This window comes from Budorcas taxicolor, chromosome 15 (assembly GCF_023091745.1).
Source record: "Budorcas taxicolor isolate Tak-1 chromosome 15, Takin1.1, whole genome shotgun sequence".
Taxonomy (NCBI): domain Eukaryota; kingdom Metazoa; phylum Chordata; class Mammalia; order Artiodactyla; family Bovidae; genus Budorcas; species Budorcas taxicolor.
This window is the reverse complement of record NC_068924.1, coordinates 11,802,831-11,947,009: the sequence shown is the minus strand read 5'-3', so window position 1 is coordinate 11,947,009 and position 144,179 is coordinate 11,802,831.

The following is a 144,179-nucleotide window of genomic DNA, read 5'->3' as shown; positions in this document are numbered from 1 at the left end:
AGACAGCATATTAAAAGCAGAGACATTGCTTTGCAGACAAAGGTCCATCTAGTCAAAGCTATGGTTTTCCTAGTAGTCACGTATGGATGTGAGAGTTAGGCCATAAAGAAAACTGAGTGCTGTAGAATTTATGCTTTTCAACTGTGATGTTGGAGAATACTCGTGAGAGTCCCTTGGACTACAAGGAGAGTGAACCAGTCAATCCTAAAATAAATCAGTCCTGAAAATTCACTGGAAAGACTGATGCTGAAGTTGAAGCTCCAGTACTTCGGCCAACTGATGCAAAAAACTGACTCATTGAAAAAGACCCTGACTCTGGGAAAGATTGAAGGTAGGAGGAGAAGAGGACAACAGAAGATGAGATGGTTGGATTGTATCACTGACTCAATGGCCATGAGTCTGAGCAGGCTCCTGGAGTTGGCGATGGACAGGGAAGCCTAGTATACTGAGGTCCATGGGGTGGCAAAGAATTGGACGCAATTGAGCATGACTGACTGAATGGGCATGGGATTGGGTGGACTCCAGGTGTTGGTGATGGACAGGGAGGCCCGGAATGCTGTGATTCATGGGATTGCAAAGAGTTGGACAAGACTGAGCAACTGTACTGAACTGAACTTAACTGAGCAACTGAACTGAACTGAATGCCCTAGTGGTTTTCTGTACTATCTTCAATTTAAACCTGATATTTGCTCTAAAGAACTTATGATCTGAGCCAGTCAGCTCCAGGTCTTAGCTTTGCTGACTGTATAGAGCTTCTCCATTCTCAGTTCAGTTCAGTTCAGTGGCTCAGTCATATCTGACTCTACAATCACATGGATTGCAGTATGCCAGGCCTCCCTGTCCATCAACTCCAAGAGTTTACTCAAACTCATGTCCATTGAGTCAGTGATGCCATCCAACCATCTAATCCTCTGTTGTCCTCTTCTCTTACTGTCTCCAATCTTTCCCAGCATCAGGGTCTTTTCAAAACAGTCAGCTCTTCACATAAAGTGGCCAAAGTATTGGATTTTCAGCTTCAACATCAGTCCTCCTAATGAATATTCAGGACTGATTTCCTTTAGGATGAACTGGTTGGATCTCCTTGCAGTATAAGGGACACTCAAGAGTCTTCTTCAACACCTTGGTTCCAAAGCATCAATTCTTTGGCACTTAGCTTTCTTCACAGTCCAACTCTCAAATCCATACTTGATCACTGGAAAAACCATAGCCTTGACTAGACGGACCTTTGTTGGCAAAGTAATGTCTATGCTTTTATATATGCTGTCTAGGTTGGTCATAACTTTCCTTCCAAGGAGTAAGTGTCTTTTAATTTCAAGGCTTTAATCACCAGCTGCAGTTTTTTTGGAGCCCCCAAAAATAAAGTCAGCCACTGTTTCCACTGTTTCTCCATCTATTTGCCAGAAAGTGATGGGACTGGATGCCACAATCTTATTTTTCTGAATGTTGAGCTTTAAGCCAACTTTTTCACTCTCCTCTTTCATTTTCATCAAGAGGCTCTTTAGTTCTTCACTTTCTGCTATTAGCGTGGTGTCATCTGCATATCTGAGGTTTTTGATATTTCTGCCATCAATCTTGAAATTTGTGCTTCAGGATGAAGCTTGTGCTTCATCCAGCCCAGGGTTTCTCATGATGTACTCTGCATAGAAGTTAAATAAGCAAGGTGACACTATACAGCCTTGATGTACTTCTTTCCTTATTTGGAACTAGTCCATTGTTCCATGCACAATTCTAACTGTTACTTCCTAATCTGCATACAAATTTCTCAAAAGGCAGGTCAGGTGGTCTGATATTCCCATCTCTAAGAATTTTCTACAGTTCATTGTGATCCACACAGTCAAAGGCTTTGGCATAGTCAATAAAGCAGGAATAGATATTTTTCTGGAACTCTCTTACTTTTTATATATTTCAATGGATGTTGGCAATTTGATCTCCAGTTCCTCTGCCTTTTCTAAAATCAGTTTGAACATCTGGAAATTCATGGTTCATGTATTGTTGAAGCCTGACTTGGAGAATTTTGAGCATTATTTTACTAGTGTGTGAGATGAGTGCAACTGTGCAGTAGTTTGAGCATTTTGGGCATTGCCTTTCTTTGGGATTGGAATGAAAACTGTACATTTCCAGTTTTGTGGCCACTGCTGAGATTTCCAAATTCAGTTCTCCATTTTCAGCTGCAAAGAATGTAATCAATCTGATTTCAATATTGACCATTTGGTGATGTCTATGCATGGAGTTGTCTAATGCATTGTTAGAGAAGTGTATTTGCTGTGACCAGGGGCTTCTCTTGAGAAATCTCTGTTAACCTTTGTCCTGCTTAATTTTGTATTCCAAGGACAAACCTGCTTGTTACTCCAGTTATCTCTTGCCTCCCAACTTTTGCAATCCAATCTCTTGTGTTGAAAAGGATTTTTTTTTTTTTTTGTATTAGTTCTAGAAGGTCTTGTAGGTCTTCATAGAATCATTCAACTTCAGCTTCTTCAGAATCACTGGTTGAGGCATAGACTTGGATTACTGTGATGTTGAATTGTTTGCCTTAGAAATGAGCAGAGTTCATTCTGTCATTTTTGAGATTGCACCTAAGTACTGCATTTTAGACTCTTTTATTGACTAATTGGTCTATTCCATTTCTACTAAGAGATTATTGTCCACAGTAGTAGATATAATGGTCTTCTGAATTAAATTTACCCATTTCCGTTCATTTAGCTCATTGATTCCTCAGATATTCCTGCTTGACCACATTCAATTTACCTGAGTTTTGCAAGTTCTTTCACTATGACAAGGCTATGATCCATGAAGAGGACTACACATGCTAACTGTGCTTAATAAGGTGTATTCCCTGCTTGTGACAAGATTGACATCTCCTGTGACAGTCAAGTGTAACATTAACTCGACCACAAAGTTTAAACAAACCCAGATGCCTATAGAAATATTTTTCACTTCTTATTGCATTTATTTGCCCAATTTTTTGAATCATATTTCCCTCTTCCAACATTCTCTTTCTTATTTGGTAGTGTCTCAATATCTAGACATAATAACGTTAAGGATCACCTAGAATTGAAAACCAAGAACATGAGTCTCAAGTTCTATATATTTGACTTTATGTAAATGTGAGGATTTCTGGTACAATGTAGAGAAGAAAATACATCATTAAACTATTTTGACGCTGATCAACTGACCTGGAAGAAAGGCCTGGAATTGTCAGCCAGTAAATAGCTTGGTGGGTCTGAGCAAGTTTGGGATCTATAAAAGATAATTGCCCTACAACTGGGATGACTTCATTTTTTAATAACTACATTCATCACTTTTATTTTCTCAGATGAAGGGTACATACTGAGAGAAATCTATGGAAAAGCTTGGCTACTTAAGGAGATATTTCAAGTATCCATACAAATGAAGAGAGGTGAAAGAGAACAGTAAGAAAAAGGCATGCAAATGAGTATATATTCAGACAAAGAAATATTGAAGGAACAATAGCAGGATGAGCAGCCTCATCAGTTCCTCCAGCATCACACATATTTACTCTGGTCTAGCTCAAGCCAGAGACACAATGACCACTTTTGATATGAAATTTTGGGAAAGAAAATAAAAAGGAGGAGAATATTGTTAACAGTAGTCTGTGGAAGTGGAGGAAAAAGTTTTTTAAAATGCAAGTATTTATTTTGGCTTTACCTACAACAAAGGCTGTTATAAATGAGAAATTCTGAAGAAAGAGACCTCTTAGATGGAAAATAATTTTTGAGAAAAAGAATCATGACATTGAATACCATATTTGGAGTACAGAATTACACGCAAATTATTTGTTAATTTTCAAGACAGTTTTGAGCTATAGTTATTTATCTTTCTGTTTTTATACTGGAAAAGTGAGGCTGAAGAGATTTCATTTTATTTATCCTAGGTCATACAATACACTGTACTTCAAATGGGTTCATTAGTCTAATGATGAAGTTAATGTCATCACTCAGTAAAATCCTGTAGTGTTCTTATAAATTAGATGGTAGAAACATATTCAATGTTCAACTTGATTCATTATACCTGCCATCCTGACATTTGCCACCAGATAAATATCTTTAAAATAGCACAGAATCATGAGTATTGAGCTTTAAATTGATTGTTGAGCACTACATAAGTTGTTGCAGGATAAGGAGAGGAGAGGCTGGAATATGTTTTATAAGAGTTCATGGATGAATAACATGAAAAGCTGACAACCTGGAGGGGACTTGAATGTCTTAGTAAAATAAATCCCCTATGTATGACCCATCAAGTTGTGAAATGTCAAAGATGTGAGCATGCGTTCCATCAATTTCAGGCATAAGTGAAATTATAGCTTGCCCATTAGCTTGTCAATCTCCTATTTCTCATGATCCTTCAGCTCTATTATCTCCCACGTCTACTCCCTTCTCTAGTCAGTAACTTTGCTTGCCTGTTCACTTAATGCCAGCCCATGTATGCCAGCTGTTGGTGCTGTATTACTGTGTTTTTCAAAATATTGTACTAAAAGGTTTAAAATATTTTCCTTATTTTTGTGTTTGTTTTTCATTTATTTTTTGTGTGAAAAGTATTATAAACCTATTATAGTACAGTACCATATAGCTGAATGTGTTAGTTGAGTATCTAGGCTAACTCTGTGGGACCTACAAGCAAATTATACTCATGAATACACTCTCATAACAGAACTCTTTCATATATAGGGCACTCGTTGTATAAATTAAAAGGAAATTGATGAGTCATGTAAGTCTTAAATGACATAACCAAATCAAATGAAAGGTGGCTAGTCTATAATTCCACATTTATTTTAAAATACAAAAACTGAAGATTTATCAGAGCTAATAAAGTGGTGCAGTTTCTTCTACAACACATTTGATGCATTAGTTCATTCATTCATAAATTAAACATTTAATGAGCATCTTCTAAGTAACAAACTACTGTTAGCTACCTGGAGTATCATTGTCAGGAGAGTGTTTAATTTCCTTGGTTCAGGCTCACCACAACAAATATTTGAAATGGTGGACAAATGTTACATCTAAGTTGAAGCTTGAGTTTTATTCAGTAAGCAAAGCATAGCACACCCATGAGGCATAAGCTTGGGCTAACCCTGAAGGAGAAGCCTCAAACTATCTTAGCCCCCTTTTTTTGTATGCTTGGTTTTCTCCTCGCTTAGCCTGCCCTATGAACATTAGGTTTAACAAGGAAGGGGGTGTATTTGTTTTACCTGAGGTTTTCATTCAGGTCTGGGGATTTTTTCTTAGTTTCCTTTTCTTTGGAAGGACTGATGCTAAAGCTGAAACTCCACTGCTTTGGCCACCTCATGCGAAGAGTTGACTCATTGGAAAAGACCCTGATGCTGGGAGGGATTGGGGGCAGGAGGAGAAGGGGACGACAGAGGATGACATGGCTGGATAGCATCACCAACTCGATGGACATGAGTTTGGATGAACTCCGGGAGTTGGTGATGTACAGGGAGGCCTGGTGTGCTGTGATTCATGGGGTCGCAAAGAGTCGGACACGACTGAGCGAATGAACTGAACTGAACTGAACTGAAGATAGATCAGTGAAAAACAACTCTTGAATGTTGACAGAGAGGATCCTATCAAACATTAATCATTAGTGTAACAGTGATATTCTAATGAATCAGTCCTTGGATTTATATATCTCAATTAAAAGAAATGTGTTTTTCTCACAGAATCACAAGAAGTTGATTCATACCAGAGACCTCAAACTGAACATTATTAAGAACTCTACACCAATAGATACTTTTGAAAAAAGATAGTTGCTATCCAAAATTTCCAGATTTCAACAACTACAGTAGATATAGGCATCTTCCATTCAAGATTCATGAAACACTAGCACAGAGAGTCATAGTTTAGTATGCATTAATTTATTCTTTCTGCTATGAATCCGTGGGCTTTTCCAGTCTAAAGCTTCCTTTATGTATCTTACTTTTAATGCTATGTGCTTACTTTTAATGCATAAATATCACCAGTCCTTCTGATCAAGAAGTTTCCACAAGCCGTTTATCCTCATTTATCAGAAGGGAGGCTTGAAAACCACAATCACAGAAAACTAGCCAAACTTATCATCTGTCTCACAGCCTTGTCTAGCTAAATGAAACTATGAGCCATGCTGCGTAGGGCTCCCAAGACTGACAGGTTATGGTGGAGAATTCTGACAAAACGTGGTCCGCTGGAGAAGGGAAAGTTAAACCCCTTCAGCATGCTTCCCTTGAGAAGCATATGAACAGTATGAAAAGGCAAAAAAGATATACCACTGAAAGATGGACTCCACAGGTCAGTAAGTGTCCAAGAGGTTACTGGTGAAGAGAAATAGCTCCAGAAGGAATGAAGAGGCTGAGCCAAAACAGAAATGATGCTCAGTTCTGGATGTGTCTGGTGGTGAAAGTAGTGTGAGGCTGTAAAGAACAATATTGCATAGGAATCTAGAAAGTTAGGTCCACGAATCAAAGTAAACTGGAAATTGTCAAGCAGGAGATTACAAGAGTGAGCATCAACATTTTAGGAATCAATGAACTAAAATGGACTGGAATGGGTGAATTTAATTCAGATGACCCTTATATCTACTACTGTGGACAAGAATCCCTTAGAAGAAATGAAGTAATTCTCATAGTTAATAAAAGAGTCAAATACAGAACTTGGGTGCAATCTCAAAAATGTCAAATTGATCTCGGTTCATTGCCAAGGCAAACCATTCAATATCACAGTAATCCAAGTCTATGCTCCAACAAGAAAGGCTGAAGAAGCTGAAGCTGAATGGTTCTATGATGACCTAAAAAACCTTCTAGAACTAACACCAAGAAAAAAAGATGTGTTTTTCATCATAGGGGACTGGAATGCAAAAGTAGGAAGTTAAGAAATACCTGGAGCAACAGACAAGCTTAGCCTTGGAGTACAAAATGAAATAGGTCAAAGGCCAACAGAGTTTTGCCAAAATTATGGACTGGCCATAACAAATACCTTCTTCCAACACAAGAGACATTGCTACACAGAAACATCACCAAATGGTCAACATAATTCAGGTTTATTATATGCTTTGCAGCCAAAGATGGAGAAGCTCTATACAATCAACAAAAACAAGACCAGAAGCTGACTGTGGCTGAAATCATGAAATCCTTATTGCCAAACTCAGAATTAAAATGGCAAAAGCAGGAAAAACCACTATGCCATAGGTATGAAAAAATCAGATCTCTTACAATTATACAGTGGAAGTAACCAAAAAATTTCAAATGATTAGATCTGATACAGTGCCTGAAGAATTATGGACAGAGGTTCATAATATTGTACAGGAAGTGAATTGAAAGTTGCTCAGTCATGTCCGACTCTAGGACCCCATGGACTGTACAGTGCATGGAATTCCCCAGGCCAGAACATTGGAGTGGGTAGCTGTTCCCTTCTCCAGGGGATCTTTCCAACACAGTGATCAAACCCCCTCTTCCACACTGCAGATGAGCAACCAGGGAAGCCCTGGTGTGGTACAGGAGGCAGTGATCAGAACCATCCCCAGGAAAAAGAAATGCAGAAAGGTAAAATGGTTTCTGAGGAAGCCCTACAACTAGCTGAGATGAGAAGAAAAGGGAAAAGCAAGGGAGAAAAGGAAAGATATACTCAACTGCATGAAGACCTCCAGAAAATAGCAAGGAGAGATAAGAAGTCCCTAAATAAATAATGTAAAGAAATTGAGGAAAACAATAGAATGGAAAAATCTAGCAATCTCTTCAAGAAACTTCGAGATACCAAGGAATATTTCATGTGAACATGAACACAAAAAAGGACAGAAATGGTATGAATCTAACAAAGCAGAAGATATTAAGAAGAGGGGGCAAGAACCTGCAGAAGAACCGTACAAAAAAGATCCTAATGACACGAACAGTCATGATGGTGTGATTCCCCCACCTAGAGTCAGACATCCTGGAGTGTGAAGTCAAGGAGGGCCTTTTGAAGCTTTACTGAGAACAAAACAAGCTGAGGTGATGGAATTCCAGCTGAGCTATTTAAAATCCTAAAAGATAATGTTAAAATGCTCTATTCAATATGTCAGCAAATCTAGAAAACTCAGCAGTGCCCACAGGACTGGAAAAGGTCAGTTTTTCATTTCCATACGAAAGAAGGGCAGTGCCAAAAAAATTTCAAACTACTGCACAATTGCACTCATTTCACATTCTTACAAGATAGTGTTCAAATTATCCAAGCTTCAACAATACATAACATAGAACAATACATAACAGAGAACTTCCATATGTACAAGCTGGATTTAGAAAATGCAAAGGAACCAGAGACCAAATTGCCAACATTCTTTGGATCATCTAGAAAACAAGATAATTCCAGAAAAAAAAAAAAAAAAAACCCACCTAATTATGCTTCATTGACTATGCTAAAACCTTTGACTGTGTGGATCAAAACAAACTGTGGAAAATTATTTAAAAGATGGGATTACCAGACTATCTTATCAGCCTCTTGAGAAACCTATATGCAGGCCAAGAAACACCAGTTAGAACTGGACATGGAACAACAGACTAGCTCAAAATTGGGAATTTATTTATAATTGATAGGAATATATCAAGGCTGTACATTATCACCTTGCTTATTTAACTAATATTCAGAGTACATTATGAGAAATGCCAGATTGAATGAATTACAAGTTATAATCAAGATTGCTGGGAGAAATCTTAATAACCTCAGATATGCAGATGACACCACCCTTATAGCTGAAAATGAAGAAGAGAAACTAAAGAGCCTCTTGATGAAAGTGAAATAGAAGAGTGCAAAAAACTGACATAAAACCCAACATTCAAAAAAGTAAGATCCCCATCACTTCATGGCAAATAGTTGGGAAAACTGGAAAGAGACAGACTTTATTTTCTTGGGCTCCAAAATCACTGCAGACATTGACTCCCGCCTTGAAAGAAAAACTACAACAAACTTAGACAGCATATTAAAAAGCAGAGACATTACTTTGCTGACAAAGTTCTGAGGTTGTCACTGAACTGTGAAAGATGCTGGGATTCTTGGCCTCTGGAGAAGAAGAATTCAGTCTGGGGCCAGTGATGAGGCTTGATCTTTCGAGCTTTTGTGTAATAAAGTTTTAGTAAAGTATAAAAGTGATAGAGAAAACTTCTGACCTAGACATCAGAAGGGGGTGGAAAGAGTGCTCCTCTGGTAGTCTTTGGGTTCAGTTCAGTTGCTCAGTCATGTCTTTAGCCAGATGTTATATAGCTACTAGCAAGCTGTTATTTATAGAATGAGACCTCTCAAAACTCAGAGTGGCCCCAGGCCCCTCACCCACAACATGCATTTTGAGATAACATTGGCATCAGGTGAGTCATCCTGGGCCATAAAATGATAGACATGAATCTTGTAAAAAGGCAGGTTTCCCAGTAAATATAAAGTTTCATTAACATAGATTAGGAGAACAATGTATGAGTAAAACATATTGGTTTGTCAAGTTGATTCTGAGTCTTATTGGGAACTTACTTGAAGACAGAGTCTAGGGTAAATACATAGCTCATTAATGTAGTTTAAGACAAACATTTCCATAAGAAAAACGCATTGGTTATCTCAATGTTTGAGAAAAGTTAAGTTCAGGTGGAACTAGGTGTCATTATAGCAACACAGGATTTTAAAATAAACCTCTTTTTAAATTTGTATATAAAAGGAGAAAAAAATCCTAACACTTGTTTGTTTCCTCTGTTCGGAGACCCCTGGCCTTCCTGCCTGTTACCCTCTCATTCCCCCCGCTTTTCTCCCCCCCCACCCCACCCCTTTTCTTTTAGAAGAACTATGTTGCCTAGGGAAAGGGTCATCGTTCTCATTCTCTAACTGCTCCCAAGCTAATAAGGGGCATTGTCCCTAAATTAGTGAGGAAACATATTCTCCTAACCCTCATATTGAGGGTCTCTGATCCAGGGGCCCGAAGTAGTAGTTGAAGGAAGTTGCTCCAGTTGCAGGAGTTTGAACAACCATTCGTAACTTAAAAGCTGTCATGTGACTAGAAACAAATCCAGCTACACAGTTACAGATACAGGGAGCAAACAGCAAAAACAGAACAATAAGCAAAGATAAATGTCACACTATGTCCATATTTAAGGTACAAATTGTTGCATCAGACCCTTTTAAGATTGTTAGATGTCATCAGATTAATAAGAGGCATCACATATGATTGTTGTTATCAAAGGTAGTCACAAACTTGGAGAAAGTGCTTTTCCTGAAATGGAGATGTGCACCACAGGAAGTCTTTCTCTGATGCAGAGGGAAGCATTCCATAGACTCCGGAGATAGACAGATTGTGGAATGTGCATAGGAGTGAGCCCAAGACAGAAAGGCATTGTCTTGAGGATCAAATGGCAGACTCAGGATTTTTGGAGACAGCAGAAGCAGACTCACATAGATTATTAGGCCCATCTGAAAAGTACAAGGTCAGAGCATAGAAAGTAATGATGTAAAATGACTTCACTTAGTTCTGGTCAGGGTGCCACTTCTTGAGTGTGATGCATCCACAAATTAATTCCTGTGAGAAGAGAGAATAATCTGGTAAGGTCCTTCCCAGAAGGGCTCCAGGGACTGGCCCCAGGGACTGGCCCCCAGATCCCAATGTTTTTATCAGGACTTCAGTTCCTGGCTCAAATAGGGGCTTGTTTGACTCAGAGGCTTGCTTGATTGAGGGTCAGGAGTCCCTTCCCAGAGTTCCATTAATGACTGTTGAAAAGCTGAGAGCTGAGTTAAATAATTAGATAATTCCAAGGCTTTCAGTTCAGTTCAGTCACTCAGTCGTGTCCGACTCTTTGCAACCCAATGAATCGCAGCATGCCAGGCCTCCCTGTCCATCAGCAACTCCTGGAGTTCGCTCAGACTCACATCCATCGAGTCAGTGATGCCATCCAGCCATCTCATCCTCTGTCGTCCCCTTCTCCTTTTGCCCCCAATCCCTCCCAGCATCAGTCTTTTCCAATGAGTCAACTCTTCGCATGAGGTGGCCAAAATTTCAACTTTAGCATCATCCCTTCCAAAGAAATCCCAGGGCTGATCTCCTTCAGAATGGACTGGTTGGATCTCCTTGCAGTCCAAGGGACTCTCAAGAGTCTTCTCCAACACCACAGTTCAAAAGCATCTATTCTTCAGCACTCAGCCTTCTTCACAGTCCAACTCTCACATTCATACATGACCATAGGAAAAACCATAACCTTGACCTTAGTCAGCAAAGTAATGTCTCTGCTTGAATATGCTATCTAGGTTGGTCATTACTTTTCTTCCAAGGAGTAAGTGTCTTTTAATTTCATGGCTGCAATCACCATCTGCAGTGATTTTGGAGTCCCCCAAAATAAAGTCTGACACTGTTTCCACTGTTTCCCCATCTATTTCCCATGAAGTGATGGGACCAGATTAGAAAAACTTTTTCATTGACCATTTTCAGGAATTATTAATCGTCCTTTTTTGGACTGTAACCATCCTTTATCAGTAATCTTTTCTCCTCCTTTCTCATTTCTTTATATTTCTTCCTCAGTATGTTAGGGTTTTTCCTATTTCACAGGACCTGTCCAGATCAAAGGCATATGCAGTGAAGGGGTTTCATAAAGTGCCACTTTTCTGGCTTGACAGTCAGCCAGCTGATTACCTCTAGCTACTTTATTTCTGTCCCTGCTATGCCCTTTGCAATGCATAACAGCAACTTCTTTAAGACAATATATAGCAGTTAAAAGTCTCTTGATTTCTCTGAAATGCTTAATAGGTTCTCCTGTTGCTGTTTTAAACTCTTTCTTTCCATATTGCAGCATGAGCTTGTAAAGCCAAATAAGCATACTTAGAATCAGTGTAGATATTTGCTCTCTGCCCTTTGCCTAACTCTAGAGCTCAGGTCAGAGCCACAAGCTCCACTAGCTGAGCACTCATTCCCTAGGGGAGAGATTTTGCTTCTAAAATCTGTTCAACCATCACCATGGCATAAACTGCTTTACACTTCCCATCCTGAACAAAAGAACTACCAGCTGTATATATTTCCATGTCATGATTGTCTAATGGGGTATCCATCAGATCTTCCCAAGCTGCATAATTTAGAGTTAGAAATTGGGAACAATCGTGATCAGGTGTTTAATTTTCCTTCTCAGAAGGGAAAGTGGCAGGAATTAAATTTCCACAAACTTTAAGCTTAGTTATTAGTCCTCCCAACAACAATGACTGATATTTAAGAAGACGACTGTCTGCCATCAAAATATTAACCTTAGAGTTTAAGAATACACTCCTATATGCTGTTGGTGAGGCCTTCAGGGTTGTGTCAAAACTCCCAAGGCCATACCTTTTCTTTCAGTGACAAATTGAATTCTGACCCTGTGGGCAAGCTCAAAGCAGAAGCTTGCAGGAGAACAGTCTGAAGAGCCTTAAAAGTCTTTAAGACTGGAAACCAAACCAGTTTGCCAGTTTGGGTCTACTGAGTTTCAGTTGTAAGTTTATATAAAGGCCAGACAATTCCCCATAACCTGGAATCCAAATGCCGCAGTAGCCTGTGATTCCAAAAAATCTTCTCAATTGTCTTAAAGTCATAGGCAGGGAATGATTTAGTGTTGGTTTAATTCTAGAAAACATACTGAAACATATTTGGCTCATTTAGGAATTTCAGACAATAGAGTATAAGGATTAGGCACCACAGCCTCATTTATTCTTCATAAATATTGAACTAGTTTTCATTAATCATTTAATTTCTTTATACCCAAAATAGGAGTGTTGCATGGACTGTTACAGGGAATTAATAACCCCTGCTCTTTTAAATTCTCATTGATGGGTTTTAACCCTTCCTTAACCTCAGGTTTCAGTGGATACTGCTGTATATGTGGAAATAAGTGCAGGTCTTTGGGCTTGACAACTGCAGGAGTAACAATTTGTGCACGACCCAAGGATTGTCCATCAGGCCACACTCTAGGATTTACATTTTGCTCAATTAAAGGGAGAGAAAGGGAGGGCTCCATATTCATGAAAACAGAGGTATGGACCTTGGTCAGTATATCCCTCCCCCAAAGGGATGAGGGAGACTCTGGCATGATTAGAAACTCATGTGAAGCTAGCACAGAGTCCCAGTTGCAGCTTAAAGAACAACTGAAATAATAATGTTTGACTCATCCAGACAGTTTCATTACGGAAGCAGATTGGAAAGAAAGTAGGTCAGGGGGATCAGTAAGCACAGAGTAAGTTGCTCCAGTGTCTAAAAGGAAATAAGTGACTGCCCCCACCCACAGTTATTGATATCCAGGTATCCTCAGGTGTAATTAGGATGGGAGCTTGTGTGGGGAGCCCCAGGCACCTCTAGTCCTGATTGTCCTGAGAGTCCTACCCATGAAACTTACATCTCTGTGTGCAGTCTCTCTTTCAGTGTGGTCCCTTGCAGACTGGACATGGAGCCAGGGGTGGCTTAGATGCTGAGAGAAATCCTGCTTGAGGTGCTCCTCCTTTCCACAGTAATAGCAAGCCCATCTGTTTTCACCTGGGTCCCTCTGGGCATTTTTCTCAGGCTGTTTAAGAATGGTTCTGACAGCCAATTCAAGGGTTTTTGCCTGTTCCTTTGTCTTTCTTTGCTTTCTTTCTTTTCCTCATATTCCCTACCATAATAGACTGAGCCAGTTGCAAGAAAATATCTAAAGACAGATTTGGTATAACTTACGACAGATATCTGAAGCCAACTGAATGAGAAATCTATCTTTTAAGATGACTCTTCCCTCTTCACTTTCGGGATCAATTTCAGTGAATTTTGTGAAGGGCTTTTCCCCGGTGGCTCGGATGGTAAAGCATCTGCCTACAATTCTGGAGACTGGGTTCAATCCCTGGGTTGGGAAGATCCCCTGGAGAAGGAAATTGCAACCCACTCCTGTACTCTTGCCTGGAAAATCCCATAGACGGAAGAGCCTGGTAGGTCCCAGTTCATGGGGTTGCAAAGAGTCGGACACAACTGAGTGACTTCACTTTCACTTTCTCTCAATCTATCTAGGAATTTACCAGGTACTTCCTTCTCTTCCTGTTCTATGCTTGCCAGTTTGACATAGTCTTAGCATGCACTTGCCTGAGTCCTTCAAGAATGCATCTGACAAAATGACTCTGATCCCATCTTCTTTTAGCCATATTATAGTCTCAATCTGGTTCTATAGTTGGGACCACTTGATTCCCAGTGGAGAGGGTGGCTATCTCATCCTCCCTCTTCCCTACTGATTCATTATCAAGTCATTCATCTCCATATGCAACCACTATCCCCAAAACTTGAGTTTTTGAGTTGGATGTTAGCATTTGTTCCAGGATATACATCACATCTTTCCAAGTAAGGTCATAAAGCAGAGCAATACCCTTAAAATCTCTAATATATATATTTTTCTGGGTCCTCTAAATAGTCTCCCATATCATCCTTGATTCTTTGTATTTCTTGATAAGAAAAGGGCTTATTAACTCTCATAGATTGATTATTTCTCCCGGTGGGTGCTTCATGAAGAGGAAACAGCTTGTGCGGCTGTTCCTCAGCCTCTCTGGCTGCTCAGTGCATATAATCCCAGGGATAGATTGGAGAAGCCTGCTTTGCTTTATCTCTTTGTCCCCTGTCTTCCATCTCATCCTGTATTTCACCCTTAGCTTTTGCTGTCTGAGCTTCTCTTACTTCAATTGTCTGAGTTTCTATTGAAACCAGAGTAGTCTGAGGTTATACTGAGACAGGGGTTGTCTGGACCACTACTTGGGCCATTTGAATCTTAGTTTGAGTTTCTACTGAGACCAAAGAAACCCTTCCTGGAGGTAGGAGTGTTCTCTGACTTGCAGATTGGTCAGTATGGAGCCCCGGGTAAGGGAGCAAAATAGGAGGGCAGAAGGGAGCTGAAGGTTTCATACCCAAATCTGTACCCTTAGGACACAACTCTGGCATGTCTCACAGAGAGATCAAGGGCAATACATATGTTACTTCTACCCATTCCCCTTGTTTTCTACAGAACCGGTCTAATTATAAAACAGCGTTATAATTAAGAGACCCTCCAACCAGTCACCGTTTTCCATCCTTCAGTGGGTAACATGGTCATGCAGGAAGACCAGGTATGTCTACTTTAAGCTCTGGAGATTAAAGTTTATCCCAGTTTTTCAGGATACAGTTCAATGGAGTGAGGTTGAAATTGTTAGCTCCCATCTTTAAGAGAGAGAAAAAAGGACCAGCATTATCTTTCTACTGGAGGCGTCCCTCCTTGCTCTAGATATGGGTGTCGACAGACTTTACACTGAAATTTTCCTTCCCTGGTCAGACTTAGTCTGTCCGTTACCGACACAGGTGCTGTACTCGTCCCTTCAGGTTCTACCACCAAGGTGGGGTGGAGATGCACCAGGGGTAGACCTGATGGGATCTCAAACTGATGTCCATTTCCTCACCATTAAAATCTTGCTTGCCTCTGATGTCACCCGGGGTGCAATGAGAGTAACCTTCCAGAATGCCTCCTGAGCTAAGACTGCTAGAGGCAACATACATGTCCTTCCTTTGCATGACCTTGAGTATATTCCTGAACACAATAAGACTGGTATGAATATAAAACCAATATGTTCCTTCCAAGTATCACCACACCAGTATAAGCAATAGCAATAGAGATGGTGAAGGGCTGGCCAGTGAGGAAAAAGTGATTTTTGTCCTCAAGTTATTAGGGCCAGTCCTTCAGTTCATTCCCACAGATTCCACAGAAAGAATATCAGAGGAGTTGGGACAAAAGTTACTGGGGAGCCTCTCTGGTCCACTAAGAGCTAGTGTTACCAAAGTAAGAAGCTTGTTGTACTTCCTATCTGAGTAACCTTTAACATGAAAGATGCTCTTGGAGCTAGAGCTCCATCTAGCTTCCAAAGTTTTGAGTCCTAGTAAGGCTACACACTTCCTGACTACCAGTCCAAGTTTGGCACCTAAGTCGCAGTACCCAGTAACAGCATAGACCACAAGTCCCTTGAAAGTCTATGATCTGACATATTAGGTTAGTAGTTCAAATTCCCAAGAAGTTATGAAATGGTCAAAGAGATTGAAAGTTTGACCGAGAATGGAGAGTTGAGTCCACATGCTTCATCCATCTCTTGCTGCTCCCCTCACAGGGAGGTTGGGTGTCTCTTGGCATTGGCAGGTCGGTATAATTAACAACATGTTTCTGCCATAAGCCATATGAAGTCATCAAGGAACCGCAGAGCAAGGATCCTCACTTGTTTCCCACAGTACCTGTCATTCATTCACATAAGTACACAATAGAGTTAGTAAACTACAGCAGAAAATGTATTTGCTAGGAGAACAAAGAACTAAAGCTCCAAGCATCCTTACCTTGTCCTGAAGAATCCCAGATGAGCCCCCAAGATGAAAGATTGTTGCTGAACCATGAAAGACACCAGGTTTCTTGGCCTCCAGAGAAGAAGAATTCAATCCGGGGACAGTGATGAGGGTTGATTCCTCAGAGCTTTTGTGTAATAAAGTTTTATTAAATTATAAAAGAGATAGAGAAAGCTTATGACATAGACATCAGAAAGGGGCAGAAAGAGTGCCCCTCTGCTAGTCTTTAGGCCCATGTTATATAGCTACTGAAGTGAAGTGAAGTGAAGTCGTTCAGCTGTGTATGATTCTTTGTGATCCCATGGACTGTAGCCTACCAGGCTTTTCCATCCATGGGATTTTCCAGTCAAGAGTACTGGACTGGGTTGCCATTTCCTTTTCCAGGGGATCTTCCCGGCCCAGGGATGGAACCCGGGTCTCCCGCATTGTAAGCAGACACTTTAGCTTCTGAGCCACTAGGGCAAGCTGTTAATTATAGAAAGGATATGTCTCAAAACTCAGAGTTGCACCAGTCCCTTCACCCACAACATGCATTTTGAGATAATATTGGCACTAGGTGAGTCATCTTGGGCCATAAAATGAGTGACATGAATCTTGAAGAAAGACAGGTTTCCAAGTAAATATAGAGTTTCATTAACATAGATTAGGAGAACAATGTATGAGTAAAATATACTTGTTTGTCAAGTCAGTTCTGAGTCTTAGGCGGAACCTACTTGAAGACAAACTCTAAGGTAAACACAAAGTTCATTAACATAGTTTAAGACAAACATTTCCATAAGAAAAATGCATTGGTTAGCTCAATGTTTGAGAAAAGTTAAGTTCAGGTGGAACCAGGTGTCATTATAGCAACACAGGATTAAAAAAAAAAAAAACAAATTTAAAAATTTGTATAGAGAGGGGGAAAAAAATCTAACACTTGTTTGTTTCCTCTTGCTGCTTAAGAGAGAGGGAAAACTGTCTGACACTTGTAGCCTATGTCCTCTGTTTGGAGACACCTGGCCTTCCTGCCTATTACCCTTTCAGCTCCTTATAGTCAAAGCTATGGTTTTTCTAGTAGTCATGTATGGATGTAAGAGTTGAAGCATAAAGAAAGTTGAATACCCAAGAAATGATGGTTTCAAACTTTGTTGTCAGACAAGACTCTTGAGAGTCCCTTCAGCTGCAAGGAGACCAAACCAGCCAATCCAAAAGTAAATCAATCTTGAATACTTAAAGGAAGGACTGCTGCTGAGGCTGAAGCTCCAATACTTTGGCCACTTGTTGAGAATAGCAGACTCATTGGAAAACACCCCGATGCTGGGCAAGATTGAAGGAAGGAGGAGAAAGGGAAGACAGAGGATGAGATGGGTGGATGGCATCACCGACTCAAATTACATGAGCTTAAGTAAGTTATGGAAAAGGTGATGGACAGGGAAGCCTGGCATGCTGCAGTCCATGGAGTCACAGAGTCAGACATGACTGAGTGACTTAACAATAATTTTTTTTTTTTTTCTTCTGACTCCTTACTCTCTCCTGATTTGAAAACAATACCTGGCTCAAATTTGCTCATGAAAGGATTAAAACATACAATGCAACTGGTGATATTTTACACATTTTCTAATGGGTGTTTTGTGTCTTCCCTTGGTAACAGTGTTTGTGTTTTTTGTTTGCTTTTTTGTTGGCCTCTGTTTCTTTCTTTCTTTCCTTGTAATGAATTAGTTATTTTCTGGGTCCTAATACTCAATTGTTTTGATGACAAACTTTACAGTTAGGTGATCCAGAAATCTAAAACTGGCTCTCACATCATTCTTAGGAAAAAAAGTCTCCTTTATCCCCTAAATTAATGTTCATGGACCTTTTGAAGGAACTAATTTTGTAGTAGAGCTTTCACAGAAATAATAATTGAAAGAGAACTAAGAAAGGACTTTGGTTTGTGATTTTGTACGTATGAAGGAGGCTGTAATTTTGTATATCTTCAAGTAAAATGTACTACTTCTTTTTTGTTTTAAATATTAAATGTACTACTTTGTTGTTGTTGTTGTTTTAAATATACCACGTGGTATCAGTAGTACAATTTTTCTGCTTGTCACTGGACCAGTCACTGCTTCTCACTCTCACTCTCTTAATAAGTGAGAAGTGTCAAAGCATTACAAAAATAGATTGTTGGTGGTCCCCAGGGACTGGTATGCATTTGTAACAAAAACAAAAACAAAACCTAATTGGTTACTACCTGAAACTTGGGCAAATCCATTTCACTACTGTAAACTGGTAGTTGACTTCAAGAGAGAACCTAACGTGATGTCACTCAGAATCCATTTTGGCTCTTTATTATTTCCTCTATGAGGGATAAAAAAAAGCATTGTAGGTAACTTAATTTAAAAAATAACAGCAGAAAATGGAAAACTAAATTTGAGACCAAAACCCTAACTACTCAAGATGAATTTCGATTCTTTTTTCGATCTTCAAGACATGAGGCCCAGAAAGTAGGAAAACTCTTAAACATTCATGAAAGTGTATCAGAGAATAGCAGGAAAGCTAGATAATGCCTCCATGGTTGCTGAACTCTTGAAACATGAATTTCATGAAATCAGCCAGGTGGTGTTTGAAAATTCAGCCATTTTAGGCACATAGTTGACTTTAAAAAGGGGAGAGACCTTTCTGGATATGTGTTTCCGATATTACTTCTTTTATAAATTTGCAAGTGAAATCATTGATAAAATTAAGTGGGCATAATGGTAGGACAGAGAGTTCAAAGAGAGCAGAGATATTTTAGCATAGAAATTTTGATGAGCAGAGCAGAAGACTAATTAGGGACACTTGGAACATGTTAAAAGGTGTTGGAAAACAGTGAATTTGGAGACCATACATTTTCAATGTTCTGGTGGTTTGTATGTCTTTCCTGTACTATTCACCTTACTATTTAAGGTACATGGTGCAGGAATGAAGTAGAGGGATGCAGTGAAAAATGACTTGTGAAAAACACTTGTTTTTGGTAACTGATTATGCTATATGTTCATTTAATATTAAGTATATCTTATGTTAATATTAAGTAAATTATTTGTCAGATGTGCTATCTATAGGAATTCTAAAGTCTTTAAACATAGGATATTTTAGCCATCAAAATCCTATAAAATTTTAGTTGGGCCTGAATTTTAATGTTTTTTTAACTTTTAAAATTGAGGTATTAATAATTTTGATTTATTGAAGAAAAAATGAGAGAACTTAAATTTGCAAGCATTTAGCAGATTCTGCTCAGTCTTCTAAACAGATCATCAGTAAAAAAAGATTCATTTGGTAATGACCCTTTATTTTATTAATGAAATGAGAAAATTTTTAAAAGTCAGATTTACGTCATTTTTGTTATATTGACTTTCTTCCTAAAACTAAAGTTTATAAATATGAGGAAACAAATGTGCTCCTTCAGCAAGAGTTCACTAATGCACACATTCATGAATATAAACACACACATGAAGGTTCATTTCAATATAGTCAAAAATACATTTTGAGAAATGAGTACAAAACAATAATCATGAAAGTTTTGTAGGTGCCATAGGTCTACATATATAAGCTTACAATCATTAGATTGCTTTGGTTTCTTAGATATTGTTCTTAGCATGTTTAATTCACATACTTAAAGAGAAGTCTCAATATTAGACATTTGGCTGCTATTAGTTGTGATTTATTTTTATTACTTATGTATTTTATTTGCTCTACCACGAGTCTTGCAGATATATTTCCCATTTATTTATTATTGGCTGCATTGGGTCTTTGTTGCTGTGTGCAGGCTTTTTCTAGTTGCCATGAGCAGGGGTTACTCTTCCTTGAGGTGGGTGGACTTCTCTTGTTGTAGAGCACAATCTCTAGGTGCATGGGTTCAGTAACTGTGGCACAGGGTTTTAGTTAGCTGGGGCATGTTAAATCCTCCTGGACCAGGGATTAAACCTGTGTCCCTTGTAGTGGCAGGTGGAATCTTAACCACTGGATCACCAGGAAAGTCTGCAACTTTACTTTTTATTCCATTAGTTTGTGAATTCTTGAAGGAGGAACAAATTTTCTTCATATTTACATTATCAATGCTTAACATATGGCTTGCACAATTAGACATTCAATTAATGTTTCTATTTAGGAGTTAGACTAAGGAAAGAAAATTACAGGGAGAAAATTATAGATGGACAGGTTTTCTGATAAAGATGAACTTTTTATGCAAAACTAACTAGACATAGCCCCTGTCAACTTCCTCTTGCTGGATGTGAAAAGCTTGAATGAGAAAGGGTTAAAACAATTCTAAGAGGTTCACAAATAAATTATGAAACACTTTCGTTATCAACAAGCCATTTGGAGTTGTTTACTGAGAAAGTACTGTTGACATTATAGCAAAATTGAGCAATTATTTTTAAAAATATAAACTACAAAATGAGAAAGAGATGACATCTCATTATCACAAGCAGTTGTGATACCAAAAATTATGTCTTGATCATAATGTTAACTGGGAAATATGGAGATGAGTTTTGAAAGTGGGCAGTTCTTATAATAATAATACTGACAGAGTAGAATAGATACTTTTCATTTAAATTTTATTCTTATTTATATATACATAGTTAAGCACACATAAATCGGAACTATTATGTACCAATTAGCTTTTGATTGTGGAAATGATTGATTAGCTTTTATGGTTATCCAAGGATAAGAAATAATTTTTACATGATGAGTGTGTTAATCTTAGCACCCAGTTAAATCACTCTGTATTTGTAAATGGATAACAGCAGGCTAATTGTCCTACTGAACACTGCAAATATTTTGTGACTGCAAACATGTTATTTTTAACAAACATTTATTGAGCACAAACATTTAAAGTGTCACATAGAACAAAATTATGGTTGTTGTCTTCATAATATCTCAGATTTATTCTTCTAAAAGACATTATACAGAGTTATGCAGATAATAAACTTTATGCTTGGGATTCAAACAAATGTGAATCTTTATCATTATGTAAACTAACTTTTTTCAAAAAATAACTCTCAAAAATCTTAGGGAAATTGCCAATATTAAAATAAAAGCTTTATGAATTTTAGTCATTTTGTGTTCTCTCTTATAAGCTTTGCTCTATCACCTATATTGTATTATCAGGTATGGCATTCCAGATATGAAATAAATTCATGTAGTTAAGATTTGTGAGATGAGAATTGTACTGACATCAAAACTAGTTTGATTTTAGCAAACAACTGAACAAGAAAATCAATGTCTTTATTTAATAATCTGTATTAAGTCATGTTTCCTCACTAATAAAAACTTTTTGGTAAATTAGAAAACCTTATACAGTTATAACAGATATGGTTAAGATGAAGTGGGTGAACTATATAGAGAAAATGAAATTCTGTCAGAAAATTGGAATAATATAAGTATTGCAAAATTGGAAATGGTAAACTTTAATGTATTTGAATGTTCCTTTTTCCTTTTTATTTTTTAATATTTGAGTACATATTATCTACAATGTTATCTTAATTTCAGGTGTACAGAAAAGTGAGTCAGTTAAGCAAACATATATCTCCACTCTTTTTTAGGTTATTTTCTTACATAGGCAAATACAAAGTATTGGGTAGAGTTCTGAGAACTCTTTGTATTTATATTTGCCCATGTAAGAAAGTAACCTATAAAAGAGTGCATATGTATATGCTTAACTGACTCACTTTTCTGTCAAAATTCTCCAAGCCAAGATAATCATGATGGTGTGATCACTCATCACTCACTAGAGCCAAACATCCTAGAATGTAAAGTCAAGTGGGCGTGAGAAATCATCACTATGAACAAAGCTAGTGGAGATGATGGAATTCCAGTTGAGCTGGTTCAAATCTTGAAAGGTGATGCTGTGAAAGTGCTGCACTCAAGATTCCAGCAAATTTGGAAAACTCAGCAGTGGCCACAGAACGGGAAAAGTCAGTTTTCATTCCAATCCCAAACAAAGACAATGCCAAAGAATGCTCAAACTACTCCACAATTGCACTCATCTCACACACTAGTAAAGTAATGCTCAAAATTCTCCAAGCCAGACTTTAGCAGTATGTGAACTGTGAACTTCCAGATGTTCAAGGCGGTTTTGGAAGAGGCAGAGGAATGAAAGATCAAATTGCCAATATCTGCTGGTCATCAAAAAAGCAAGAGAGTTCCAGAAAAGCATCTATTTCTGCTTTATTGACTATACCAAAAACTTTAACTGTGTGGATCACAATAAGCTGTGGACAATTCTGGAAGAGATAGGAATACCAGAACACCTGACCTGCCTCTTGAGAAACCTACATGCAGGTCAGAAAGCAACAGTTAGAACTTAACATGGAACAACAGACTGGTTGTAAATAGGAAAAGGAGCACGTCAAGGCTATATATTGCCACCCAGCTTATTTAACTCCTATGCAGAGTACACCATGAGAAACTCTGGGCTGGAAGAAGCACAAGCTGGAATCAAGATTGCCAGGAGAAATCTCAATAACCTCAGATATGCAGATGACCTCACCCTTATGGCAGAAAGTGAAGAGAAAGTAAAAAATCTGTTGATGAAAGTGAAAGAGGAAAGTGAAAGCTTGGCTTAAAGCTCAACATTCAGAAAACTAAGATAGTGGCATCTGGTTCCATCACTTCATGGCAAATAGATGGTGAAAGAGTGGAAACAGTGTCAAACTTTAATTTTCGAGCTCCAAAATCACTGCAGATGGTTATTGAAACCATGAAATTAAAAGACTCTTACTCCTTGGAAGAAAAGTTATGGCCAACCTAGATAGCATATTCAAAAGCAGAGACATTACTTTGCCAACAAAGGTCCATCTAGTCAAGGCTATGGTTTTTCTAGTAGTCATGTATGGATGTGAGATTTGGACTGTAAAGAAAGCTGAGCACCAAAGAATTGATGCTTTTGAATTGTGGTGCTGGAGAAGACTCTTGAGAGTCCCTCGGACTGCAAGGAGATCCAACTAGTCCATTCTAACGGAGATCAGCCCTGGGATTTTTTTGGAAGGTATGATGCTAAAGCTGAAATTTCAGTACTTTGGCCACCTCATGCAGAGAGTTGACTTATTGGAAATGACTCTGATGCTGGCAGGTACTGGGGGCAGGAGAAGAAGGGGACGACAGAGGATGAGATGGCTGGATGGCATCACCAACTTGATGGACATGAATTTGAGTGAACTCCGAGAGTTGGTGATGGACAGGGAGGCCTGGCATGCTGCGATTCATGGGGTTACAAAGAGTCGGACAGAATTGAGTGACTGAATTGAATTGAATTTTATATATCAGTTCAGTTCAGTCACTAATATTCAAAATTAATTACTTTGTTAAAGCATAGCTATGGTCAAAAAACATAAACATCAATCAAAGTTAGGATCTCTCCCTTTTTAATATATAAAATTTTTAATGTAAAGTTTTATGTTCACAGCAAAACTGATTAGAAATCACAGACAGTTCCCATACCCAAACTTCCCCCATACATATACAATTTTCAATTCTATGACCTCAACAACCCTACCAGAATGATGCATTTATTACAACTGATGAAACAACACTAATACAGATTATCATCTAAAGTTATCCTTGGTTGTAGTACATGTATGGTTTTTAATAAATGCATAATGATACATTCCTATCAGTATAGTCACGCAAGAGTATGTTTTGTCCTAAAAATCCCCTGTGCTCCAACTATTCATCTTTTTGTTTTTCTTTTGGCATTTTGCTTTACACAGACTATCTACTTAATTAATTGACTACACCAGTTTACATTCTGACCAACAGTGTAGAAGGATTTAGTTTTCTCCACACCTTCTCCAGCATTTATTATTTGTAGACATTTTGATGATAGCCATTCTGACTAATGTGAGGTGATAGCTTATTGTAGTTTTGATTAGTATTGACCTAGTAATTAATAATTTGGTCAACTTTTCATGTGCTGATTTGCCATCTCTATGTGTTCTTTGGAGAAATGTCTATTTAGGTCCTCTGCCCAATCTTTTCTCCCTCTCTCTCTCTCTCTCTCTTTTTTTTTTGATAGGGCTTTCTGTTTGTCTATATTGAGTTGTATGAGTTGTTTGTATATTTTAGATATTAATGCATTGTAACTCAATTCATTTACAAATATTTTCTCCCATTTCATAGGTTATCTTTTTGTTTTGTTGTTGGTTTCCTTTGCTGTAAAAAATAAAATAAATAAATAAATAAAACTTTTAAGTTTGATTAGCATTATGTCCTGTTTGTTTATTTTTGTTTTTGTTTCTTTTGCCTTGGGAGATGACTCTAAGAAAATATTGCATTGGTTTTTGTTAAAGAATGTGTTATCTATGTTCTCTTCTATGTCTTTTATAGTGTTACTTCTTACATATAGGACTATTTTCATAGATGATGTGAGAGAATGTTCCAATATCATTGATTTAGCTGTCCAGCTTTCTGAAAACAATTTTTTAAAAAGATTATCTTTTCTCCATTTTATATTCTTGCCTCCTATGTAACAAGGTGTGCGATTTTTGTTATGAGAATTAAGGTTTGAGAAACATTGCTTTAGAAGATAGGCAAATTGTGATGCAAAACAGTGTTTTCAGTTGGATAATATTTCTGATGTATAAAATAGATCACTGTCTTCAGATATATTTAAACATAGAGAGATACTAAGATTACCTTGAAAGAATTTCATAATGAAAACGGGATGGTGAGAAAGGCTTCCCAGAAGATGATTTTCTTAGTCTTTTTTTCAGGAATATAATTGAAAACTAAGCAAAGGGCATGGAGATGGGACAGGTTATGGTAAAGAATGGAATAGGTTCATACAGTTGAGGTGGTTGATGTGACAAATGCCAAATATAAAGATATATTGATTTTACATCAACATTCAGTGTTTGTGGTTATATATATGTTATTAGTATACAAACTATATATATCTATATGATATATAGATATTATATATCTATATGTATACTAATATGAATGTATGCAGTGCTTTACTGAGTTTATATATATAGTTATATATATATATAGTGACATTAGATTAACTAATGAATGCATCCACACAAGATATGCAAGTATTCATATTGTGATTTGGGACTTAAAATTCATGATAGTGTTTGTGTCTAATAATGCTTCATTATTGTGGTATGTATACAAATCTTTTATTTATAATTAAAATTCTTGAAGATAAAAATGCAATATCTTATTGAATGAGGATTAATATAAATTATATGACCGTCATTTTAATTAATGATCCTGCTCCTAGTGATTGCTTTGGATTGCCTAAACCATTTTCAAAGAAATTATAAACCTCTTAGGTAATTTTAATTTTTTCTTTAATTGGAAATTAGATTATATCACATGGAATTCATAACAAATTGCACAGGGGCCTAAAAAGAGGTGTAAAAAAATAATGTCCTTCTATAATTAATGAACTCACAAATGAATACTGTGAATGAATTTAAAAGGTAGAAAATAATATTGCTGCATTCACTTGATATAGCAAACATGAGTCAAATAGCTGAGAAAGAAAATGCTTTTTTCAAGTATTGCTATTTTAACTATATTTCCAGTTAGTGTCTAATGCTTGACATGTGACAAAATTTATTTAAAAAGGTAACTAAAGAAGAGACTCAAAGATTATTTGACTCATAGCATAAGTATAAAAATGGAATAGTAATAAAATTATGATACATTGTAAGAAGGGTTTAAGTGGCAAATTGCTTTTGTTTTAAATTTTCTCTGTTTCAAGTAAAAATGTTTTCATGAATATGGAAATAAAAATAATTTTCTTTAATTTTCAATTTTTATTTGTGCATAGATTATTGGCAATGTTGCACTATTTTCTATGGTACAGCAAATTGAGTCAGTTATGCATGAACATATATACACTGCTTTTTAGATTCTTTTCCCATATAGGTCATAACAAAGTGTTGAGTAGTGTTCTCTTTGATATACAGTAGATCCGTATCTATTGGTTACCAGTTTTTTATATATAATATAAATATATATAATTATATATGATATATATATGATACATATATATATTATATATAGTAGTTTGCATATGTTGATCCTAATCTCCCATATATTCCTCCCGTCTTTTCCCTCAGAAACCATAATATAGTTTTCTACATTGATAACTCTATTTATGATCTACAAATAAGTTAATTTGTACCATTTTTTAAAGATTTCACATATAACCAATATCATATGATATTTGTACTTCTCTAACTTGCACTGCAAGGACATCCAACCAGTCCATTCTGAAGGAGATCAGCCCTGGGATTTCTTTGGAAGGAATGATGCTAAAGCTGAAACTCCAGTATTCTGGCCACCTCATGTGAAGAGTTGACTCATTGGAAAAGACTCTGATGCTGGGAGGGATTGGGGGCAGGAGGAGAAAGGGATGACAGAAGATGAGATGGCTGGATGGCATCACTGACTCGATGGACATGAGTCTGAGTGAACTCTGGTAGTTGGTGATGGACAGGGAGGCCTGGCGTGCTGTGATTCATGGGGTCGCAAAGAGTTGGAAACGAATGAGCAACTGAACTGAACTGAACTGAACTGAACTGAACTTCACTCAGTATGACAATCTCTATGTCCATCCATGTTGGTACAAATTACATTATTTTTTACATTATTTTTATGACTGTATTACTCCATTGAATGTATGCAAGCCATCTTTTATTTATATATTGGATTATAGTTGCTTTACACTGCTGTGTCAGTTGTTTCTCTACAGCAAAGTGAATCAGCCATCAGTTCAGTTCAATCACTCAGTCGTGTCTGACTCTTTGCCAATCCATTAATTGCATCACATCAGGCCTCCCTGTCCGTCACCAACTCCCAGAGTTCACTCAAACTCATGTCCATCGAGTTGGAGATGTCATCCAGCCATCTCATCCTCTGTTGTCCCATTCTCCTCCTGCCTCCAATCCATCCCAGCATCAGAGTCTTTTCTGATGAGTCAACACTTCGCATGAGGTGGCCAAAGTACTGGAGTTTCAGCTTTAGCATCATTCCTTCCAAAGTACACCCAGGACAGATCTCCGTTAGAATGGACTGGTTGGATCTCCTTGCAGTCCAAGGGACTCTCAAGAGTCTTCTCCAACACCACAGTTCAAAAGCACTCAGGTTTATTCACAGTCCAACTCTCACATCTATACATGACTACTAGAAAAACCAGAGCCTTGACTATATGGACCTTTGTTGGCAAAGTAATGTTTCTGCTTTCGAATATTCTGTCTAGGTTGGTCATAACTTTCCTTCCAAGGAGTAGGCATCTTTTAATTTCATGGCTGCAATCACCATCTGTAGTAATTTTGGAGCCCCAGAAATTAAAGTCTGCCACTGTTTCCCCTGTTTCCACATCTATTTCCCATGAAGTGATGGGACAAGATGCCACGAACCTAGTTTTCTGAAGGTTGCACTTTAGCCAACTTTTTCACTCTCCTCTTTCACTTTCATCAAGAGGCTTTTTAGTTACTCTTCACTTTCTGCCATAAGGGTGGTGTCATCAGCATATCTGAGGTTATTGATATTTCGCCCGGCAATCTTGATTCCAGCTTGTGATTCTTCCAGCCCAGTGTTTCTCATAATATAGTCTTGTTTATATATAAATCCTCTTTTTGGATTCCCTTTCCTGTTTAGGTGACCATAGAGCATTGAGTGCTAAACAATAGGGTCTCATTAGTTATCAATTTTATACATAGAAGTATGGATGTGTCCATCACAAATTCCCGATTAATCCCACCTGCCTATTTCCCCTTGGTAGTGTAGATTTATTTTCTACATCAGTGTCTCTATTTCTGCTTCAGAAATAAGATTATCAATACCATTTTTCTAGATTCCACATATATGCGTAGATATTTTTCCTTTGTGAGCTACTTGACTCTGAATGACAGTCTCTAGGTTCATCATGTCTCTGCAAATGACAATTTTTCCCTGTGTTTATGAGTAATAATAAAGGCTAAGTAATATGCCATGTATGTAAGTACCATACCTACTTTATCCAGATTTTTATTGATGGATATTTAAGCTGTTTTCATGTCCTGGCTATTGCAAATAATGCTGCAATGACCATTGGGGTGTATGTATAATTTTGAATTTTTTTTTTTCCTGGTTATATACCCAGGAATGGGTTGCTGAGACATATAATAGTTCTACTTTTAGTTTTTATGGAAATTCCATACTCTTCTTCATGGTGGCTGTATCAATTTACGTTCTTACTAACAGTGTAAAAAGGTTCCTTTTTTTCCATATTTCTCCAGAATTTATTGTTTGTAGATATTTTGATGATGGTCATTCTGACAAATGTGAGATGATACCTCATTGTAGTTTTCATTTGCATTTCTCTAATAATAAGTGATGTTGAGAATCTTCCATGTGTTTGTTAGCCATCAGTATGTGTTTTTTAAAAAAATAATTATATAGGTCTTCAGACTATTTTTTGATAAGGCTGTTGTTTGGTGTTTTTTTTTTGTTGTTGTTGTTGTTTTTAATTGTGCTGCAATGAGCTGTTTGTGTATTTTGGAAATTTACCCCTTGTCAGTTTTTTCATTTGCAAATATTTTCTCCCACTCTCTAGATTGTCTTTTTGTCTTGTTTGTGGCTTCCTTTGCTATGCAAAGGATTTTAAGTTTAGTTAGGTCCAATTTGTTTATTTTTATTTTTTAATTTTCCTTACTCTAGCAGTAAGTCAAAAAAGATCTTGCTGTATTTATGTCAAAGAGCGTTCTGTCTATGCTTTCCTCTAAGTGTTCTATAGTGTCTGGTCTTACATTTACATCTTTAATCCACTTTATTTGTCTGTATGCTATTAGATATATTGCAAAGAATGCTCAAACTACCACATAATTGCTCTTAATTCACATGGTAGCAAAGTAATGCTCAAAATTCTCCATGCTAGGCTTCAACAGTACCTGAACCAAGAACTTCCAGATATACAAGCTGGATTTAGAAAAGGCAGAGGAACCAGAGATCAAATTGCCAACATCCATTTGATAATAGAAAAGGCAAGATAATTCCAGAAAAAACATCTATTTCTGCTTCATTGACTGTATAAAGCCTTAGAAAGTGTAGATCACAACAAACTGTGAAAAATTCTTCAAGAGATGGGAATACCTTACCTGCCTTCTGTGAAACCTGGATGTAGGTCAAGAAGCAACAGTTAGGACCTGACATGGAACAGTGGACTGGGTCCAAATTGGGAAAGGAGTATGCCAAGGTTATACATTGTCATCCTCCATATTTTACTTACATGCAGAGAACATCATGCAAACTATCAGGCTGGATGAAGCACAAGCTGAAATCAAGAATCCAGGGAGAAATATCAATAACCTCAGATATGCAGTTGACACCATACTTATGGCAGAAATGAAGAGGAACTAAGAGCCTCTTGAGAAAAGTGAAAGAAGAGAGAAGAAAAAGCTGCCTTAAAACTCAACATTCAAAAAATGAAGATCATGGCATATGGTCCCATCACTTCATGGGAAATAGATGGGGAAACAATGGAAATGGTGAGACACTTTATTTACTTGTTTATTTATTTATTTTTTTTAGACTTCAAAATCACTGCAGACCATGCCTTCAGCCATGAAATTAAAAGCTGCTTGCTCCTTGGAGGAAAAGCTATGACCAGCCAGACAGCATATTAAAAAGCAGAGACATTATTTTGCTAACAAAGATCCATCTAATCAAAGGCATGTTTTTTCCAGCAGTCATGTGTGGATGTAAGAGTTGGACCATAAAAAAGGCTGAAGGCCAAAGAATTGATAATTTTGAGTTGTGGTCTTACAGAAGACTTTTGAGAATCCCTTGGAATTCAAGGAGATCAAACAAGTCAGTCCTAATGGAAATCAATCCTGAATTGGAAGGACTGTTGCTGAAGTTGAGGTTCCAATAATTTGGCCACTTAGTGCAAAGAGCTGACTCTTAGAAAAGACCCTGATTCAGGGATAGATTGAGGGCAGAAGAGGGTGACAGAGGACAAGATAGTTGGATGGCATCACCGTTGCAATGGACATGAGTTTGAGCAGGCTTTGAGAGATGGTGAAGGTCAGGACGCCTGGTGTGCTGCAGTCCATGGGGTCGCAAAGACTTGGAAATGACAGAGTGACTGAAGAACAGCAGCAACATGCTATTGCATAATGATCTAATCTCACTGTTTTACATGCAACTGTTTTGATTTCCACACATCACTTATTGAAGAGACTTCTTTCTCCACTGTATATTCTTGCTAAATTGTCAGAGGATAGGTGACAGTAGGTGTGTGCATTTATCTCTGGGGTTTCCATCTTGTTCTATTGATCTATATGTCTCTTTTATGGTCAGTGGCACACTGCCTTGGTTATTGTAGGTTTTCATATAGTCTGAAGTCAGGGAGTCTGATTCCTCTACCTCCATTTTTCTTTCTCAAGTTTGTTCTATGTATTTGGGACCTTATGTATTTCCACACAAAATTTTACAATATTTGTTCTAATTCTCTGAATAATACTATTGGTAATTTGAAAAAATACAGTATATCTCTCCATCTGTTTATTTTGTTTTTGATTTCTTTCATTACTCTTTGATAATTTTCACAGTACAGTTATTTTGTTTCTTTGTCAGTTTATTCCTAGATGTTTTACCCTTCTTGTTTCAATCATAAATGGGATAGTTTCCTAAATTTCTCTTTCTAATCATTTGTTGTTAATATATAGAAATATAAGAAATTTCTGAAGTAACTTTGTATCTTGCAATTTTGTTATAGTCATTGAATAAGAAAGATTGAAGTCAGGAGGAGAAGGGAATGACAGAGGATGAGACATTTTAATTGCATCACTGACTCAATGGGCATGAGTTTGAGCAAGCTATGGGAAATGGTGAAGGACAGGGAAGTCTGACGTGCTGCACCATGAGATCACAAAGAGTCAGATACGACTGAGCAACTGAACAACAAGTAGTTTTCCAGTGATGTCTTTAGAATTTTCTATGTAGTGTATCACATCACCTGCAAATAGTTACAGTTTTCCTTCTTTTCCAATTTGCACTCCTTTTATTTCTTTTTCTTGTCTGATTACCTAGACTAAGATTTCCAAAAATACACTAAATAAGAGTAGTGAGAGTGGACACACATATCTTGTTCCTCTTGTTAGAGTAAATGCTTTCAGGTTTTCCAGAATTTTCCACACTTTATTGTGATCCACACAGTCAAAGGCTTTGGCATAGCTAATAAAGCAGAAATAGATGTTTTTCTGGAACTCTCTTGCTTTTTCCATGATCCAGCAGATGTTGGCAATTTAATTTCTGGTTCCTCTGCTTTTTCAAAAACCAGCTTGAACATCTGGAAGTTCACGGTTCATGTATTGCTGAAGCCTGCCTTGGAGAATTTTCAGCATTACTTTACTAGCGTGTGAGATGAGTGCAACTGTGTGGTAGTTTGAACATTCTCTGGCATTGTCTTCCTTTGGTTCAGTCTTAGAAGGTTGTAATTTTCAAGGAATTTTTCCATTTCTTCCAAGTTGACTATATTAGTACCATATAATAGTCTTTTATGATCCTTTGAATTTTTGTGGAGTCACTTGTAACTTCTCTGATTTCATTTCTATTATTACTGATTTATGTTCTCCTCCTTTCTTTATTGACTAGTCTAGCTAAGATTTACCGATTTTCTTTATCTTCTCAGAGAAGAAATTTTTAGTTTCATTGATCTTTGGTATTGTTTCTTTCTATACCCTAGCTGACCATATAGATTTTCCCATTCACCAGGATGGTACAGGTTAACAATATTGATACAAATTTTATATATGTAAATTAGAACTGATCAGTTAAGTAAATGGTGGATAATGGGAGCCTGGCTTCTCAGTCTTAGAGTGGGAGTATACACATAGGCAGGGAGGAAGCCAGAGTAGTCCGTGTGTTAATGGATTATATTAGAAGATATCAGTGTGAATTCATAGATATAAATGGTTGCATATAGAAACATTGTATGTGTGAACATATACTTGTTAGGATGCACACACTTACTTTCTTGCTTTTGTTCTTAGAAAGCCTAGAAGAAATGCTATTTCAGTAAAAATGAGTACATCCCAGCACCTAGGCCTTGGTTTCTAATAACATTCTGCAATAGAGGAATCAGAATTTCTCAGGAAAGAAAAATAGCTGATTGTGACAATGGGGCATAAAATATACAAGAGGAGCCTAGAGTAACAAAATACCTGAAAATAATGAAATACTTGAAAAAATAACATGTGCTTTGATGGAGATATATCAGAGAGACAAATAAGCCAACTGAGAGAGCACTTATTGACCAAAGACAGAATGATTTGCACAAGAAATTTTCTTTATTCATTTGTTCCTTGATGGCTAGTTAGGTTGCTTCCATATCTTGGATATTTTAGTAATACTGTAATGAATATAAAGGTGCATGTATTATCAAACGTTGCTTTCATTTTCTTCAGATAAATACCCTGAAGTTGAAATGCTGGCTCATACCAGAGTTCTATTTTTAATTTTTTGAAGTATAGTGGCTGCAGTAGTGTACATTCCAAACAGTGCACAAGAGTTTCCATTGCTCCACATCCTTGCCCAACATTTGTTATTTGATGTCTTTTTCATGATAGCCATTGTGATATGTATTAAGTGATATTTCATTGTGGTTTTGATTTGCATTTCTCAGATGACTAATGATGTTGAACATCTTTTTACAAGGCTGTTATTCATTTCTATGTATTCTTTGAAAACTATATTAGATCCTCTGATCACTTTTTAATTGAATATTTTTGATGTTGAGTTAAATTATTTCTTTGTATATTTTAAATATCAACCAATTTTGCAATATATTATTTGCAAATATGTTCTACTATTCAGTAGGTGACATTTTCATTTCACTGATAGTTTCCGTCACTGGGCAAAAGGATTTAATTTGAGGTAGTACCATTTGTTTGTCTTTAACTTTTCTTTTTTTCCATTGGAGCCATATCCAAAATAGTATTACTTACACAACTATCAGTGAGCTTACAGTGTGTGTTTATTTCTAGGAGTATTATAATTTTGGATATTAAATTTCAGTTTTTAATCCATTTTTAAATTTCTTTTAGAGCATGGAGTGAGGCAGTAGTCCAGTTTGATTCTTTTGCATGTAGCTGTCTCATTTTCTCAATACTGTTTATTGAAAAGTCTATATTTTCCCGCTGCATATTTTTGCCTCCTTTTTGTAGATTAATTGTCCATATAATATAGGTTCACTATTAAGTTCTAAATTTATTCCATTTTTCTATGCATCTGTTTTTTGCCAGTACCATACTGTTCTGATTACTATAGTTTTATAGTATGTTTTGAAATCAGGAAAATGGTACTTCCAGCTTTGTTCAAGATTATTTTGGCTATTCAGGGTCTTTTATGATTCCATAAAATTTTTTGAAATGTCTGTGCTACTTCTGTGAAAAATGCCACTGGTATTTTGATAGGAATTGCATTTAATCTGTAGATTGCCTTGGATAATATCATTTCAACATTATTAATTCTTTAAATCAAAGAACATGATATATCTTTCTACCTCTTTTTGTTGTCTTAAGTTTCTTTCATCAGTGTCTTATTTTTCTGAGTTCAGGACTTTTTGCTCCTTAGGTAGGTTTATTCCTAGGTGTTTGATTTTTTTTCAATGTGGTTGAAAATTGAATTATTTGTTGTCGTTTTTGTTGTCACAGTACAGAAATACAGTAGATTGCTGTATGTTGATTTTGATTCCTGCAACCTTACCAAATTTATTGATGAGCTCTGATTTTTTTGCGGGGGTGGGGGGGTGGCGGGGAGTGCATTTTAGGGTTTTCTGTTTATAGTATTTAGTCATCTGCAAACAGTGACAGATGTACTTATTTCTTTTCAATCTGGATGTTTTTTATTTCTTTCTCTTTCTGATTGCTGTGGCGAGAATCTCCTATATCATGGTAAATAAATGTGGAAAGAGTAGGTATCCTTTTCTTATGACTGATTTTAAAGGAAATGCTTTCAGTTTTCCATCATTGAGTATGATGACAGCTGTAAGTTTGTCATATAAGACCTTCCTTATGTTGAGATATGTTCCTTCTATTCTCACTTTGTTTATAGTCTTTTTTTCCCACAAATAGATAATGAATTTTTTGAAAAATTGATTATTAGAGAAATGGAAGTAAAAATCACATTGAGGTTTTCTGAGTCAAACCTCACACTTGAAAAACACACAATGGTTTTCATCAAAAAAGAACACAAATCACAAAAGGTGAGGATGTAGAGAGAGAAGACTTAGACACTGCTCATGGGTGTGTAAATTGAAGCTATGTTTCTAAGGTTAGCTCCAGTTGCCTCCTGACTCTCAAGGTGGCTCTCCAAGATGAAGCAGATGTATTTTACACAGGCTTTTTCAGATTACTTCTTCTGTCCTGGGTCTTAGAACATGTTATATTTTGTGTGCACCTTTTAGGAGTGGGATCTCCATATACTTTAGCCCTCTGCATTTCCTGATAGGAAGTCCAGTGACCATTAAATTCAAATATTCTGCAGGGCTCATATTTCAGTATAGCCCACCAGACTCGGGAGTCTGATTTAGGGGTCAGATCCCTTGCTCCTTGGAGAAGACCTATATAGTTATTACGCTCAGATTTGTGGGTCACTTGCCCAAGAATATGGGTCTTGACTATTTAGAATCGCCACTCATCCTACTGATCTTGTTGTGTTACTTTTATAACTTTAACTGTCAAAGGTTTTTCTCTGCTAGTCTTCCAGTCTTTCTCTTCAATTTATGCACTTCAAATATTTGCAATTTTGATGTTCCCATGGGAGGAGGTGAGCTGAGGCTCTTCCTACTCTGCCATCTCAGCCACTCCTTAAGCATTTGTAAATTTTCATGAGAGTTTCATTATTAAAAAAAAAAGATGGGAGGATCTTTTATTCCTCAAAATATAGTCATTATACAGCTAAATTATTGGAGCCTAAATTGGTTCTGTATTAAAAATCAGAATTTTTTTATTTCAATTATAGTTTTATATTTCTATTATGTAGAGGTTATATGCTCCAATTTTAATAAATGGATTCAAAATTGGGGAAGGGAGAAACCACACTGTTTTAAGTAGTCAATGTAAGTGATCATACTGAAATATTTAAAAGTATTTAACACATTATTTCTAAAAATTTTATCAGTAATTGAAGTATTTACAGTGTTTAATAAAAGTCACAGTAAATATAAATATTTTACTGTGGTAAATGTAAAAAATTTAGTAAGAAAAACCATGAATAGTAAAAGCATTTTTCCAGATATCTTGGAATCTTCGTTTTCTTGTGATGAAGTAATATTTTGTTTTGATCGATGAATAAACTAGTTCTAAAATAATTCATTTAAATTATTACCATAAGTATTTTCAAATTTATTTATATAGTAAAAAAAAAAAAAAAGAAGAAAACACATTGTCTTATCTATTCCATTCTGTTCAGCATTTATCTAATCTCCTATCTTTCTCTAGATCTTCCAAAAATAAAATTATTTACTTGCAAAAAAAAAAAAAGTGAAAGAAATCCAGCTATTAAAGAGAAATATAGTTTGTAAACCTAGAATTGGAAATATTGACTCATAGGGTTAGACCATATTTGGCTTTTGTGTATAATGATGAATAATTATCAAAAAAATTGTATCAATTTGTACTTCATTTAGCAGTATATTTCTTCTCAGGTGCTCAGTGGTAAAGAATTTGCCTGCCAATGCAGGAGATGAGGATTCAATCCCTGGTTGAGAAGACCCCTGAAGAGGAAATGACAGCTCTATCCAGTATTCTTGTCTGTAAAATCCCATGGATGGAGGACCCTGGGGGGCTACAGTCTATGGGGTCTCAAACAGTTGGATGTGACTGAATGACTGAGCATATTAGCAATATTAGTGAGGTCCTCCAACTTAGCATTATGTAGTATTATCAGTTGTTTTCCTTTTAGCTGTTTTGCTAGAGGCATAATGGTTATAATTTGCATTTACCTTCACTACGAACAAAGCTAGTGGAGGTGATGGAATTCCAGTTGAGCTATTTCAAATCCTAAAAGATGATGCTGTGAAAGTGCTACCCTCAATATGCCAGCAAATTTGGAACACTCAGCAGTGGAGTGTTCCAATAGGATTAGAAAAGGTCAGTTTTCATTCCAATCCCAAAGAAAGGCAATGCCAAAGAATATTCAAACTACCACACAATTGCACTCATCTCACACACTAGCAAAATAATGCTCAAAATTCTCCAAGTCAAGCTTCAACAGTGTGTGAACCATGAACTTCCAGATGTTCCACCTGGACTTAGAAAAGGCAGAGAAACCAAAGATCAAATTGCCAACATCCTTTGGATCATCAAAAAAGCAACAGAGTTCCAGAAAAACATCTACTTCTGCTTTATTGACTACAACAAACATTTGACTGTGTGGATAACAACAAGCTGTGGAAGATTCTTTAAGAGATGGGAATACCAGACCATCTGACCTGCCTCTTGAGAAATCTGTTTGCAGGTCAAGAAGCGAGGTTAGAACCAGACATGGAACAATGGACTGGTTCCAAATCGGGAAAAGAGTACATCAAGGCTGTATATATGTCTTCCTGTTTATTTACTTCTATGCAGAGTACATATGTGAAATGCCAGGCTGGATGAAGCACAAGCTGAAATCAGTCCTGACTAGTCACTGGCAGAACTGATGCTGAAGCTGAAACTTTAAATACTTAGGCCACCTGATGAGAACTGACTCGTTGGAAAAGACTTTGATGCTGGAAAAGATTGAAGGCAGAAGCAGAAGGGGACGACAGAGGATAAGATGGTTGGATGGCATCACTGACTCAAGGGACGTGAGTTTGAGCAAGCTTTGGGAGTTGGTGATGGACAGGGAAATCTGGCATACTACAGTCCATGGGATCGCAGGAATTGGACATGACTGAGTGACTGAACTGAACTTCCTGAAAATAGTGATGTTATAAATATTAAATGTGGGTTACATTATACTTGCTATTTGGATAGTCTCTAGTCTATTCAATCTCTTTCCTATTTAATAAGTTTCTATTTATTTTTATTCCTCTGAAATTCTGAGTAACTTCTTTATTATTGCTTTTATTAACTGTATATGTAAGCCACCTATGTGTTCTTTATCATTTATGTACAATATGTGCCATACCTATGTCTCTATTTATCTGTGCCTCTGTCCACATATCCATCCACAACATGTATTTTCTTCTTCTTGTCTGTAGCTTGACTGCTCAATTAGTGTTGTTTATTGATAGCTAAACTTTTTCTTTTAATATAAAAAAGCAAATTTTATTCATTTTTCTCTTGGTATTTTATATTTGTATATTTTGTGTTATTTTTAAGGAATTCTTGCCTACTCCAGGGTTATGAAGATTTTCCCTTGTGTGTTTTTCTGTAAACTTGTTTGTCTTAGATTTCACATTTTGGTATCCAGAGATTTTTAGTAGAATATGAGCTAAGTGGTGACTGCAGGCATGAAATTAAAAGAAGCTTACTCCTTGGAAGGAAAGTTATGATCAACCTAGATAGCATATTCAAAAGCAGAGACATTACTTTGCCAACAAAGGTCTCTCTAGTCAAGGCTGTGGTTTTTCCATTGGTCATATATGGATGTGAGAGTTGGACTGTGAAGAAAGCTGGGTGCCGAAGAACTGATGCTTTTGAACTGTGGTGTTGGAGAAGTCTCTTGAGAGTCCCTTGGACTGCAAGGAGCTCCAACCAGTCCATTCTAAAGGAGATCAGCCCTGGGTGGTCTTTGGAAGAAATGATACTAAAGCTGAAACTCCAGTACTTTGGCCACCTCATGTGAAGAGTTGACTCATTGGAAAACACTCTGATGCTAGGAGGGATTGTGGGCAGGAGGTAAAGGGGATGACAGAGGACAAGATGGCTGGATGGCATCACTGACTCAATGGAAGTGAGTTTGCGTGAACTCCGGGAATTGGTGATGGACAGGGAGGCCTGGCACGCTGCGATTAATGGGGTCGCAAAGAGTCGGACACGACTGAGCGACTGAACTGAACTGAACTGAAGAGGAACAGTTCAGTTTTTCATTTTAATAAGTGTGATTCAGCACCATTTATAGAGAAAAATGTATCTCCATAATTTTTAAGTGATGTTTTTGTTAAAAATCATGTGTGTTGGTCTTTTTCTGGGGTTGGGGAGAAGGGACTCAGTCAGTGGTTTTCCTTTTCTTGTACTGGAATCCATATTTTCCTAGTTACTATATTATATACTGTATCTTTATAGTTGGTAATGAATAAGATTGCCTTTCTCAAAGTCTGCTGAGACTTAGATTGGAATTACAATAAGTTGTTAGAAAATTTTTGAAAACTTGTTATCATAATTTTGAATCTTTCAATCAAAGGACATAGTCAAATATTTCCAGTTATTTGTCTCTGTTCATTATTTGACCAATTTTAAAGTTATTTCTTTAGGCATTGAAGTTTGACCATCTTTCATTATATCTTTCTTTCTCACAACTTTTATTTGCAACATTACTGTAAGTGATATTTTAATTTTGTCATTTAACATTGGTTGCTAGTACATAGAAATAAAGTTTTATATATGAAATTATATCCAGTGAGTTTGTTAAAGCAACTTATTGTTTATGGTTGCTTTTGGCAGATTATTTTTCACTTGCTACATATATATATACACCACCTAGAAAAAGTTAGTTTTTCCTTTTTAATATGTATGTGTTTTATTTATTTTCCTCTCTTTAAAGAGCCAGTTTTAATCTGCAGTAGAATGTTGAATAGAAATGGTGAGAGTCGACCTCCTTTTCTTTTTCTAAGCTCAAAGAAAAAAATAAAAGTTTTAGTGCATCTCATCAAATGTAGAAAATTTTTTAATATTTTGCAATTAATTCTTATGTTATTATTCATTGTTTTCATAGCTACCCTTCATGAGATTCAGCTAGATCACACTTTTCTCACAGGATATAGTATACTTTGTCTAAAGCTGCCTTAAAAATATTTCAATATAATAAATAATAATTATAATTACAAAATAATCTCTTTGTTACTCAAACTGACCAGTTGATACATATACTCTTACCATTTTCTGTTTTTTGAAAAGCATAAAAACATGATTCAGGGAATTTTAACACAAAATATTTTATTTTCGCCATTCAACCTGAGCTATGTTTAGTTTCTCCTTAAAACCTCAGCAACAGGATCCATTAAATGGGACCCTGAAATACTACCACTCTTTTTCTCCTTCCAGCTTGTCCTTCCTATGGGGTAGCATGTCGATAGTGCCAAGGGGATTTTCTCACAAGATCTTATTAGAGAGTAAATTCAGTGTTATCCAGATAAGTCAAAACCTGTAAGGTTTCTGTTTTGGTTGATATTTGGGACAATCTATTCATTTTATCCAAAATCCTACATATTTTCATTCTGCTCTTATTATCCAAGTCTCAAAACCTTATCTTATAAAGACTACTCTCACTTTTTTTGTTTACTTTTCTCCCAGCCCCCCAATCTGATAGTGTGGGGTTGGCCAAAAAGTTCATTCAGGTTTTTCCTTAAGATGTTACAGAAAAACCTGAGCAAGACTTTTGACCACTCAAGACTTGACTAAATAGCTGACTGTTATCGGTATTAATTACTTTTTCACTGAATTTAGGCTAATGCCAGGCCTTAAATTTCCTATCCAATGTCCCTATTACTTTTCTGGAAACCAATAGTCTATCTGTAAAGAAGTTAGGACAATACATCCACCAGTTCCTCACTGATCTATGGACATATTGTGTCAGTTTTTGTTCTTTGTAAATATGAACTGTTCTAATAAAATAGTAGTGAATAGTGAATTACCATGGCATTCTTTGTGATTGATTTTTGCCTGCGATATTTTTCTTTTATTCTGTGGTGTTCTTTTGATTATTCTTTTTAGCTTTCAATATCTCCTCTGATAAGTTGTCTTCTGCTTACGTCTCTATAGCCTAGCACAATTACAACTTCATTTGTTCCATTAGCAAATATATTTGGGAGTTGGACTTTGAATCTACTTAAAAGTATTTCACCACTTAATTCAAGTCTCTCTAGATAAATATATATAATTATCTATTTTTAAAAGTTACTTATACATAATGTGGGTACACTAAAATTAAAAGAGAATGTTGAAAGCATCCTACATTTGAAGACAAGCTGACAGTAAAGGAGCACACCAAGTAATTAACAGGAGTGATAAGCACAATTCCATACCAAATATCCAGAATGTTTTTTTGTTTAATTTAAATAAAGTTTTAAATTTTTATTTTAAATGGAAGACAATGTTGTGCTGGTTTCTGCTATACAATGTGAATCAGCTACAAATATGCATATATCTCTTCCTTCCTGAACCACACTCCCAGTTTCTCCCCATTCCATCTCTCTAGAACATCACAGAGTACCAAGCTAAGCTCTTTGTCATATTAGCTATCTATTAGAACTAATATATATTTATATAAATCTTTATAACAACAATCATTAAAAATATATTACAGTTGTAATTATACTACAATTAAAGTAATGTTTCTAACAGACTTCTCATCAGACTCAAAGGTGTCCATAAATCTGTTAACTAATATCTTCTACATGTTGATAATAAACAACTGTCAAATTAGAATCAAATATCATGTTAATAGATAATTCTAGACTGAGGGCCAAATGAGAACATATTCAAACACAGAAAAAAAAATCAATCAGGGCTCATTATTTAAAATTCAGTAAAACCAATATACTTCAATAAAGAGGAAATTAAATCCAAAAGAAAATATTGAAGATTGGGTAGTTATCAGTGAGGGTAAATGAAAATGAAGAAATTGTTAAACATGTTAGTAGCTCAATATCGTGATTGATTGTCATTATTATTAATAATAATTTAATTGTGGAAATGGCAACCCACTCCAGTGTTCTTGCCTGGAGAATCCCAGGGACTGTGGAGCCTGGTAGGCTGACATCTATGGGGTCGCACAGAGTCAGACATGACTGAAGTGACTTAGTAGCAGCAGCAGCAGCAGCAGCAGCAGCAGCTGCATAATTTCATTGTGGTGAGTAGATATATGTCCAAGCACAAACAAAACTAACTTTGTTTTTCTTTTTACTTCTACTTCCAATTTTTTTCCATACCTTTACTTTGCATAGTATATAGGAAATTCTTATTTTTTTATTTTATTATTATTATTTTACCTTACAATACTGTATTGGTTTTGCCATACATTGACATGAATCCACCATGGGTGTACATGAGCTCACAATCCTGAACCCCCCCCCCCCACCTCCCTCCCCATATCATCTCTCATCTGGTGCACTGGGATGACCCAGGAAATTCTTATTTTTAAAGAATGCAGCTTAGTATTTTATGTTTTTTTCTTTTCCTGAAAGAGCAATAATTGTAAGCTGATAATATACATTGGAACAATGGGATTAATGCAGAGCTTTCTGAGACAAAACAGGATAAATGTAGGATGTGCTCAGTAACTTGAAAAACAACGTATGTGGACTGTACTCATTCATAATAAAATAATCTTCCAAAAAGATAAGCCTGAGGCACACTCAAAAAAAAAAAAAAGTAAACATATTTTATATTTTAATTGGTTTGGATTTGGTGTGGGGATCAAAAAGTTGAGAAATCTGATGAGTTGTAGCTTAGAGTAGTATACACAGCACATACTCATTCAGGCTACATCTTAGTAGATAGGTGAAGATATTACTGTCTATACCTGTCACAGTAGCTCAGTCATGTCTGAGACTTTGAGACCCCATGGAATTCTCTAGGCCAGAATACTAGAGTAGGTAGCCATTCCCTTCTCCAGGGAATCTTCCCAACCCAGAGATTGAGCCCAGATTTCCCACATTACAGGCAGATTCTTTACCAGCTGAGCTATGAAGAAATTACTATCAATATAATTTCTGAGATAAAAAGTAGAGTTGTAATATGAGCAAGGCCAAATGTGCTGAAATACAAAAATTCTTTTTCTCTGGAACTATTAAACTGAAACCAAGACTGGTGGTTGCCTTCCCACTTTGTCTATGCTCCTCTACATTGATCTTGTCCTTGAGAAAAAAACTTTACTGAAAACTCAAACATACCCATTTGATTTATGGATAGCTTTGTACAATAAAGGGCTTCCCTGGTGGCTTAGAGAGTAAAGCGTCTGCCTGCAACGTGGGAGACCCGGGTTCAATCCCTGAGTTGGGAAGATTCCCTGGAGAAGGCAGTGGCAACCCACTCCAGTACTCTTGCCTGGAAAAGCCCATGGACGGAGGAGCCTGGTGGGCTGTAGTCCATGGGGTCACAAAGAGTCGGACACAACTGAGAGACTTTCACTTTCACTTGGTATAATAAAAGGGGCTTGTTTTGCTGACACAGGTACCTATCTGCCAGATATTTGACCAATCTGTTATCTAATACTCTGTCAAAAGATGTTTCAAAGAATCTGTTATTTATAAGCATCTGAGGTCTCTGAAAAAATGGCTAAGCCCAGATAGAAGGAATCAAACGCCTGAAAGTTATGCAGTTTAAGCCCTAAGGTATTCAATAAAGCATGACTATATGCATACCTGCTTGTCAGTTTACCTAACCTATAATGTGTTCAATGAAATTATTTAGTATATTTTGTCTCTAACTGTCTCATGAAACTATTTATGAGTCTGAATGAGTGTTAGCCACTCAGTAATGTCCAACTCTTTGCAACCCCAAGGACTGTAGCCTGCCAGATTCCTCTGTCCATGGAATTCTCCAGGCAAGAATACTGAAGTGGGTTGCCATTTCCTCCTCCAGAGGATCTTCTTGACCCAGGTATCGAGCCAGGATCTCCTACATTGGCAGGCAGATTCTTTACCGTCTAAACCACCAGAGAAGCCTGAATTATCTATAATACTATTATTATTGTAGTCTTTTTATTATTATTTTCTTTTACTTGTATCATAGTGATTTCTTGTGCATTTTAAATCTCTTCTAGTTACTCCTTGGGTTTAGTTAGAGATTTAAAAAGGAAGGTATTTGCCTGGGTATAAAATTGAGACTATTTTGTTAAGAGTGACAACATGTGCAGGGGCTCATACTAATAGCCTTGTTTTCCCACCATTAAAGTGAAAGAAAAAAATTATATATTGATGTTCCAATATAAAAGTATATCATAAATGTTTTATAACAACTTTGATTCTATAATATCTGGGATTTTATTTGGTACCAACAATATTTTCAAGAGTAAAAACTCTTTTATACTGACATTAAGTCAAAATACATCTTCCCCTTGAGTTTTTGTCTGAGTTTCAATCTTTGATACCTAATTGAAAGTGATATAGTGTCAGATTCTTGAGTGTTTGTTGTCAGGAAAACAAATAATACAATACACCATGGGGAACAACATGAATCTGTGGGCAAAGGTTAGTGTTTTATAACATCAGACAGTGTTTTTTTAAAAAAAGAGTATTTTCACCTGCTATGGGTACATAGTTATGACTGGAAACACATGCAGGTATAACCATTTTTCTTTGCCAGAATTTCACTATTATTTTGGCATTTTATTTAAAGGAAATGTAGAAGATGATCAATCAAGCCAATTGCATAAGATAAAACAGTTTGAAATGCAAACATAGTTATTGTGAAGAAGCCTATATTTAAAAAAATTTAGTAAAACAAACTGCTTTTGTTAACAGTATTATGTAAGAGATTCTAATATAGCTAGCTTCTCATATATGAGGACCAGGGAAGATTGACAAATTAAATTGGATTGGGCTTTTCCTTCCCGTAATGCCACAGCTATTTACATGTTACCAATTTAAGCATGTGTGCTTCAGAAGGCTGAATGTAAAAAAATTTTAAAAAATAGAAAAAGACTAGGCACTATTAAAGTTTTATAACATAAATGTAATTCTACTAATGAAGTGAATCTCTGCAAGTTTTCTTTTTGTCTGTATATGTCTCCAGTGTTTTTTAAAAAATAGCAGTATGACAACTGGAAAATAACCCTACTGTATGACTATATTTCCATGTTTTATGTTTTATTTTTTTCCTTTAAACCTTATATAAACATTCTCAGAGGAGCCTAATTTATAACCATTCTGAAATGGTGATATTTCAAGATCATCAAGCTTTTTTGTTCTGTGCTAGATATGATCCTCTAAATAACAAAATTCCAGTGAGCTGGAACAATCACCTGCAGAGAATGTTTTAGCAAGCAGACCTTTCCCTGAAGCACAGTTGGAATTACATCCAATTGTCAGAAAGATCCACAGATTATATCTAAGGGTATGTATTGTTTAAGGATCTGCTTTATCTATGCCCAGGTAGAAGGTCAACAGACATTGTTCTTAATATTTTCTGGTTGTTATTTAAATTTATTTTCTGTGGTTGGAAAAGCAGAAATTCACTAATGAGTTTGATAGATCTGAATTTAGTTTGCTGCCAAAATACACATTTTTATTGAATGATTTCTGAATTTAGTAATCTGGTCTTGAACAACAATGTGTTAACTGAATTTCCCAAGATTAAAAATGTTTAGCCTCAGAACAGGTGACCATTTAAAGAGATGCTATAGCTCAGGTGCAAGCATCTAACCTCTAGCTAAATGAACTTTAAAGAACTTTTCAACACTAAAATCTGTCTGTATGTAGAGTATAATCAGCTGTTCCATGAAACAGAAACTTACAAGAAAAAAGAGTGTTTGCTACCTCAAATATAATTGCCTTTTTGTTTCTTAATATTTATTGAGCTCCTGCTATATATCAGGAATTGTAAAAGGCACCAATGTCCTACCTGTGAATACTGTCCCTGGAAATCTCAATTATTGTCCCTGGTACAACTTAAAATCTAATTAAGAATATTTACTTTAAAAATATAATTCCTAATTACCAGAGAAGGTGATGGCACCCCACTCTAGTACTCTTGCCTGGAAAATCCCATGGACGGAGGAACATGGTAGGCTGCAGTCCATGGAGCTGCGAAGAATTGGACACGACTGAGTTACTTCACTTTCACTTTCATGCACTGGAGAAGGAAATGGCAACCCACTCCAGTGTTCTTGGCTGGAGAATCCCAGGGACGGGGAAGACCGGTGAGCTGCCTTCTATGGGGTCACACAGAGTCGGGCACGACTGAAGCAACTTAGCAGCAACAGCAGGAGCAGCAGCTCAATTATTGATCATACTTGTGATGATTAAATACTGAGAGTAGTGTCTATGAGTATATGTTTCATGAGGAACTGATTTTGTTTCTTGTTTCATCTGAGCACTGAAATAGGAATTAGGACGTGTACAGGTACAAATGAGGGCAATGGTCAATACAAGGAGGCTAAAGTGACCAAAGAAAATGTTTTGGGAAGGCAGGAAGGAAATACAGTGATTGGACTAGGGTGGGAAACTTACCAATGTAGATACTAAAGGAAAATGATAACTCTCCCACAAATATTCCCTATGTCTCATTATCATTAGTGGAATAAGAAATATAGCATCATGTAAAAAAATGACCTTGAGATGAGATAGATATATACTTGAATATTAAATTGACTGTATGGTTGTTGTGAGGATTAGAAATGATATGAATAAGGGTCTTTGATGGATAAAATAAAAACAATTCTGTAAGAGGTTGGCATCATTAATGGTACTATTATTAATAATACTATTTTGAAAAGTGAGGTCGCTCAGTCGTATCCGACTCTTTGCAACCCCTCGGGCTATAGCCTACAAGGTTCCTCTGTTCATGGGATTTTCCAGGCAAGAGGACTGGAGTGGGTTGCCATTTCCTATTCCAGGGATCTTCCCAATCCAGAGATCGAACCTGGGTCTCCTGCACTGCAGTCAGATGCTTTACCATCTGAGCCACCAGGGAAGCCAATACTACTATTATTTAATATCAATTTTCACTTTACTTGAAAACAGTCCAAGAAACTTCTAAGAACAGTCCAAGAAATAGTCCAGAAAACTGAAAGTTAGAGGCAACTTGCTGTTCCTCTATTATTCAGGAACTTTGAAGTATCATGTTTTCTTTTTGCATATTTGAAATCACTTTTCCACATGACCTTCACATAATGTAATAGTTTCATATTTTTCTGTACTCCCATTTAATTTCTTGTTACTGTTGGAATTACTCTAACCTGGATAAGCAACATATTCCTATTCCTTTACAGGTATACAGATAGAAGGGAGGCAGAAAAGGTACTGGATGTTCCAAACTGTGAATGATTTTGTAACTCAGTTATCTTATCCAGCTATTTGATGATTTGTTTTGGAGAATTTAAGTCTGCTTTTCACAGTGCAAATATACAATGCACCACTAGAAGCCATGAGACACCTCAGTAAATAAACAGGAGATCAGCCTTGAGATTTCTTTGGAAGGAATGATGCTAAAGCTGAAACTCCAGTTCTTTGGCCACCTCATGTGAAGAGTTGACTCATTGGAAAAGACTCTGATGCTGGGAGGGATTGAGGGCAGGAGGAGAAGGGGACAACAGAGGATGAGATGGCTGGATGGCATCACTGACTCGATGGAAATGAGTCTGGGTGAACTCCGGGAGATAGATGGTGATGGACAGGGAGGCCTGGCATGCTGCAATTCATGGGGTCGCAGAGTCATACAAGACTGAGCAACTGAACTGAACTGAACATATCAATTAGTACTTTCATTGGCATGCAAAAGTTTGTTGTGACAGCTGGAGCAAATGAATTTTTCAGTGAAGTTTACAGATTTGTATGGAGGAAAGTAAAATATAATATTGAATGATATTTTATATATTTAAGAGTTTCTATGGAAATAACTTTATAATATAATGTGGTAAAGGATTAAGAAACAATTTAGAAATATGAATTGATGATGTATACATTTTTTTCTCATGAAGTATTGAGAGGTAAAATGATTTTCTTATAATCATAAAGTTAAAATGAATAATGCAACAGTATTTAGCCTTAAACTACTAGGCCATGCAAAAAATCCTTTTAAGACCAAAATAGATATAATAAAAATTGCATAAAGTAAGTATAAGTTTGGTATGAAAGTAACTGTGGTTTTACATTGCTGAACTTTGTCATTTGGTATTGGAATACATTCTTAAATAAATGTGTTTATGTTATACATGAGTTTAATGATCATTTCTCACTATTTTTTTGCTAATGACTTATTATTTGCTATTTATTTTATATTTATTTAGACTATAGAAATGACGTTAAGCAAAAAGCAAACTCAAACAATTTCCTTATTCGGTTTCAAAATGGGTTGTAAAGCAGTGGAAACAACTTGTCACATCAACAGTGCATTTGACCCAGAAACTGCTAATAAGAGTACAGTGCAGCTATAATTCAAGAAGTTTTGCAAAGGAGAAGAGAGCCTTAAAGTGGAGAAGCATAGTAGCTGGTTATCAGAAGGTGTCAATGACTGGTTGTGAGGATCACTGAAGATGATCCTCTTACAATTACATGAGAAGGTGTTGAGGAAATCAGCATTGTCCATTCTATGGTCATTCAACATTTGAAGCACACTGGAAAGGTGAAAAAGGTCAATAAATGGGTGCCTCATGAACTGACTGCAAATCAAAAAAAAAAATCATTTTAAAGTATCATCTTCTCTTATTCTATGCAACAACAGTGATGAACCATTTCTTGATTGGGTTGTAATGTGAGATGAAAAGTGGATTTTATAGGACAACCAGTGATGACTAGCTCAGTGGTTGGACTGAGGAGAAGCTCCAATGCACTTCCAAAAGCCAACCTTGGACCAAAAAAAAAGGTCATGGTCACTGTTTAGTGATCTGCTGCCTGTCTAATCCACTACATCTTTCTGAATCCCAGAGAAACACTGCATCTGAGAGGTATGCTCAGCGAATCAATGAGATGCACTGAAAACTACATTGCCTGTTTGATTTTTTTCACCAGTGTTTTATAGTTTTCTATATATAGGTCTTTAGTTTCTTTAGATAGATATATTCCTAAGTATTTTATTATTTTCATTGCAATGGTAAATGGAATTGTTTCCTTAATTTTTCTTTCTGTTTTCTCATTATCAGTGTATGGGAATGTAAGGGATTTCTGTGTGTTGATTTTATATCCTGCAAATTTACTTTATTCATTGATTAGCTCTAGTAATTTTCTGGTGGAGTCTTTAGGGTTTTCTATGTAGAGGATCATGTCATCTGCAAAGAGTGAGTTTTACTTCTTCTTTTCCAATTGGGATTCTTTTTATTTATTTTTCTGCTCTGATTGCTGTGGCCAAAACTTCCAAAATAATGTTGAATAGTAGTGGTGAAAGTGGACACCCTTGTCTTGTTCCTGACTTTAGGGGAAATGCTTTTAATTTTTCACCATTGAGGATAATGTTTGCTGTGGGTTTGTCATATATAGCTTTTATTATGTTGAGGTATGTTCCTTCTTTTCCTGCTTTCTGGAGGGTTTTTATCATAAATGTATGTTGAGTTTTGTCAAAGGCTTTCTCTGCCTCTATTGAGATAATCATATGGCTTTTATTTTCCAATTTGTTAATGTGGTGTATTACATTGATTGATTTGCAGATATTGAAGAATCCTTAGAAATCAAAGAGGACACTAACAGATGGAGAAATATACCATGTTCATGGATTGGAAGAATTAACATAGTGAAAATGAGTATTCTACCCAAAGCAATCTATAGATTCAATGCAATTCCTATCAAGCTACCAACAGTATTTTTCACAGAGCTAGCACAAATAATTTCAAGATTTGTATGGAAATACAAAAAACCTCGAATAGCCAAAGCAATCTTGAGAAAGAAGAATGGAACTGGAAGAATCAACTTGCCTGACTTCAGGCTCTACTACAAAGCCACAGTCATCAAGACAGTATGGTACTGGCACAAAGACAGAAATATAGATCAATGGAACAAAATAGAAAGCCCAGAGATAAATCCATGCACCTACGGACAAATTATCTTTGACAAAGGAGGCAAGAATATACAATGGAGAAAAGACAATCTCTTTAACAAGTGGTGATGGGAAAACTGGTCAACCACTTGTAAAAGAATGAAACTAGAACACTTTCTAACACCATACACAAAAATAAACTCAAAATGTATTAAAGATCTAAAGGCAAGACCAGAAAGTATAAAACTCTTAAAGGAGAACATAGGCAAAACACTCTCCGACGTAAATCACAGCAGGATCCTCTATGACCCACCACCCAGAATATTGGAAATAAAAGTAAAAATAAACAAATGGGATCTAATTAAAATTAAATGCTTTTGCAAAATAAAGGAAACTACAAGCAAGGTGAAAAGACAGCCTTCAGAATGGGAAAAAGAATATAACAAATGAAGCAACTGGCAAACAACTAACCTCAAAAATATACAAGCAACTCCTGCAGCTCAATGCCAGAAAAATAAATGACACAGTAAAAAAAAAAAAAATGGGCCAATTAGCTAAACAGACATTTCTCCAAATAAGACATACAGATGGCTAACATACCCATGAAAAGATGCTCAACATCACTCATTATCAGAGAAATGCATATCAAGACCACAATGAGGTACCATTTCACACCAGTCAAAATAGTTGCAATCCATAAGTCTACAAGCAATACATGCTGGAGAGGATGTAGAGAAAAGGGAACCCTCTTACACTGTTGGTGGGAATACAAACTTGTACAGCCACTTTGGAGAACAGTGTGGAGATTCCTTAAAAAGCTGGAAATAGAACTGCCTTATGACCCAGCGATCCCACTGCTGGGCATGCACACCGAGGAAACCAGAATTGAAAGAGACACGTGTACCCCAATGTTCATGGCAGCACTGTTAATAATAGGCAGGACATGGAAGCAACCTAGATGTCCATCATCAGATGAATGGATAAGAAAGCAGTCGTACACACAATGGAGTATCACTCTGCCATTAAAAAGAATACATTGAATCAGTTCTAATGAGGTGGATGAAACTGGAGCCTATTATACAGAGTGAAGTAAGCCAGAAAGAAACACCATACAGTATACTAATGCATGTGTGTAGATTTTAGAAAGATGGTAATGATAACCCTGTATGTGAGACAGCAAAAGAGACACAGATGTATAAAACAGTCTTTTGGACTCTGTGGGAGAGGGAGAGGGTGGGTTGATTTGGGAGAATGGCATTGAAACATGTATAATATCACATGAGAAAAGAATCTCTAGCCCAGGTTCAATGCAGTATACAGGATGCTTCAGGCTGGTGCACTGGGATGACCCAGAGGGATGGTACAGGGAGGGTGATGGGAGGGGGGATTCAGGACGGGGAACATGTGTATACCTATGGCAGATTCATCTTGATGTATGGCAAAACCAATACAATATTGTAAAGTAATTAGCCTCCAATTAAAATAAATAAATTTATATTAAAAAAGAAAAAAAACAAACAACAAAAAAAACTGCATTGCCTGCAGCCAGCATTGGTAGACACAAAGGGCCCAAATCTTTCCATGACAATGCCCAGCTGAATGTCGCTCAACCAACGCTTACAAAGTTGAATAAATCGGGCTATGAAGTTTTGCCTCATCTGCCATATTCACCTGATCTGTCACCAAACTACTAGACCATCACTTCTTCAAGCACCTCAACAACTTTCTGCAGGGAAAATGCTTCCACAACCAGCAGGAGGTAGAAAATACTTTCCAAGAGTTCACTGAATCCTAAAACAGGTTCAAGAGTTCACTGAATCCTGAAACAGGTTTTTTTTTTTTTTTTTTTTTTTTCATGCTACAGGGATAAACAAACTTGGCAAAATATGCTGAATATAAGGTTCTTATTTTGATTAATAAAGATGTATTTTAACCTATTTGTGATTTAAAAGTCACAGCCTGAAACCATAATTATGTTTACACCAATCTAATAGTAGGAAAGGTAAACTTTTCTACAAACCTTTCTTTTGATATTCAAATTTTGTCTGTTAAAAGGTTGGTTCCATTAAAATAAGAATGTGTATGAACATGATACATTTACATGTGTGTGTGCTTTCATGTCTGACTGTTTTGCAACCCCTTGTACTGTAGCCTACCAGCCCCCTCTATCCATAGATTTCCCAGGCAAGACTACTGGAGTGGGTTGCCATTTCCTTCTACATGGGATCTTCCTAATCTATTAGGATTGAACTGTGTCTCTTGAATTTCCTACATTGGCAGACAGAGTCTTTACTACTGCATCCACTGGGAGCCCCAAACATGTGTAAATGAAGCAAAACTTACTTCTAAATCTTTTCTTTTAGCTTACGAGTTCCAATTTTAAATTTGTCTGAAGGATGATTTGTAACTAGTTGATTTTCAGAGCTTTAAATTAAATATGTTCTTTTACTGTGGTGACTATATTAAAAACATGAAATGGTATTGCATTGACAACTGAATGCTCCATGAAGGCTAGCAAAGAAACCTATTGATAAAGGAAATCTGGATTCATTAAACTTACTGCATCAAGGGAGAACTTAACTTGAAAATATCGTCTCAGAAGTAGGCTGAAGAAACATATTTATAGGCCTTTTGTGTCTAGGCTCATGAGTTTTAAGATATGCCTTCTGAGATGAGGAGCCAATAGAAATTGGATAAAAATAACAATATTTTTGTGAAAAAGTTTTAAAATAAACTTGTCTGGTAAGGGGGCTGTGGCCAGGTGTGCAATCCATTATATCAGTATGAGAGAAGTTTTCCAGATGAATAAATCATTTGACTAGACAAAATGATTTGTGAGAATTTCTTGAAGAAAACAGTAAATTTCTTATTTACTATCCTATTTCCTCAGTAAAAATTTCCTGTAACAGACTCTTAAAAGAGATGGTGTCAGTTGAATACTATTTATGCTGGTTATATGAACTGTCAGTAACCCTCTGTGTGCCATTCTCTGGGCTAAACTGGAAGATGCACCTGTACTGTATGGATCCACTTGTTGAATTCTTTTCACTGATACTTTATTATTTTTACATCGTACATTCAAGAGAAGGTTGATTTACAGTTTTATGTATGATGTTATATTTGTTTTACAAAAGCTTTGGAAATGTCTTTATCTTTTTAATGCTTAGGATAACTTGTACAACATTTGGACTATGTAGAGAAGTGAAAAGCCAAGGAGAAAAGGAAAGATATAAGCATCTGAATGCAGAGTTCCAAAGACTAGCAAGAAGAGATAAGAAAGCCTTCCTCAGTGATCAATGCAAAGAAATAGAGGAAAAGAACAGAATGGGAAAGACTAGAGATCTCTTCAAGAAAATTAGAGATACCAAGGGAACATTTCATGCAAAGATGGGCTCGAAAAGGAAAATAAATGGTCTGGACCTAACAGAAGCAGAAGACATTAAGAAGAGGTGGCAAGAATACACAGAAGAATTGTACAAAAAGGATCTTCATGACCAGGATAATCACCATGGTGTGATCACTCATTTAGAGCCAGACATCCTGGAATGTGTGGTCAAGTGGGCCTTAGAAACCATCACTATGAACAAAGCTAGTGAAGGTGATGGAATTCCAGAAGAACTATTTCAAATCTTGAAAGATGATGCTGTGAAAGTGCTGAACTCAATATGCCAGTAAATTTGGAAAACTCAGCAGTGGCCACAGGACTGGAAAAGGTCAGTTTTCATTCCAATCTCAAAGAAAGGCAATGTCAAAGAATGCTCAAACTACCACACAATTGCACTCATCTCACACGCTAGTAAAGTAATGCTCAAAATTCTCCAAGCCAGGCTTCAGCAATATGTGAACTGTGAACTTTCTGATGTTCAAGCTGGTTTTAGAAAAGGCAGAAGAACCAGAGACCAAATTGCCAACATCCACGGGATCACTGAAAAAGCAAGAGAGTTCCAGAAAAACATCTACTTCTGCTTTATTGACTAGACCAAAGCCTTTGACTGTATAGATCACAATAAACTGTGTAAATTCTAAAAGAGATGGGAATACCAAACCACCTGACCTGCCTCCTGAGAAATCTGTATGCAGGCCAGGAAGCACAGTTAGAACTGGACATGGAATAACAGACTCGTTCCAAATAGGAAAAGGAGTACGTCAAGGCTGTATATTGTCACCCTGCTTATTTAACTTCTATGCAGAGTACATCATGAGAAACGCTAGACTGGAAGAAACACAAGCTGGAATCAAGATTGCTGGGAGAAATATCAATAACCTCAGATATGCAGATGACCTCACCCTTATGGCAGAAAGTGAAGAGGAACTAAAAAGCCTCTTGATGAAAGTGAAAGAGGAGAGTGAAAAAGTTGGCTTAAAGCTCAACATTCAGAAAACGAAGATCATGGCATAAGGTCCCATCACTTCATGGGAAATACATAGAGAAACAATGGAAACTGTGCAGACTTTATTTCGTGGGCTCGAAAATCACTGCAGATGATGATTGCAGCCATGAAATTAAAAGACGCTTACTCTGAACTGAACTGAACCTTATATTATCTAGCAGAATTTTCTTGTGGAGCCTTCTATGTGTACTGATTTTTCAGGTGGGGGTTATTTTTTAAACAACTAGCCCAATGTCTTTTATTTCGTTTTGAAACGTGTGGTCTAACTCATGAGATCAATGTTGATAATCTGTATTTTGCTAGGAAACTATGGATTTCACATTTTCACAAGTTCATTTCAGTTCAGTTCAGTCGCTCAGTCGAGTCCGACTTTGCGACCCCGTGAATCGCAGCACACCAGGCCTCCCTGTCCATCACCAACTACCGGAGTTCACTCAGAATCCCACCCATCTAGTCAGGGAAGCCATCCAGCCATCTCATCCTCTGTCGTCCCCTTCTTCTCCTGCCCCCAATCCCTCCCAGCATCAAAGTCTTTTCCAATGAGTCAACTCTTTGCATGAGGTGGACAAAGTACTGGAGTTTCAGCTTTAGCATCATTCCTTCCAAAGAAATCCCAGGGCTGATCTCCTTCAGAATGGACTGGTTGGATCTCCTTGCAGTCCAAGGGACTCTCAAGAGTCTTCTCCAACACCACAGTCAAATGCATCAATTCTTTGGCACTCAGCCTTCTTCACAGTAGAACTCTCACAACCATATATCACCAAAGGAAAAAGCATAGCCTTGACTAAAGTGACCTTAGTTGGCAAAGTAATGTCTCTGCTTTTGAATATGCTATCTAGGTTGGTCATAACTTTCCTTCCAAGGGGTAAGCGTCTTTTAATTTCATGGTTACAGTCACCATCTGCAGTGATTTTGGAGCCCCAAAAAATAAAGTCTGACACTGTTTCCATTGTGTCTCCATCTATTTCCCATGGAATGATGGGACAGGATGCCATGATCTTCGTTTTCTGAATGTTGAGCTTTAAGCCAACCTTTTCACTCTCCTCTTTCACTTTTATCAAGAGGCTTTTTAGTTTCTCTTCACTTTCTGCCATAAGGGTGGTGTCATCTGCATATCGGAGGTTATTGATATTTCTACCGACAATCTTGATTCCAGCTTGTGTTTCTTCCAGTCCAGCGTTTCTCATGATGTACTCTGCATATAAGTTAAATAAGCAGGGTGACAATATACAGCCTTGACATACTCCTTTTCCTATTTGGAACCAGTCTATTGTTCCATGTCCAGTTCTAACTGTTGATTCCTCACCCGCATTCAAATTTCTCAAGAGGCAGGTCAGGTGGTTTGGTATTCCCATCTCTTTCAGAATTTTCCACAGTTTATTGTGATCCACACAGTCAAAGGCTTTGGTCTAGTCAATAAAGCAGAAATAGATGTTTTTTTCTGGAAATCTTTTGCTTTTTCTGTGATCCAGCAGATGTTGGCAGTTTGATCTCTGGTTCCTCTGCCTTTTCTAAAACCAGCTTGAATATCAGGAAGTTCACAATTCACATATTTCTGAAGCCTGGCTTGGAGAATTTTGAGCATTACTTTACTAGCTTGTGAGATGAGTGCAATTGTGCGGTAGTTTGAACATTCCTTGACATTGCCATTCTTTGGGATTGGAATGAAACCTGACATTTTCTAGTCCTGTGGCCACTGCTGAGTTTTCCAAATTTGCAGGCATATTGAGTGCAGCACTATCACAGCATCATCTTTCAGGATTTGAAATAGCTCTACCGGAAATTCATCACCTCCACTAGCTTTGTTCGTAGTGATGCTTTCTAAGGCCCACTTGACTTCAGATTTCAAGATGTTTGGTTCTAGATGAGTGATCACACCATGGTGATTATCCTGGTCATGAAGATCCTTTTTGTACAGTTCTTCTGTGTATTCTTGCCATCTCTTCTTAATATCTTCTGCTTCTGTTTGGTCCATACCATTGCTGTCCTTTATCAAGCCCATCTTTGCATTAAATGTTCCCTTGGTATCTCTAATTTTTTTGTAGAGATCTCTTGTCTTTTCCATTCTGTTCTTTTCCCCTATTTCTTTGCATTGATCGTTGAGGGAGGCTTTTTTTTTTTTTTTAATCTTCTTTCTATTCTTTGGAACTCTGCATTCAGATGCTTATATCTTTTCTTTTCTCTATGGCTTTTCACTTCTCTTCTTTTCACAGCTATTTGTAAGGCCTCCCCAGACAGCCATTTTGCTTTTTTGCATTTCTTTTCCATGGGGATGGTCTTGATCCCTGTCTCCTGTACAATGTCACGAACCTCATTTCATAGTTCATCGGGCACTCTATCTATCAGATCTAGTCCCTTAAATCTATTTCTCACTTCCACTGTATAATCATAAGGGATTTGATTTAGGACATACCTGAATGGTCCAGCAGTTTTCCCTGTTTTCTTCAATTTAATTCTGAATTTGGTAATAAGGAGTTCATGATCTGAGCCACAGCCAGCTCCTGGTCTTGTTTCTGTTGACTGTATAAGCTTCTCCATCTTTGGCTGCAGAGAATATCATCAATCTGATTTTGTTGTTGACCATCTGGTAATGTCCATGTGTAGAGTCTCCTCTTGTGTTGTTGGAAGAGGGTTTTGCTATGACTAGTGCATTATTTTGGCAAAACTCTGTTAGTCTTTGCCCTGCTTCATTCCACATTCCAAGGTCAAATTTGCCAGTTACTCTAGGTATTTCTTGACTTCCTACTTTTGCATTCCAGTCCCCTATAATGAAAAGGACATCTTTTTTCGGTGTTAGTTCTAAAAGGTCTTGTAAGTCTTCATAGAACCGTTCAACTTCAGCTTCTTCAGCATTACCCGTTGGGGCATAGACTTGGATTACTGTGATATTAAATGGTTTGCTTTGGAAATGAACAGAGTTCATTCTGTCATTTTTGAGATTGCATCCAAGTACTGCATTTCAGACTCTTGTGTTGACCATGAAGGCTACTCCATTTCTTCTGAGGGATTCCTGCCCACAGTAGTAGATATAAAGGTCATCTGAGTTAAATTCACCCATTCCAGTCCATTTTAGTTAAGGATCTACATATTTTTCTCATAATTTTCAAGTCACCTGTGTTTCAGTTTTTATTTTTCCCATTGGATTTCTTATGTTGTTTGTAGTTTTTCATGTTTTATTTGAACACATTGCCTTTCAGTTGTTGAATGTTGATTTATTAATTATATCTTTTTTCTAGACTCTCTCTCATAATATTTTGACATTATTATCTTCTTCTGATTTCCACATGCAGATTTACTTTGTGTTATTTTATCTATCTTCTTATCTGTAAGAGCAACTCACTAGTTTTAATAATTTCTGTATTAGTAATAGAGTTTATAGTGACATGAATTTTGTCTAATAATAAATTGAATCTACCATTTACACATATCCCATGATGAGTATTGATTTCTTTATGATTGATTTACTTTTTAAATCTGTAATATCAGAGCATACTTTTTCTCTACCCAGGATTTGCTTGGTAATAGGTTAAAATATTTCTAGATAAAAGGGCCTGTTTGTTTTTCTATTTGTCTGTCTGCTCTTTGTTTCTGTTGGTAATTTCCAGATTATTATTATTATTATTATTATTATTTTATCTGATGGAATATATTGTTTGAAATATTTCTACTTTCTAAATTCTACTTTGATATTAGCATATTTCATTTAATGTGCCTGATACACTTTTCAAAAGTTAAAGTATAGTAGGGAATAGATCAATGCAAAGAAATAGAGGAAAACACAAAATGGGAAACCTTATAGATCTCTTCAAGGAAATTAGAGATACCTAGGGAATATTTCATGCAAAGATGGGCTCGATAAATGACAGCAATGGTATGGACCTAACAGAAGCAGAAGGTATTAAGAAGAGGGGGCAAGAATACACAGAATAACTGTACAAAAAAGATCTTCACGACCAAGATAATCACGATGGTGTGATCACTCACCTAGAGCCAGACAACCTGCAATGTGAAGTCAATGCTTAGAAAGCATTACTAGAAACAAAGCTAGTGGAGGTGATGGGATTCCAGTTGAGCTGTTTCAAATCCTGAAAGATGATGCTGTGATAGTGCTGCACTCAATATGCCAGTAAATTTGGAAAACTCAGCAGTGGCCGCAGGACTGTAATAGGTCATTTTCATTCCAATCACAAGAAAGGCAATGCCAAAGAATGCTCAAACTACTGCAAAATTGCACTCATCTCACAAGCTAGTAAAGTAATGCTCAAAATTCTCCAAGCCATGCTTCAGCAATACGTGAACCATGAACTTCCAGATGTTCAAGCTGGTTTTAGAAAAGGTAGAGGAACCAGAAATCAAATTGCCAACATCTGCTGGATCATCAAAAAAGCAAGAGGTCCAGAAAACATCTATTTCTGCTTTATTGACTATGCCAAAGCCCTTGACTGTGTGGATCACAATAAACTGTGGAAAATTCTGAAAGAGATGGGAATACCAGACCACCTGACTTGCCTCTTGAGAAACCTATATTCAGGTCAGAAAGCAACAGTTAGAACTGGACATGGAGCAACCCACTGATTCCAAATAAGAAAAGGAGTACGTCAAGTCTGTACATTGTCATCCTGCTTATTTAACTTATATGCAGAGTACACCATGAAAAATGCTGGGCTTCAAGAATTACAAGCTGGAATCAAGATTGCTGGGAGAAATATCAATTATCTTAGATATGCAGATGACACCACCCTTATGGCAGAAAGTGAAGAGGAACTAAAAAGCCTCTTGATGAAAGTGAAAGAGGAGAGTGAAAAAGTTGGCTTAAAGCTCAACATTCAGCAAACTAAGATCTTGGTATCTGGTCCCATCACTTTATGGGAAAAAGATTGGGAAACTGGGAACTGTGTCAGACTTTATTTTTTGGGCTCCAAAATCATTGCAGATGTTGATTGCAACCATGAAATTAAAAGACACTTACCCCTTGGAAGGAAAGTTATGACCAACCTAGATAGCATATTCAGAAGCAGAGACGTTACTTTGTCAACAAAAGTCCATCTAGTCAAGGCTATGGTTTCTCCAGTGGTCATGTATGGATGTGAGAGTTGGACTGTGAGGAAAGCTGAGTACCAAAGAATTGATCCTTTTGAACTGTGGTGTTGGAGAAGACTCTTGAGAGTCCCTTGGACTGCAAGGATATCTAACCAATCCATTCTAAAGGAGATCAGTCCTGGGTGTTCTTTGGTAGGACTGATGCTAAAGCTGAAACTCCAATATTTTGGCCTCCTCTTGAGAAAAGTTGACTCATTGGAAAAGTCTCTGATGCTGGGAAGGATTGGGGGAAGAAAGAGAAGAGGACGACAGAGGGTGAGGTGACTGGATTGCATCACAGACTTGTTGGATATTAGTTTGAGTGAACTCCAGGAGTTGCTGATGGACAAGGAGTCCTGGCATGCTGCGATTCATGGGGTCACAAAGAGTCGGACACGACTGAACGACTGAACTTAACCAAGCTGAACTGAACCTAATCTATCGGACCATAGACCTTTTAGTGACTTGTGATCTATGCTGTTACAGTGTTCTATGACTTTGGTCCCAAATTTGGATTGGTAGTCAGGAAGCACCTAGCCTCGCTAGGAATTGAAAGTTCGTAAGTTATTTGGAGCTTTAGCTACAAGAACATCTTTGAGGTTAAAGGTTACTCAGATTGGAACTACAATGTTTTGTTTTTTTTTTTTCCTTTGGTAACGCTGGGTCTTAGTGGACCAGAGGAGACTCTTATACTGGTATGGTGATGCTTAGGAGGCTCTTATACTGGTGTAGTGATGCTTGGAAGAAACATCTCAGTTTTATGTTCATATCAGTGTAATTGTGGTCAGGAATATACTCAGGGTCGTGCACAGGCACTCAGGTGATAAATATTTCCCCCAGCGGTTTAGCCTGGGAGGCATTCAGGAAGGTTACTCTGATCCCACCCTGGGTGACATCAGAGGCAAACAAGGTTTTAATGGTGAGGAGCTGGACGTCAATCAGGGATGCCATCAGATCTACCCCTGTTGCATCTCCACCCTGTCTCAGTCGTAGAACCAGGAGGGATGAGTAGGTCACCTGAGTCAGTAACGGACAGATTAAGTCCAACCAGGAAAGAAAATTTTTGTTGTAAAATCTGTCTACAGCCCCATCTAGAGCAAGAAAGAATGCCTCTGGTAGAAAGATGGTGCTGGTCACTTTTTTTCTCCCTTACAATTGGGAGCTAACAATTTCAGCCTCACTCCTTTGAGCTGCATCCTGAAAAACTGGGATAGATTTGATCCCCAGGACTTAAAGAAGACATACCTGGTCTTCCTATGTGATACTGCATGGCCACGATATCCACTGGAGGATGGCGAACAGTGACCAGTTCAAGGGTCTCTTAAGAATTATACTGTTTTACAATTAGACCAATTCTGTAGAAAACAAGGGAAATGGAAAGAAGTAGCATATGTGTTGCTATTTTTCTCTCTGTGAAATATGACAGACTTATGTCCTAAGGGTATAGATTTGGGTGTGACTCCTTCAGGTCCCTCCTGTCCTCCTACTTTGCTAGATGAGATGGAGGACAGGAGACAAAGAGATAAAGAAAAGCAGGTTTCTCCAATCTATCCCTGGGGTCATATGTGCAGAGCAGCCAGGAAAACTGAGGAGCAGCCATACAAGCTGTTGCCTCTTCATGAAGCACCCACCGGGGGAAACAATCAGTCTATGAGAGTTAATAAGCCTTTTCCTTATCAAGAAACATAAAGAATCAAGGAGGATCTGGGAGACTATTTAGAGGACCCAGTAAAATATATCAGAGATTTTAAAGGTGTTACTCTGCTTTATGACCTTACTTGGAAGGATGTGATCTATGTCTTGGGACAAACGCTGGCTCCTGACTCAGAAACTCGAGTTTTGGGAAAAGTGGTTGTTCTATGGAGATGAATGGTTTGGTAATGAATCAGTAGGGAAGAGGGAGGATGAGATAACTGCCCTCCCCACTGGAAATCAGGAGGTGTCAACTACAGAACCACACTGGGACTACAACACAGCTACAATTATTCTGGGATCAGAGTAATTTTGTCAGATGTATTCTTGAAGGACTCAGGCAGGCATGTGGTAAGCCTTTAAACTTTTACAAATTGGCAAACATAGAACAGGAGAAGGAAACTCCTGGTAAATTCCTAGATAGACTGAGAGAACCCCTTCGCAGATTCATTGAGATTGATCCCAAAAGTGAAGAGGGAAAAGTGATCATAAAAGATAGATTTTTCACTCGGTTGGCTCCAGATATCTGCCATAAGCTATTAAAATGGGTGTATGGACCAAATCACTCTTTAAATAATCTGTTACAACTGGCTCAGACAGTCTATTATGGTAGAGAATATGAGGAAAAGAGAGAAAGGCAGAAAAAGACAAAGGAACAGGTGGAAGCCTTCACAATGGCTATGAAAACCATGAAAACCATTCTTAAAAAGCCTGAGAAAAAAATGCCCAGAGGGACCCTGATGAAAAGAGATGGGCTTGCTATTACTGTGGAAGGGAGGGGAATCTCAAGCAGAATTGCCCTCAGGCATCTAAGCCACCCAGACTCCATGTCTGGTCTGCAAAGGACCACACTGGAAGAGACTCTGCCCCCAGAGGTGTAGGTTTCTCAAGACAGTCAGGACTGAAGGTGCCCAGGGGTCCCCACACAAGCTCCCATCCTAATTACACCTAAGGAACCCTGGGTATTAACTGTGGGAGGCCAATCCATTGATTTCCTTTTAGACACCAGGGCAAATTACTCCGTGCTTACTGAAGCCCCTGGCCCACTTTCTTCCTGATTTGCTTCCATAATGGGACTGTCTGGACGAGACAAAAGATGGGCCTGATAATCTATGTGAGCTTACTTCTGCTGACTCCAAAAATACGCAGTCTGCTGTTTGATTGTAGACAATGCCCTCCTGTCCTGGGTTCACTCCTATGCTGCATTTCATAATTGGTCTAACTGCTGGGTCTGCAGAGCACTCCCCTCTTCATCAGTGGAAGGCTTCCATGGTGGACATCTCCACTTCAAGGAAATGACTTTCTCCAAGTCTGGGAATACCCTCAACAACAATTGCATGTGATGCCTCTTCTTAAACTGATTCCATCTAACAACCTTAAGATGGACTGATGTAACTATGGACATAATGTGACTTTTCATTTTGATTTTAACTTGGTTTAATGACTATTTTGCCTTATGTCTGTAACTGTATAATGGTGTTTTATAACCGTCTAAAAGCTTTGAAGTTACAAATGGTTGTTCAAGCTTCTACGAGTGCCACAGCCTCCTCCAACTATTACTTGGGGACCCTGGATCAGAGATCCTCAATATGAGGGTTAGGAGAATATGTTGCCTCAACAATTTAGGGACTATGCCTTTAAACAGCAGGAAGTAGTTATGGAATGGAAACAATGCCCCCTTCCCTTGGCAACATAATTCTCCTAAAAGAAAATGGGGGAATGGGAGAGTCATTTCCTAGGTGGGTTGATAAGAAGTCTAGGGGTCCCCAAGGAGAGAGGGGTCTGGAATTCTCAAAGAGAAAGGACAAAGTTTTTTTCCTCTATATTCCTTAGGATTATATAACAATAATATATCCTGCCTGAGGACAGTCTCTGGATTAAACCTTCTGGCTAATCCTGTTATCTTAAAATGTAAATTATGGGAGTAGGTCTGGTCAGGTCTTTACAATCTCCAGACATTCTTTGGATTCATTGGAGTGTATATAATTCCATTGCTAACACTAGCAAGGGGATACTCTTTCTACCCCCTTCTGATGTCTATGTCAGAAGCTTTCTCTATCTCCTCTGTACTTTAATAAAACTTTATTACACAAAAGCTCTGAGCAATCAAGCCTCATCTCTGGCTCCAGATTGAATTATTCTTCTCTGCAGGCCAAGAATACCACCGTCTTTGCATGTTTCAGCAACAACCTTTCATTCTGGTACATAGTTCGGTTGAATGGACAAATAATATGAAATATATAGATCATATTATTTATACATATATGGTTTCATGTATGTGTGTGTGTGCAATGGAACACTGCTCAGCTGTAAAAATAAAAATTTTGCTATTTGCAACAACAAGGATGGATGAGGAGGGTATTATACATGGTAAAACAAGTGAAACAAAGACAAATATTGTATGTTTTCTCTAATATAAGGAATTTCAAAAAATAAAGCAAATAAATAAAACAAACACTTACAGATAAAGAGAACAAACTGGTGTTTGCCAGAATGGAGAGAGGTAGTGGGAGGATCACAATAGATGAAGGGGATTAAGAAGTACAAACAGCTAATTAGAACATGTAAAAATCTAATGTAAAGCACAGGGCATTTAACCCATATTTTATAATAAATTTATATGGAATATCAGCTATAAAAATACAGATTTACCATGTTGTACACCTGGAACTGATGTTATAACTTAAATCAAAAATCCTTCAATAGACAAATGAATATATGTCTACAGCCCAGTTGTTTATAATAGCAAGAAATTTTAAACTTCTATGTATATATAATACTACCTTTTTACAAAGTTAAAATACTATTCTTCTCAGATGCTTAAATACATGTATTGAAGAAAGAGGTGATTATAAAGACTACCTTCAGCTATGCCATTTTTTCCTGAACAGGTGATGATAAAATGCTGCCACAGAAACGAACATATTTCCACTTATAAATGATGCTTCATCTACTAGGTTTGTCACTGATTACTTCAGTCTTTGCATCTATAGCATGCTTTAAACATTTCATATATTAAAAATATACATATATTTATTTTTCCAACTACATGTAATTTCCTTCATGTTAAAGAATCGAGTGAAAGAATTAAGGAATCAATGATGATAAGTTGTGGCATACCTTCTTTAGGTATATATGCAGAAACATGCTACAAAATAAAAATTTGTTATAGTTACATTTTACTAAACAACTATAATTCAAATTACTTATGAAATTATGTAACTTACAAAATAGTGTGACTGTTTGTACATGGCTAGTTTACCTGAAGAACTCTTCATAATATGAATTTTTCAACAGCAAATCTTGAGTCCTTTCTTTAGATAAAGGAAATTATCTTATTGTATTTGTCTAAATTGTTGTCTTATTATTTTTCTTCCTTTTAGAACATTTATTGTTCATAATATGTCTTTGTACCTTTCTTCTAACTCGTTTTCCTTATAATATTTCATTGTTTATTCTATTTTTTGATTTTTTTAATTGGATACTTGAAATCACTAATCATCTTCTCAGGAAGGTCAATGTTTTCGTCTCCACCCTCTATTGTTTGAAAAATTCAGATTTCATTTCTTTCCATAAATCATTTTTGCTTTCTTTTTAATATTTACTTTTTTAATTTTGGCAATCAAAAGTGTTTCTTTAACATATATTTCTTTGTGATATACAATTTGGATCTCCTCCCTTATGTTGTTGAGTTGTATATGCGCCTATGTATATGTGTATATATGTGTTGTGTGCATATTTATGACAGTTTTAAATCCAATAATACCTATATACCTTAGTCCTTTACAGTTTGGCAAGAAGTGGGAAAACAACGTGGGCAGTGGAATAGAATTACTACTGGTGGTAAGTTGATTGGCAAAACCTTTTCCCTCTTCAAAAGTCTAGAGAACTTTTGTGCTCTCTAATCCTCTCAAGTGCACATTTTGTCCCTTCCTCCAAACGCAAGAAGAGGAAACAATCAGCTACCATTTTGACTCATCACAGATCCATCAAATTCTGTCAGTTCAAGCAGACACTCCAAGTACCCATGGAAGAAGCTGTCCTGCCGTTTTGGAGAGTCATGGGAGTTTGCAGCTGAATGACCTTGGGCATTCTTCTCTTCGACTGAATCCTCTAGGAAAAGCCAAACTTCCTCTGTATCATGGGTCATTCAGGCTTCCCTGTTGGCTCAGTCCATAAAGAATCCATCTGCAAGGTGGAAGATCTGATGTGGATCCCTGGCTTGGGAAGATCCTCTGGAAAAGGGCATGGCAGTATTCTTGCCTGGAGCATCCCCAAGGACAGAGGAGCCTGGCGGGCTGCAGTCCACGAAGTTGCATCATCAGACACAACTGAGCAACTAAGCACAGCACAGCATCATGGGACATTCAGCTCTCACCAATTCCTAGAGTGCCTGATCCAGAAGTCCATGCAGCCCTGGATATACCCTGTAGGTTTCCCCTATTCAAGGCATTAATTTTGATTTTCTGTATTTCCCTCAAAAAAATAGTCCAGATGCTGAGATAATCAGGCACATGCTTCAGAAAGATATTTTTTCTGTCCTTTATTATTTTGAAATAATGCAAATTAGATGAAGACACACTTGCCTCTTGAACAACACAGGTTTAAACTGTGCAGGTACACTTATAGGTAAAATTTTTCAAGAGTAAATGCTACAGTAAGTAATACACAATCCAATGGCTGATTGAATCTATGGACACAGAACTGTATATTTGTAGAGGAACTGCATATAATGACAATCAAATATGTAATAGGCATTTTTTTTTCAGCAGGGTTTGCACCCCAACCTCCGTGTTGTTGAAGTAGGATGTAATGACTAATCATTTAAAAGATGGGAATGCTCCTTCCAAGTACAAATACTAACCAGTATTAATATTTTATCATATTAACTAGTATTGACCTTTTTAGATGCATTTTTCAAACCATAGTATAGTTTATTTTTGAGATCTAATCATGTTAAGATTTATACAAGAAGGGAATCTCTGAGTAGTTTAAAATGGGGTTACATTTGAAACATGGCAGTAAGATATTGAAAAATAATTTTTCAGTCTAGATAATACTTCACAAGCTGTGATTAATCTTGGCACTTTTACAATCTAATTTTTGTGCTGGATGTATGTTGGTTCTACATCTCCTGGTTTTGTTTTGTTTTTGTTTTTTTTTTTTTGCTTTAATAGTTCTGTTCACATCCTCTGAAGGGCTGATATTTTCATGGCATATTTATTTTCCGTTCTCTTGATTTTGAAGAAGTCACCTATTAATTTCATAACCTATAATGTAAACTATTTCTTCTAAAGTTCTGCTCACTACTGTGACAAGGCATTAACTATTTTTAAGTCTTCTCAAAAATTTATATTTTTGGAGGATAAATGTAGAAAATGTTTGAAGTAAATAGAAATCAAGTGACTGGTTAAGGACACACATAGCTGATTGTTCAGGACGACTTGAAGAAGAATGCCAGTGGTGATTCATATATATACCACAAGTCATAGAGATAAAAATAAACTGTTACTCCAAAATTGAGAGAGAAAGATGCACACAAGAAAGTGGACAATATATTTTTTTTCTGGGGCAAAGTCCCTGGAGCTCTTAACTGGTAAGGACATTGGAAAGGCTGGAGAGTGTGAGTGAGGATTGACTAGAATGAGAGTGAGAAGCTTCAAGGGATCTGCAATCTTGCTGGAGACACTCTTCCACACATTTTAATTCTAGGAATATAGCCAGTTTTCACAGTGAGAAACCACTAAGGATCCCCCCAGGATGAGATGAAAGTAAGCATTTTGAAATACCTCCAAAAGATTTCTATAACAAAGATTTAATTTTTAGGTGATAAGACATTAGGAGAATCTTATCTTATCTGGAGGGAAGGGCATACATTCAATGACTGCTACATCACATATAATCTGTCCCTTACAAAAGGGGGAGGAGGAGAAGACAAGAAACACTCATGAATGTGTCAATACATAGCCCAAGAACAAAGACCTATCAAAATCAATTTAACAATAAAATTAGAAAATATTCCAAATATTACTAAGACATCTCCAGGCCTCCAGTAAATTAATAGAAAAAAAGGAGCTGAAAGAGCTATAAAACAAGGTATTTATAGAATAGTTCTGAGAGAAGGACATAAATAAGAGGAGATGGAAAATCATGGACACTAGACTTACAGCTACAGTAAACATTGTAATCTAACTTCTAACAACCTATTAACTTCAACTGACCTTAAATGATCACTTCAATTATCCTCACATTTTAAACAAGTTCACAAACAGTTGATAACAAAAGGCCAGAAAAAACATATATACTATAAAACTACCAGTTAGAAGAAGACTGATACAGTACATTGAAATAGGAAGTCAAATTTTGGGTCAATCAATATTACAAAAGATTAAAAGGAATCATAATTTTTTTAAAGAGGCCAATTTAAAACTAAAATAGCAATATTAAATTTGCACATGTCTATAACATGGCTTTATTATATAGAGACTAAAACCTGAGAAAAAGTAGCTGAATCAATTTAATTATAAATTTACACTTTGTCGAGACTGGCTCGACAAGCAGCATTTCCAAAAGTGTGACACGGTGAGAGAATGAGAAACAAGACACAAGAATTCAGAGAAAAGCGAAGATCAGGGGACCAATATGCTCCAAGGTGAAGGTGCCAAAACTGAATCGAAGACAGCTTTTTTATACTTCCAGCTATGAATGAAAGAATATGCGGAGAGTTAAACTATAACTCATGTGGCCTTTGGGACCAAAGAACAAAATGATCATTAACCATTGAGTAATTAGGAAACAGTAATCAAGAACAAATCAGTAACTAAGACTAATATTCCTATTTATAGATTTTCCACCAGATACGTAAAACATGTGACTCTGAAATGCCAATTGAGAAACAGTTTGGGGTCAGTTTTCTGACCGCAGGACCATATCTTATTTACAAAATTATGAACTGTTCCCTCTGGACTTGTTTCCAGAGTCTCACGCCTTATAGCATCCAGTTTATCAATAATCATAGATTTCTTTTGCAGCCCTTGCCAGGGCCTGCTTTTCTTTTATTCTTCCTGTCTCCTACAACATTTGAAAATATTAACAATATAAACAAAAGGGCAAAATGATAGATACAGAAAGAGGAACTCCCCAGGTCAGTAGGTGCCCAATATGCTACTGGAGATCAGTGGAGAAGTAACTCCAGAAAGAATGAAGGGATGGAGCCAAAGCAAAAACAATACTCAGCTGTGGATGTGACTAGTGATAGAAGCAAGGTCAAATGCTGTGAAGAGCAATATTACATAGGAACCTGGAATGTCAGGTCCATGAATCAAGGCAAATTGGAAGTGGTCAAACAAGAGATGGCAAGAGTGAAGGTCGACATTCTAGGAATCAGCGAACTAAAATGACTGGAATGGGTGAATTTAACTCAGATGACCATTACATCTACTACTGCAAGCAGGAATCCCTCAGAAGAAATGGAGTAGCCATTATGGTCAACAAAAGAGTCCAAAATGCAGTACTTGGATGCAATCTCAAAAATGACAGAATGATCTCTGTTTGTCTCCAAGGCAAATCATTCAATATCACAATAATCCGAGTTTATGCCCCAATCAGTAACGCTGAAAAAGCTGAAGTTGAACGATTCTATGAAGACCTACAAGAACTTTTAGAACTAACACACAAAAAAGATGTCCTTTTCATTATAGGGGAATGGAATGCAAAAGTAGGAAGTCAAGAAATGCCTGAAGTAACAGGCAAATTTGGCCTTGGAATGCAGAATGAAGCAGGGCAAAGACTAACAGAGTTTTGCCAAGATAATGGGCTGGTCATAGAAAACACTCTCTTCAAACAACACAAGAGAAGACTCTAAACATGGACATCACAAGATGGTCAACACCAAAATCAGATTGATGATATTCTTTGCAGCCAAAGGTGGAGAAGCTCTGTACAGTCAACAAAAACAAGACCAGAGCTGACTGTGGCTCAGATCATGAACTCCTTATTACCAAATTCAGAATTAAATTGAAGAAAACAGGGAAAACTGCTGGACCATTCAGGTATGACCTAAATCAAATCCCTTATGATTATACAGTGGAAGTGAGAAATAGATTGAAGGGCCTAGATCTGATAGATAGAGTGCCTGATGAACTATGGAATGAGGTTCGTGACATTGTACAGGAGACAGGGATCAAGACCATCCCCATGGAAAAGAAATGCAAAAAAGCAAAATGGCTGTCTGGGGAGGCCTTACAAATAGCTGTGAAAAGAAGAGAAGCGAAAAGCCAAGGAGAAAAGTAAAGATATAAGCATCTGAATGCAGTGTTCCAAAGAATAGCAAGAAGAGATAAGAAAGCCTTCTTCAGCAATCAGTGCAAAGAAATAGAGGAAAAGAACAGAATGGGAAAGACTAGAGATCTCTTCAAGAAAATTAGAGATACCAAAGGAACACTTCATGCAAAGATGGGCTTGATAAAGGAAAAAAATGGTATGGACTTAACAGAAGAAGAAGATGTTAAGAAGAGGTGGCAAGAATACACGGAAGAACTGTACAAAAAATATCTTCATGACCCGGATAATCACGATGGTGTGATCACTCATTTAGAGCCAGACATCCTGGAATGTGAAGTCAAGTGGGCCTTAGAAAGAATCACTATGAGCAAAGCTAGCGGAGGTGATGGAATTCCAGTTGAGCTGTTTCAAATCCTGAAAGATGATGCTGTGAAAGTGCTGCACTCAATATGCCAGCAAATTTAGAAAACTCAGCGGTGACCACAGGACTGGAAAAGGTCAGTTTTCATTCCAGTCCCAAAGAAAGGCAATGCGAAAGAAAGCTCAAACTACCGTACAATTGCACTCATTTCACATGCTAGTAAAGTAATGCTCAAAATTCTCCAAGCCAGGCTTCAGTAATACGTTAACCATGAACTTCTTGATGTTCAAGCTGGTTTTAGAAAAGGCAGAGGAACCAGAGATCAAATTGCCAACATTCGCTGGATCATTGAAAAAGCTAGAGAGTTCCAGGAAAGCATCTATTTCTGCTTTATTGACTATGCCAAAAACTTTGACTTTGTGGATCACAGTAAACTGTGGAAAATTCTGAAAGAGATGGGAATACCAGACCGCCTGACTTGTCTCTTGAGAAATCTGTATGCAGGTGAGGAAGCAACAGTTAGAACTGGACATGGAACAACAGAGTGGTTCCAAATAAGAGAAGGAGTACGTCAAGGCTTTATATTGTCACCCTGCTTATTTAACTTATATGCAGAGTACATCATGAGAAACACTGGACTAGAAGAAACACAAGCTGGAATCAAGGTTGCCAGGAGAAATATCAATAACCTCCAATATGCAGATGACACCACCCTTATGGCAGAAAGTGAAGAGGAACTAAAAAGCCTTTTGATGAAATTGAAAGAGGAGAGTGAAAAAGTTGGCTTAAAGCTCAACATTCAGAAACGAAGATCATGGCATCTGGTCTCATCACTTTCTGGGAAATAGATGGGAAAACAGTGGAAACAGTGTCAGACTTTACTTTTTTAGACTCCAAAATCACTGCAGATGGTGACTGCAGCCATAAAATTAAAAGACGCTTACCCCTTGGAAGATAAGTTATGACCAATCTAGATAGCATATTCAAAAGCAGAGACATTATTTTGCCAACTAAAGTCCGTCTAGTCAAGGCTATGGTTTTTCTAGTAGTCATGTATGGATGTGAGAGTTGGACTGTGAAGGAGGCTGAACTCCAAAGAATTGATGCTTTTGAGCTGTGGTGTTGGAGAAGACTCTTGAGAGTCCCTTGGATTGCACGGAGTTCCAAACAGTCCATTCTGAAGGAGATCAACCCTGGGATTTCTTTGAAGGACTGATGCTAAAGCTGAAACTCCAGTACTGTGGCCACCTCATGCGAAGAATTGACTCATTGGAAAAGACTCTAATGCTGGGAGGGTTGAGGGCAGGAGAAGGAACAACAGAGGGTGAGATGTCTGGATGGCATCACTGACTCGATGGACGTGAATCTGAGTGAACTCTGGGAGTTGGTGATGGACAGGGAGGCCTGGCGTGCTGCGATTCATGGGGTCGCAAAGAGTCGGACACGACTGAGCGACTGAACTGAACTGAAAAATATAATAAATATATTGTTAAATATAGAGTTATAGTATTTCATATTTTAAGTATGAACAACTATATTTTGGAATATATAAAAGTGGGACCATGCAATCAACTAGACTAGCACGAAGACAATAAAGCCAGATAACCATAGAAAGTGTTCATTTCATCTGGGTAGGCAAGATTCTTGGTTGTGGCCCTCACAGTTACACAATGCTGCCCCTATGACTGATTCATATTTTAATTAAATTTATTTTTAATGAAAGATAATTACTTTGCAGCATTGTGTCTGTTTTTGCCAAACATCAACATAAATCCTCCATAGGTACACATATGTTCCCTCCATCCTTAAAATCTCTCCCACCGCCTTCCTATCTCAATCCTCTAGGTTGTTAAAGAGCCCCTGTTTGAGTTCCATGAGTTAAACAGCAAATTCCCATTGGCTACCTATTTTACATATGGCAATGTATGTCTCCTCATTACTCTCTCTGTACAGCCTACCCTCTCCTAGCCTGTTCTCTATGTCTGTATCTTCACTGCTGTCCTGTAAGTAGGTTTATCAATACCATCTTCTTAGATTCCATATATCTATATATGATTTAGTATACAATCATTGTTTTTCTCTTTCTGACTTACTTCACTCTGTATAATAGGCTCTAGGTTCATCCACCTTATTAGGATTGACTCAAATGCATTCCATTTTATGGCTGAGTAATATTCCATTGTATATATGTACAAGAACTTCTTTATCCTTTCATTTTTCAATAGACCTCTAGGTTGCTTCCATGTCCTAGCTATTGTAGATAATGCTGCAATGAGCATTGTGGTACTTGTGTCATTTTTTAGATTTGGGTTCCTCAGGGTGTATGCCTAGTAGAGGGATTTCTAGGACATATGGCAGCTTTATTCCTAGGTTTTGAAATTTAATAATACACACCACAGAAAGATGATGAGAGACTGGCTTAGAGTAAGACCATGGAAGTAGGTGACTGAGGTGAATTCTGCTGGCAGAAGGTAAGAAAATTAGAGACTAGGGTGTTGGATGGAAATGTGAGAACTGGTAATCTAAATAATTATTTTCAATTAAAAATTAACCATGAATTTCATAAGTGAAGGAGAGGAAATATACAATTTGCACTCTTTTCAAGTGATTGTGGAACAATTAACAAATTTTGTAAGTTCTATACTCATAGTGAATATATAGTCTGACTATACTAATAGGATTAAATAAGAAATCAATAAAAATAAATAACCGCAAAACCCATAATATTTGGAAATTAAGTAAAGTATCTTTACCTAATACATGGGTCAAAAAATGTCATAGGAAAAACTATTAAATGTTTTGAATGACATATAAATGAAAATATATATTCCCAATTTGTGATGATAAAGCTTACTCAGGAAAAAAAAATTAACACATTAAAGACAGTGCTGAAAACATAATATATGAATAAAAGAAAGCAAGTTAACATCAAATCAATTATAATGGAAAAATGGAGAGCTAAGACTTTTTTTTTACTTAAAAGACTAATACAAATGATATATTCATTGGCTGATCTGAGACATAAATTATCAACACAAAGAATATAAACAGGTGCATCACCACAGACAGAAAAAAATAAACTCAAAAGGAGAGAAGCTTCATGCTAACAAAGAAAATAAACTATATGAAGTGGAAATTAATCTAGAAAAATATAATTTTTAAAATGTGATAAAAGAATAAATAGTAGTGTCTGAACAATCCTGTGTTCCTGTGTCTGTTTAAAAAATTAGGGTATTACTAATAAACTTCCCCAAAATAAACTACAGTACAAGATGATTTCACTATTGGAAACAAGTAAAGTAGGAAAGACATGAAAAATCAAACATGATATTCAATCTACAAAAACAAATACAACATGGATTGTAGATATAAATGCAAGAGGTAAAACAGTTTCTTGATTAGTACTATAAGAGAGCGTTTATATTATCTTCAGAGGTGAGCAGGTATAATATGTATTTGCCAGAATATAGAAAACAATAACAATAAAGGAAAATAAATAAATAAAAATGTATAAAATTAAAAGCATAGTCATCAAAGCATACCAATAATGAAAGAACAAATTAGATAAATAATGTGAAAATATATTGCAAGACAATATCAGAGATAATGCTCATATATAGAATATGTAAGAGTTCAGAGTTCAGTCGCTCAGTTGTGTCTGACTCTTTGTGATCCCATGAATCGCAGCACGCCAGGCCTCCCGGTCCATCACCAACTCCCGGAGTTCACTCAGACTCATGTCCATCGAGTCAGTGATGCCATCCAGCCATCTCTTCTTCTGTCGTCCCCTTCTCCTCCTGCCCCCAATCCCTCCCATTATCAGAGTCTTTTCCAATGAATCAGCTCTTCACATGAGGTGGCCAAAGTACTGGAGTTTCAGCTTTAGCATTATTGCTTCCAAAGAAAACCCAGGACTGATCTCCTTCAGAATGCATTGGTTGGATCTCCTTGCAGTCCAAGGGACTCTCAAGAGTCTTCTCCAACACCACAGTTTAAAAGCATCAATTCTTTGGCGCTCAGCTTTCTTTCACAGTCCAATTCTCACATCCATACATGACCACTGGAAAAACCATAGCCTTGTCTAGACGGACCTTTGTTGGCAAAATAATGTCTCTGCTTTTTAATATGCTAAATAGGTTGGTCATAACTTTTCTGCCAAGGATTAAGCCTTTTTAAATTTCATGGCTGCACTCACCATCTGAAGTGATTTTGGAGCCCCCCAAAAGAAAGTCTCTCACTGTTTCTATTGTTTCCCCATCTATTTCCCATGAAGTGGAGGGACCAGATGCCATGATCTTCATTTTCTGAATGTTGAATTTTAAGCCAACTTTTTCACTCTCCTCTTTCACTTTTATCAAGAGGCTCTTTTGTTCCTCTTCACTTTTTGCCATAGGGGTGGTGTCATCTGCATATCTGAGGTTATTGATACTTCTCCCGGCAATATTGATTTCAGCTTGTGCTTCATCCATCCTAGCGTTTCTTATGATGTACTTTGCATAGAAGTTAAATAAGTTGGATGACAATACAGAGCTTTTGCATACTCCTTTCCTGATTTGAAACCAGTCTGTTTTTCCAGTTCTAACTGTTGTTTCCTGACCTGCATACAGATGTCTCAGGAGGTAGATCAGGTGGTCTGGCATTCTCATATCTTTAAGAAGTTTCCACAGTTTGTTGTGATCCACACCATCAAAGTCATTGGCATAGTCAATAAAGCAGAAGTAGATCATTTTCAGGATCTCTCTTGATTTTTCAATGATCCAGTGGATTTTGGAAATTTGATCTCTGGTTCCTCTGCCTTTTGTAAGTCCAGCTTGAACATCTGGAAGTTCATGGTTCATGTGCTGTTGAAGCCTGACTTGGAGAATTTTGAGCATTGCTCTGCCATTGTGGGGCATGACTGCAATTGTGTGGTAGTTTGACAATTCTTTGGCATTGTCTTTCTTTGGGATTATAATGAAACTAACCTTTTCCAGGCCTGTGGCCACTGCTGCTTTTTCCAGATTTGTTGGCATGTTGAGTGCAGCACTTTCACAGCATCATCTTTCAGGATTTGAAATAGCTCAACTGGGATTCTATCATTTTGATTAGCTTCGTAGGCATAATTTCTAAGACCCACTTGACTGACTTCACATTCCTTGATGTACGGCTCTTAGTGAGTAATCACACCACATGATTATCTGGGTCATGAAGATTTTTTTTGTATAGTTCTTCTCTGTATTATTGCCACTTCACCTTAATATCTTCTGTTTCTGTTAGTTCCCTACCATTTCTGTCCTTTATTGTACCCATCTTTGCATGAAATGTACCCTTGGTATCTCTAATTTTCTTGGGGGAATCTCTAGTCTTTCCCATTGTATTGTTTTCCTCTATTTCTTTGCATTAATCACTGAGGAAGTGATTTCTTTCTTATCTCTCCTTGGTAGTCTTTGGAACTCTGCCTTCAAATGGATATATCTTTCCTTTTCTCCTTTGCCTTTCACTTTTCTTCTTTTCTCAGCTATTTGTAAGTCCTTGTCAGACAACCATTTTGCCTTCTTGCATTGCTTTTTCTTGGGGGTGGTCTTGATCCCTGCCTCCTGTACAAAGTTATGAACTTCTGTCCATAGTTCTACAGGCACTCTATCAGATCTAATCCTTTAAATCTATTTATCACCTCCACTATAATTGTAAGGGATTTGATTTAGGCCATACCTGAATTGCCTAGTGGTTTTCCCTACTTTCTTCAATATAAGTCTGAATTTGTCAATAAGGTGTTGATGATCTGAGCCACAGTCAGCTCCTGGTTTTGTTTTTGCTCTCTGTATAGAGCTTCTTCATCTTTGGCTTCAAAGAAGATAATCAATCTGATTTTGGTATTGATCATCTGGTGATGTCCATATATAGAGTCTTCTCTTGTGTTGTTGGAAGAGGGTGTTTGCTATGACCAGTGCATTCTCTTGGCAAAACTATATTAGCCTTTGCCCTGCTTTATTCTGAACTCCAAGGCCAAATTTGCCTGTTACTCCAGGTATTTCTTGACTTCCTATTTTTGCATTCTGGACTCCTATAACGAAAAGGACATCTTTTTTGAATGTTAGTTCTAGAAGGTTTTGTAGGTCTTCATAGAACCTTTCAACTTCAGTATTACTTGTTAGGGCATAAACTTGGATTACTGTGATATTGAATAGTTTGCCTTGGAAACAAACAGTTAATTCTGTCGTTTTTGAGATTATATCCAAGTACTGCATTTAGGACTTTTTTGTTGACTATGAGGGCTACTCCATTTCTTCTAAGGGATTTGTACCCACAGTAGTAGATATAATGGCCATCTGAGTTAAATTCACTCATTCCAGTCCATTTTATTTCACTGATTACTAAAATGTTGACGTTCACTCTTGCCATCTCTTATTTGACCACTTCCAATTTGCCTTGATTCATGGACCTAAACTTCCAGGTTACTATACAAATATTGCTCTTTATAGCATCAGAATTTACTTCCACCACCAGTCACATCCACAACAGTGTTATTATTGCTTTGGGTCTGTCTCTTCACTCTTTCTGAAGTTGTTTCTCCACTGTTCTCCAGTAGCATATTTGGCACCTACTGACCTGGTGAGTTCATCTTTCAGTATCCTATTTTTGCCTTTGCATACTGTTCATGGGGTTCTCAAGGCAAGAATACTGAAGTAGTGTGTCATTCCCTTCTCTAGGGCCACACATCCAATCAGCATACTGGAGAAATGCAAATGAAGATCATAATAATATATGATTTGGCATAAAAGAAGATTTTGCAGTGTCAATAATAATATTCTATACATTGATCTGATGAAGTAGACAGATACAATTTTTATTCTCATTTTCAAATAAGAAAAACTAAAATCACAGCCATTAGATTAATTGCCCAAGTCATAGAGTCAGTGAATGAAGATTACAGAGGATGCAAAGTGTGATTTTCTGATATTAACTATTGATATCTGGAAATACAGACTAGGGACATCTGTTGAAGGTATGGGAATCTGAAAGATTGATTTACGGAATGAATGAAGTAGTATTGCATGTGTGTGTCTTTAGTCTCTTAGTCGTGTTTGACTCTGCAACCCCATGGACTGTAGCTTGTCAGGTTCCTCTGTCCATGGGCATTCTCCAGGCAAGAATACTGGAGTGGGTAGCCATGCCCCCTTCCAGGGGATTTTTCCAACCCAGGGATCAAACCCAGGTCTCCTGCATTGAAGGCAAATTCTTTACCACCTGAGCTACCAGGGAAGCCCATGAATACTGAAGTGAGTAGACTATCCCTTCGCCAGGGGATCTTCCTGACCCAGGAAGTTAACCGGGGTTTCCTCCATTGCAGGTGGATTCTTTACCAGCTGAGTTAGGAGGGAAGCCCTTTAGTAGAGCATAAAAATATCTGATTAACTGGAACAATCCACTCCTGGGTTCATGTTAGATACCAGGTTATTATTTACCAATTTAAAGCTATGAAAATATGTAATTTGGCATTCAATGGTTTCCAAGTCACAGAGCCTCAGAAACGACACTATATTACCTTTCAGTAATGGAGGAAAACTGACTGAGAGATGGTGAGAATGACTTCTATCATTCATTACTCAGAAGTTTAGGATGGAAAATCACACAAGTTGCTGCCCTACAAACCTATTTCCCTATCTCTGAGAAAATAGTGTTTTCATAAAAAAGATTGACACTGAGTCAAGTATGTTTGTTTTATAATGGCTATGTGAGCTCTGATTTTACATCTCTGCATACATCTCGAATTCTGAATATTCAAGACCTAGACTAATCTATATTGCAAAAGGAAGCACTTTAACAAAAATCACTCCCCCCTCCCCGCCTTGGGACTCTTATTGTATTTACTGCCATCTATTTCCACATTAAAGTTTCTGACTTAAGTTCTTTATAGTCAACCACATATAACAATGACTATTTAAGTAATACTTCTTTTAAATAAAAAGAGACATAATAAATGAAATATAATGCTTTTATACTTAAGAGAAAAAGCTGTTCTATTGAGAAGTAAGTTAATCTTTTGAGATTTAAATTTTTAATTCTTTTTATTTAATTCCATGCATTTTAATTACATACTTATGTTTATAGCAAGGTAAGCTGGATTCACCTAAGTTTTTATTTTGTCATTAATTTTGTGTGATTGAACAGAGAGTTAAAAGAAAAATGATGCCTTTTTGTCTCCTTACTCAAATTCAAATTTGCATGCTCCCTCTTCTGTAAAGCTGTCTTGTAAGTAGTGTTATTAATGCTCTATTATTGTAGTGCACTGAACACAACAGCATTCAACATTTAAATACAATAATGTAATTAAATGTTTATATATACTGTTCCTAACCAGTATTTTGCTTCAGGTACTATTTAATCTTTCTGCATTTCTGCTTCCTATGAAAGTACCTGATTTATACAAAAATTCATTTCAAATGTGTCAAGTGCCTGAATGCAAATCTATTTCTCTCAAAACTCTCAGTGGGGAAAGAACAACCATATACTGGAAAGAGATTAATAGTTGATATACGAAGGATTGGTCATTGAATGTTTCAGAAGATACAGCTTAAGATTATAAAGATTAAGTCATATGTCTAGGGATGTGCAATTATAAGGTGACAGAACCCTGACTGCTACCGATGCAATGCTACTTCAATTTGCCTTTGGCATATACATCCAATAATCATTTCCTGAAAAGTTACAAAACCTCCTTTTTTATTGTTCCTTAACCAAATCCTTTAAATACCCTTTTTTTCCCTAAGATTTTTTATGTAGTTTTATTTTAGTGAAATCATCCAAATAGCGTGAAATATGTTCAACTTAAAGAATGCATATTTAAAAATTAGAAAAACTGTTCTTTAACGCTTTGTTATTTTTATGTGCCTTTCCATACTTCTAGTTTGACAATCACAATATCTCAATTTTGGGGACTGTTGTTTCCTTTTTATGCAGGAGAATGACATTAAGAAACTGCAATATTTGCCTAAAGTCAGACAATTGATGCTTTTAAAAATTCAGATTTAAAGAAGTCAGCAACTGTTATAGCACCTCTAACCAGATATAAAGATATCTGTCTTTCTCCCTCTCTGCAACTTTCTTTTGCCCACCCATCTTTGCCTGTTAATGCATTGTTCAACAAGCTTAAAAATAGATAGACTTAATTCATACCTTTATGAATCAATTTTCTCATCATAATAATTATAATATGATGTCAAACTATTCAGCCTTGGAAGAAAAGTTATGACCAACCTAGATAGCATATTCAAAAGCAGAGATATTACTTTGCCGACTAAGGTCCGTCTTATCAAGGCTATGGTTTTTCCAGTGGTCATGTATGTGAGAGTTGGACTGTGAAGAAGGCTGAGCACCGAAGAATTGATGCGTTTGAACTGTGGTATTGGAGAAGACTCTTGAGAGTCCCTTGGACTGCAAGGAGATCCAACCAGTCCATTCTGAAGGAGATCAGCCCTGGGATTTCTTTGGAAGGAATGATGCTAAAGCTGAAGCTCCAGTTCTTTGGCCACCTCATGCGAAGAGTTGACTCATTGGAAAAGACTCTGATGCTGGGAGGGATGGGGGCAGGAGGAGAAGGGGACGACAGAGGATGAGATGACTGGATGGCATCACTGACTGGATGGATGTGAGTCTGAGTGAACTCTGGGATTTGGTGATGGACAGGGAGGCCTGGCGTGCTGCGATTCATGAGGTCGCAAAGAGTCGGACACAACTGAGTGACTGAACTGAACTGAACTGAACTGAAGACTAATATAGAAAATATTTAAAGGGCCTGAGACACGTTTCTATTACAAGTATTTACATTAATATAGGAATAAAAAATCTTTATAGCTCTATTCACATATTAGCTTTTCAAAGACAAAAATAATTAAACCCAAATGACTTCTACCTTTATACTAAGTACACCTCAGAGATTTAATAGTCAAGAAGGAATTATAAGAATAAGACAGAATATTACCTTGCCTAAAAGTATAGCTTGTTGCTATTGTTTCTCAGATACTTTTCAACTTTAATGCAGTCAATGAGGTTAAGCATTTGTATTTGTGCCTTGTCACATATTTCAGAGCTTTGAGATTATCATCCAGTCAATTGTAAGAACTGTGCCTCAGACTTACTGGTTTTAACTTCCTATGAATTTAAACATTAAAATCATGTGTCTGACTCTAGTGTTATACCAGAATTAATGACACAAATAATACAGTACAAGCTAATTGTACTGCATACACAATACCTAAGGTTTTTTAAGACTATTTATTTACATAATTTTATTAAATAGTTACAACAATCCTAGGAAATGAACACTAATGTTATTCCCATTTTATAGATGAGAAAAATGAAGCTGGAGGAAGTTGAAGAGCTTGTTCAAAATCATGCAGTTTTCTAAAAATTTAAACTTTAAAAGTTTATTTTCAAAGCCAATTTTCTTAATATATTATCTTTATCAAGCATATTTATTTTTGTGTAAACATATAGTAAAAAGGAAAAAACAGAAAATAAGAAAAAAAGTCCCCCAAATACAAAGTTATGTAATATGTGGAGGTATAACTAAAGATATCAGAAAATAAAGTGGTCACCAATAAATTTTATTAATACAATTGGAAGGCCATTAAATTTTTTTCAGTGTGTTTCAGAAGTGAAGAAAGATGATAAATAATAGAAAGTGTGAAACAAGAATATTAGTCTAAACAAGAAAGTTAGTGTAAAACAAAGGTATTACCCACTATCCAGTTCTACAAGGATTCAATTATTAGCCAATGTAGTCACAGACCAACAGTGCACCCTGTGAGAAATTCAGGATTAAACACAGGATGAAGCACTCTACCTCTGAGAAAAACAGGCATCAGTTAGAGGTACATTTCAGAAAGGGTTTTAATGAATTCAGATTCTTGTATGTTCCCACAGAAAGAACAGCACTAAAATTAGTGAGATATCTGTTTCCATAAGAGTAACCTCTTAGGAAAATGCCTGCTTTACTGAGTGTATCCCTTAGCCAAAAAGTCATATGTGTTGTATTTGCTAAGTTATTGAAGTCATGTCTGACTCTTTGCAACCCTATGAACTGCAGCCCCCAGGTTCCTCTGCCCATGGAATCCTACAGTAAAGAGTACTGGAGTGGGTTCTCGTGCCCTCCTCCAGGGGATTTTCCTGACCCGGTGACTGAACACATGTCTCTTACTTCTCCTGCATTGGAAGACATGTTCTTTACCACCAGCTCCACCTGAGAAGCTCACATAAGTCATCTATAATACTGGCTTGTCTCCCTACCTATTTGGAGCAGAACTACTAAGAGGGTGTTTCCTGGGTTATAGTTCTCAGTAAGGTCCCAGAATAAAACTGAAACTCATAGTTCTTAACGTTGTCTCTTTTTCTTTTAGTTGGCATTGATGATGATGAATAAAACCCATTTTCTAGAGAAGAGAGGCCTCTAAAGTGTGTGCTTTCCAAAAGACTGTGAAATGTTACAGAGCCTTTAAAATTGTATGTGAGAGATATATCAAATAAATGTTTTAAATATATGTTAAATGTGACAGAGGGGTACATTTCATATGATCTTAAAATATTAACAGAAAGAATGATGAAAGGAAACATTAAAATATTAATAAAATTAACAGCGATAAAGGGAAAAGGCCACAAAAACTGTTGCATTTTTTCTTCAAATTGGACACACTAAATGCATAATACTTCTATAACTTCTAAAACAAATGCATAAAAAATACAGAAATCAATAGTACATAATTCCTACAGTAATTGCACAATACTGATGTTCTCATTTGATTTCTTTTAAATAAACAGCTTTTCTATAGAAAAGTCTCTCTGCACTGTGATTTCATTGGCACCTATTGTGATTGGCCACTTTCGTAAGTAAAAAGTAGACATAATCATTTCATAAGGAATGATTGTTTATACTAATATATTGTTTGAAAGAAAAAACATTCAAATATCTTTTTGATACTAGATAACTTTATCATTTAAAATATCTCTTTAAGTAGTATACTGGGGGAATTCCCTGAAAGTCCAATGGTTAAGACTCTGTGGTTCCACAATTAGGGGTACAGGTTCAATCCCTGGTTGGGAAACCCAGATTTTGCATGCTATGTGGCATTGCAAAATAAATAAATAAATAGTATACCAATCATACAAATTGAGGCAATTGAAATTTAAAAAAAAATATATAGCATGGCAACTCATTAAATGATTATTCACTAATAACATTTATGATTTACTATGTATCAAATGTAATGTCACATGCTAAGAATACAATGATTTATAAAAGGTAATCAAGAAAGCATGAAGTAGGTTATAATTCATTGTAAGAAACAGAATAATAGACTAAATAGGAAATTGTAATATTTGTCAATAAGGTCTCTGATACAGAGGGTAAACAGAGGGATTAAAACAGACTTCAAGGCTATGGTTTTCTCTCTTACACAATTATATATCAATAATACATTGAATCCACCACAGGTATGGCAAAACCAACACAATATTGTAAAGTAATTAACCTCCAATTAAAATAAATAAGTTTATATTAAAAAATAATAATAATACATTGAAATAAACGAGAACGCCATAAACAATATGTGCATGGAGAACAAAAGCTTTCCATGTTTTTCAAATATTTTGAAAAGATCTACACATTCTCAAAGCAATGTTGTACAGGATGTTTTGTTCTAATAAAAAGTACTTGTCATTTGAATTATGTGTGAAAATTCCATTGATCAAATAACTCTTTAATACTGTCAGTAGCCTCATCTTTAAATTCCGAAGATAATGACATATATTATTAATAATTTAAAGATGTCTCCAGAGATCTATCATTATCTCCTATTCTCATATTTACTTATAAAATTATCTCATTTATTAAATAATTTTATATAACATATATTATATTATTACATATGAGATAGTGATTATCACATATTATAATTTTATATAAATACATATCATAAGTATATATATATGTGCTACATGCTGAGTCGCTTCAGTCATGTCCAACTCTTTGCAATGCTATGGACTGTAGCCTTTCAGTCTCTTCTGTCCATGGAATTTTCCACTCAAGAATACTGGAGTGGGTTGCCTTTTCCTTCACCAGGGGATCTTCCCAACCCAGGGATCAAAACCTCATCTCCTCTGGCTCCTTCTCTGCAGGAAGATTCTTTACTGCTGAGACACCAGGAAAGCCAAATTATATATGTGTATATATATATATATATATATATATATATATATATATATATATATAATGTTTTATATATAAAGAGAGAGAATATATATATTTATATATAAGGAGAGATAATATACCAGATTTTCTTTAGTAGATCTTAAGAGAAGGGGTCTGTAAACACATGTTCCACTCTGCTCACTCAAAAGTAAGCCAAACTATTTTATGTGAAACTCATAATCTAAAATGGTGAGAAATCTTAAAATTTGACTAAGCTCATGTGAGTTGTTAGGATAAGTTATAGTATACTTTGATCTAGATGAAACAAATGAAAGGAAAGACCAAACATTCGCTGAACCTTTTTCTTATATCGTGACATATGTTCAGTTCAGTTCAGTTGCTCAGTTATGTCTGACTCTCTGCGACCCCATGGACTGCAGCATGCCAGGCTTCCCTGTCCATCAACAACTCCCGGAGCTTACTCAAACTCATGTCCATCAAGTCGCTGATGCCATTCAACCATCCTGTCCTCTATCATCTCCTCCTCCTGCTTTCAGTTTTTCCCAGCACTAGGGTCTTTTACAATGAGGCAGTTCTTCACATCAGATGGCCAAAGTTTTGATGTTTCAGCTTCAGCATCAGTCCTCCCAATGAATATTCAGGGCTGATTTGCTTTAGGATGGACTGGTTGGATCTCCTTGCAGTCTAAGGGACTCTCAAGAGTCTTCTCCAGCATCACAGTTCAAAAGTATCATTTCTTTGGCACTCAGCTTTCTTATGTGGCTTATAGCAAATATATGTAAATATCATTTCATTTAATCAATATTAAATATTTCATTAGAAGGTCCCTAAATGACTTATAATACAATATCAATATCAGATGAGAAAACTGAAAACCAGAAGCATACACTGAAATCTCCCAGAAGTCTTGAATCTTTGTTTAGCAATTTTCTTTTCTTCTTCGATTTCACATTGAAGACCAGAAAGACTGATTTACAGTAATGTTATTTTCACCACAAGTATTGATTCACATGCTTGAATTTATAGCAAATGAGGTTTAATTGTATCTGGTAAAACTCTGTAGAAAGATGTATGCTCTTTAAAAAATATATAGTATTTTAAATTGCACACATATATGTCTCAATACACACATACACAAATCCACATGATTTAAGAAATGAAAAACCCAACTTGCAATAGTGTCCATTAAGTTTGCATAGATGGCATATTTTTTTGAGATGTAGTTAGACTGATCTTAGTGACCTAACTACCCTCTTATTATGCTAGAAAATATCCAAAATATTCAGTGAAAAAGCTTACGCAACAGAAAAACATAATACCATAAGAAAGACCATATGTTAAATAAAACTTCCCCTAATGAAGACCCTGAATTTCTTACCTAGAGCTCCTTTTTTTTTCCTGGCCAAAAATATCCTATGAAATCCTCTTTATCTTCAATAATGAATATATCAACCATCTGCACCCACTGGAAAGAAAGCACAGTTCCCCAATCTCCTGTACTTCTAAATTCAAACTCCATGACATAATTGAAATAGATGCTGGAAGTGCAATTTCCATATCACACAGTGTGCTTTTGATCTTAGCCTTTCTTTCCAGGTACATTTAGAGTAAAATTTGCATATATTATTAAAAAAAAGGGGACAATATACAATCATAGGTCCTAGTGATTTTGTGGGCACCATGTACCTTCTTTTTTCTTTTTTCCCTTTCCCTGCAATGGATCTGAGGAGCAGTAACCTATTTGGTTCATTTGTAGCTAGAAGATTCTTGGTGCTTAGTTCAGAATCTCCAAGGGGGTCACTGATCACCTACTTCTCCATAAGGCATTCGTGTACTGCTTGGGGTCTCAGAGTTGCTGGGCTCACATCTCAGGACTTCTGGACAATCTTCAACACCCAAGCCAAGATTCTCCATCTACAGTAAATTTTGTCAGGCAATAAAAAGAACAGACTAAATCTTAACAAAATTGCTCTGAATATTTTAAGTGTTATTTGTACTGTCCTTTACAGCCAAATTTTTATCAAGAGCAAACTAAAATGTTCAAAAGCAAAAGAGATGGAAATACTGTCTACAGAGAGGAAAAAACTTATAATTTTTCAGTGGCTTTGCTGTTGATAGCACATCCATTCAAGGAAATTTAATCTGGCTTTGCATGCTTTCACAATTAAGAGGATTGGGAAGACTACATTCCTTTTCCATTCATTAATCAAATATTTAATTGATACTAGGCACAGTGCTAACAAATCTTTATTCTATAATTGTGTTTGCAATTATTTTTGTAATAAAATTGGAATACATTAAAAGTTCTGATTGAGAAGTTTCTACATTGTGCCAATATAAAAAATAAGTAAAAATTGCAGTGTCATTCCATGGGTACTTTGTAGATAATTTGTTAGAACAGTTAGTACTTACTCTGTGGCCTTACTCTGAAAGTATATCATCCATCTTGTTTGCAATTAAAACACAATTTTCCTGGAAAAGTTTTTTTTTTTTTTTTTTTCCATTTATAAAGATATAGCTAATGCAAATGACAAAAATGAGGGAGTGTATAGATCATTTAACATAAAGAATCCAAGTTCCTCTGTTTGGTAACCAAGTCTCTGAAGCTATCTTATTATAATTAAGAAGCAAAATACATTGTATTTTCCTGGTTCTTGTCTCTTATATGTGACTAACATTTGTAAGACACGAAGATAGTAAGGTTACTACAGAATTTATATTTTTTTAATTAAATTTTTATTTTTACTTTATTTTACTTTACAATGCTGTATTGGTTTTGCCATGCATTGACATGAATCCACCGTGGGTACACATGCGTTCTCAAACATGAACCCCCCTCCAACCTCCCTCCACCTAACATCTCTCTGGGTCATCCCCGTGCACCAGCCCCAAGCATGCTGTATTCTGCATCTGACATAGACTGGCAATTTGATTCTTACATGGTAGTATACATGTTCCAATGCCATTCTCCCAAATCATCCCACCCTCTCCCTCTCCCTCTGAGTCCAAAAGTCCACTATACACATCTGTGTCTTTTTTGCTGTCTTGCATACAGGGTAATCATTGCCATCTTTCTAAATTCCATATATATGTGTTAGTATACTGTATTGGTGTTTTTCTTTCTGGCTTACTTCACTCTGTATAATTGGCTCCAGTTTCATCCATCTCATCAGAACTGGTTCAAATGTATTCTTTTTAATGACTGAGTAATACTCCATTGTGTATATGTACCACAGCTTCCTTATCCATTCTTCTGCTGATGGACATCTAGGTTGCTTCCATGTCCTGGCTATTATAAAGAGTGCTGTGATGAACATTGGGGTACATGTGTCTCTTCCTATTCTGGTTTTCTCGGTGTGTATGCCCAGCAGTGGCATTGCTGGGTCATAAGGTAGTTCTATTTGGAATTTTTAAAGGTATCTCCACACTGTTCTCCATAGTGGCTATACTAGTTTGCATTCCCACTAACAGTGTAGCAGGGTTCCCTTTTCTCCACACCCTCCCCAGCATTTATTGGTTGCAGATTTTTGGATCGCAGACATTCTGACTGGTGTGAAGTAGTACCTCATTGTGGTTTTGACTTGCATTTCTCTAATAATGAGTGATGTTGAGCAACTTTTCATGTGTTTGTTAGCCATCCGTATGTCTTCTTTGGAGAAATGTCTATTTAATTCTTTGGCCCATTTTTTGATTGGGTCATTTATTTTTCTGGAATTGAGCTGCATAAATTGCTTGTATATTTTTGAGATTAGTTGTTTGTCAGTTGCTTCATTTGCTATTATTTTCTCCCATTCTCAAGGCTGTCTTTTCACCTTGCTTATATTTTCCTCTGTTGTGCAGAAGCTTTTAATTTTAATTAGGTCCCATTTGTTTATTTTTGCTTTTATTTCCAGAATTCTGGGAGGTGGATCATAGAGGACTCTGCTGTGATTTATGTCGGAGAGTGTTTTGCCTATGTTCTCCTCTAGGAGTTTTATAGTTTCGGGTCTTACATTTAGATCTTTAATCCATTTTGAGTTTATTTTTGTGTGTGGTGTTAGAAAGTGATCTAGTTTCATTCTTTTACAAGTGGTTGACCAGTTTTCCCAGTGCCACTTGTTAAAGAGATTGTCTTTACTCCATTGTATATTCTTGCCTCCTTTGTCAAAGATAAGGTGTCCATAGGTGCATGGATTTATCTCTGGGCTTTCTATTTTGTTCCATTGATCTATATTTCTGTCTTTGTGCCAGTACCATACTGTCTTGATGACTGTGGCTTTGTAGTAGAGCCTGAAGTCAGGCAAGTTGATTCTTCCAGTTCCATTCTTCTTTCTCAAGATTGCTTTGGCTATTCGAGGTTTTTTGTATTTCCATACAAATCTTGAAATTATTTGTTCTAGTTCTGTGAAAAAACCGTTGGTAGCTTGATAGGGATTGCATTGAATTTGTAAATTGCTTTGGGTAGTATCATCTTTTTGACTATATTGATTCTTCCAATCCATGATCATGGTTTATTTCTCCATCTATTAGTGTCCTCTTTGATTTCTTTCCTCTGTGTTTTATAGTTTTCTATATATAAGTCTTTAGTTTCTTTATGTAGATATATGCTTAAGTATTTTATTCTTTTCGTTGCAATGGTGAATGGAATTGTTCCCTTAATTTCTTTTTCTACTTTTCATTATTAGTATATAGGAATGCAAGGGATTTCTGTGTGTTGATTTTATATCCTGCAACTTTACTATATTCATTGATTAGCTCTAGTAATTTTCTGGTGGAGTCTTTAGGGTTTTCTATGTAGAGGATCATGTCATCTGCAAACAGTGAGAGTTTTACTTCTTCTTTTCCAATTTGGATTCCTTTTATTTCCTTTTCTGCTCTGATTGCTGTGGCCAAAACTTCCAGAACTATGCTGAATAGTAGTGGTGAAAGTGGGCACCCTTGTCTTGTTCCTGACTTTAGGGGAAATGCTTTCAATTTTTCACCATTGAGGATAATGTTTGCTGTGGGTTTGTCATATATAGCTTTTATTATGTTGATGTATGTACCTTGTATTCCTGCTTTCTGGAGAGTTTTTATCATAAATGGATGTTGAATTTTGTCAAAGGCCTTCTCTGCATCTATTGAAATAATCATATGGCTTTTATTTTTCAATTTGTTAATGTGGTGAATTACATTGATTGCTTTGCGGATATTGAAGAATCCTTGCATCCCTGGGATAAAGCCCACTTGGTCATGGTGTATGATCTTTTTAATGTGTTGTTGGATTCTGATTGCTAGAATTTTGTTGAGGATTTTTGCATCTATGTTCATCAGTGATATTGGCCTGTAGTTTTCTTTTTTTGTAGTATCTTTGTCATGTTTTGGTATTAGGGTGATGGTGGACTCATAGAATGAGTTTGGAAGTTTACCTTCCTCTGCAATTCTCTGGAAGAGTTTGAGTAGGATAGGTGTTAGCTCATCTCGAATTTTTTGGTAGAATTCAGCTGTGAAGCCGTCTGGACCTGGGCTTTTGTTTGCTGGAAGATTTCTGATTACAGTTTCAATTTCCGTACTTGTGATGGGTCTGTTAAGATTTTCTATTTCTTCCTGGTTCAGTTTTGGAAAATTGTAGTTTTCTAAGAATTTGTTCATTTCTTCCACGTTGTCCATTTTATTGGTATATAACTGCTGATAGTAATCTCTTATGATCCTTTGTATTTCTGTGTTGTCTGTTGTGATCTCTCCATTTTCAATTCTAATTTTATTGATTTGATTTTTCTCTCTTTGCTTCTTGATGGATCTGGCTAATGGTTTGTCAATTTTATTTATCCTTTCAAAGAACCAGCTTTTGGCTTTGTTGATTTTTGCTATGGTCTCTTTTATTTCTTTTGCATTTATTTCTGCCCTAATGTTTAAGATTTCTTTACTTCTACTAATTCTGGGTTCTCCAATTCTTCCTTTTCTAGTTGCTTCAGGTGTAGAGTTAGGTTATTTATTTGACTTGTTTCTTGTTTCTTGAGGTATACCTGTATTGCTATGAACTTTCCTCTTAGCACTGCTTTTATAGTGTCCCACAGGTTTTGGGTTGTTGTGTTGTTTTCATTATTTTCTATGCATATTTTGATTTCTTTTTTGATTTCTTCTGTGATTTGTTGGTTATTCAGAAGTGTGTTGTTCAACCTCCATATGTTGGAAGTTTTAATAGTTTTTCTCCTGTAATTGAGATCTAATCTTAATGCATTATGGTCAGAAAAGATGCTTGGAATGATTTCGATTTTTTTAAATTTATCAAAGTTAGATAGATGGCCCAGGATGTGATCTATCCTGGAGAAGGTTCCATGAGCACTTGAGAAAAAGGTGAAATTCATTGTTTTGGGGTGAAATGTCCTATAGATATCAATTAGGTTTAACTGGTCTAATGTATCATTTAAAGTTTACATTTCTTTGTTAATTTTCTGTTTAGTTGATCTGTTCATAGGTGTGAGTAGGGTATTAAAGTCTCCCACTACTATTGTGTTATTGTTAATTTCCCCTTTCATTCTTGTTAGCATTTGTCTTACATATTGTGGTGCTCCTATATTGGGTGCATATATATTTATAATTGTTATATCTTCTTCTTGGATTGATCCTTTGATCATTATGTAGTGGCCTTCTTTGTCTCTTTTCACAGCCTATGTTTTCAAGTCTATTTAATCTGATATGAGTATTGCTACTCCTGCTTTCTTCTGGTCTCCCTTTGCATGGAATATCTTTTTCCAGCCCTTCGCTTTCAGTCTATATGTGTCGCTTGTTTTGAGGTGGGTCTCTTGTAAGCAGCATATAGAGGGGTCTTGTCTTTGCCTTTTGGTTGGGGCATTCAACCCATTTACATTTAAGGTAATTATTGATAAGTATGAGCCCGTTATCATTTACTTTATTGTTTGTGTTCGGGTTTATAGACCCTTTTTGTGTTTCCTGTCTAGAGAATATCCTTTAGAATTAGTTGGAGAGCTGGTTTGGTGGTGCTGAATTCTCTCAGCTTTTGCTTGTCCGTAAAGCTTTTGATTTCTCCTTTGTATTTGAATGAGATCCTTGCTGGGTACAGTAATCTGGGCTGTAGGTTATTTTGTTTCATCACTTTAAGTATGTCTTGCCATTCCCTCCTGGCCTGAAGAGTTTCTATTGAAAGATCAGCTGTTATCCTTATGGGAATCCCCTTGTGTGTTATTTGTTGTTTTTCCCTTGCTGCTTTTAATATTTGTTCTTTGTGTTTGATCTTTAATTTGATTAATATGTGTCTTGGGGTGTTTCGCCTTGGGTTTATCCTATTTGGAACTCTCTGTGTTTCTTGAACTTGGGTGATTATTTCCTTCCCTGTTTTAGGGAAGTTTTCAACTATTATCTCCTCAAGGATTTTCTCATGGTCTTTCTTTTTGTCTTCTTCTTCTGGGATTCCTATAATTTGAATGTTGGAGCGTTTCATATTGTCATGGAGGTCTCTGAGATTGTCATTTCTTTTAATTCTTTTTTTATTTTTTTCCTCTCGGATTCATTTATTTCTACCATTCTATCTTCTATTTCACTAATCCTATCTTCTGCCTCCGTTATTTTACTATTTGTTGCCTCCAGAGTGTTTTTGATCTCATTTATTGCGTTATTCATTATATATTGACTCTTTTATATTTCTTCTAGGTCCTTGTTAAACCTTTCTTGCATCTTCTCAACCCTTGTCTCTAGGCTATTTATCTGTGATTCCATTTTGCTTTCAAGATTTTGGATCATTTTCACTATCAATATTCGGAATTCATTCTCAGGTAGATTCCCTATCTCTTCCTCTTTTGTTTGGTTTGGAGGGCATTTCTCCTGTTCCTTTACCTGCTGAGTATTCCTCTGTCTCTTCATCTTGATTATATTGCTGCGTTTGGGGTGGCCTTTTTATATTCTGGTAATTTGTGGTGTTCTTTCTTTATTATGGAGCTTCCTCACTGTGGGTGGGGTTGTATCAGTGGCTTGTCAAGGTTTCCTGGTTAGGGAGGCTTGTGTTGGAGTTCTGGTGGGTGGAGCTGGGTTTCTTCTCTCTGAAGTGCAATGGAGTGACCAGTAATGGGTTATGAGAGGTCAATGGTTTTGGAGTAACTTTGAGCTGCCTGTATACTGAAGGTCAGGGGTGTGTTTCTGTGTTGCTGGAGAATTTGCATGGTATGTCTTGCTCTGGAACTTGTTGGCCCTTGGGTGGAGGTTGGTTTCAGTGTAGATATGGAGGCATTTGATGAGCTCCTATTGATTAATGTTCCCTGAAATCAGGAGTTCTCTGATGTTCTCAGGCTTTGGACTTAAGCCTCCTGCTTCTTGTTTTCAGTTTTATTTTTACAGTAGCCTCTAGACTTCTGCATCCATACAGCACCAATGATAAAACATCTAGGTTAAAGATGAAAAGTTTCTCCACATTGAGGAACACCCAGAGAGGTTCACTGAGTTACATGGAGAAGAGAAGAGGGAGGGGGTATTTAGAAATGACTGGAATGAGATGCAGTGAGATCGAAAGAGGAGAGAGCAAGCTAGCCAGTAGTCACTTCCTTATGTGTGCTCCGTAGTCTGGACCACTCAGAGGTATTCACGGAGTTATACAGGGAAGAGGAGAGGGAGGAAGTAGACAGAGGTGGCCAGGAGGATAAGAGAGAGGAATGAAAAGGAGAGAGACAAATCCTGCCAGTAACCAGTTCTTTAGGTGTTCTCCACTGTCTGGAAAACACAGAGATTCACAGAGTTGGATAGAGAAGAGATGTGGGAGGAAAGAGACAGAGGCCACCTGGTGGAGAAAAAGGAGAGTCCAAAGGAGAAGAGAGTGGTCAAGCCAGTAATCTTGCTCCCAGGTAAAATTGGGTAGTGAAGTTTGGGTTTTTAAATGTACAAAGTTGACAACAAAAACCAGAAAGCAAAGATTAAAAATCTGGAGTAGAGGTTGGATTTTCAAAAATACAATATTAAGGAAAAGAAGCAGAAGGAAAAAAGGAAAAAGAAAAAAAAAAAAAAAAAAAAACAAGAAAAAAAAGCCACAACAATTATTAATAAACACCAACAACAACCACACAAAGACTATATATGGTGTTTGCCTTAAAAAAAGAGTCTTTTTTTTTTTTGAAAAGTAATAGTAGGTTATAGAAATAAAAATTAGAAGAGAAATAGAAGACTTAACAATTTAAAAAAAAAGTTAGAAAAAAAGAAAGAAAGAAAAAAAAGAAAGAAGAAAAAAAAGAAAAAAAAAAAGGAATGATTGTAATAATAGTGAAGATATATCTGGCCCTTCTCCGATGTTGTGGGCAGTGTGGGGTCACTTCTATGGCGGTTCCCTCTGTTTAACTTCTTCTGTTTGCTGGTCTCTTCAATGTCTGATTTCTGTCCTGACACGGGGGGCGGTGGTGGACACTTTTTTTTTTTTATTTTTTAGGCTCACTAGTTCAGTCGCACTGTGGGGAGGGGAGGATGCTGCAAACAAATAGCACTGTCATGTGCACACAGGGTCTCAGCCCTGCTGGACTTGTCCCTTCTCGCGGCGCACAAACCGCTCTGGTTCTACGATGCTCAGCCGGGAACAGTCTGAGGCCGGCCCTAGGCTGCATGCACCTTCCCGGTCTAAGCTGCTCAGGCTCGGCGCTCAGGTAGCCCTCAGAGGCACAGATTCGGTTGGGACTGCATTTTGTGCCCTTCCCATGTCCAAGTAGCTCAGGAGTTTGGCGAGCACGGTCGCTGCAACTTGTCGCCTTTTCTGTCTCTGCTGCTCAGTTTTCTGGATGGACCACTGGCGCCACTTGTGAGGTAGATAGTGACTGTCCAGCACTCCCAGAAGTCTTAGCAAAGAAGCCTGCTTGCAGTTTGGTAGGTAAAGTCTCTCCAGGGCTGCGATTGCCCCTTTCCAGCCCTTATGGCTCTGGCTGCCTGTCCCCAGCAGGGGATGGTCTGCAGCCGGCTATTTCCATTCCATTCTTTGTTCTGTGCGCGGTCCTCGCAGTGTCTTATGTTCGAGCTTTTTGTGTGGTAGCTATTCCACAGTCTGGTTTGCTCGCCCAAGTTAGATCGTTCTGGTTACGCGTGGGGCGTTCCTGCCTGATTCTTACAAAGCACTGCAGCCTGCGCCTCCCATGCTTCCCTGCCCTGCCCCCATTTGCTAGTGGCAGATGCAGGCGTCTGTGCTGCTTTTCCTCTGGGGGAGTTAATGTTGTGCTTGTAATCTGTTGGTTTTAATTATTTATTTATTTTTCCTTCTTGTTATGTTGCCCTCTGTGTTTCCAAGGCTCGCCACAGACTCGACAGGGAGAGTGTTTCCTGGTATTTGGAAACCTCTCTTCTTAAAATTCCCTTCCCGGGATGGGCTTCCCTTCCCAGGACGGAGCTCCCTCCCCACCTCCTTTGTCTCTTTTTTCATCTTTTATATTTTTTCCTACCTGTTTTTGAAGACAATGGTCTGCTTTTCTGGTTGCCTGATGTCCTCTGCCAGCATTCAGAAGTTGTTTTGTGGAGTTTGCTCAGCGTTGAAATGTTCTTTTGAGGAATTTGTGAGGGAGAAAGTGGTCTTTCCGTCCTATTCCTCCACCATCTTAGGACCGCCCCCCCCAGAATTTATATTTAATAATTATTAATTCACTTATCTAGTGTGAATTGTGGGCATAGCATAATATGCAGAGTCAGAAACACAACTAAATTAATACTGTGAGCAATCTGTGTTCAAGATATTGGTACAGTAGATAATGTACTTTGGGGGAATTTTTATTGAAACAGTATGACAAAAGATGAATTTATGCTGTATTCATGGAAGTGATGGGGACTTCTGATAAATACAAGTAATAAAAGTAAAGTGGCTTAGATGTCATTGCCTACATTGGATGCAAGACCATCGTAAAGCACACTTTCCCAGTTGACCTATCTCCCTACCTTTGACATCAAATTCCTCTAAATTGCTGGTATGGCCTTTAGAATCTAAGAGCTAGAAGGTGACTACTTGAGGCTGATGCATTTTTAATAATGGCAACCCTGAGATACATCATGGCAGAAATTGCATCTGATGCCAGGATGATTAGCATATGTTCCAGCTGCAGCCAGCCCTTCTGCTGATTTCCCCAATGAACTGTGAACCTCAGAAGTGTTTTGCTGACCTTGTATTGAGTGTGCTTTTCCAGAACTCCCAGTTGGAAAGATACAAAATATATTTAACACACAGCGGCAGCTGTCTTTTGCTTACTGGTGAATTTGGGTGATAGTAACACTTGGAACCAAATAATAGCAATATCATCTTGGATTAAAAGAGATAGTAAATTTCTTAGAGAAAGAGATATCTAAGTTGTAACTATAAATTAACAATCTGAATTTTAAAACCTGTACCAAAATTTGTCATCCAATACTGTGAATTTGTTCGAATAGTCACTTGCAATGACTGTCTATTTCCCAATGCTGCTATCACTGATATAGACAGTTTTGGAACATTGAATTTTATTGGTAAAAATCTATTAATTTAAATGAATTGCCTTTATTTACATATTTCTTCCATTATAATCAGTATTAATTCTACAAATAAATGTTAACTATTTTGGAATTACAAGGAGCTGTACTAGTAAGATATTAAAATGGAATTCTAAACTGATTTTATGAAAGGTCAGTTTTCTGCAATATTTTATACCACAAAAGACTTTATATATGCATCTTATATTATAAATGTTATACTATGTATTTTATACTATAAACCTCTACTATATTTTATAAATGTCATAAGCTTCTGTTAAAATCAAATATTTTCAAGGGGCACATTAGATAAATTTATAATTCCTCATAATGTATTGTTCTTAGTACATTAATGTATCAAGTATTGAGTGTTGCACTCAATAGGTCAGTAAATTTGGAAAATTCAACAGTGGCCACAGGACTGGAAAAGCTCAATTTTCATACCAATCTCAAAGAAGGGCAATGTCAAAGAATCTTCAAACTACCACAGAATTGCAATAATTTCACACTCTAGCAAGGTAATGCTCAAAATCCTTCAAGTTAATCTTCAACAGTATGTGAATGGAGAACTTCCAGATGTACAGGCTATATTTAGAAAATGCAAAGGAGTTATCAAATTGCTAACACCCATTGGATAATAGAAAAAGCAAGATAATTCCAGAAAAAACATATATTTCTGCTTCATTGACTACACTAAAGCCTTTGACTGTGGGAATCACAACAAACTAGAAAAATATTAAAAGATGGGAATACCAGACCACCTTCCATGCCTCCTCAGAAATCTGTATGCAGGTCATGAAGCAACAGTTAGAACTGGACATGGAACAACAAAATGGTTACAAATTGGGAAAGGAGTATGTCAAGGCTGTATATTATCACCCTGCTTATTTAATTTTTATGCAGAGTACATCATGAGAAACGCTGGGCTGGCTGAAGCACAGGCTGGAATCAAGATTGCCAGGAGAAATGTCAATAACTTCAGATATGAAGATGACACCTCTCCTATGGCAGAAAGCAAAGAGGAACTAATCCTCTTGATGAAAGTGAAAGAGGAGAGTAAAAAGTTGGCTTAAAATTCAACGTTTAAAAAATGAAGATCATGACATCTGGTCCCATCAATTCATGATAAATAGTTGGAGAAACAATGGAAAGAGTGACAGACTTTATTTTCTTGGGCTCCAAAATCATGGCAGATGGTGACTGCAGCCGTGAACGTAAAAGACACTTGCTTCTTGGAAGAAAAGCTTTGACCAACCTAAACAGTGTATTAAAAAACAGATATGTTACTTTTCTGACAGAAGTTCATACAGTCAAGGCTATGGTTTTTCAGTAGTCATGTACAAATGTGACAGTTGGACCATAAAGAAGGTTGAGCACCAAAGAATGATGCTGTTGAACTGTGTTGCTAGAGACGACTCTTGGAAGTCCCTTGGACAACAAAGAGATCCAACCAGTCCATCATAAAGGAAATCAACCCTTAATATTCATTGGAAGGAATGATGCTGAAGCTGAAGCTCCAACACTTCTGCCACCTGGTGCAAAGAGATAACTCGTTGGAAAAGACCTTGATGCTTGGGAAGATTGAAGGCACAAGGAGAAGGGAAATGAGAAAAGATGAGATGATTGGTTGGCATTGCCAACTCCATGGACATGAGATTTATCAAGCTCCAGGAGATGGTGAAGGAGAGGGAAGCCTCAAGTGCTGCAGCCCATGGGGTTGCAAAGAGTCAGACATGACTGAGGAACTGAAAAAGAACAACACTATTCCAGATTCTTGCATGAGATGACAGTAAACATAATGAAAATTTTCATTTAACATTTATATCATTTTGTGAAGGGAAATATTTCTATTAAAAACAAACTGTGAAAATAAGTGTCCCATAGTTGAGGAACAGAGATAATGAAATGCTAATATTTTAATAGGCTAATGTTGTAAACAAGAATTGGTGTTTTTGAACTGTGGTGCTGAAAAGACTCTTGGGAGACCCTTGGACAGCAAGGAGATCAAGACAGTAAACTTAAAGGAAATCAATCCTGAATATCCATTGGAAGACCTGATGCTGAAGCTGAAGCTTCAATACTTTGTCCACCTGAAACAAAGAGCCTAATTAGGGAAAAGACTATGATTCTGGGAAAGACTAAAGGCTGAAGGAGGAAAGGGTGACAGAGGATGAGACGGTTGAATGGGATCCCTGATGCAATATACATGAATTTGGGCAATGTCTGTTAAATGGTGGCAGGGGGCAGGAATACCTGCTGAGCTGCAGTCCATGGGATTGTGAAGAATCTGTCATGACTTGGCGACTGAACAGCAACAATGTTGTAAAACAACAACAGTAGTCACACAAATCTTGAGTCTTCTTTCATTCAATCAAATAGTCATTTGGCAAATAAGTACTAGTTTATTCAGAGAGGGAGACTTTTAGATAAAAATGAGTCAGAAAAACATAGAATTTGATATGAGATAAATAAATTCCAGCTTTGGAATTTACAGATAGCTCAAAGTATAATCAGACAACATTCACTTAAAGAAGGCCTGGAACTGATAACTTCAGCATTGGATGCATGAGAGAGCATGCTATAATTCATGGAGTAAGAGAGAGGTGATAAGACAGGGAAGAATCACTGTCATATGCTATCTGGAGGTCTACTGCAGACTGAACACAAGAATAAGAGTTTCCATAACTATTAATAACAATAAAGATATTTGATTTTTTTTCACAACTAGGACTACCAGAGAAACTTCATTCATGCTAAGGGTAATAAAAAGTTAAACGATATAACTTTGGAAAGAATAGGAAGTTCAGTAACAGCATAAATGAAAACTTCACATATGATGAAAATGACAGCTGACTATCAAAGACCAGTTAAAAATACATAATATTGAATATGTATATAAAGATAAAGGAAATAATGCATAATTTGTGATTATATCACTCCACACACATAGAAATGAGTTCCAGGGAATTTAACATATAATTCTGAAAAGCAAGACTGTATAGCCTTTCCAAAAATATGAAAGTCATACTATTATGACTGATAATAACTTATTAAGACAATGAAAAAGAAATGGAAGCCAAAAACTTAAGAAAAAGGTTAATCCTATTGGAATATTTTATTGATTCTAATATTAGTTGTTCACAGTTCTGTCTGCTTGGGGTACATTAGTGAGGAAAGCAAAGATCTTTCCTGTTTTAGCACTTATCAGATGAAAGATGAAATGAAATTTTTAAAAATCACATCATAGGTGTTATTACATAGCATGGTAGGAAGCTATAAATTCTAAAGGAATGTTAAAAATAATCTAGGGTAGAAGGGTCAGCATATCTGAAGTGAGAATTAAGGGCTGTGGCAATTTTTAAAAAGGGTAACCTCTGTAGGACTTGTTAAAAAGTTTAAAAATGAACCAAGATAGGAAAGAGACAAAACATCATGCACATAACTGTGTATCTCAGGAACTCTATGAAAATAAACATGATTAGAGCAAAGTGAGCAAAAGAGAGACTGTTAGGAACTGATATTCTTAAGAGCTGACATCAGAAATAAAATGATAGCTGGTTCATACGGAGCCATTGATTTCTGTGGTATGTTTCAGAAATCCTTTCATTATTCCCAAATATTGAGAATGTCTGTATGTATTTTATACTCCAAATTTAATATTTTGGCTTTTACAGTGAAACATTTCAACATCTGAAACTGATTATTTTTATGATGAGAAGAAATTAATTATAATTGCATATTTTTCTTTTTTAATTTTTATTTTTTAATGTAAATTTATTTTAATTGGAGATTAATTACTTTACAATACTGTATTGGTTTTGTCATACATCAACACGAATCTGCCACAGGTATACACTTGTTCCCCATCCTGAACCCCACTCCCTCCTCCCTCACCATACCATCCCTCTGGGTCGTCACAGAGCACCAGCCCCAAGCATCCAGCATCATGCATTGAACCTGGACTCCCGATTTGTTTCATATATTATATTATGCATGTTTCAATGCCATTCTCCCAAATCATCCCACACTCTCCCTCTCCCACAGAGTCCAAAACACTGTTCTATACATCTGTGTCTCTTGCTGTCTCACATACAGGGTTATCGTTATCATCTTTCTAAATTCCATATATATGCCTTAGTATACTGTATTGGTGTTATTCCTTCTGGCTTACTTCACTCTGTATAATTGGCTCCAGTTTCATCCACCACATTAGAACTGATTCAAATGTATTCTTTTTAATGGCTGAGTAATACTCCATTGTGTATATGACTACTGCTTTCTTATCCATTCACCTGACGATGGACATCTAGGTTGCTTCCATGTCCTGGCTATTATAAACAGTGCTGCAATGAACATTGGGGTACACGTGTCTCTTTCAATTCCGGTTTCCTCAGTGTGTATGCCCAGCAGTGGGATTGCTGGGTCATAAGGCAGTTTTATTTCCAGCTTTTTAAATGAATTTCCACACTGTTCTCCATAATGGCTGTACTAGTTTGCATTCCCACCAACAGTGTAAGAGGGTTCCCTTTTCTCTACATCCTCTCCAGCATGTATTGCTTGTAGACTTTTGAATCACAGCCATTCTGACTGGCATGAAATGGTACCTCATTGTGGTTTTGATTTGCATTTCTCTGATAATGAGTGATGTTGAGCATCTTTTTATGGGTTTGTTAGTCATCTGTGTGTCTTCTTTGGAGAAATGTCTATGTAGTTCTTTGGCCCATGTTTTGATTGGGTCATTTATTTTTCTGGAATTGAGCTGCATAAGTTGCTTGTATATTTTTGAGATTAGTTGTTTGTCAGTTGCTTCATCTGCTATTATTTTCTCCCATTCTCAAGGCTGTCTTTCACCTTGCTTGTAGTTTCCTTTGTTGTGCAGAAGCATTTAATTTTAACTAGGTCCCATTTGTTTATTTTTACTTTTATTTCCAATATTCTGGGTGGTGGGTCATAGAGGACATCCTGCTGTGATTTATGTCGGAGAGTGCTTTGCCTATGTTCTCCTCTAGGAGTTTTATAGTTTCTGGTCTCACATTTAGATCTTTAATCCATTTTGAGTTTATTTTTGTGTGCGGTGTTAGAAAGTATTCTAGTTTCATTCTTTTACAAGTGGTTGACCAATTTTCCCAGTGCCACTTGTTAAAGAGATTGTCTTTACTCCATTGTATATTCTTGCCTCCTTTGTCAAAGATAAGGTGTCCATAGGTGCATGGATTTATCTCTGGGCTTTCTATTTTGTTCCATTGATCTATATTTCTGTCTTTGTGCCAGTACCATACTTTCTTGATGACTGTGGCTTTGTACTAGAGCTTGAAGTCAGTCAGGTTGAGTCCTCCAGTTTCATTCTTCTTTCTCAAGATTGCTTTGGCTATTCAAGGTTTTTTGTATTTCTATACAAATTGTGAAATTATTTGTTCTAGCTCTGTGAAAAATACCGTTGGTAGCTTGATAGGGATTGCATTGAATCTATAGATTGCTTTGGATAGTATGCTCATTTTCACTATATTGATTCTTCCTATCCATGTACATGGTATATTTCTCTATTAGTTTCCTCTTTGATTTCTTTCACTCGTGTTTTATAGTTTTCTGTATATAGGTCTTTAGTTTCTTTAGGTAGATATATTCCTAAGTATTTTATTCTTTTCATTGCAATGGTGAATGGAATTGTTTCCATAATTTCTCTTTCTATTTTCTCATTATTAGTGTTTAGGAATGCAAGGGATTTCTGTGTGTTGATTTTATATCCTGCAACTTTACTATATTCATTGATTAGCTCTAGTAATTTTCTGGTGGAGTCTTTAGGGTTTTCTATGTAGAGGATCATGTCATCTGCAAATAGTGAGAGTTTTACTTCTTTTCTAATTGGGATTCCTTTTATTTCCTTTTCTGCTCTGATTGCTGTGGCCAAAACTTCCAGAACTATGTTGAATAGTAGCAGTGAAAGTGGGCACCCTTGTATTGTTCCTGACTTTAGGAGAAATGCTTTCAATTTTTCACCATTGAGGATAATGTTTGCTGTGGGTTTGTCATATATAGCTTTTATTATGTTGAGGTATGTTCCTTCTATTCCTGCTTTCTGGAGGGTTTTTATCACAAATGGATGTTGAATTTTGTCAAAGGTTTTCTCTGCATTTATTGAGATAATCATATGGTTTTTATTTTTCAATTTGTTAATGTGGTGTATTACATTGATTGCTTTGTGGCTATTGAAGAATCTTTGCATCCCTGGCATAAAGCCCACTTGGTCATGGTGTATAATCTTTTTAATGTGTTATTGGATTCTGATTACTAGAATTTTGTTAAGGATTTTTGCATCTATGTTCATCAGTGATATTAGCCTGTAGTTTTCTCTTTTTGTGCCATCTTTGTCATGTTTTGGTATTAGGGTGATGGTGGACTCATAGAATGAGTTTGGAAGTTTACCTTCCTCTGCAATTCTCTGGAAGAGTTTGAGTAGGATAGGTGTTAGCTCTTCTCAAAATTTTTGGTAGAATTCAGCTGTGAAGCCGTCTGGACCTGGGCTTTTGTTTGCTGGAAGATTTCTGATTACAGTTTCAATTTCCATGCTTGTAATGGGTGTGTTAAGATATTTTATTTCTTCCTGGTTCAGTTCTGGAAAATTGTACTTCTAAGAATTTGTCAATTTCTTCCACGTTGTCCATATTATTGGCATATAACTGCTGATAGTAGTCTCTTATGATCATTTGTATTTGTGTGTTGTCTGTTGTGATCTCTCCATTTTTATTTTGAATTTTATTGATTTTTTTTCCTTTGTTTCTTGATGGATCTGGCTAATGGTTTGTCAATTTTATTTTTCCTTTCAAAGAACCAGCTTTTGGCTTTGTTGATTTTTGCTGTGATCTCTTTTGTTTCTTTTGCATTTATTTATACGCTGATTTTTAAGATTTCTTTCCTTCTACTAATCCTCAGGTTCTTCATTTCTTCCTTTTCTAGTTGCTTCAGGTGTAGAGCTAGGTTATTTATTTGACTTTTTTTCTTGTTTCTTGAGGTATGCCTGTATTGCTATGAACTTTTCCCTTAGCACTGCTTTTAAGTGTCCCACAGGTTTGGGGTTTTTATGTTTTCATTTTCGTTCATTTCTATGCATTTTTTTTTCCTTTTTTGATTTCTTCTGTGATTTGTTGGTTATTCAGCAGCGTGTTGTTCAGCATCCATATGTTGGAATTTTCAATAGTTTTTCTCCTGTAATTGAAAAATAATCTTATTGCATTGTGGTCAGAAAACATGTTTGGAATGATTTCAATTTTTTTGAATTTACCAAGGCTAGTTTTATGGCCCAAGATGTAGTCTATCCTTGGGAAGGTTCCACGTGTGCCTGAGAAAAAGTTGAAATTCATTGTTTTGGGGTGAAATGTCCTATAGATATCAATCAGGTCTAACTGGTCCATTGTGTCTTTTTAAGTTTGTGTTTCCTTGTTGATTTCCTGTTTAGTTGACCTATCCATAGGTGTGAGAGGGATATTAAAGTCTCCCACTATTGTTGTGTTATTGTTAATTTCCCCTTTCATACTTGTTAACATTTGTCTTATGTATTGTGGTGCTCCTATGTTGGGTGGGTATATGTTTATAATTGTTATAAATTCTTCTTGGATTGATCCTTTGATCAATATGTAGTATCCTTCTTTGTCTCTTTTCATAGCCTTTGTTTTAAAGTCTATTTTATCTGAAAGGAGTATTGCTACTCCTGCTTTCTTTTGGTCTCTATTTGCATGGAATATATTTTTCCAGCCCTTCACTTTCAGTCTGTATGTGTCCCTTGTTTTGAGGTGGGTCTCTTGTATATAGGGGTCTTGTTTTTGTATCCGTTCAGCTGGTCTTTGTCTTTTGGTTGGGGCATTCAACCCATTTACGTTTAAGGTAATTATTGAAAAGTATGATCCCATTGCTATTTACTTTATTGTTTTGGGTTTGAGTTTATACACCCTTTTTGTGTTTCCTGTCTAGAGAATATCCTTAAGCATTTGTTGGAGGGCTGGTTTGGTGGTGCATAATTCTTTCAGCTTTTGCTTGTCTGTAAAGCTTTTGATTTCTCCTTCATATCTGAATGAGATCCTTGCTGGGTACAGTAATCTGGGCCGTAGTTTTTTTTTTTTTTTTTTTTCCATTACTTTAAGTATGTCTTGCCATTTTCTCCTGGCTTGAGGAGTTTCTATTGAAAGATCAGCTGTTATCCTTATGGGAATCCCCTTGTGTGTTATTTGTTGTTGTTCCCTTGCTGCTTTTAATATTTGTTCTATGTGTTTGATCGTTGTTAATTTAATTAGTATGTATCTTGGGGTGTTCTGTCTTGGGTTTATCCTGTGTGAGACTCTCTGGGTTTATTGGACTTGAGTGATTACTTCCTTCCCCATTTTAAGGAAGTTTTCAACTATTTCCTCCTGAAGTATTTTGTCATGGTCTTTCTATCTGTCTTCTTCTTCTGGGACTCCTATAATTTGAATGTTGGGGCATTGTCCAGAAGGCCTCTGAGATTTTCTTCATTTCTTTTAATTCGTTTTTCTTTTTTCTTCTCTGATTCATTTATTTCTACCATTTTATCTTCTAATTCACTAATCCTATCTTCTGCCTGTTATTCTACTATTTGTTGCCTCCAGAGTGTTTTTGATATCATTTATTGCATTCAGTTCAGTTCAGTTCAGTTCAGTCGCTCAGTCATGTCCGACTTTTTGTGACCCCGTGAATCGCAGCACGTCAGGCCTCCCTTTCCATCACCATCTCCTGGAGTTCACTCAGACTCAGGTCCATCGAGTCTGTGATGCCATTCAGTCATCTCATCCTCTGTTGTCCCCTTCTCCTCCTGCCCCCAATCCCTCCCAGCATCAGAGTTTTTTCCAATGAGTCAACCCTTTGCATGAGGTGGCCAAAGTACTGGAGTTTCAGCTTTAGCATCATTCCTTCCAAAGAAATCCCAGGGCTGATCTCCTTCAGAATGGACTGGTTGGATCTCCTTGCAGTCCAAGGGACTCCAAGAGTCTTCTCCAACACCACAGTTCAAAAGCATCAATTCTTCAGTGCTCTGCCTTCTATACAGTCCAAATCTCACATCCATACATGACCACAGGAAAAACCATAGCCTTGACTAGACAGACCTTAGTTGGCAAAGTAATGTCTCTGCTTTTCAATATACTATCTAGGTTAATCATAACTTCTCTTCCAAGGAGTAAGCGTCTTTTAATTCCACGGCTGCAGTCATCATCTACAGTGATTTTGGAGCCCCCAAAAATAAAGTCTGACACTGTTTCCATTGTCTCCCCATCTATTTCCAAAGAAGTGATGTGACCGGAAGCCATGATCTTCATGTTCTGAATGTTGAGCTTTAAGCCAACTTTTTCGCTCTCCTCTTTCACTTTCATCAAGAGGCTTTTTAGTTCCTCTTCACTTTCTGCCATTAGGGTGGTGTCATCTGCATATCTGAGGTTACTGATATTTTTCCCAGCAATCTTGATTCCAGCTTGTGTTTCTTCCAGTCCAGCGTTTCTCATGATGTACTCTGCATATAAGTTAAATAAGCAGGGTGACAATATACAGCCTTGACGTACTCCTTTTCCTATTTGGAACCAGTCTCTTGTTCCATGTCGAGTTCTAACTGCTGCTTCCTGACCTCCATACAGATTTCTTAAGAGGCAGGTCAGGTGGTCTGTTATTCTCATCTCTCAGAATTTTCCACAGTTTCTTGTGATCCACACAGTCAAAGGCTTTGGCATAGTCAATAAAGCAGAAAAAGATTTTTTACTGGAACACTCTTGCTTTTTTGATGATCCATCAGATGTTGGCAATTTGATCTCTGGTTCCTCCGCCTTTTCTAAAACAGCTTGAACATTTGGAAGTTCACAGTTCACATATTGCTGAAGCCTGCCTTGGAGAATTTTGAGCATTACTTTACTAGCATGTGAGATGAGTACAATTGTGTGGTAGTTTGAGCATTCTAAAGCATTGCCTTTCTTTGGGATTGGAATGAAAACTGACCTTTTCCAGTCCTGTGGCCACTGGTGAGTTTTCCAAATTTGCTGGCATATTGAGTGCAGCACTTTCACGGCATCATCTTTCAGGGTTTGAAACAGCTCAACTGGAATTCCATCACCTCCACTAGCATTGTTTGTAGTGATGCTCTCCAAGGCCCACTTGACTTCACATTCCAGGATGTCTGGCTCTAGATGAGTGATCACACCATCGTGATTATCTGGGTTGTGAAGATGTTTTTTGTACAGTTCTTCTGTGTATTCTTGCCATCTCTTCTTAACATCTTCTGCTTCTGTTAGGTCCAGACCATTTCTGTCCTTTATCGAACCATTCTTTACATGAAATATTCCCTTGGTATCTCTAGTTTTCTTGAAGAGATCTCTAATCTTTCCCATTCTGTTGTTTTCCTCTATTTCTTTCCGTTGATCGCTTAAGAAGGCTTTCTTATCTCTTCTTGCTATTCTTTGGAACTCTGCATTCAGATGTTCATAACTTTTGTTTTCTCCTGTGCTTTTCACTTCTCTTCTTTTTTCACAGCTATTTGTAAGGCCTCCCCAGACAGCCATTTTGCTTTTTTGCATTTCTTTTCCATGGGGATGGTCTTGATCCCTATCTCCTGTACAATGTCACGAACCTCATTCCTTAGTTCATCAGGCATTCTATCTATCAGATCTAGGCCCTTAAATCTATTTCTTACTTCCACTGTATAATCATAAGGGATTTGTTTTAAGTCATACCTGAATGGTCTAGCGGTTTTCCCTACTTTGTTCAATATAACTCTGAATTTGGCAATAAGGAGTTCATGATCTGAGCCACAGTCAGCTCTGGTCTTGTTTTTGTAGACTGTACAGAGCTTCTCCATCTTTGGCTGCAAAGAATATAATCAATCTGATTTCAGTGTTGACCATCTGGCGATGTCCATGAGTAGAGTCTTCTCCTGTGTTGTTGGAAGAGGGTGTTTGGTATGACCAGTGCATTTTCTTGGCAAAACTCTATTAGTCTTTGCCCTGCTTCATTCCGCATTCCAAGGCCAAATTTGCCTGTTACTCCAGATGTTTCTTTACTTCCTACTTTTGCATTCCCATTATTCAGTATATATTGACTTTTTAAAATTTATTCTAGGTCCTTGTTAAACCTGTCTTGCATCTTCTCAATCCTTGTCTCCAGGCTATTTATTTGTGATTCCATTTTTATTTCAAGATTTTGGATCATTTTCACTATCATTATTTGGAATTCTTTATCAGGTAGATTCCCTATCTTTTCCTCTTTTTTTTTTTTTTTTTGGTGGGCAGTTATCCTGTTCCTTTACCTGCTGGCTATTTCTTTGTGTCTTCATCTTGTTTATATTGCTGATTTTGGGGTGTCCTTTCTGCATTCTGGCAGTTTGTGGAGTTCTCTTTATTGTGGTGTTTCCTCACTGTGGTTGGGGTTGTACAGTTGGCTTATCAAGGTTTCTTGGTGAGGGAAACTTGTGTCGGTGTTCTGGTGGGTGGAGCTGGATTTCTTCTCTCTGAAGTGTAATGAAGGGTCCAGTAATGAGTTATGACATATCAATCTTTTTGGAGTAACTTTGGGCAGCCTGTATACTGGAGCTCATGTCTGTGTTCCTGTGTAGCTGGTGAATTTGCATGATATGTTTTGCTCTGGAACTTGTTGGCCCTTGGGTGGTGCTTGGTTTCAGTGTAGGTATGGAGGCATTTGATGAGCTCCTGTCAATTAATGTTCCCTGGAGTCAGGAGTTCTCTGGTGTTCTCAGGGTTTGGACTTAAACCTCCTGCTTCTGGTTTTCAGTATTATTTTTACAGTAGTCTCAAGACTTCTCCTTCTATACAGCACTGTTGATAAAACATCTAGGTTAAAGATGAAAAATTTCTCCACAGTGAGGGACACCCAGAGAGTTTCACAGAGTTACATGGAGAAGAGAAGAGAAGAGGGAGGAGGGTGTTAGAGGTGACCCGTATGAGATGCGGTAGAATCAAAAGAGGAAAGAACAAGTTAGCCAGTAATCACTTCCTTATGTGCACTTCACAACTGGATCACTCAGAGATGTTCACGGAGTTATACAGAGAAGAGAAAAGGGAGGACGGAGACAGAAGTGGCCAGGAGGATAAAAGAGGGGAATCGAAAGGAGAGAGGCAGATCGAGCCAGTAATCAGTTCGTAAGTGTTCTCCACTATCTGGAACACACAGACATTCACAGAGTTGGGTAGAGAAGAGATGGGGTAGGGAGGAGACACAGGCAATCTGGTGGAGAAAAAGGAGAATCCAAAAGGGGAGAGAGCAGTCAAGCCAGTAATCTCACTCCCAAGTAAATGTGGGTACTGAAGATTAGGTTCTTAATGGTACAAAACTGATAACAAATATCAAAAAGCAACAATTAAAAATCTAGAGTAGAGTTTGGAATTTCAAAATACAATATTAAAGAAAAGAAGAAAAAAAGAAAAAACAGGAAACAAAGTCACAAAAATTATAAAAATATATATATATATATATATATGAAGTTTGCTTTTAAAAAATAGGGTACTTTTTCTGCAAAGTAATAATAGATTATAAAAGTGAAAATTAAAGAAATAATAGAGGACTTAAAAATTAAAACATAATTAAAAAATTTAAAAAAGGAATAATCGTAAAAATAGTAAAAATATATCTAGAACTTTCTCTGGTGTAGTTGTGGGTATTGTGGGGTCAGTTCATTTTCAGATAGTTCCTTGATCTGGCTTATATTTCTCAAGATCTATAGCCCCCTTCTTATGTAGTTGATACTAACAACAGGGTTTAAATCTATTGTACCTGTCACGTCCAAGGCGGTACCCTCTGTTTTAGCTTCTTCTGTTTGCTGGTCTCTTCAGTGTCTGATTTCCTCCCTGACACAAAGGGGGCAGTGGTGGACACTTTTTTAGGCTCACTTATTCAGTCGCACTGTGGGGAGGAAGGGACGCTGCAAACAAAAAACACTGGTGTGTGCTCGCAGTGCCTCAACCACACTGGGCCTGCCCACACTCACGGCTTGTGTACCCTCCCTGCCCACACTGCTCAGGCTCTAGGTTGCTCCACTGGAACCGTCCAAGGCCAGCCCTGGGCTGCATGTACCTCCCAATTCTAAGGCGCTCAGATTCAGGCACTTGGATAGTCCTCAGAGGAGCAGACTCAGTTGGGCCTGTGTTTTGTGCCCTTCCAAGGTCCAAGCAGCTCAGATGATGAGGTGTTTGGCGAGCACCTTCGCTATGACTTATCGCCTCCCCTGTTCCTGCCACTTGGTCTTCTGGGCGTACAACTGGTGCACCTTCTCAGGTGGATGTTGACCATCCAGAACCCAAAGAAGTCTTAGTTAGCAAAGAAGCCTGCTTACAGTTTTGTAGATAATGTCTCTCTGGGGCTACAATTGCCCACCTTCTGGATCTGGCTGCCTGTCACTGGAGGGTGATCGTCTGCAGCCAGCTATCTCTGTTCAGTCCTTTGTTCTGTGAGCAGGCCTGGTGGTGTCTTAGGTTAAGGCTGGCTTCTTGCATGGTAGTTATCCCACATTCTGGTTTGCTAGCCCAAGTTAGTTCACTCAGATTGTGCTTGGGGCATTCACGCCAGATCCTTACTATAAGCAATGCAGCCCATGCCTCCTGCCCAGCCCGCTCTTGCTAGTGGCGGGTGCAGGCGTCTGTGCTGCTTCTCCGCTGGGTGAGTTTACCTTTGGGCTCATAATCTGTGGGTTTTAATTATTTACTTATTTTTCACCTCTGTTATGTTGCCCTCTGCTGGGAGGAGCTACCCCACACCCGAGGAGAGGTGGCTGTGCAGGCACAGGCGGGCCTAGAGGATCCATCTCACGTTGAAGGTCAGGAAGGGTGGTGGTGAGGAGATACCTCTCATTCAAGGTAAGGAGCAGCGGGTGCACTTTGCTGGAGCAGCCGTGAAGAGATATCCCACGCCCAAGGTAAGAGAAATACAAGTAAGAGGGTAGGTGTTGCAAAAGGGCATCAGAGGGCAGACACACTGAAACCATACTCACAGAAAACTAGTCAGTCTAATCACACTAGGACCACAGCCTTGTCTAACTCAATGAAACTAAGTCATGCCCGTTGGGCAACCCAAGACGGGTGGGTCATGGTGGAGAGCTTTGACAGAATGTGGTCCACTGGAGAAAGGAATGGCAAACCACTTCAGTATTCTTGCCTTGAGAACCCCAGGAACAGTATGAAAAGGCAAAATGATAGGACACGGAAAGAGGAAATCCCCAGGTCAGTAGGTGCCCAATATGCTACTGGAGATCAGTGGAGAAAGAACTCCAGAAAGAATGAAGGATGGAGGCAAAGCAAAAACAATACCCAGCTGTGGATGTGACTGGCGATAGAAGCAAGGTCTGATGCTGTAAAGAGCAATATTGCATAGGAACCTGGAATGTCAGGTCCATGAATCAAGGCAAATTGGAAGTAGTCAAACAAGAGATGGCAAGAGTGAAGGTCGAAATCTAGGAATCAGCAAACTAAAATGGACTGGAATGGGTGAATTTAACTCAGATGACCTTTATATCTACCACTGCGGGCAGGAATCCCTCAGAAGAAGTGGAGTAGCCATCATGGTCAACAAAAGAGCCCAAAATGCAGTACTTGGATGCAATCTCAAAAATGACAGAATGATCTCTGTTCATCTCCAAGCAAACCATTCAATATCATGGTAATACAAATATATGCCCCAGCCAGTAATGCTGAAGAAGCTGAAGTTGAACGGTTCTATGAATACCTACAAGACCTTTTAGAACTAACACCCAAAAAATATGTCCTTTTCATTATAGGGGACTGGAATGCAAAGGTAGGAAGTCAAGAAACACCTGGAGTAACAGGTAAATTTGGCCTTGGAATGCAGAACGAGGCAGGGCAAAGACTAATAGAGTTTTACCAAGAAAATGCACTGGTCATAGCAAACACCCTCTTCCAACAACACAAGAAAAGACTCTACACATGGACATCACCAGATGGTCAACACCAAAATTAGACTGATTATATTATTTGCAGCCAAAGATAGAGAGGTCTATACAGTCAACAAAAATAGAACCAGGGTCTGACTGTGTCTCAGATCATGAACTCCTCATTACAAAATTCAGACTTGAATTGAAGAAAGTAGGGAAAACTGCAAGACCATTCATTTCAGTTCAGTTCAGTTCAGTCGCTCAGTCATGTTCGACTCTATGCAACCCCATGTATCGCAGCATACCAGGCCTCCCTGTCCATCACTAACTCCCGGAGCTCACTCAGGCTCACATCCATAGACTCAATGATGCCATCCAACCATCTCTTCTTCTGTCGTCCCCTTCTCCTCCTGCTCCCAATCCCTCCCAGCATCAGAGTCTTTTCCAATGAGTCAACTCATCTCATGAGGTGGCCAAAGTACTGGAGTTTCAGCTTTACCATCATTCCTTCCAAAGAAATTGCAGGGATGATCTCCTTCAGAATGGACTGGTTGGATCTCCTTGCAGTCCAAGGGACTCTCAAGAGTCTTCTCCAACACTGCAGATCAAACGCATCAATTTTTTGGTGCTCAGCCTTCTTCACAGTCCAACTCTCACATCCATAGATGAGTACTGGAAAAACCATAGTCTTGACTAGACAGACCTTAGCCGGCAAAGTAATATCTCTGCTTTTGAAGGTGCTCTCTAGGTTGGTCATAACTTTTCTTCCAAGGAGTAAGCGTCTTTTAATTTCATGGCTGCAGTCACCATCTGCTGTGATTTTGGAGCACAAAAAAAAAAAAAAAAAAAAAATCTGACACTGTTTCCACTGTCTCCCCATCTATTTCCCATGAAGTGATGGGACTGGATGCCATGATCTTCATTTTCTGAATGTTGATCTTTAAGCCAACTTTTTCACTCTCCTCTTTCACTTTCATCAAGACGCTTTTTAGTTCCTTTTCTCTTTCTGCCATAAGGTTGGTGTCATCGGCATGTCTGAGGTTATTGATATTTCTCCTGGCAATCTTGATTCAGATATGACCTAAATCAAATCCCTTTTGATTATACAATGAAAGTAAGAAATAGATTTAAGGGACTAGATCTGATAGATAGTGTGCCTGATGAACTATGGAATGAGACTCGTGACATTGTACAGGAGACATGGAACAAGACCATCCCCATGGAAAAGAAATACAAGAAAGCAAAAAGCCTTTCTGGGGAGGCCATACAAATAGCTGTGAAAAGAAGGAAAGCAAAAAAAAAGGAGAAAAGGAAAGATATAAGCATCCAAATGCAAAGTTCCAAAGAATAGCAAGAAGAGATAAGAAAGCCTTCTTTGGCAATCAATGCAAAGAAAAAGAGGAGAAGAAGAGAATGGGAAAGACTAGTCATCTCTTCTGGAGAAGGCAATGGCACCCCACTCCAGTACTCTTGCCTGGAAAATCCAATGGATGGAGGAGCCTGGTAGGCTGCAGTCCATGGGTCGCTGAGAGTAGGACACGACTCAGTGACTTCACTTTCACTTTTCACTTTCATGCATCACAGAAGGAAATGGCAATCCACTCCAGTGTTCTTCTCTGGAGAATCCCAAGGACAGCGGAGCCTGGAGGGCTGCCACCTATGGGGTCGCACAGAGTCGGATACGACTGAAGCGACTTAGCAGCAGCAGCAGCAGCCATCTCTTCAAGAAAATTAGAGATATCAAGGGAACATTTCATACAAAGATGGGCTCGATAAAGGACAGAAATGGTCTGGACCTAACAGTAGCAGAAGATATTAAGAAGAAGTGGCAAGAATACACAGAAGAACTGTACAAAAAAGATCTTCACAATCCAGATAAACACGATGGTGTCATCACTCATCTAGAGCCAGACATCCTCGAATGTGAAGTCAAGTGGGCCTTAGAAAGCATCACTATGAACAAAGCTAGTGGAGGTGATGGAATTCCAGTTGAGCTGTTTCAAATTCTGAAAGATGATGCTGTGAAAGTGCTGCACTCAATATGCCAGCAAATTTGGAAAACTCAGCAGTGGCCGTAGGATTTGAAAAGGTCAATTTTCATTCCAATCTCAAAGAAAGGCAATGCCAAAGAAAGCTCAAACTACCACACAGTTGTACTCATCTCACATGCTAGTAAAGTAATGCTCAAAATTGTCCAAGGCAGGCTTCAGAATTACATGAACTGTGAACTTCCAGATGTTCAAGCTGGTTTTAGAAAAAGCAGAGGAACCAGAGATCAAATTGCCAACATCCGCTGGATCATGGAAAAAACAAGAGTTCCAGAAAAGCATCTATTTCGGCTTTATTGACTGTGCAAAGGCTTTGACTGTGTGGATCACAATAAACTGTGGACAGTTCTGAGAGAAATAGGAATACAAGACCACCTGACCTGCTCCTTGAGAAATCTGTATGCAGGTCAGGAAGCAACAGTTAGAACTGGACATGGAACAAGAGACTGGTTCCAAATAGGAAAAGGAGTACATCAAGGCTGTATATTGTCACCCTGCTTATTTCACTTCTATGCAGAGTACATCATGAGAAATGCTGGACTGGAAGAAACACAAGCTGGAATCAAGATTGCCGGGAGAAATATCAATAACCTCAGACATGCAGATGACACCAACCGTATGGCAGAAAGTGAAGAGGAACTAAAAAGCCTTTGATGAAAGTGAAAGAGGAGAGTGAAAAAGTTGACTTAAAACTCAACATTCAGAAAACGAAGATCATGGCATCCAGTCCCATCACTTCATGGGAAATAGATGGGGAAACAGTAGAAACAGTGTCAGACTTTATTTTTTGGGGCTTCAAAATCAGTGCAGATGGTGAGTGCTGCTGTTGTTGCTAAGTCGCTTCAGTCGTGTCCGACTCTTTGCAACCCCATAGACGGCAGCCGACCAGGCTCCCCTGTCCCTGGGACTCTCCAGGCAAGAACACTGGAGTGGGTTGCCATTTCCTTCTCCAATGCATTAAAGTGAAAAGTGAAGTGAAGTGCAGCCATGAAATTAAATGACGCTTACCTCTTGGAAGAAAAGTTATGACCAACCTAGAGAGCATATTCAAAAGCAGAGACATTACTTTGCCGACTAAGGTCTGTCTTGTCAAAGCTAAGGTTTTTCAGTAGTCATGTATGGATGTGAAAGTTGGACTGTGAAGAAGGCTGAGCACCGAAAAATTGATGCGTTTGAACTGTGGTGTTGGAGAAGACTCTTGAGAGTCCCTTGGACTGCAAGGAGATCCAACCAGTGCATTCTGAAGGGATCATCCCTGGGATTTCTTCGGAAGGAATGATGGTAAAGCTGAAACTCCAGTACTTTGGCCACCTCATGAGATGAGTTGACTCATTGGAAAAGACTTTGATGCTGGGAGGGATTGCGGGCAGGAGGATAAGGGGACGACAGAAGATGAGATGGCTGGAATGCATTACTGACTCAATGGACATGAATCTGAGTGAACTCAGGGAATTGGTGATGGACAGGGAGGCCTGGCGTGCTGCGATTCATGGGGCTGCAAAATGTCAGACATAACTGAGTGACTGAACTGAACTAAACTGAGGCTTCCAAGGCTCTCCACAGACATGGCAGTGAGTGTGTTTCCTGGTGTTTGGAAACTTCTCTGTTTTTAAGACTCCCTTCCTGGGATGGAGCTCAGTCCCTACCTCTTTTGTCTCTTTTTATGTCTGTTATATTTTTTTCCTACCTCCTTTTGAAGACAATGGGGTGCTTTTTGGGTGCCTGATGTCCTCTGCTGACATTCAGAAGTTGTTTTGTGGAATTTACTCAGCATTTAAATGTTCTTTTGATGAGTTTGTCGGGGAGAATGTTGTCTCCTCCTCCTATTCCTCCGCCATCTTCTCATTTTTTCTTATGGCAAATCAATTGCAATAGTGTTTCTTGAATGAGCCTTCCCATCTCCACTGACTTGTAATTCAGTTTTTGCCAAATCAATTCATTTACACATATGCTGCATTCTAGCCTGTCTATTTTACTCCATTTGCTTCATTTGGTCTTTGCTTTGTAGTAAGTCTTAATATCTTGTGGCTTTATCATCTACTAAATTGTCTTGTTCCTTTTGTCCTTTTATATCTTTCATTAAAAAAAGTAGAAACTGATTGTAAAGAACTACCACAAGCTAATTGCAAACTTCCACCAGAAGTAAGTTAAACAATCTGAATGGAATTTCACTGACTTTATAAGTTAATAAACAAAATCAACATCTTTAGAGAACTGTCTTTCTAAATAATAACTCAGCTATAATTCTTCATTTTCTTGCACTCTATAAAGTGATGAATTTTTTAACTTTTGATTTATTCTGTTTTCATTTTCATTCATTTCTATGTATTTTCTAATTTCTTATGTGACTAAACTTTGATAAATTATTTAAGTCAGTTATTAAATTTCCAAAAGTTTGTGAATTTTTCAGTTTAACTTTGTTGATTTCTAAATTCATTCTCTTGTGGCTAAAGAAGGAAGATATTTTGCATGGTCTCTACTTTTCAAATCTATTGAGACTGAATTATTAGGCTAACATGGTCTATTCTTAAATATGTCATATACACTTAAGCAGAATATGTATGCCTTGATGTTGGATAGTGTTCTGTACTTGCACATTTGATTTATTTAACTAGTTTTATTGTGTTGTATAGGTCCTTCAGTTCAGTTCAGTCACTCAGTCACATCCAACTATTTGTGACCCCATGCTGCTGCTAAGTCACTTCCGTCATGTCCGACTTTGTGTGACCCCATAGACGGCAGCCCACCAGACTTCCCCATCCCTGGGATTCTCCAGGCAAGAACACTGGAGTGGGTTGCCATTTTCTTCTCCAATGCACGAAAGTGAAAATGAAAGTGCTCAGTCGTGTCCAACCTTCAGCGACCCCATGGACTGCAGCCTACCAGGCTCCTCCATCCATGGGATTTTCCAGGCAAGAGAACTGGAGTGGGGTGCCATTGCCTTATCCGTGTGACCCCATGGACTGCAGCAAATCAGGCTTCCCTGTCCATCACCAGCTCCCAGAGCTTACTCATATTCCTGCCCATCAAGTCGGTGATGCCATCCAACTGTCTCATCCTCTGTCATCCCCTTCTCCTCCCATCTTCAATATTTTCCAACATCAGGGTCTTTTCTAATGAGTCAGTTTCCCACATCAGATGACTTAATTATTGGAGTTTCAGCTTCACCATCAATCCTTCCAATGATTATTCAGGACTGATTTCCTTTTAGATTGACTGGTTGAATCTCCTTGCACTCCAAGGGATGCTCAAGCATCTTCTTCAACATCACAGTTCAAAAGCATAATTTCTTTAGTGCTCAGCTTTCTTAATAGTCCAAACCTCACATTCATGCACAACTACTGGAAAAACTATGGCTTTGACTAGACAGAACTTTGTTGGCAAAGTAATGTCTCTGCTTTTATTTTAATTAATTTTTTATGTTTACTTTATTTTACTTTACAATGCTGTATTGGTTTTGCCATACATTGACATGAATCCACCATGGGTGTACATGCAGTCCCAAACATGAACCCCCCTCCCACCTCCCTCTCCATAACATCCCTCTGGGTCATCCCTGTGCACCAGCCCCAAGCATGCTGTGTCCTGCATCTGACATAGACTGGCGATTCGATTCTTGCATGATAGTATACATGTTTCAATGCCATTCTCCCTAATCATCCCACCCTCTCCCTCTCCCTCTGAGTCCAAAAGTCCGCTGTACACATCTGTGTCTTTTTTGCTGTCTTGCATATAGGGTCATCATTGCCATCTTTCTAAATTCCATATATATGTGTTAGTATACTGTATTGGTGTTTTTCTTTCTGGCTTACTTCACTCTGTATAATCGGGTCCAGTTTCATCCATCTCATCAGAACTGATTCAAATGAATTCTTTTTAACGGCTGAGTAATACTCCATTGTGTATATGTACCACAGCTTTCTTATCCATTCATCTGCTGATGGACATCTAGGTTGTTTCCATGTCCTGGCTATTATAAAGAGTGCTGTGATGAACATTGGGGTACATGTGTCTCTTTCAATTCTGGTTTCCTCGGTGTGTATACCCAGCAGTGGGATTGCTGGGTCATAAGGCAGTTCTATTTGCAATTTTTTAAGGAATCTCCACACTGTTTTCCATAGTGGCTGTACTAGTTTGCATTCCCACCAACAGTGTAGGTCTCTGCTTTTTAATATGGTATCTAGGTTGGTCATAACTTTTCATCCAAGGAGCAAGTGTTTTTTAATGTCATGGAAGCAGACACCATCTGCAGTGATTTTAGAGCCCAAGAAAATAAAATCTGTCACTGTTTCCATTGTTTCCCCATCTATTTGCCATGAAGTGATGGGACCAGATGCCATGACCTAAGTTTTTTGAATGTTGAGTTTAAGCCAACTTTTCTCACTCTCCTCTTTTACTTGCATCAACAGGCTCTTTAGTTCTTCTTCACTTTCTGCCATAAGTGTAGTGTCATCTGCATGTCAGAAATTATTGATATTTCTCCCAACAATCTTGATTCCAGCTTGTGCTTCATCCAGCCTGGCATTTTGCAAGATGTACTCTGCATATAAGTTAAATAATCAGTGTGACAATATGCAGCCTTGATGTACTCCTTTCCTGTTTTGGATCCAGTCTCTTTTTCTATGTCCAGATGTAACTGTTGCTTCTTGAACTGCATACAGATTTCTCAGAAAGGCAGTTCAGGTGGTCTGGCATTCCCATTTCTTTATGAATTTTCTATAGTTTGTTGTGATCCACAGAGTCAAGGCTTTGGTGTAGTCAATAAAACTGAAGTAGATGTTTTTCTGGAACACTCTTGCTTTTTTGATGATTCAAGATATATTGGCAATTTGATCTCTGGTTCCTCTGCCTTTTTGAAATCCAACTCGAACATCTGGAATTTCACAGTTCAGGTACTGTTGCAACCTGGCTTGGAGAATTTTGAGCATTACTTTCCTAGTGTGTGAGATGAGTGCAGTTTTGCAGTAGTTTGAGCATTCTTTGGCATTTCTTTTTTTTTGCGATTGGAATGAAACCTGACCTTTTCCAGTCCTGTGGCCACTGCTGAGTTTTCCAAATTTGCTGGCATATTGAGTGCATCACTTTCTCAGCATCATCTTTCAGGATTTGAATTAGCTCAACTGGATTTCCATCACCTCCACCTGCTCTGTTCATAGTGATGCTTCCTAAGGCCCACTAGACTTAGCATTCCAGGATGTCTGGCTCTAGCTGAGTGATCAAACCATTGTGGTTTTCTGGGTCATGAGGATCCTTTTGCTTAGTTCTTCTCTGTATTCTTGCCACCTCTACATAATATCTTCTGCTTATGTTAGCTCCATAACATTTTTATTCTTTAATATGCCCATCTTTGCATGAAATATTCCCTTGGTATCTCTAATGTTCTTGAAGAGATCTCTAAACTTTCCCATTGTATTGTTTTCCTTTTTTTTTTTTTTTGCATTCATCGCTGAGGAACACTTTCTTATCCCTCCTTGCTATTCTTTGGAACTCTGCATTCAAATGGGTATATCTTTTCTTTTCTTCCTTGCCTTTCACTTATCTTCTTTTCTCAGCTATTTGTAAGGCCTCCTAAGACAACCATTCTGCCTTATTTCATTTCTTTTTCTTGGGGATGTGCTTGATCACCACCTCCTATAAAATGTCACGAACCTCCATCCATAGTTTTTCAGGCACTCTATCAGGCCTAATGCCTTGAATCTATATGCCACTTCCATTGTGCAATCATAAGGGATTTGATTTAGATCATACCTGCATGGTGTAGTGATTTTCCCTACTTTCTTCAATATAAGTCTCTATTTGGCAATAAGGAGTTCATGATCTGAGCCACGGTAAACTCCATTTCCTTACTTATCTCTGTTTGTTCAAATCATTAAGGAAAATTACCTAATATTTTGAATATATTAAACTATCTGTGGGCGAGAACGGCCTATTTCTACCATTAATTCTGTCAGGTTTTACTTCATATATTTTGATGACATTATTATTATGTAAATGTCTACAATTGGTCCATCTTTTACTGATTGTATTAATATATAATGTCCTTGTCTCATATATTTTTCTGATTTATAACCGTTTTTGTCTGATATTTGTATAGCCATTCCTGCACCCTTTCAACTGTTACTTCCATGGAATACCTTTTGAATCCTTTCAATTTTAGCATGTTTGTGTCTCTAGATCTGCAGTAAATCTCTTGTAAAAAAAAATCTCGTTGGACCACTTGTGTTTATCAAGTCTGTAAGTTTGTGTTTTGGCTGAAGATTTAATCTATTTACATTTGAATAATAATTGATAAGGAGGGACTGATTTCTATCATTTTTTAAATTTGTTTTCTTTTTACCTTGTAGGTTTTTGTTCCTAATTTTCTCCAATACTATGCTACTGGGGGTTTTGATGAAGTGTTTACTATCTGTGTTCTTTTAGTTTGTGTATTCCACAGCTATTTTTTGTAACCACTAACATTTAATTGTTACATTTAATATCCTAATTTTAAGATATCCTAATTTGAATTTATACTCATTCAACTTCAATAATATTTAAAAATTCCACTCATTCAAAACTCTGCCCCCACACCTTTCATTGTTGTCCCCAAATTATATTTTTGTATATTTTGTAGCCAAAAGCATAATAACTCTTTTATATGCAGTAATCTTTTTTATGTAGCAGCCAAAGTGTGGAGTTACAAATCAAAATTACAGTATCTTTTAGAACATTTTTAATATGTTACTCTGCTATATCGTGTGAAAACAAAAAGTGGAGTTACAGATTATTGTTAGAGTAAAATAGCTTTAACAGTTGTCTATGTATTTACTTTTATTTATATTTTTGTTTCTTCAGACAGCTTTGAGTTATTTCCTTGTCCTTTCTTTTCATCCTACAGGATTCTCTTGAGTATTTCTTGCAGGTAATGTTTAATGATTATAAACCTTTTAAGCCTTTGTTAGAGAATGTCTTAATTTTTCCTTTGCTTGTGAAGGTCAATTTCACCAGAAAAAGGATTCTTGGTTGACAGGTGGTTACTTTTAATCCTCTAAATATAGACATATGATTTTTACATTGCTTCACTCTTCACTTTATTTTGCTTTACAAGTATTGCATTTTTACAAATTGAATGTTTTTTTTTATGGCTTTGCAATAAATAAACCTATCAGTGTCATTTTTCCAACAGCATTTCCTTACTTTGTATATCTGTTTCACATTATTGTTAATTCTTGTAATATTTCAACTTCTCCCACAGCAAAATTATGAATTACTGAAGGTTCAGCTGATAGCTGGTATTTTTTAACAATAAATTATTTTTAGTTAAGATATGTACATTTTTAATACATAATGCTATTGCATACTTAATAGGCTATAGTATATTGCAAACATAACTTTTACATGCATGGAAAAAAACAAAAAGTTCTTATGACTCAAATTATTGCAATATCTGCTTTATTGCAGTGGTCAGGAACCAAACCTACAACATCTTCGAGTTGTACTTACACATCATACCACTGATTTCTGGCCCCCAGACTTTCTGATGGGAAATAGATTTATAACCCTATTGGAGATCACTTCTATGAGAGAAATTGTTTCTGTTTTGCTGTTTTCAAGATTTTCTCTTTGAGTTTGGCATTTGAAAATTCTACTGCAATGTCAGAATTTTGTTGCAATGTGAGAATCTGAGTTCTTTTGGGGTTTGTTTAGCTACTAGGATATTTACTACCTGCATTTCATTAAATTTAGGAAGTCTTCACCCATTACTTGTTCAAACATTCCCAATAATTCCTTTACATCTCTTTTCCTCTATTAAAGCTCATGTAATGTATTCTCTGATCAAATTGATTGTGACTCATAGGTCTCTTCAGTTCAGTTCAGTTCAGTTCAGTTGCTCAGTCGTGTCCAACTCTTTGCGACCCCATGATCGTAGCACGCCAAGCCTCCCTATCCATCATCATCTCCCGGAGTTCACTCAGACTCACGTCCATTGAGTCTGTGATGCCATCCAGCCATCTCATCCTCGGTCGTCCCCTTCTCTTCCTGCCCACAATCCCTCCCAGCATCAGAGTTTTTCCCAATGAGTCAACTCTTCGCATCAGGTGGCCAAACTACTGGAGCTTCAGCTTTAGCATCATTCCTTCCAAAGAAATCCCAGGGATGATCTCCTTCAGAATGGACTGGTTGGATCTCCTTGCAGTCCAAGGGACCCTCAAGAGTCTTCTCCAACACCACAGCTCAAAAGCATCAATTCTTTGGAGTTCAGCCTTCTTCACAGTCCAATTCTCACATCCATACATGACCACAGGAAAAAACATAGCCTTGACTAGATGGACCTGAGTCGGCAAAGTAATGTCTCTGCTTTTGAATATGCTATCTAGGTTGGTCATAACTTTTCTTCCAAGGAATAAGCGTCTTTTAATTTCATGGCTGCAATCACCATCTGCAGTGATTTTGGAGCCCCAAAAAATAAAGTCTGACACTATTTCCACTGTTTCCCCATCTATTTCTCATGAAGTGATGGGACCAGATATCATGATCTTCGTTTTCTGAATGTTGAGCTTTAAGCCAACTTTTTCACTCTCCTCTTCCACTTTCATCAAGAGGCTTTTTAGTTCCTCTTCACTTTCTGCCATAAGGGTGGTGTCATCTGCATATCTGAGGTTACTGATATTTCTCCTGGCAATCTTGATTCAAGCTTGTGTTTCTTCCAGTCCAGCATTTCTCATGATGTACTCTGCATAGAAGTTAAATAAGCAGGGTGACAATATACAGCCTTGACATACTCCTTTTCCTATTTGGAACCACTCTGTTGTTCCATGTCCAGTTCTAACTGTTGCTTCCTTACCAGCATATAGATTTCTTAAGAGGCAGGTCTGGTGGTCTGGTATTCCCATCTCTCAGAATTTTCTACAGTTTATCATGATCCACACAGTCAAAGGCTTTGGAATAGTCAATAAAGCAGAAATAGGTGCTTTTCTGGAACTCTCTTGCTTTTTCCATGATCCAGTGGATGTTGGCAATTTGATCTCTGGTTCCTCTGCCTTTTCTAAAACCAGCTTGAACATCAGAGAGTTCACAGTTCACGTATTGTGGAAGCCTGCCTTGGAGAATTTTGAGCATTACTTTACTAGCATGTGAGATGAGTGCAATTGTGTGGTAGTTTGAGTGTTCTTTGACATTGCCTTTCTTTGGGATTGGAATGAAAATGAACCTTTTCCAGTCCTGTGGCCACTGCTGAGTTTTCCAAATTTGCTGGCATATTGAGTGCAGCACTTTCACAACATCATCTTTCAGGATTTAAAACAGCTCAACTGGAATTCCATCATCTCCACTAGCTTTGTTTGTAGTGGTGGTTTCTAAGGCCCACTTGACTTCACTTTCCAAGATGTCTGCCTCTAGATTAGTGATCACATCATCATGATTATCTGGGTCGTGAAGATCTTTTTTGTACAGTTCTTCCATGTATTCTTGCCACCTCTTCTAAATATCTTCTGCTTCTGTTAGGTCCAGACAATTTCTGTCCTTTATCGAGCCCATCTTTGCATGAAATGTTCCCTTGGTATCTCTAATTTTCTTGAAGAGATCTCTAGTCTTTCCCATTCTGTTGTTTTCCTCTATTTCTTTGCATTGATTGTTGAGGAAGGCTTTATTATCTCTTCCTGCTTTTCTTTGGAACTCTGCATTCAGATGTTCATAGCTTTCCCTTTCTCCTTGGCTTTTCACTTCTCTTCTTTTCACAGCTATTTGTAAGGCCTCCTCAGACAGCCATTTTGCTTTTTTGCATTTCTTTTCCATGGGGATGGTCTTGATCCCTGTCTCCTGTACAATGTCACGAACCTCATTCCATAGTTCATCAGGCACTCTATCTATCAGATATAGGCCCTTAAATCTATTTCTCACTTCCACTATATAATCATAAGGGATTTGATTTAGGTCATACCTGAATGGTCTAGCGGTTTTCCCTACTTTCTTCAATTTAAGTCTGAATTTGGCAATAAGGAGTTCATGACCTGAGCCACAGTCAGCTCCTAGTCTTGTTTTTGTTGACTGTATAGAGCTTCTCCATTTTTGGCTGCAAAGAATATAATCAATCTGATTTGAGTGTTGACCATCTGGTGAGGTCCATGAGTAGAGTCTTCTCTTGTGTTGTTGGCAGAGGGTGTTTGCTATGACCAGTGCATTTTCTTGGCAAAACTCTATTAGTCTTTGCCCTGCTTCATTCTGCATTCCAAGGCCAAATTTGCCAGTTACTCCAGGTGTTTCTTGATGTAATTTTTTGGCATTCCAGTCCCCTATAATGAAAAGGACATCTTTTTTGGGTGTTATTTCTAAAAGGTCTTGTAGGTATTCATAGAACCGTTCAACTTCAGCTTCTTCAGCATTACTGGTTGGGGCATAGACTTGGATAACTGTGATATTGAATGGTTTGCCTTGGAGACGAACAGAGATCATTCTGTCGTTTTTGAGATTGCATTCAAGTACTACATTTCAAACTCTTTTGTTGACCATGATGGCTACTCCATTTCTTCCGAGTGATTCCTGCCTGCAGTAGTAGATATAATGATCATCTAAGTTAAATTCACAGGTCTCTTAGGCCCTGTAAACTTTTCTGAACTCTGTTTCTTTCTATTCGTTAAAATTAGTAATTTCCAACATTCTATTTTTAAGTTTGTTAATGCCTTCTTTGGCCTGCTTATATATGACTTGAATCCCTCAGTGAAATTTTTAATCCAATTATATTCCAGTTACTGTACTTTTTGACTCTATACTTTTTTTTTTGCTTTTTTGTTTTCAATATTTACGTTTTATTACATATTATTTTCTTGACTTTTCTCATGTCTTCTTTTAGTTCTTTGATCATCTTTAAGACAGTTCTTTGAAAGTGTTTTTTTTTTCTTATAAATGTACCATCAAGTCTTTTTCAGTGACAGTATCTGTTGATTTATTATTATTTTTTTGAGTGAGATGTACTTTCCTGTTCTTTACATGTCTTTTTTTTTTTTTTTTAAACTGGATATTTGAATCTAATAATGTGGTAATCAGATTCTCCCCATATCCCAGAGTTTGCTGATTTTATTGTTATTATTACTATTATTTTGTCTTTGATTATGGTAATCAGGCTCTATTTTGAGGATCAGTCTAAAGTATATACCTAATTTTTTTCTCAGGTCTTTTACAAGACTTTTCCCTAGCATTTTTGATTGCTTTATAATTATCCCCTTACATACCTTTGCTTTCAAACTTTGGCTCCTAAAAGGAAGAGAAGAGAAAAACAGTGAGAAGGTAGGGTGCTGGCCTTTGAATTTCCTGAGAGTCATTTCAGATGGAGAAGAAATTTTCAACCTTGGGGGAAGGTGCACCAACAATGCACCAACAATTACTGCACGGCTATTTGTCTGCACCTTTGAGATCAGAGGCAGCACTCATCAGAGCACAGACCCCTTATATTTAAAGGAAATTTTTTTTTTTCCTGGCTCATGGCTCCCACAAACCATATGTAAATTGAGGGATGGATGACAGAAAACTGGTACAGTGTTAGGAATTGAACTTGATCTACACTAACTACGTAGCATGATCTAACCTCTCTTGGAAGTTCCAAGCTTTCAGTAGACTCCAGAGTTCCAAGATAGTTGCATCTTCACATCAGACAGATTCTGCCAGTGCAGTTGTAGTTTAGGTGGAGTAGAGATTCCTGGTGCTTCCTACACTACCCTCTTCCCAGTTTCTCTGTTGAGTTTTTTGTGTTAAACAGACTATACTGGGACAAGTCTCATTTAGTCATACTATGCAACTTGTTTCATATGTTACTATATTCGATTTGCAACTAATTTGTTCCAGATTTTTATACCTATATTTATACACAATGTTGGCTCTATTTTTATTGTAATATCTTTAAATATATTTTTTATCAAGACAATATTTTGATTTTACACTGAGATATGGATTTCTCCATCTACTTTTTTTCTGAGAGGATTATGAAAAAAAAATTATTTTTAGTTGTTTACATTTTTGATAGAATTAACCAGGTGTGTCCACTGTTCCAGACTGCTTCTTTGTGGTGAGTTTATAATTACTGATTCAATGTTTTTAATTATCACAAATCAGTTTAGATTTTCTATTTTCCCTTGAGTGACTTCCAGCTGTTTGTATGCTTCTAGAAATGTGTCCACTTATTCTATATTATACATTTTGTTGATATACAGATATTTATGATATACCCAATAATCATATTTTTTGGGCTTCCCTAATAGCTCAGTTGGTAAAGAATCTGCCTGCAATGCAGAAGACCGAGGTTCAGTTCCTGGGTTGAGAAGATCCTCTGGAGAAGGAAATGGCAACTCATTCCAGTATTCTTGCTTGGAAAATCCCAAGGACAGAGGAACCTGGTGGACTACAATACATGGGATCACAAGAGTTAGACACGACTTAGTGACTAAAACACCACCACAATCATATTTATTTCTAGAAGGTTATAGTTAAGTATCTTTCTTCATTGGTCAGTCTAGGTAAAGTTTTGTCAAATTTGTTAATCTATTGAAAGAACTGGTCCTTAGTATCATTGATTCTCTAAGTGTCTTTCTACTCTCTATTTCATTCATTTCCACTCATGATTTCCTTCTTTCTATAAAATTTATGTTTGGGATGCTTTATTTTTTAATTCCTAAGATAGAAATTTAGGTTTATTGATTTTAAACTTTTTTTTGTTTGTTTTATAAATTCCCTCTGCGTACTGCTGTTACTGTATCTCATAATTATTTGTATGTTGTATTTAGGATTTATATCTGTACGTGTGTGCTAAGTCACTTCAGTCATGTCTGACTCTTTGTGACCCCATGGACTATAGCCTTCCAGGCTCCTCTGCCCATAGGATTTTCCAGGCAAGAATACTGGGGTGGGTTGCCACTTCCTTCCCCAATTTATGCCTGACATTTTGATACTTGTTTTTCACTTATCTTGTCTTGTATCTTGCTGAATTTTTGCTTGACTATCTTCTTTAAATAGATATTTCCACAGGCCTATATTGATTCCTTTTTGTTGTTGTTGTTGTTTAATGATATCTTTCAAAGTTATTTTTGTGGTTGTCCTAATGATAACAGCTACCATGTTAACTTTCAAAAATACAGTTTTGTTTATGAATTTAATTCAATAATATACAAAAGTTTGCTCCCATATGGTTCCACTTCTTCCTTCATGCTATCATCATAGAACATACTTCTTTATATATCATGTGCCCATCAACACATTTTTATACTTATTTATTAATACATTAGTCTGTTTAATCAGAAGAAAAAATGCAAAGAAAATCATATTTATAGTCTTTTATGTAGTTATCCTTCTCACAGCTCTTCATTTCATTATGTGGATTCAAGCTCTTGCCTAGTATTCTTCCGTTTCAGCCATAACAAGTCTTTCTAGTATTTCTCATAGTACTTTGTACACAATCTTAAAGATTGAGGAAATAAGGAGAAGAGGGCTACAGAGAATGAGATTGTTAGATAGCATCACTGACTCAATGGACGTGAACTTGAGCAGACTCTGGGAGATAGTAGAGGACAAGGAAGCCTGGTGTGCTGCCATTCATGGGGTTGGAAAGAGTCAAACAATACTAACTGACTGAAGAACAACAACATAGTGAAGGGATAGTCTGCTAGTAATTCATTTTCTCAGTTTTATTTATCTGAACTTGTCTTTATTTCTTATTCATTTTGAAAAATAGTTTTGGTGGATGTTGAATTTTTGATATATGCTCTTTTCCTAGTAGTGGTATTAGTATATCATTCTACTGCTGTCTGTACTCCATGGCTTCTGACAATAAATCTTCTGAAAATCTTATCGAGCATCCCTTTTATATGATGAATTGCTTCTCTTATACTGTTGAGATGATTTTTCTTCTTTGTCTTTCAACAGTTTGTTATGCTTCAAAAATTTATATTTTTTTGATTGTATTGTACTTGGAGGTTTCCAGTCTGGTGCTAGTGGTAAAGAATTTTCCTGCCAATGCTGGAGACATAAGAGATGGAACGTTTGACCCACAGGTCAGGAAGATACCCTGGAAGAAAGCTCAACAAATCACTCAAATATTCTTCCCCGGAGAATCCCAAGAAGAGAGGAGCCTTGTGGGCTACAATCCACAGGGTTGCAAAGACTCAGATATGATTGAAGCAACTTAACACAGCACAGCATACATTGTACCTAGAGTTCATTGAGATTCATTGTGTGTGGTTTAATAGTGTGTGGTTTACTTGTTTTGCAATCATTATGTCCTCAAATATCATTGTTGCCCCTTTCTCTTCCATCCTCTGAACCTCCAGTTGTGCATATGTTGATACCTTACTAGAGGCCTGCAATCTCTGAGGCTCTGTTCATTTTTCTTCATTCATTTTACTTTCTGCACTTAAGATGGTATAACTTCAGTTATCCTATAGTCCACTGCTTCTTTCTGGTGCTTTTCCAGACTTGAAGTGGAACCACACTAGTACATTTTTAATTTAATTTATTTGACTTTTCACCTCCAGAAATGCACTTTGCTCCTTTTTGCTATTATAATTTAAGTCATCTTATTCATGCTATCTTCAGTTACATATTATTCTCATAGCTTCTTTTAGTTCTTGAAATATAGCTACTTTGGATCTTTGAGCATTTTAAAAATAGCTGATTTAAAGTCTTTATCTTGGAAGTCTAATATCTGAGTTTCCTCAGTTATGGTATATTATTTTTTTTTATTGTTCATACATGTAATATACATACATGCATTTTATTTCTTATTTTCATTTACCAATTATTGAAAGACATGCCTTAAAGTATCCTATCATGATATTGAATTCATGTATTTCTATTTGTAGTTCTATCAATAATTATTTTGTTTGTGATTGTGAAACACTCTTGTTAACTATATACAAGTTTTAAATTACAATTGTTTCCTAGTAAATTCAATATTATTGCCATGTGGAGATTTGATTTTCTATGTAAAGTGTTTTTTGTATGAGAAAGTATTTTGTGAATTATGAATATGAAAAATAATGGCCAAATACTAGAAATATATAAATATGTATGAGTAGTTCATGTGCATATGTTAATATGTATAAATTTACCTCTACATTAGTATGATTATTATGCCCATTTTAAAGTAATTTGAAAAAATTAAACAGTTCACAAAGGACAGACTATAATTCTTGCAGTCTAGTTACAGAGTTTTTGTTCATTTTCTGTTTGTTTCTGTACAGCATTTGCTTTATGTACATGGTAGTTTATCATTTTTCTTTTTAGCGTTCCTATGATTGCAAAGTGTCATTTACAAACAATATCTGCCAGAACTTTAAAAGCTTCTCTATCAACATCTACTTCAATAATAGTGCTTTCATAATTTACCACTCTGGTATTAGTAATCCATCCCTTATGGATTTTTATTTGCTTCTAGTTTATTATTCATTTTTTTGCACTTTATGCACATGTAACTATTACATAAAAAGAGAGTTTTTCCAGACTTTTATAGGTGAAACTTTGATTTTTCTTTAAGATATTCATGTTTTGAATTAAATAGCAATAATTAAGCAAAAACAAACTGTTTATTTAAAAAAAGGAAATTAGTGAATGCACTTTAATAACTGCTGGGGTCCAGCCCCAGCAGGATCCAGGGGTACCCTCAGGAGAGATGGCGTTGGCATCAGGAAAGAGAGAGAGAGAGAGAGAGAAAGACACGGGGAGACCAAGCTTCGGTGAGTGAGGCCCATAACTTTATTTTCAAAAGGAACTTTTATACCTTGACTATACATAGAGGGAAATGAAAGATGCAATGTCATGCAGAGTCAGCCCAAACATTACATCTATTTTGTCTTTATCAAAACCAAGATTTTTTTCTGCATACCTTTCCCATAAACAATGTTGTGTACATTATCTTCTGGCCTTGGAGGCCTGTGGACATTTTATGACTCTCTTTTGATAAAGGCTGCTCAATCAGAAAACTTACTTTCCCTTGAAGTGTTTTTTCTTTATATTGCTAATCTATGTCAGCCTCAGAAATGCTAAACAGAGTTACATTCTCACGGAGCAAAGGTGCAGTCAGTTACAACAAAGAAAGAATCAATTAGCTCAAAGGTTTGATGTGGTTAATTCCAAGGCTACTACTTGTTTTCTTCACAGTCCAACTATGTTAACTAATGCACTCCCAGGTGCACAATGGATAAGGGATATGGGCACCTGGCAGCAAGCATTGGCTCAACAGTAAAATCCTATACCAGCACTACTCTAATAGTTTTTAACTCTTTGAAAAGCTCTATATTTTTAGAATGCTTTAGGCTTCCCATGTCTCTCATAGTTGGGAGGCTGTGAACATTCACATGCGTAGCTGCAAGAGTCTGGATAAACCTGCCAAGCAAGCTAGAATGCCAACAGAAGGAGTTTGAATTGAAATATTCCTTTCATGCCCAAGAGACTTATCAACTAGAGCCCTAAGTTGATTTTTATCCAGAGAAATGTGGTCAGGAATAGCCCCCTGTTAATATCAGAAGAGTTGGTGAAAGGCACAAAATAGTAAGACAGACAGAGTCTGGTTTGGGGGTAGATGCTCGAGCAGGTCCAGGGGGGTCCCTTGAGTCCTGATCCACTTTGCTCGTCAGGTCTCTTCCACATGACCTTGTCAAGGGTGGGATCTCCTGTGCTGGCTCCCGGAAAATAATTATAACCATTTAAGAGTTGTATTAACAATTTAATCAAAGGCTTATACCAAGAAACGGGGGTAAAACTTTTTTATTTCTTCTACTTCTTTATTTCAGAGTTCAAATTCACCATCTACATCTTCTCTCTCTCTTTTTAATCTCTTGGTATCTATTTCCAATCCAAGATCATTTGGATCTATTTTCTTTTTCCATTCACTACCATTAATCATCTGATTCTGCAATAATGACTACAACAACTTCTTAATTTGCATCTCTGCATCATATTTTACCAAGTTCCCACATTCCTTTTCTACATTGTGAATAGGACAACTTTACAGCTAATATATGGCACTATCTCTCCCAATTTAAATATGTCTGCCTGCAAGATAATCAATGCATTTTATCTGAACTGAGAGTATCCTCATAATCTTATTGTTTTTCTCCTCACCAAATTATAGCCCTTTCATCTTATTATTTTCCAAAAATTTTAGCCTTTGCTTATTCTGCCAAGCCCTTCAACAGCATTTCTCACTGGCATTTGGATGTATTATCCATATTGACTGGAATTCTGTTGAAGAGGCCCTTCACAAACCTGGCTCATTATTTTCCTACAGATCTCTACTCACGTATTATCTTCTCAGTGTGTTCTTTCCTGACTAAACACACATAATCCATTCTAATGTTCTATTTTCTATTAAAGTGCCACATATTTTCTTTTTCCATGTGAACCTTTGTTATTTTCCAATCACTTATTTGCTTACATTTTGTTTTCTTTTACTTTCACAGAATACTCTATACTTGATAAGAAAAGAAACAATGCTAATTTTTGGTATTCCTTTGTATATGGCACTATGCAGAATGCTTACTCACATACATCCCAGGTGAAGTATGTGGGAGTTGAATTCAATACACTTCCTGATGATCCTTTTAATGAAATAAAAATCTTCTAGTGTTTGTGGGAAACAAAATTTAAGTTCAAATTTGGCTCTTATTTATAAAGTGCTTGACCTTAAGATATCAGGGCTTCAGTTTTCCTTTGTGAAGTGAAGATAATAATTTATATATAATTATTATCATTGTAAGAAATTATGTAAAATATTTTTCACATTAAAATACTTTCATGAAATTATATTATAATTGACTACTCTTTTATTATTGAATTTGGTATACTCCATAGTAAGAAGTCTATTCTTAAGTATTGTTATATTCATATTGTATTAGTCAAGATTTTCAGTTGCAGATGTAAGAAACTCAACAGAAACTGAAGCAAAGCATCAGTTACCAGTCTTCAGCTCCCTAAGGTTGAATATGTCCCTAAGGACAGCCCAAATAGTGTAATCCATCTTTCTGATTAACGCAATTTCTTTGATTATTCAGTAAGCAGAAAGTACATTCAGCCCTTTCACAAAAGTGTACCAAACAAGGTCATATCCAGCTACTGAAACATAAAGTACTCTCACTGAATTTCTTATCTATGAGCCAGTATGTATAGTCATATCCACATCTACTCTATTGTCTTAAAACTATTTTGCAATTTGTCCAACCAAGAGAAGGGAAAAAATACCTTTAGCAAGTAAAATTTATTGGCTTATCTCCAGTTTTCCAATTTGTTCTGCCTTCACAAAGCACTATATTCAGAAGCTTGACTATTGTAATTATGAACTTTTAACCATATATCAGTTCTTCATGATTTGGCTTGAGTTGAGTCTTTAGTATAATCTTTCTTCAAAATATATATGACAGCTCTAACAGAGATGAACATGCAGAATATCATATCCCTATGATGTTCTTCACTTATCTATACCCTTATTTCAACCATAATATAACCTTCCAACATGGACTAGAAAAAGGGTTTGTTACCTTCACAACATAGTTAAACCAAATAATTCCCAAATAGCAGATTCCAGGATGATATGACAACTAGGTGAGTTCTAGGTACACATTTACTTCTGTGGTGATCCCTTTTCAATATTCTGCAATTTATTGACTCATTGAAGAATTTAGCTATGATCTCCATTCATTATCCAAAGGTGGAAAATCAATAGATTATGGAGAAAAGTAAGTAACATAACACATTCCATATTTAACAGCATACACCAGTTTCTTTGGGCCAGGTTCAGTAAGATTTTTCTTCCTATGTGTTAAGTGGTTTCATACTAGATTCCTCAGTATGGACAGTTGAGAAATCTTATCTATGCTGCCCCATGAACTAATCTGAAATAAGAAGAAGGGTGGATTTCTCCACAATGAGCTATGCAGTGTTTGGTGTCTGCTGACTGAACATACTACTAATGGGATGGGGCATTGGAGGATGATTTAAGAACTGAAATTTTATATCACCCATATACATGCTTTCTTTTAGTAGTATATTTCTTGAAAACCACAGAAAGCCTGTGGCCAACTTGATTTTTCTTATTTGAGAAGTTGTAACCAAAGTAAAAGTGAGTGGAGTCACAAATCTTGAATTTGGACACCTACAATAAGATTTCTATCCCTTAGAAACAAGCCTACATGTGTTGTACATGTCCCAAGTCCTAAGCCTAACATAGTTTATCTGACTATGGATTAAACAATAAGGTACACTTAATATTTCTCCTACATCAATAATGTAACCAGTTTGGGAATTAAATTTCACATTTATTTTGATTTTGTTAATCCTTTGTCCCAGTCCTGTATACTTCTGTTTCCCTTCTTCATTGTTATTTTTTTTTTTCAAAAAAATATACATATTCATAGTTCTCTAAGGATATAACTTACAAAAAACTTTGGTAATTTTAGTTCTTTTATTTTAGGTAAAACATGTGCCATTTTTCCAAAACAGCATCACATTATGTCCTTCTGTTCTTTTGAATGAGTAGTCTAAACAAAACAAAATAAAACTTGAAACCTCTTTAAACATCTCTGCAGAGGAGTAGAGATATCCAAGAGTTCAAGACGAATTTTACAACAAGCAATCTCAATATTTATATTTTATGAATGCATAGTGTGAATTCTGACACAATATTTCACAGGAAAAAAAAAAAAAAACAACTGCTAACTGGCCAACCCAAATTCATTTGGTCAATTCTAAAATTTTAGATCCATCATTTGTAACTTCCCACTTCTAAGTAACACTGTTGCTTTTACTTAATTGAAATCAGAAAATATAAATAAACTAACTTAAAAGACAATTTGTTAATTCACATAAATGTGAACATCGAGAGTAGAATACTTTAAGGCAAAGTGTTCCTAATTATGTTACAGCACTGTTTTATTCTCTTTGTCTCTGTCTTTCATAATAACTGCTGCTGCTGCTGCTGCTGCTAAGTCGCTTCAGTCATGTCCGACTCTGTGTGACCCCAGAGATGGCAGCCCACCAGGCTCCCCCGTCCCTGGGATTCTCCAGGCAAGAACACTGGAGTGGGTTGCCATTTCCTTCTCCAATTCATGAAAGTAAAAAGTGAAAGTGAAGTCTCTCAGTTGTGTCCGACTCCTAGCGACCCCATGGACTGCAGCCCACCAGGCTCCTCCAACTTGTTTGCTGAAAATCTAAATCCTCTAATGAAGAAGAATATTATGTTTTATTAAATGTCCACATGCCATAGAAAAATTCTAATTAGCTTTGTTTGGATCAAATGATTTTTCTTAAATCATTCCTAAAGTAAGCATCAAGCTTTCTATTGAAAAATATCCTTGAATCTCTCTCCCTCTCTCATGTACACACACATGTGCACACACACAGGCAAACCATACTACAAAAACACAGAATCAAGTTACTGATAGTCAAGAAGGACTCTATGATCAGGAGATAGACAGGTATTCACGGAAGTACGGTACTAATAAAAGCAATATATGTTCGCTTGAGCTACTTCGTGCAAGATACAGACTGAGATACTTGGTGTGAGTTAGAGACGTGAGTGGGCAGTTAACCAATTGAAAGATATGTATGGCACATTCTTTCTGTTAAGCATATAAAAGCTAGTGATTTAGTTAGAAAGATATAGGATATCATAAATAACTGTAAAACAAAGTAAAACGTGGTAAGGCTATTCATGAAATATTTGTGAGTAATCTTTAAAAGGTAGTGGATTATTCCTGTTGGTTTCAGATGAATATTTCTGCAGCATTTTCTGTATGTATTTCCTCTGTGCATATTTCACTGCTAGCTAACATTGCAGTTCTTTTATTCTCAAATATGGCCACAAACACAAAGGAGGAAACACTTTGCTGAAGAATTTGAGCCATGAATTTGGGTATTTACAATACAGAGCAACCCTTTGTATTATTTAAAATAGAATATTACCTCTTTAAAATCTTTTCTTAACAACTGCCATTGGTTCATTTGAAATTACATTGTTTCCTCCATTATGAGATAGTGAAAACATTTAAATAATCCCATTCTAATGAAACTGTCAGTTATAGTTAAGTCAGAAAAACAGGACTACCATTGTTATGAGAATAATACATTTCTTATTGTAACTAGATCAGACATAAATATGAAAGTCTGGGGGTGTGAAGATATGGAAAGGATGTTACAGCACCAGACAAAGCATGACTAATTGACTAACAGGAAACTAGTTCAGGACTTTCAAAGACATTTAACAAGCAAAACATGTCAGATCACCTGACTGAGATTGAAGTGTGAGCTCAAAGTGATGTGTATGCGGAATGGTTACCTCTATAAGGTTAAAATATCTGTGATCTGCATTCAAGCATTTGGTTAGTAGTTCTCAGGATACATTTGTCAGTGAGGACACAGCTGAGAAGACAGGTAGATGAAGGGCAGAAGAGGAGAACTGCTGGCACCAGCTAGGTGAATCTGTCTCTGTCTATTGCACGTCATCACTGCATTTTGTATGAGTAGCTATTCTTCACTTCTACCTTCTATATGTTACGCTCATTCCTTTTATGGCCAACTCTACCCTCAAGCCTTAAAGGGAAGAAAATTGAGAAAAATGTGGTTCCCATTTGTAGTACTATGGATTAACAGCATCCACAATAATCTACTATTTTTCAAATTGTCATTCATATACACTTTATTTAATAGCTGTATTTAAGCTAAGAATATAAAGGAATATAAATCTTTGTTTCCAACTAACAGGATTTCACTATACCTTGTTGAGAAAATACATATCAACACTCCTTCCAAAGGGAATATATGACACACATGTCATTTTTGCCACTATTATGTCTTGTTTATTCCTACAGAAACTGATTCAGTAAAATTGACAATATACAACAAGGCTGTATATTGTCACCTTGCTTATTTAACTTATTTACAGACTACGTCATGTGAAATGCTAGCTGCATGAATCACAAGCTGGAATCATGATTGCCAGAAGAAATATCAACAATTTCAGACACGTAGATGACACTACCCTAATGGCAGCAAGTGAAGAGGAAGCAAAGAGTCTCTTGATGAGGGTGAAAGACAAGAGTGAAAGAGCCGACTTAAAAGTGAGCATTCTAAAAACTAATATCATGGCATCCAGTCTCATCAGTTTGAATAGATGGAGGAAAAATGGAAACAGTGACAGACTATTTTCTTGGGCTCCAAAATCACCACAGATCATGACGCACCATGAAACTAAAAGATGCTTGCTCCTTGAAAGAAAAGCTATAACAAAGCTAGACAGTGTATTATAAAGCAAAGACATCACTTTGCTGACAAAGGTGTCTATAGTCAAAACTATGGTTTATCCAGTAGTCATGTATGGATGTGACAGTTGAACCATAAAGAAGGCTGTGCACTAAAGAATTGATGCTTTGAACTGTGGTGCATTAACTTAATAAATGCACACACACAGAAGTATACCCATATAAATACAAGGAAGACAAGCAAATATTACTGCTTTCACTTTTGTATGGTCATATTGTGTATTAATTTTCTAATGCTGCATAACAAAGTATGATAAACATCAGGGCTTAAAAGAATACTCATTATCTTACATTCTTTTCATTCAAATATTGGGCATTGTGTTACTGGGTTCTCTACTCAGGATCTTACAAGACTAAAATCAAGATCCTAGCCAAGCTGGCTCCTTTCTGTACCTGTAGGTTCTGTTTCAAACTTTTGCCAGTATTGATGATATTTATTTTTATGTGATTGTGTGATGAAGTTTCCACTTTATTAGCCATTATCTGTGGGGTCATTTTCAGTCTTTAGATGCTGCCAACACATTTTACCAACTTGGTCTCTCGACAACTGAAATGCTCCACATCCACAGTCCCTCCTATAATCAAAGGGAAGCAGCAAGGAGTGAGACCAAGTGGGTGCCTTAGAATTCTGCTTGCCCTATATGGTCATAGTGAAGTAAAGTCGCTCAGTCGTGTCTGACTCTTTAAGACCCCATGGACTGCAGCCAACCAGGCTTCTCCATCCATGGGATTTTCCAGGCAAGAGTACTGGAGTGGAGTGCCATGGTCATTCCTTTGACTTATTATTTGTGTCTTCTACTCTCTATTCCCCCTGGAGAAGGAAATGGCAACCCACTCCAGTATTCTTGCCTGGAGAATTCCATGGACATAGGAGCCTGGTGGGCAACACTCTATGGAGTCACAAAGAGTCAGACACAACTGAGCGACTAACACACTCTTTATTTCATATTCCCTTGGCCTTCAAAAGCACCTCAAGTTTTGTGTTCCCTTAACTGCTGAAATTACCCAAGCCTTCTATGAAGATTAATTTTCTGTATATACTTGACTGAATCAAAGGATACCCACATATCTGGTTAAATATTATTTCTAGATGTGTCTGTGAGATTGTTATGTGGAGAGTTAGCACTTAGATTAGTGGGCAGAATAAGAGAAGTTGTACCATTTAATCTGGTAGGCATCATTCGACTCATTGACATGGATACAATGAAAGGGTGGAGGAAAGCTGATACTTACTCTGCCTGATTCCTAGAACTGAAGCATCAGGCTTTTCCTGCTCTGGTACTGGTCTCAAAAGCAAAACCAATACAATATTGTAAATTAATTAACCTCCAATTAAAATAAATAAATTTATATTTTAAAACTAAATAAATAAAATGCCTGTTGCCCTGGTTAAAAAACAAACAAACAAACAAACAAAAAACACCATCATGGGTGCCTCTGGTTCTCAGTCTTTGAACTTGGAGTGGAGGTTATTTGTTAACCATTTTATTGAAGCATAATCGGCACACAGATAGCTGTGCCTATTTAATGTATGTAATTTGATGTGTTTGAAAATGTATATATCCATGAAACCATCACCATAATCAAGGTCATAAACCTATTTATCACATCTAAAAAAAGTCTTTCCTGGGTCTCCTGCTTGGAAGTGATAGGACGTGGCATTTCTCAACTTCATAATTGCATGAATCAATTTTTTATCATAAATCATATCAATAAGAACATTATTATATTTATATATATATCAATATATGCTTATATTAAATCATGTTACAGCTTTATTAGTTTCTATGTAATAGGATACATAATGAGATATACACAATTAGATAATATATGTACAAAGTACATCTATTCTATTTGTTTTGTTTCTCAGGAGAATCCAGACTAACACATTTTTAATTACTGAAGGTCTTGAGACAGTTTTTAGTTTTTTCTGTGTTGGGTAATTATCTATATTTAGATTTCACAAAGGATATGAAAATATTAAATAGATTTTCAGAGGATCTCTTGGGTTATGAATACTGACTTTGTACCCATCATGCAATAACAACACATTCCCAACTTGATTTTCAAAATTAATCACCCCAGAAAGTAAAGTATTCCCTTTCTTCTTCTTGTAGTTTAGTGATATACAAAATACTTTTTTGCTTTAAATTGTTTCTTTTGTGTGAGATGAAAAGAAAATTGCTATAATATGTGGTTGACATGCAAAAGGCTCAGCTACTTCAGCCACATGACTCCGTGGGTGTAGGATGACACAGAAGAATGCTGTGTGAACTTCTGCCATGTTGCTGTAAGTGAAGACTGGGGCAGACCATGTCAATTTGGGAGCAGAGTGATCCCACCCTTTGCAGATAACTATTCTACTTCTGAAAATATCTTTTATTTGCCATTGAACACTACTCAGTACAAAAGTAGCTTGGCCATAGACCACCAATGTTTCACATAAACTCAGCTATTCACGACAAATTCAGTATAATCTGGCACTCCACCCCCAAAAGTTGAATATACAAATCATCACTTTGTCACAGAGTAGCTACGATATATAAAAGATCTGACTTGAGCCTTCCTGAAGGCATGCATAATTTGCATGAGAAAGTGGCTCCAGTTCACATGACTGCTTCTCCTGCAATATTAATGTTTGTGTCTCAGAACACCTTTATGATCTCCTAAGGTGTTCACTATGAACAACTGTTGGAAGAAATAAAAATTGGATCTTATTTACAGAATATTTTGCATAATATGTTGGCATTACCTGAAAGTGGACAGGAGTAACATTACAATTCTGCTCAGGTTTCATATAAGAGAGAGTGTCAAAGAGAAATCCTTCTAGTAGACAGAATTTAAAGCAGTGCCTATGGTCAGGGATTTAAAAACAACAGCAACAACAACTGAAAATTGGCACTGAGTAGTTCTTAGAGACATATGTGGAGCTTCTTAGATTATAGATATAGAGGCAATGAATGATGGTGAGGGAAGATTTTGGTGAGAAAACTAACATCTACTATAAAGGAACTGCCTCATAACTGTTCTTTAGTTTCTTCAGACAAATGGAAATCCACTTACTCATGTAGGGAAGAAACTCTGTTTCTAGAGGTGAAAGTTTCAGGAAAAGTTTAGAGTAAAATTTTCATCTTTATATGAATCTGCCCATGTGGTTCCAAGTCAATTTTCAGGATCTTATTCACAACCAATCATTGCTGTGATATTAACATAAAGTACATCACAATGCTATGAATTCAATTCACTTTATAATTTTGCTAGTAAAATGCATTTATGTATAGCTTCTGAATTGTCAACTCCGAAAACTAGGAACACTATTAGAATCAACTCTAACCACATTTGAACCTCTGGGCCATAGTAAGGAAAAGAAAGTAGAAGCTATGTATCAATTGTATCAATACTAACCAAAGCACGAAAGTCATCAGAACAATAAGTTGCCAGTGTTATCCATTTCAGAGCCACAGGGTATGACTCCAGGACTGAACCCTTGACCTATTTGCTATTCTGGTTCTCCTACCTCTCAAAAGAATAAATAAATAACAAAGAAAATAAAGCATATTGATATTATAAACTTCAAAATATAAGATATATTCAAAATATAAGCTTCAAAATATAAAACACTGCAAAATTAACTACATGAGTTATTCAATCTTGCTTAGAGAGAAATAAAAATATTATAAAAATCCTTTTACAAACTTTCTCAAACTACATTCAAGTCCCTAAGGCTTTCAGCTTTCCCACTCAATTTCTCTCTCTCTCTCTCTCTCTACTACACACACACACACATATATATATATACTACAAATATAATAGTAGACCAAATCATGTCTGTATCATTTTACTGTTATAGCTGGAGATGTATATCATTCAGTTGTATTAAAGTTAAGAATATGTAAATTTACCCAAGAATACTTTATTACTTTTTAAAAATAGCCAAAATCTTAATTTCCTCACAAAGTCAGCAATGTATATATTTTTCTACAAATGAAATTGAATAAATTGGCACTTGTGAAAAATACAAGAAATATAATTAAATTTCAGGTTACAGAGAAAGACTTAAAAACAGTAGACAGACTGAAATGAAGATAATGTTGAAGCAGCTCCTGTAGCTTAATACCAGAAAAACAAAAAGCCCAATCAGAATGTTAGAGGAAGACCTAAACAGACATTTCTTCAAAGAATATTATAGGTGGCTAATAAACACATGAAGTGATGCTCAGCATCGCTCATAATTAGAGAAATGCAAATCAAAACTCCAATAACATATCACCTCCCACAGGTCAGAACAGCAATCATCAAAAAATCTACAAACAATAAATGATAGAGAGGGAAAAAGTGGAGACACTGGAACCCTCTTGCACTGTTGGTGGGAATGTAAATTGATACAACCACTATGAAGAACAGTATGGAGATTCAAGGCTATTGTTTTTCCAGTGGTCATGTATGGATGTGAGAGTTGGACTGTGAAGAAAGCTGAGCGCCGAAGAATTGATGCGTTTGAACTGTGGTGTTGGAGAAGACTCTTGAGAGTCCCTTGAACTACAAGGAAATCCAACCAGTCCATTTTAAAGGAGATCAGCCCTTGGTGTTCTTTGGAAGGAATGATGCTAAAGCTGAAACTCCATTACTTTGTCCACGTCATGCAAAGTGTTGACTCATTGGAAAAGACTCTAATGCTGGGAGGGATTGGGGGCAGGAGGAGAATTGGACGACAGAGGACAAGATGGCTGGATGGCATCACTGACTGAATGAACATGAGTTTGAGTGAACTCCAGGAGTTGGTGATGGACAGCTAGGCCTAGTGTGCTGCAGTTCATGGGGTTGCAAAGAGTCGGACATGACTGAGCAACTGAACTGATGGAGATTAGTTAAAAAAAAAAAAAAAAAAGAAATAAAACTAGCTAGCATATGACCCAGCAATTCCACTACTGGGCATATATTCTGAGAAAATCGTAATTGAAAAAGACACATGTACCCATACAGTCAAAGCTATATTTTCTCCAGGAGTCATGTATTGATGTGAAAGTTGGACCATAAAAAAGGCTTAGATGCAAAGAATTGATGCTTTTGAACTGTGGTCCTGGAGAAGACCCTTGAGTGTCCCTTGGACAGCAAAGAGATCAAAGCAGTTAATCCTAAAGGAAAGCAGCCCTGAATATTCATTGGAAGGGCTGATGCTAAATACTTTGGCCACCGGTGAGAAGGTCTGACTCATTAGAAAAGACCCTGATTCTGGAAAAGATTGAAGGCAGGAAGAGAAGGGAAGAACAGAGGACGAGTGGTGGGATGGCATCACCGACTCAATGGACATGCATTTGAGCAAGCTCCACGAGATGGTGAAGGACAGGGAAGCTTGGCATGCTGCAGTCCATGGGGTCTCAAAGGGTCAGACTTGACTGAGCAACTGAAAAACAACAATAGCCCCAGTATTTATTGCAGCTCTATTTACAATAGATGTGACATCAAAGCAACCTAGATGTCCATCAACAAATGAATGGATAAAGAAGTTATGATACATGTACACAATGGAGTACTGTTTACTTGTTCGGTCGCTAAGTCATGTCTGACTCTTTTGCAACCCCATGGACTGTAGCCCAACAGGTTCCTATGTCCATGGGGTTTTCCAGGAAAGAATACTGGAGCAGGTTGCCATTTCCATTTCCAGGGACTCTTCCAATCCAGAGACTGAACCCATGTCTTCTGCACTGGCAGGCAGATTCTTTACCACTGAGCCACCAGAGAAGCCACCATGGAATATTACTCAGTCATAAAACAGAATGCACCTGAGTCAATTCTAGTGAAGTGGATTGAACCTAGAGCCTGTTATATGGAGTGAAGTAAGTGAGAAAAAGAAAAATTTCATATATTAGAAAATATATATATATAGAATCTAGAAAATTGTACTGATGAACTTATACACAGGACATAAATAGAGATGCAGACATAGAGAACAGACTTTGGACACAGAAAAGGAAGGAGAGGGTGATACAGATTGAGAGAACAGCCTTGAAACATATTCATTAGCATATGTAAATGAGAAGTTGCTGTATAACACAGGAAGCTCAAACTGGAATTCTGTGTGGGGTGGGAAGTGTTGAGGAGGTTCAAGAGAGAGGGAACATATATATACTTATGACGGTTTCACATTGTTGTATGGCAGAAGCCAACACAAAATTGTAAAACAGTTATCCTCTAATTAAAAATAAATTAAAAAAGAAAATGTTGAAGATTTTCAGGTACTTTTAAACTCACATATACTATTCAAATTAAAACACAATCATTTTTATTTTCTATATATTACTATTTTGCAAATAGTGCAAATTTATAATAATTCTCAATTGCCAATTTTTCTTATGTAAATCATAAAATTTCCATTTAGTTTTACAATGTTTTAACACATAAAGCAAGTACATCTTAAGGAAATAATATATGTATGTGGGACATTACAATGCTGTATTATTTGGGAAATTTCTTTATATATGATTTAAATAATTATATTAAAACTGATTTTTGTTTGAGATTTTATTAAAAATAAACCATAAAATAATGCTTGATATTTGAAAAACTTCTCCAAAATAACTAAAAATGAATTTTTCCATTTTTTTCCATTGCATTGTGAGAATATATATCAGTTTCTATCTTGTTTTTAATTTTAATTCTCTATAGATGCCTAGAAAAGTCAAAGTAGTACTAATTGACAGAATGTTCCCACAATGTAAAAACATCTGCCTACTACAACCTGAATGAAGAGCTCAGATTCCTTATGAATAAATGCTAACAGGAGCAGGGGCTTGGGTTTTCTAAATATAATATCATTACATAACATTATTAGGTTATTTTTTATTTCAATTTTTTAACATGGAATGTTAGACAAGGTTTAAATCACAAACGCCAGTGAGACTAGATTTGAAACTATTAGTTTTCCTCACTACATAAAACTGGAAAGCTGGAATTTTTCTCCTTGTATACCAAACATTGTAGATGATTTTTTCTTGACAAAATTATTACTATGAGAACAATTTCATTGTGATTGAAATGATAAAAAAAAATAATACTTTCCCTTAATTTCTTTCATATGTACTTTTGAGTTATATAATGTCAAAGTTAAATCTTCATAGAAAAATTCAGGATTTAAAAAATTGAATCTAGGCTGTGTCTTTCTTTTTTCTTTTCTTTTTTCTTTCTGTAGCTGAATTTTTGACACTATTCTTGAAAATGACTTAGAGTTTTTACTTAGTGCTTTTTTCTCTATTTCCTACAGGCTTTCTGAAATTCATCTATGCCACTGAATAAAAAATAGAAAGTAAAGGAACCATACAACTGTATAGATTATGGTTCCAACCCTATTCCAAATCGGATGTTCCACACAGAAAAATGTCAAATGGGTCTACAGAAACGATTCAGATGCCATTAATCAGGGACCTTTTGTTATTCACTGATTTCCATAGCCTTTCTCACTATCAGTCTCAAATTTTATTGCACGCAGCATCCCTAGGGATTTTTCTATTCTCTCTCTCCCTTTTTTACAGAAAGATATTTTTAAATGTACATCTTCCCCTCTGAATTCCACTCCCATTAACTGCTGTGCACAGCTTGCTCAAAGGCAAACATTTTCCTTTGCAAAAGATATTTTATTTTCAGTCCTAAGGTAATGACTTATCCAAGTTTGGTCCTTTTAATGTGTGAATGGTCCTAAGTCCTGTGAATGATTAAAGTATATTCTTCTAAGGAAAGATAGCAAGATAATAATTACATTGATTATCTCAAATCTATAAATTATTAAAATTTGTATTGACATGACAATGATCTGGTTGAATATTTTTAGAAAACAGATTTTAATATCTAACTTATTCAATGTGGTGAGGAGAGCTAAGCTATTTTGATTACAAGCTAAATATTTACAACTCACTAGGTATCTTTTATGCACAGAAGCACATTTTATAATCTTTCCAAAGCTTTGCAGAAGGATTTATCATGTTATTCTTATAGATAAGAAATTGGCTCAGAAAATTTAAGAAATATATTCATGATCCTACAGATACTAATTATTGCATAGGACATGAAAGCCATAAGCTGATGTTCTAATCTGAAAACTATTATGTTATCACAAAGTACAAAATCAAGGACTATAGAAGCAAAACATTTCAGACTTTTAACTGAGATCAAGTATATTTCACATATGTTTTAATTCACCACAAGAGCAAAACCAAAGGTTTCATTAGTCATGTTTCCCACATAATCTAATGAAACAAACAAATGTATGCTTAGAAAACAACCAGTGTTTTTGAATTCCCAGAAGTGTTCCTAGCTACACCAGATATTAGTTAAGCTAACAGCCAAGTAACTTTACATTTACTAGGTCCTTCAGAGGCAAATACATAAATTTTGTTTTTTGCCGTCTAAAAGGATACTATGGTATATATTGGAAGAGGAAACAATCACTTGATAAAATCTTTTACCTAAGATCCTGTATAGTTAAAGGTACTGTCAGTCAGTTCAGTTGCTCAGTCATGGCTGATTCTTTGTGACTCCATGGACTGCAGCACGCCAGGCTTCCCTGTCCATCACCAACTCCCAGAGCTTATTAGGTACCAACTTCTATAGGTACTGTCAGGTTGTATGAATATCCAGAACTTAATTTGTTTAGACCTAAAGATAATCAAAGTTGTCTGTTTCTTGCACCTTTTTGTCAATTCTCCAAGTAGATTAATATAGGGAACTAGGTTTCAAGTGAGAAAGATACACAGACACTTGAGTATAAATCCTATTTCCAACAAATAACTTTAGTCTCTTTTCTTGTATATCTGAAATTTGTTTCCAGAGCTATGGTCCAATTGCTTTCCTTTCTCAACAATATTCACCTCTTCACCTGGCATGAAAGCATCTAGAGGGTAGGAAACCAATATTATTATTTGGGGTTATTTACCGTATTCTCTTTGCTTATCTCAGGGCCTACCACAAAGTAGCTATCTAAACAAAATGAGTAATTTTATTAAATAATAAGCAATATTTTGTGAAAAATCCTTGGCTGAATATTATTGAAAGATGTAGATGAATGTCATACTACTTACAATCTACTGTAATCTACAGTTTTGTACAGGAAATAATTTAGTGTTTGGATACAACAAGTATAATAAAATCACAAAAGAACATCTGCTAGAGTTAAAATTCATGAAGTTGGACTAATCAAGTAATTGCTCCTAAAGAAGTCACGTTTGTGATGAGCTTAGAGGTATGGTAGCACATGTAGGGAAGAAAAAAAAGCACATCTGGTGAGCAAAAATGGGAGAGAAGATGAGAAAATGGTTTAGTTTGGCTTAGGTTGAGTAGTAAAGAATTTGACTTTGCCCTTCGTTCCTGGGAAGCAACTTCTAAATACTTATAGGTCCCAAATGATTGGAGTGTCTTTGTTATTCACAGTGGTTACATGAGGCCACATCTGAGTTTATGCTAGCAAGATTATCCAGAATGGAAGCTGGCCATTTGAAAAAGACCAACAATGTGGTTAGAGTTTTGGAACTTTGAGCCACATGATAATAGCACTACTTCTTGGGAGGAAAAAGAGGCTGGAATTTGAATCAGATGAATGTAATTTAATCCATCATGCCTATGTAGTAAAATCCCAATAAGACCTCTGGACACTAAAGCTTAAAGTCCAGATTAGCATCACAGATGGAGAAAAGATATGTCAATACAGTATTATACTTTGGTATATGATTGTGGTAGCACTGAATGGTTAGTATAAATGATTTTTGCTTTTTTCATTTGAGAATGGGAAAACATTTATGATTTTATAATAAAGGAAAGATTGAAATAAGGTCATGATTTAGAAAAATTAATATAGGATACAGACTAGAATGTATGGGAGACAGAAGATACAGGGGATGCCAGTTTGGGAATTCTCACTACAGTCATAATAGAAAAAATAAATGAATTTATAAATTTTTAAAATAAGCATAAAGGAGAAATAATTTGTCCTTGATATTTAAATAAAGATTAGAGAACAATGAAATCAAAATAAATGCAGGAGTTTAGGATTTGAAACACTATTTAGCTGAATAAAAGTAACAGAAACAAAAAATTCTAGAGCCAGAAAAGTTGGATTCTGTTTTGACTTAGAGCTTATTAAGTTGATCTACTTTTACAGTTATTTCAATTAAAATAAAATAATTGGAATTTAAAGAATATTAAATATATTATACACTAATATTACTTTTTTATAACAAAATGAGAATATATTTTGAGATACTCTTATGAAGACAAACCTCTAAATACCTTTAGGGAGTATTTATTATTTTATTAGTGCTTACCTGGAAGTAAATAATAGACTGCTGAAATATTTCATATAATGTTTCCTGCTAATATTTATCTTTCACATTCCATTTTTCCTCTCCTCAACTAGATTATAAAATTTTGTGGCAGTTATTTTAGTCATAGTAAATACTGATGAAAATGATACATATGATCATTATAACACTCACAATTTTTTGAAGTCATGTAATTTAATATCAATTCATTGTACAATTAGGGAAAAAAGAGATTAATGCTGTATACACACACATGTGCAGTTCAAATAAATTAGACACTTTAAATCTAATGAATAGTGATTCTCATGTACATCATTATATCAGTAATGTCATGGAATTCTACCCTTGACAATGTCCTTGCACATACACTTATCTAAATTAATTTCTTCTTGAGAAATTTTTTTTTCTTCTTGGGAATATTGCAAAACTAGTCATAAGGTAAAATCCTGGACAAAATAAGGGAGAATTATGCAAAACCTCTGTGTTCTTCATCTAAAATCAACACAATTTAATATTTACAATGTGTATAGAGTGTCTTCTCTTTTCATAAGCAGGAAAATGCCCTAATACCTATCTCTACACAAGGAAGGAATGCAAATTATTCCGTATAATGATGGTGAGATTCAAATATTCTCCTACAGGTAAGTAAGATTGCCCCTTACACCAGGAAATGCAAATCCAGTAAGAGTTTGGTGAAAGTGACATAATCATTTTCTGTACTTTAAGGAAACAAAGCAAGTCCAAATAATTATTAAGTGACAGCATCAGCCCTTCCAAAGTTAATTTTAAAGACATTATGAAGTGAATTTCATGTTTTTATTCTACTTTTTAAACAATAAAAATATTTTCATTAAAAATAATCTATAATTCACTTTGGAGAAGGCAATGGCACCTCACTCCAGTACTCTTGCCTGGAAAATCCCATGGATGGGGGAGCTTGGTAGGCTGCAGTCCATGGGGTTGCTAAGAGTTGAACACGCCTGAGCGACTTGACTTTCACTTTTCACTTTCATGCATTGGAGAAGGAAATGGCAACTCACTCCAGTGTTCTTGCCTGGAGAATCCCAGGGACAGGGGAGCCTGGTGAGCTGCCATCTGTGGGGTCACACAGAGTTGGCCACGACTGAAGCGACTTAGCAGCAGCAGCAGCATAATTCACTTATTTGAAAGA